The sequence below is a fragment of the Haliotis rubra genome, unplaced genomic scaffold (genome assembly GCF_003918875.1).
Source record: "Haliotis rubra isolate DU_JTF1 unplaced genomic scaffold, ASM391887v1 Scf99, whole genome shotgun sequence".
NCBI classification, from domain to species: Eukaryota; Metazoa; Mollusca; class Gastropoda; order Lepetellida; family Haliotidae; genus Haliotis; species Haliotis rubra.
In genome coordinates, this window is record NW_025767734.1 from 1 (window position 1) to 144,179 (window position 144,179).

General features: G+C 41.8%; 7 protein-coding genes and 2 long non-coding RNA genes across 12 annotated transcripts in view; 6 read left to right on the forward strand and 3 right to left on the reverse strand.

Moving 5' to 3' along the window:
- Positions 1 to 10,816: 10,816 nt before the first annotated feature.
- On the forward strand, positions 10,817 to 27,210 carry LOC124265661 (spatacsin-like). The gene is made up of 11 exons (XM_046700461.1): positions 10,817 to 10,942; positions 14,404 to 14,576; positions 16,205 to 16,431; positions 18,038 to 18,146; positions 18,674 to 18,833; positions 18,924 to 19,119; positions 19,418 to 19,501; positions 22,410 to 22,561; positions 25,576 to 25,770; positions 26,181 to 26,288; positions 27,001 to 27,210. Exons 1-11 carry the CDS (start codon positions 10,817 to 10,819, stop codon positions 27,208 to 27,210), a joined length of 1,740 nt encoding a protein of 579 aa, XP_046556417.1.
- A 301-nt stretch (positions 27,211 to 27,511) lies between these two features.
- LOC124265662 (spatacsin-like) lies at positions 27,512 to 47,773 on the forward strand. The gene is given in 20 exon segments (XM_046700462.1): positions 27,512 to 27,692; positions 28,604 to 28,741; positions 29,133 to 29,291; positions 30,652 to 30,801; positions 31,072 to 31,188; positions 31,508 to 31,640; positions 32,198 to 32,346; positions 32,924 to 33,061; positions 33,369 to 33,438; positions 33,897 to 34,067; positions 34,934 to 35,058; positions 35,061 to 35,078; positions 35,706 to 35,813; positions 36,190 to 36,225; positions 36,227 to 36,317; positions 36,320 to 36,355; positions 38,389 to 38,465; positions 38,926 to 39,075; positions 45,762 to 45,913; positions 47,587 to 47,773. Coding segments are annotated over 20 exon segments (2,310 nt in total). The 5' UTR covers positions 27,512 to 27,587.
- LOC124265709 lies at positions 46,071 to 46,949 on the forward strand. Its single transcript, XR_006895510.1, has 3 exons — positions 46,071 to 46,482; positions 46,651 to 46,755; positions 46,924 to 46,949. It is a non-coding gene; the product is annotated as an uncharacterized LOC124265709 (long non-coding RNA).
- A 4,546-nt stretch (positions 47,774 to 52,319) lies between the features above and the next one.
- Positions 52,320 to 61,436, forward strand: LOC124265696. The gene is made up of 2 exons (XM_046700499.1): positions 52,320 to 52,405; positions 59,140 to 61,436. Exon 2 carries the CDS (start codon positions 59,459 to 59,461, stop codon positions 61,424 to 61,426), a length of 1,968 nt encoding a protein of 655 aa, XP_046556455.1. The 5' UTR covers positions 52,320 to 52,405; positions 59,140 to 59,458; the 3' UTR covers positions 61,427 to 61,436.
- A 234-nt stretch (positions 61,437 to 61,670) lies between these two features.
- On the forward strand, positions 61,671 to 64,624 carry LOC124265697 (zinc finger protein 836-like). Its single transcript, XM_046700500.1, has one exon. The coding sequence runs from the start codon at positions 61,671 to 61,673 to the stop codon at positions 63,243 to 63,245; it is 1,575 nt and encodes a 524-aa protein (XP_046556456.1). The 3' UTR covers positions 63,246 to 64,624.
- A 23,714-nt stretch (positions 64,625 to 88,338) lies between these two features.
- On the reverse strand, positions 88,339 to 114,771 carry LOC124265635 (protein flp-like). 2 transcript variants are annotated; one of them, XM_046700423.1, is made up of 6 exons: positions 114,409 to 114,771; positions 110,537 to 110,704; positions 90,716 to 90,976; positions 89,682 to 89,941; positions 89,005 to 89,306; positions 88,339 to 88,693 (listed from the first exon to the last, which is right to left on the reverse strand). In XM_046700423.1, exons 1-6 carry the CDS (start codon positions 114,708 to 114,710, stop codon positions 88,391 to 88,393), a joined length of 1,596 nt encoding a protein of 531 aa, XP_046556379.1. In that variant the 5' UTR covers positions 114,711 to 114,771; the 3' UTR covers positions 88,339 to 88,390. The 2 variants fall into 2 exon arrangements, with proteins under 2 accessions (XP_046556379.1, XP_046556378.1); XM_046700422.1 differs by lacking the exons at positions 110,537 to 110,704; positions 114,409 to 114,771 and adding exons at positions 93,351 to 93,518; positions 94,255 to 94,581.
- LOC124265637 lies at positions 100,033 to 109,713 on the reverse strand. 3 transcript variants are annotated; one of them, XM_046700430.1, is made up of 4 exons: positions 109,605 to 109,713; positions 106,360 to 106,619; positions 101,282 to 101,550; positions 100,033 to 100,660 (listed from the first exon to the last, which is right to left on the reverse strand). In XM_046700430.1, the coding sequence occupies exons 2-4, from the start codon at positions 106,607 to 106,609 to the stop codon at positions 100,358 to 100,360; spliced, it is 822 nt and encodes a 273-aa protein (XP_046556386.1). In that variant the 5' UTR covers positions 106,610 to 106,619; positions 109,605 to 109,713; the 3' UTR covers positions 100,033 to 100,357. The 3 variants fall into 3 exon arrangements, with proteins under 3 accessions (XP_046556386.1, XP_046556387.1, XP_046556384.1); XM_046700428.1 differs by having other exon boundaries at positions 100,035 to 100,663; XM_046700431.1 differs by lacking the exons at positions 106,360 to 106,619; positions 109,605 to 109,713 and adding an exon at positions 104,761 to 104,824 and having other exon boundaries at positions 100,034 to 100,663.
- A 9,819-nt stretch (positions 114,772 to 124,590) lies between the features above and the next one.
- On the forward strand, positions 124,591 to 126,529 carry LOC124265638. The gene is made up of 3 exons (XR_006895497.1): positions 124,591 to 124,672; positions 124,912 to 124,991; positions 126,356 to 126,529. It is a non-coding gene; the product is annotated as an uncharacterized LOC124265638 (long non-coding RNA).
- Positions 126,530 to 137,741: 11,212 nt separating this feature from the next.
- LOC124265664 (arrestin domain-containing protein 3-like) overlaps positions 137,742 to 144,179 on the reverse strand; it is an 18,938-nt gene continuing 12,500 nt past the window's right edge. The window contains exons 5-8 of the mRNA XM_046700463.1: positions 143,434 to 143,696; positions 142,579 to 142,882; positions 139,683 to 139,854; positions 137,742 to 137,752 (exon numbers count right to left, since the gene is read on the reverse strand). Coding sequence (XP_046556419.1) covers positions 139,706 to 139,854; positions 142,579 to 142,882; positions 143,434 to 143,696 — 716 coding nt within the window. The 3' untranslated portion in view covers positions 137,742 to 137,752; positions 139,683 to 139,705. The remainder of the gene's footprint in view (positions 137,753 to 139,682; positions 139,855 to 142,578; positions 142,883 to 143,433; positions 143,697 to 144,179) is intronic.

A 144,179-nucleotide genomic window follows, 5' to 3' on the forward strand; every position in this document is an offset into this window, starting at 1 on the left:
AGGGGGCCGGGGATATGTCTCTGATGACCTTGTTAGAATTTATCATGTTGATGTTACAGAACAACTTTCTGTCTTTAATTTATTCTTATAATTTGGAGGTTGAGTATGAACATTTAATGTACATTAATATTCTTGTTTTATATTTCAGTAGCTGAGGTGTCGGCTATTGTGACACTCTCTCTCCTGGTTCACTGCACGCCCACCATATTCCTGCCAGCATCTTCGCCTCCATCAAGCTACTGGATGATTCCGACACCGCCAACATAGCCACTTTGGCTATTCCTGGAAGTAGTCAGTTGTCTACCTTGTTCCAAATTGCTGCCGCATCAGTTGGTGGTTCTGGCAGAGAAAACTGAAGCTCTTTTGTATCCCTTTATGTGTTCATCATTAGGCTTGGCCTGTATTATACAGTGCTTTCTTGTATGCTCTATGAGCACGCCCCCAGTGGAGTTGAAGCCATAAATGGACATTATTATTATTATTATTATTACCCAGGTGTTCAACAAATACAGCAGTGTAGATTGATGCTAGGCCAAGGCCCGGCCCGAACGAATCGGTGACAGGTTAGATTTCAGATGGATGGCCTAGACCAGGGCTTAGGAACAGTTTAGCGAACACATTTCAAGACAAAACCTTATCTACCTTGGCATCTTTAACTACAATTTCTATTTTGATTTTCAATACTTCTTTTCGCTTAAACACCTAATTTGGTAAGGAATGAGATGTATTAGGTTCCTGCTGTTCTTGCCTGTCGGTGATCTTTGACATTGTTGCTGGTCGCTTAGGTGGGGCCGCGTTGATTTACAATTCTCGTAAACTTGATCCAGCCATCAGAATGGAGAATACATGATTTCAGAGACTGATTCGATTAGACTGGCTGCTCCACACTTCAAGATCAAAGCTTATCCTAAATGTCTTAAGCGGAGCCCTCAGTATTTCATCCCACCGAGACAGGACATTTCTACCCAACCACCTAATTCAAGCTCATGGCGACATCTCTACATGGAGAGAAAAAAGCATAAATCTACATGAAGAAAAAAGCACCCCAACCAAAGCAGTGGGAAAATTTCCAGAAACAGCCATACATGAGGAAGCATGTAACAGGCTTCAAACCAACATAACGCTGTGGAGCACTGTTAAAACAAATTCAGATAGTCAAGAGTTACCGCCGGAGATTCACCAGTACACAGCAGGACATGGCCGCAAGCAGGTTCACTTTGATCTTTCATTTCAGAGGGCATTGAGGCGAGGGCTGCTATGTGTGGATGCATACCACACAATGAATTTTTATGAAAAGGTATAGCATATATATTAAAGTCTCCCCATTGAATACCATGAGACCTACATGTAATCATATTCAGCTAATGATTTTCAAAATGTTTTTGAGGAAATCCTTTGGTCTATAAAAATAATAGGCCCCATTTAACATAGATGTACAAAAGACTGCAGAACACTGACTTCATAATTACAACAACAAAGATGTACAAAGACTGTGAACACTGACTTTTCATAATTGGTACTATTTCACATAGATGTACAGTGACTGTAGAACACTGACTTTCATATTTAAAATTATATGTAACATAGATATATGCCAACTGAGAAATGACTGTGGCATTTACGAACTTCCAACATATAACTGTAATGCCTCAATTTTGTGTGCCATTTCACAGTGCCCCCAAACATGTATGTTGTATCAAAGATGTTTTCTATGGGAATCATCTTAGAACTGAACAGATACCTCATCAGTTGTGTCCATGTGTGGTTGCAGTATTCCAGCAATCAGAGATCCAGGAGTTGTCCCTCCACCAGGCCACACCCACCTTGTCGCCAGCTGATGTCTTTGTCTTCCATGTTGTTACTGAAGCTGCTAGAGCATAGAAGACCTTGTCAGCAAGGTATAGCTAGGTACGTCTTGTCTCAAACGTGTTGAGGGAATCTATTGAATAGACTTATTCTCAATAATAGCTTTGGAATCTGAGAATATTATTAAACATTTTAAGTTTAGTAGTAAGAACCTTTCAGATTTGGAGAGCCATTTTGCTTTTTCTCTTGAGCCATGTGTGCTGTAATAAAGAGCCTTCAATAATTGAGGTTATTGAAACCATAATTCTAGAGCCAAAAAATATTTGATAATAGATACGTGGAAATACAATTCACCTTCTGCTGCAGCGCTTACCGTACACAAAATATGTATGGATTGACATTGGTAATTGTAAAGATTACTGACAGACTGGTCTAGAAGTTGGTGAGGAAACCCTGAACAGGAGTTCTTATTATGGCGTTGTACTGTATTCATTTGACATTCAAACATTTTGGTATTTGTATTATAACCGTATATTTATACATGGATTCTGATGTAAACATATGTATTTATATCTGTTGACAGCTGATGCTGTATGGTGGCTTGCACTTCTGCACACATGTTGTGTGACTTCAACAAGTGGGGCGTATGTAGGGAGGTGCCAGTTCACACGCTTGCAGATCGAGATACAACATCGGCAGCTGGACACTGTAGCTTTCTTCTGAAAGAGCAAGGAGAACTGTATGTACATGTTGATCTTCATGTTAAGATATATGCTGAATGATGCATATTGTGAAAAACTTTGCCATACATTTTTGAGAATCAATCATTAGTATTCTGATTCGGAGAAAGCACTCCAAATTATCAAACTCCACAACATTGAAAAGTTAAACAATGCTGACAGCAAATATTGGACAGTAATGGTTTAAAGAAGACTCCCCATTTTGTTTTTGAAAATCAAACTTTAGATTGAGCTATTTAACGTGTGTAAGTGCCATTTTCCATCCCAGTATTACAAGAGTCATCTTGATGTTTCCAGTGTTCACAGCCAACAAACAGAAGCCGTCCTGTGTCCCCGGGTGTCTGTGCTGAGGATGTGAGTCCATGCTGTGGACATGCCCAACTCTGGCCACTATGCGTGAGGCAGCTAGAAGCCAGCCCCGCTTAGTCCAAGCCAGGAGAGAAAATGTGAATGATCAGCAGTCCACGTGACTTTGCCAACAAACTCTTTGACCTTGACCTTGGGAGTTTCTGCATGGTTTGTCCACTAATGGTCTGTCAAATCACTGAGGCCAGACCCAAGCGAGCATCAGGAGGAGAAAGGTGGCCTGAGAAAGCCATTGACCTGTTGATGGGTATCAACATAGCGCCATGGTGCCTTACGTTGTTGAAGTGCAAATTGACAAATTGCTGATTGATCGCCGCATCCCCGATGCCCCAGATGGACTGACTACTAACAGCCTGGAGGAGTCTGAATGTCATGTTTGGACAGCAGAGGTGGGATTGTTATTGTAGCCTTGAGAATGATTAGCTGTTTTGTTTTTCATATCATAAACATCATATAATAGATATGCAAATGGATTATGGAAGCTCTCTCAATCAGCATCATGCTGATGGTTTATCATCACTTAACATGGGAAAAGTCCATAATTACTTTAATCCTGAGGTATTTCACTACATTGCAGCCAATTCAATTTTGGTTCCATCTTTTGTTGGGTCCTGTTAGTCTCAGATAAGTCACCCCACAAAGCCATAATGTTAGTTATAGCTATGGGCAGATATGGGGCCAAGTAAATCTCCGCGGCTCTCATCAAGCATTGTTCTATATCTTTCCCTCACAAGAATGATATATATTGAGGATTCTGTGACTACAGTAACCATGGTAACCAATCATTCCAGGATGCTGTGGAGGTCTTTGAAGAACTCTTTCCTGCAGTCACACATGTTAATGAGAGGTGATACAGGTGTCGCCAGGCTGAACAACCGCGAAGAACTGTGGTTCCCACCTTCACCTAACCAACAAAGATATGAATAAAGCAAAGAAGCTTTTAGGTAATATGGTGGTGAGTACACTGGGAAAGCTACAGACTGGAGGGATCTTTGGCAGTCAAATTTATGTCATTCCTAAATAACCTCCCTAAGGAGCATTATCAGTAAGCTATCAGGCATGCTTGTTTGGCACATTTCCATTGTTGAGAGACCATGTTGGTTCGTGGTCTAGGAGATCGGCAATGGCCGCGTTCCCGGCTTTATCCTACCAGTTGATTTTAAAGTAAGTACTTTGTTGTCACCCTGCCTGGCTCGTGATCAATGGATAAAACAAGGACGGTGTTGGCCTCGAGTCACCACTAGTCTGTTTATGTGAAACGCATCGGCGAATTCTCCTTAAACAAAGCAAATCGTAAAGTGAAATGCTATCGTAACTCTCATACCTTACCTTGCCATTTGAACATTTAAATCTCAGACTTTATTCAACTTGGGATGAAAGTTGTTTATCTGACAGATATGAGGGTCCCTTTCCTAAGCCCTAAGACTATCGCATTCCCATACTTTAGCATAGACTTACAACAGCCGCAGCACTACGATCGGAGGAACGCAGGTCCTGATTCTTTATCCAAGAAGTTCACCAGCAATTGCCCAGGTAATTTGCCTGCAGGTTTTGATGTCTCCCAGCCAAACTGTGGACCCTGGCAGAGTGTGTGGAAGTCTCGCATTCCAAATGTTCATATCATCTACTCCGGACAGGACTGGCAGTCTTCCCCCAGAGGATGCGAAGTGTCCTTCCTGCAGCAGCGCTGTACCAGCTCTCACGCAGCCCTTCCAACCAAGCCATATGCTCACCGAACGGGCGACCGCAGCAGGTAATGACCCCATCGCCACAATCCTCAGTCACTGAATGTTGGGATTTATCATATTCATGTAGTTTAAGGCCAAACATCTAATATACCGTAGAGCATATCAGAGATAATGTCGCTTTACCCCCGAAAAGTTTGCTGAAAGTGTAACCCATAGGTAAGCCGAAGAAGGACTCTTAAACCAGTAAGTGTTGCATAGAAACCTCGCATGCCAACTCTGGTGGCTGTCTCATCCCAAACCTATGTTTAACTTAAAAATACATCTGAATACTTCATTATATGCCTTCTAAGAAATATGACAGCCATTGCTATACAATGGTGTCAATCTGAGCCTGTTGTTCTTGGTTTTACAAACATGTACTGCGTATGAAGATGATCTAAAGTACAACTTGATAATTATGTTGGTACTTTACTGATCAGATTTGAAATACATCCCGAAAACGCGCACTACATGGCCGATGAAACTCTCTGGCACTTCTACTGAACAAACTAGTCATGAGGTGAACACTGCCAGAGGGAGTAAGGGCCTCAGAATGTCCATTTTACTATATGCTGAGATTTTGACATGGATACCATCTTGGGACCAAGAAACAAGGAGAGAATTCTGTTAGAAGCACAGGATTGGAAGGGATGGTAGAGTCTTTGATGTCCAATAATATGTGGAATTGGAGTAAGTAGAGCTGTGTGATGAACAGCATCATATGTATGGTTCTTTCGTGTTGTACAAGCATACAACCTCTGAGTAAGTAGAGTAAACACATTACAGTGGTAACTTTCTCACATCCAATACTGAAAACCACTATACCAACAAATACCTGTTGAAAAATACGCTGTGTACACATCATAGCTAATGAAGCTGTGGATTAATCATTCGCTTAGGAAGGTGCAATGTTTGGTTGTCATGGGGACATGTTAATTCTGCAGAACATAGACCATTTCTGAAAGACATCAGGGTTTTATTTGTAGCTCACACTCCGTAGCCAGCCTTATATTTGACCCTCAGCATTTGACTGCGGATCTTCTCCAGCTTTTCCACCTTACAAACCAGACCGGCCCGGTGCGTGCTGGGTTTTTCCTGCCCGATGCAGCGCCCGGTTGGATCCTCCACCGCCATACCAAAAGACGCGAATATGGTACCGTTGGTCCCAGTCTGGTGCTCGCATTAATGGGTACAACAAGGACCGGTCGCCCGGAGTCATAATGTGTCTGAGGGGTATTCATGCTTCACCGCGTATGGTATTCCCAGTGGGCTAAAGCATCATGTTCCAGCTGGCCTGGGCTTAGTACAGCAGCCGCATATTAGCACATACACACGCATGCATCGCCATCATGTTAAATAAAACATTCTCGCTACGACGCTAAAACCCAATTTCACCTCACCTTACAAACCAAAATGAACAATTGAACTCCAAACTTCACTTTCTCGTGATGGAAATGCATTCAGTGCTGCATTGTTGTGCTGCATCGACTTTAGATCATCTTGTTTCTGTGTTATGGTTAAAACGCCATTCTTATTGTTGATACTGCTCATATGAATATCACATGTTTTTACATGAGGAGTTATAGATATAAAGAATTATTACCACCCGCTGGAAGATAACAATGTTTAATTCCACAATGTTATTACACATTGTGTAATAACATCAAGTATACTCCAGACATATGATGTCATAATGGTTTATATATTAGTAATCACTTTAAAGTAATCAATCAATCTTATTCGAAACTGAAGGCCAGGCCCATAGCACAAGTAGAAAGTTAAGCAGGTGAAAGTTTCATAATTTATATTGAGCTTCTAAACAAAAACTACAGAGAATTCTGCAAGCTTTATATTTATCTGCAACAACCAAATCGAATGGAAAATCTGAAAATAGACGCTTCAACTTATCTTTCTACGATTGCTCATTGGTAATGTCCAACAACCGCCGCGCCATTAACCAGCTCCATCCATCTGCGGAAGCATTCTTGAGCTAATCGCCATGACGATGCACCTCGACCTTACTTGGACCATGATCAGAGAGGTCACTGAAGATGTTGCTGTAGCAACGCCCGCATCATTGACCTTTACAGTGACCTTGACCTCTGCAATGCCTCTTTGGCGGGCGCTAATGCATGTGGCGGAAAACAATTGACAGTAGACAAGTGAGAATATAAAATTATTAAAATACCGATGCTAAGGGCATCATTCCAAACAATTAGCTTCACCTGAATAGACAGAAACAAATATCCTGCTAATAGAAACCGATTTTGACATATGCCAGCACAACCAGAAATTATTGAGAATCTTTATCGTACTCCGTTAATTTTTCACTCATTACCAATGATAAATGTAATATTAGCAGAACCTGATTCAAAGCAGGAACAGTTGTATTTTGTCAAGTCATCAAGGTAATGCAGGCTTCAATGCGGCGGGCATACTACTGATCAAAGTTAGAAAGTCAACCCAATATCAGACCAATTTCTTTCTCATTTCACAGCACATTTCACGTATTCTCTTATTGACACTTCCTTCATTACAGTCCCCCAAACATTTTCTATTGGATTTAGGTCAGGCTAGCCAATCAATTAATGTCATATTTTGGGTCCCAAAACCAGGCCTGTGATGTTGAACGATGTTTTGGGTCATTGTCCTTCTGTAAAATCCAAAATTCCATAGAACACGGAGCAGCATATGCAAATGTCCCTCGAGAATATCTGTAAAAAAACGCTTCACTGTTCATATTCCCTTCAATACACAGAGGGCGCTGCCCCTAACACAGATATGCCACCCTCGCGACCTAAATTTCGGACTGCAGCCTTTAGGGCGGTGATACAAAAGGTTTTTCGTTCATTTGGTCCAATTTCCAATGTATTGAAGCAGCCACACAAGAACTTCCATCTGGAGAAAATCACATTGTCCCAGTTAAAAGCTCTATGCTGTAAGCACCACAGTTCAATAACCGGCTCCTTTTGTTCCAGGTTTCATGATCGGGTGATGGAATTCCTCGACTTTTCTGCCAACCCATTGCATGCAACTCAGTTCTTATTGTCTCTGTCAATTTTCTCGCCTACCTGCGCCTCCCTGCTGCTCACCGCCATATCCATTTTGCAATATTTTTCAAAAACACTATAAACAGTGGACAAAAGGGATGCCTGTTCTACTTGAAATCACTTCATTGATCTTGATGTCCTTGTTATAATATCCTAAAATCAACTTCCTCTTCTCTAAATCATCCATGCGAGGATCACTGAAAATGTCGTCTGCCAAGTAAACAAAGGTAATAACTTTTTCACAAACCAATGAAAAAGTATTAGCAATGGAGTTGTCTTTCTTGAATGAAACCCAGGACTTGATAGCTAATCAAGGTTGTTTATAATAGAAACCAATTAAACATATTCCTAAAATTCTCAATAATTTCTGGTCATACCATAAAAACGCAGTGAATTCTAACAACAGCTTCTTCCTGGTAACTTCTGGGTTTTTCAGACATGTTCACTGAACACAACAGAATGCTTACAACAGGGAAATAAGTACCAGAAGTGTGTCATATTCGCAACCATCGGGAACAGCTCACTTCGAAATTCCCTATGATGATATTAGATTGTGATAATGATATGGGTCATTGCTGCCATGTGGGAGCCAAGTGAAATATTATTTTCTGCCTCAGGCCCGTGAATTGCATCGAAAAGATTGTTCTGGTGTCTTTGCTCATGGGTACCTGTTATTTCGAAGGGATTCGGGAATCAACTTACTTAAAGGAAAAGTTTATTTTAGGTGATATTTGTGTCTTTATAGTCACCTTCGCAAAGTTTTAATTTAAGTGATGTTTGTGTATTTTACCGAGAAAATGTTTTATTAGGAATGATCTTTGTGGAGATCTTATTTTTTTTAATTGAGCAGGAAAGTTATTTTTGGGGAGTGAGATACTGTCTGACATTCCATTTAATGAAGCACCTGTCAAAAGTGGGAGGGTGTTGTGGTTCCCCACCTCTACAGCACCTGGATCAACACACACCTCCAACACTTCCACCATCACTTCTGGCCTATTGCACCAGACACCAGCTCATTCCGCCGCTATGGAGACATTGCCCTGAGACACAGGTTTGTTTTATAACACCAGCATCCATGTTGGCTACATTACTAATGTGAAGGTTTCATTAAGGAACACTCTGGAAATATTTTGTTCAGCATATACGGTTATAGATGCATTTTTTATTATTTGAAACATTACTGAATAAGAATGCGTTTAGTAGCCAAAGTGGCAATGTGGTGTAGACAAGGTTATGATCATCAAAATTGCATTTATTATCTGACTAGCTAGGTCGAGGTTTTGAATGATTAGCTATGTGGAGGTATTGAATGATTAGCTAGGTCAGAAGGTATTGAATGATTAGCTAGGGTTGAGGTTTTGAATGATGAGCTATGTGGGAAGTATTGAATGATTAGCTAGGGTTGAGGTATTGAATGATTAGCTAGGTCGAGGTATTGAATGGCCATGTTTGTTTGTTTAGACTGCAGCTGGACAAGATCGCCCGCTGACAGCTAAGACTTCCCCTGAAGACATGGCTGGCCAGTCTGCAGCATTTCTTCACCATCTGTCGCCTTCCGGATGGTAACGATGATGTTGTATTTTTTAAAGGATTGATCTGTAGGAACAGAAATCACTGACATTTAGATGGGATCTGTCACTTCTGTTTTACAGCGTCACTGTGCCTTGGTGTGGAGATCACGCTTAACCTGCTTGTATTCAGCTCTTATGGTATAAAAGTATGTTACTTTTCAAACACATGCTGCTGGAAATCCTTCAGGGTATGACCACCTCCACGGTGTAGCCAGCAGTTAGAGCATCCACCGAGAGCTGGAAGGTCACGGTTCGATCCCCGACCACATCATACCAAAAGACGTTAAAATGAGCTATTTGTTGGTCCCTGCCTTCGGTGCTTTCGGCATTAACGGGTATAAATAAGGACTGATGCGCCGGAGTCAGTATAACGTCCGGCTTCACTCATGCATGGTGACCCCAGTGGGCTAGCACTATAAAACCAGCTTGGGTCTGGGCTAGTACAAGCAACGAAAGTACATACACACCGCATGCACGCCGCCATATGAGCCGGGGCCATTCTCAGGCCACTCACGCAGGAAACCCACTATCACCCTCACCTCACCTTCTGGGCATGTTTTAGTTTGCACAGTGTAATGAGCACAGGGAACAGCATTCTGAGGCAGAGTGCAACTTGCAAGAGCTACACCTTGTTCAGGCATTCTAATCCCTGTTTTCTGATTCTAGCTTTGTCCAGCGCACACCCATGTTTTTCCAAACAGTAACGTAAACTGTTCATTGTTTGCATGTACTCCATGTCACCCAGTTGTCCAGTAAAATGGTGCTGCCTCACTTCTATTGCCGTGAGACTTCGGGATGTCGTATACCAGGCAAGTCTCGTAGTATTGCAGCCAGTGTGTTGAAGATGGAAGAACCTTCCTAGCTGACCTCATTACATAAGATCATGTGAATGTTGCCATAGCTTAACACTTCCATATCTGCCTACACCTTTGCTTCAGGTATAGGTGCCACGCACTGGCATGATTAAGACCTTATGATGTAACTATCTAGATTTACTGCCGGTTTTACAGGTTCATATGCTTCAAGTGTGCGAAGGTTATAGTGAATTATCGTTGGTTAGGATAAGGGCGACAGGCGCATTCAAAAATCAATGCAGTACAACATAATATAAGTGATTTGGGTTAGTATCATGTACCACATAAACACCTTTGTAATCTAACATGTATGAAGTTTAATAGCTGAAAAGGTTGTTTAATATTATAAATAACAAACCACATCACCAACTCACTCACACATGTACAAGTACTCCCTTCCAAATTCTCAGTACCTCCTCTTGGTAATAGGGAGGTGGGTACCCCACACCTCCCTAAAGCTATCTGGAGCCCTGGGGCCTCGTTAAACAAGGTCATCATGCTGGGTTGTATGTACCCCAGGGAGCTGGGAATAGATTCCTCACCGATATACATTGACTGAGACTTTGGCCAAAGTTTTAGGTGCGGGATTTGGCAGATTATAAATATACAACTGTTATTATTGTTTTTTGTTGTTGTTATTGTTATCCAACACATTATTGCATGTTCCTGACATCGGATGGGTGGAGATCTTCGATGTTGAACATGGACCAGAACCTACTGCAGGACAAGTTAGCATGCGTTCCTCAAACTGTACTCCGCTCTGTTCCCCACCGGCTCCATAGCTTCCCTCAAGCATCGATGTCAACGATCTACTCAGCGCTGCTCATGGTAAGTCACCAGTCAGGGTAGAATCTCATATAGTTCTCTTCACAGAGTCTTTGTGTTACTAGGGATTGTGAGGTTAAGTGTTCACTTGCTATGCCTTAGACCTTGGATCTATTATTCCCCCCTCACAGTCACAGTGTGTGAAACTCATTGCCTGTCTTCCCTCCAGAGATAATGTTGAAGTATACCATTCACACTTTACTATGATCAAATCATTGATTCAACAGAAAACTATTATGTGGGGTCAATTTGGTTTAAATATCTAAGCTTATTGTAAGCATGGATCCTAGGTTTCAGTATGTTAGATTAAAGTGTCTGTTTGCCTCAAAAGAGGTGTTGCCATATTATTATTTATCCAGTTTTAAATGGATGCAGTTTCAAATTATAAATCTACGCTTAAGTAAAGTTGTGAATTTTGTGATCCTAAGCAAAGTGTGAGTAGTATATTACAGTTGAATCATCTATAACCACATCCACTCCCTCACACTGAACGTATGGGCTGTCATCAAAACATGGTGAATACACGCTACAGATAGTTTTCATAATTTGCTTTTCTCAGCTTTTATTCTGGAAGTTTTATTGGTTATTTTTCAGCTGTCATGGATGTTTTGTTGTCAGGAGTAATATATATCATGTATACACAGATGGTTATTAACTGTTAAGCTTCTGCAGAATGGTTTTCAATGTATTTTGGTAGTATTTGGGTTGTAAGGCTGTTATTCAATAGGAGCAGAGGTAAAAGGTGTTGGCAGTCAATAGGAGGAGAGAGGTAAAAAGGTGTTGACAGTCAATAGGAGGAGAGGGTAAAGGTGTTGACAGTCAATAGGAGAGAGAGGTAAAGGTGTCGGCAGTCAATAGGAGGAGAGAGCAAAGGTGTTGACAGTCAATAGGAGGAGAGAGGTAAAGGTGTTGACAGTCAATAGGAGGAGAGAGGTAAAGGTGTCGGCAGTCAATGGGAGGAGAGAGGTAAAGGTGTCGGCAGTCAATGGGAGGAGAGAGGTAAAGGTGTTGACAGTCAATAGGAGGAGAGAGGTAAAGGTGTCGGCAGTCAATAGGAGGAGAGAGGTAAAGGTGTTGGCAGTCAATGGGAGAGAGAGGTAAAGGTGTTGGCAGTCAATAGGAGGAGAGAGGTAAAGGTGTTGACAGTCAATAGGAGGAGAGAGGTAAAGGTGTCGGCAGTCAATGGGAGGAGAGAGGTAAAGGTGTTGGCAGTCAATAGGAGGAGAGAGGTAAAGGTGTTGGCAGTCAATAGGAGGAGAGAGGTAAAGGTGTTGGCAGTCAATAGGAGGAGAGGTAAAAGGTGTCGGCAGTCAATAGGAGGAGAGGTAAAGGTGTTGGCAGTCAATAGGAGGAGAGGTAAAGGTGTTGGCAGTCAATAGGAGGAGAGAGGTAAAGGTGTGGGCAGGGAGGAGAGAGGTAAAGGTGTTGGCAGTCAATGGGAGGAGAGAGGTAAAGGTGTTGACAGTCAATAGGAGGAGAGAGGTAAAGGTGTGGCAGTCAATGGGAGGAGAGAGGTAAAGGTGTTGACAGTCAATAGGAGGAGAGAGGTAAAGGTGTCGGCAGTCAATAGGAGGAGAGAGGTAAAGGTGTCGGCAGTCAATAGGAGGAGAGAGGTAAAGGTGTTGGCAGTCAATAGGAGGAGAGAGGTAAAGGTGTTGGCAGAAAGATATGAGAAGACTCATTCTTTCTTTCAGAAGACATCTTATTTGGAAAGTACATATATGCATTTTCTTGCTGCTGAAAATGTCCTGTGTACAAACATTAAACTTGTTATGTATTGTTCTATGTCCCCCACTACTCAGAGTTATCTCACCTACCACCCATGCGCGGGCTGCCAGCTGCTAGTTCAGCCCAAGGGAACCCTATGAGTGTGTATTCACAAGACTTCTGAGTGACAAATAAGGACTGAACAATGTTATTCAGGAATACAATATTTGGAAACGCGTGGGTAATAGTTGCTCATGGTTCTTTTTCAGGGAAGTGCGCCTCACTAGGACCCAAGACGCGATTGTTTGTTGGCAGGATGGAAACACAGTAGCTGGAGAAGGTGAGTTAGTGCTGACTTTAGTTTTACACCACACTCAGCAATATTCCAGCTATATGGCCACGGTCTGTAAATAATCGAAGTCTGACCAGACAATCCAGTGATCAACAACAAAATGAGCATCGATCTCACGTGAATTGGGATACAATGACATGTGTCAACCCAGTCAGTGAGCCTGACCACCCAATCCTGTTAGTCGCCTCTTACAGCAAGCATGTGTTGCTGAAGATCAATTCTAATCCGGATCTTCATGGGTAAGCTGGAGAAGGTAGGCCTAGCACACACATCACACAATAAAATACCACACACCTCACATGATACAATACATTACCATGTACACAATCACACAATACAATATCACACATAAATCACACAATACAACATCACATACATCACACAATAAAATACCACACACCTCACATGATACAATACATTACCATGTACACAATCACAATAATACAATATCACACATAAATCACACACAACATCACACATCACACAATACAACACCACACACCTCACATGATACAATACATTACCATGTACACAATCACACAATACAATATCACACACAAATCACACAATACAACATCACACAATACAATACCATATACACAATCACAATGCAATACCACACACAAATCACACAATAAAATACCACACACCTCACAAGATAGAATACATTACCATGTGCACAATCACACAATACAATATCACACATAAATCACAATGCAATACCACTAGCATCACATGATACAATACAATACCATATACACAATCATTAATAATACAACATCACACACATCACATGATACAATACATTACCATATACACAATCACATAATACAATATCACACACATCACACATAATACAATACAACACACATCACATGATACAATACATTACCATGTGCACAATCACAATACATCATCACACACCTCACATGATACAATACATTACCATGTGCACAATCACACAATACAATATCACACATAAATCACATAATACAACATCACACAATACAATACCATACACACATGATACAATGCAATAATTACATATTGATTACAAATCACATGATGCCACATACTGCATACACACCATATATAACACAACCTGATGCATGCTTGACTTGCAATGATTGTCTACAAGGGAGTCTATGATGTACACTCAGTAGAAACTACCCAGTAGGCCCCCAGTAAGATACAAATGCTTGTTGTAAGAGAGGCTTGCTGGATATTTGACTGATTGCTAGTATCATACCAACGTGGAGCAGTGTTCATAACGTCAATCACTCCATGGCCTCAGTCAAACTCAATTATTTCCAAGCTGCCCTCATTTAGTTGGGCTGTTGTTGCATGTGCCCTGAAGCAGTAAACAACCAAACAAGTTGAACATGATCAATGTGTATTTCTACAGAGTGCCAGAGTTTTCGGGTCGCATTCTCCCAGTCCCACCTGGTGTCTCAGTTTGCCTACTCTGAGAAGATCCGCTACATATACTACCTCCAAACATGGTCGACCTACATATGCCTTTCTCTCCTTCCTGGCAGAGGAGATTGACTCAGGGGCAACAACTATTAGTAACAAGAGGTAAGTTGCACAGATACTTAGTTGGAAAGTGATGGTCAAAATCAGAAGGATTCCTCGCTAGAAATCATTTGTCATTATGAGAATACCTCAGTTCTTGCCCAAAATAACACTTGAAGCAAGAGTCAGTTTGTCCACCTGATATTTTCAAAAGGTATAATCTCACAGTGGGACAATGATGCTGAGAGTGTTTGGATCCTGAGTATGTGGGTTGTTTAGCCCCTATAACCTCTACTCGTATACAGTGTAGGCTACCTTGGCCAAGCACCCATCAAATCTTCAACCACTTTTAGTTCAGTTGAACAAACTTAGGCTTGTTGACAGACTCTCACTGCTAGATTTAAAGGCAGTACAAGACTCACAATTCACCATCCATGTATCTGCACCCTTGATGAGGAATTTTTCGAGTTCCTCCACATAGGATCTTAGAACAGCTAACCAATACACTTGGGAAATCAGAGCTTGCGTTAGCTGGTTCATGGCTGAATACATCCTGATAGCTCGCTCTTTGGATCCAGCAGGCCATGGTTTTAGTTTGGTTTTGTGAAATAGAGGGACAGTTTTGTTTTTGTACAGATTTCCATCTGAAGACATCCAACAATGTCCATTAAACATAACTATACAGTGGTATATAGACTGGGTGCTCTATTGCTGACCCATTTTCTTACAGCGAAAATATAGACAATGAAATATATTTTTATAGCTGAGAATGATATATATACCAGTGTGTTATAGATAATAATGATAATGATGAATAGACTGTTGCATGTAGATAATTTGTTGTTTTGTTTTTGATGATAGATTTCATATAGATAGACATCCAACAATGTCCATTAAACATTTTAAATGATATACAATGGTATATAGACTGTAGATAGTAATGATATTGCTAGATAGTAAACCATTGTGTTACAGCAAATGTAGACAATGAAATGATATAAACGAGGGTGTTTTTAAAGCTGAGATAGTAATGATATATACCATGTAGATAGGTAAATGATATGGAGGGTGTTATAGATAATAATGATATGATGAATAGGGTGCATTATAGATAGTAATGATATGTAAACCAGGGTGTTATAGATCATACTGATATACTGACTGGTGTTTTATGGCTGATAATGATTGTGTAAATCAGTGCATTTGAGATGAAAATAATAATGATATATGGTCTGGCTTTATAGCTGATAATGATGTATAGACTGGTGTTTATATCTGATAATGACATTTAGATTAGTGTCAATAGTGAGTGAGTGAGTTTAGTTTTATGCCGCACTCAGCAATATTCCAGCTATGTGGCGGCGGTCTGTAAATAATCGAGTCTGGACCAGAGTGATCAACAAGTGATCATCAACATGAGCATGAGCATCGATTAATTGTGAACTGATGACATGTGTCAAGCAAGTCAGTGAGCCTGACCATCCGATCTCGCCGTAGTCGGTCGACAAGCATGGGTTACTGAAGACAAGCTAATGGGTTACTGAAGATCAATTCTGATGATATATTGATGGGTGCATTGAAGCAGATATTGATAATGAAGTGTAGAGTCATGCACTATGGCTGACAATGATAACGATAGGCTGGGATAAATATGCTGCTGTAGATGAATGTACTTGCACTTCATCTCTCAGGATAAACACGGTGTGTGGAGTGGCATTATGGATGGCAGTGAAGAACTTCACCAGTGCCGAAATCACAAGTGCATGTGTAACGTTTGTGGAGATGATTGACCAGGACAGCCTGCCACTGCGAACATACATTCAAGTAGGTGTGGAGATTCTCGCCTACAAGAACAATGGCATTATGGGTACCATTGACAAGAGGAAGGAGTTGATGCACACAAATGAAGAAGAAGTGGGTAAGAAGAATTGGATATGATCTGATTTTCTGTCTTCACTGTGTCTCAGTCATGTTACAATGGTGGAACATAAAATGATAGTGACCTTGTGAAGAACCTTGGCAGGATCAAATGTTCATTAAAGACAAAATGAATTTAATTATTTCTGTTTCTTAAACGCTTTCTATACATTCAAATCAACATCTTTGAGTTGCATTTTAGAAGTTGGGAAGTGCAATATTAATAATAATGATAATACTAGTCCATTTATCATATGCATTGCTCCGTGCACAATGCATGCTCGGAGTGCCCAAACAATCTAATTATTATTACCCTGGATAACCCAAGCTGCCTGTGGATAACAACTTCTTTTATTTTCATGAGTGAGACGTTTCGATACAGATTCCTATGCTGTTGTACACAGTTTCAACAGGGAATATTGAACAGTTAAAGAGTGTTCCCTAAATAAACCCTACCTTCATCTGAACTTCAGCCAAATTTGTTGCCTTTGTTCTATTTGCAAAATAATAGAATAACACCAGAATAGCAAAATGCACAAGTGCAGCCCTTGTTTCATGAAGAAATATTGAATAGTTAAAATACCAGCACCTTGAGCATGTACTAGTTGTGGGGATATGTGCGCTATATAAGTATCCAGTTAAAAAAAAAAAGGATAGTTTAAGAGTTCATGCTCTGGAAATGAAACATGGCAGATGGATAGAGCTTGTTCCTATCATTTGTCAGCAGCACACTGAAACTCTACCCCTACTGGAGTAGTAACAAATTCAGCAAGATGCCTCACTGACTGTTCACTTGTTACATGCATACCAGTGTACATTAGTGATCAGTATTGTCCTTTACACCAGCTGTATTGACTGTATGTCATTATTAATGTCAGCTGTAAAATTATAGAAATATCTTAATATCTTTACAAAACAGATAACATGATAAATTCTGATGCAAGGATTTTGAAGTATGCAAGCACTCGTAACTTGTACTCTTAACCATTAGTGGTGTGACGATTCATCGATATGCATCGATGCATCGATCCATGGGCCACCGATACAATGAATCGATACAAAGGTTTACATAGTCGTATATCCCGATACGATACTTCAAATGGGCCACAATACATCGATGTTTTACTTTGAATATTGCCAAAGCCCGATATCTGTCAAGAAAAAATTACTTTTGTTTAATGATTAAAATATATGCATACTTATTTTCCCTTCATAAGGAAATGCTTGCATCAGGAACTATGTCAAACATAGCGCTCGCATTTTATTAGTCCGTGTATAAACGTAATTATCTCATTTCCGAATGAACAGTAAAAAAAGCTGGCGGAATTTGATGAAATACTTTCAAGTGGTTTTGTTTTGATCTTAAAGTGTTTTATAGTTGGTGTTAGAATTAAGCTTTAGTATTGTGATCGTATCGACACCCTTGTATCGGGATTCGTATCGTATCGCAGCTTCAGTGAACAATACTTTGGCAATATATCGCTGTTACTAAACTTTTAGAATCATGATGTATCGTATCGCAGGTTGTATGCCAATACCAGCACTATTAACCATACTCTACATTTAATACTTGTCAATGAAACCACATTCACCGTTCCGTTGTACAGTGGACCTCCTGCTGAACTGTGTAAGGCGGCGGAGAAGGAACGGCCCCAGTGTGGTGGAAGCCTTGGAGAAGGCTACTGCAGACAGCATCATCAAGAAGGGCATCAACAGGTTGGTAGCAGTCCTTGCTTCACTGGGGACCTGGGCATCCAACAGGGTCACCTGTGTCAAGTCAAGGCTTAGTTTTCAAGCTTAAGAAACTTACTCTTCACAATCTCAATCTTAAGAAAATTACTTCACAAGAAAAATATTACAACCTCAATTATTTTCCTTCTTCCTTCCAAAATGAGTCATCCCTAAATGTTGAGTATTTTGTTATCATGGAAATCACACAAACATGTTAAGTCCTACCACAGTAGATTATGTCTGTGTCTGTGTCTGTGTTGAGCATCCCTCACCAAAAGCTTTGTGTTACTTCCCATGTACCTGATCCAGAACTAACTTTCCCTCATTTTCGAATAAAACATGGGAATATTCCGTGAAGGGGCAGACATTTATGTATCTTTGAGCAGCATTCACGAATGTCATGAAGTTGAAATCAGCTGTAGTTTATGAGAACTGTTTTGCATACAAAGGATGCTGAATCACTCGGTTTATCATTACTGATGTGTGAGATGTGTGTTTGCCTGTCTTGCCAGTACAAGTTTCGAGGCTGCCCACCAGTGGCTGTTGACCGTGACCCTCTGCCACCTGCTCCATCTACCTCTGTCCACTGTGTTCCTGGAGGAATGTGCCCATGCTGATAAATGGCTGCCCTTCCTCTGGTTTGCCCAGCTGCATCAGTTCCCTAAACAACAGGTTTGGCACACTCGGTACTGAAGAAGTGATTTGAATTTGGTGACATTTTTCCTTGATTTATCCATGACTATTGCCAAATGTGTTGATCAGTTGCAGGGCCTGCTTCACCAGTTCCGCAGTCGACATCTACGCGAACACCTCCACTATGTCATAGAAAATGCAGATGCAAAGTCTGTCATGTTGCGAAGGAAGTTGTCCGAAACACCCAGTGACACTCAGACAAGGGGCTCTGCGAAGGATGCCAGATCCTCACTTTATGCTAAGATTGGCCTATCAAAGGGGAGAGGTACAGTGATTTGTCCTTAACATGTTGTCAATGCCTTTGGAATTCAGGGGATTTTTTTTAGCATATTTTGAGGTTTACAGACTTCTAGACTTCAGATTTTGTGTTTGGTTCTGCTTGAGAGACAAATAACCATGTTTACAGTTTCTGTCAGACTTAGTTGTCTAGGCCTAGTGGACAGGAATGAATTTTCCTGTATTCAGTATCAAACAATTGGCCTGTCAAAGGCAGGTTGAGTCATCTGCACCACTCTTAATGTTGTATGCAAGATATGACCATGGTAACAATGTTTTCTGTTCAGGTAATGCAAGCAGTGATGAGGAGGACCATGCTAGCTTGACCTCCACCCAGGGAGAGGTACTGGCTCAGGATCAAACACAGCCAGGTGAGCAGAGAAAACATCATCCAGGGTTAACCCCAGGCTTGAAAAACCTTCTGCCTGTCTTTAAAAGGCCTTCACATGGAATAATAATAAACTACAGTGACCCTCTGACTGTTGTATCTGACCTGACCCTCTGACTGTTGTAGCTGACCTGACCCTCTGACTGTTGTAGCTGACCTGACCCTCTGACTGTTGTAGCTGACCTGACCCTCTGACTGTTGTAGCTGACCTGACCCTCTGACTGTTGTAGCTGACCTGACCCTCTGACTGTTGTAGCTGACCAGACCCTCTGACTGTTGTAACTGACCTGATCCTCTGACTGTTGTAGCTGACCAGACCCTCTGACTGTTGTAGTTGATCTGACCCTCTGACTGTTGTAGTTGACCTGACCCTCTGACTGTTGTAGCTGACCTGACCCTCTGACTGTTGTAGTTGACCTGACCCTCTGACTGTTGTAACTGACCTGACCCTCTGACTGTTGTAGCTGACCTGACCCTCTGACTGTTGTAGTTGACCTGATCCTCTGACTGTTGTAGTTGACCTGATCCTCTGACTGTTGTAGTTGACCTGACCCTCTGACTGTTGTAGTTGACCTGACCCTCTGACTGTTGTAGCTGACCTGACCCTCTGACTGTTGTAGCTGACCTGACCCTCTGACTGTTGTAGTTGACCTGACCCTCTGACTGTTGTAGTTGACCTGATCCTCTGACTGTTGTAGTTGACCTGACCCTCTGACTGTTGTAGTTGACCTGATCCTCTGACTGTTGTAGTTGACCTGACCCTCTGACTGTTGTAGCTGACCTGATCCTCTGACTGTTGTAGTTGACCTGATCCTCTGACTGTTGTAACTGACCTGACCCTCTGACTGTTGTAGCTGACCAGACCCTCTGACTGTTGTAGTTGATCTGACCCTCTGACTGTTGTAGTTGACCTGATCCTCTGACTGTTGTAGTTGACCTGATCCTCTGACTGTTGTAGCTGACCAGACCCTCTGACTGTTGTAGTTGATCTGACCCTCTGACTGTTGTAGCTGACCTGATCCTCTGACTGTTGTAGCTGACCTGATCCTCTGACTGTTGTAACTGACCTGATCCTCTGACTGTTGTAGCTGACCAGACCCTCTGACTGTTGTAACTGACCTGATCCTCTGACTGTTGTAGCTGACCTGACCCTCTGACTGTTGTAGTTGACCTGACCCTCTGACTGTTGTAGCTGACCTGATCCTCTGACTGTTGTAGCTGACCTGATCCTCTGACTGTTGTAGTTGACCTGATCCTCTGACTGTTGTAGCTGACCTGATCCTCCTGATCCTCTGACTGTTGTAGCTGACCAGACCCTCTGACTGTTGTAACTGACCTGATCCTCTGACTGTTGTAGCTGACCTGACCCTCTGACTGTTGTAGCTGACCTGACCCTCTGACTGTTGTAGCTGACCTGACCCTCTGACTGTTGTAGCTGACCTGATCCTCTGACTGTTGTAGCTGACCTGATCCTCTGACTGTTGTAGTTGACCTGATCCTCTGACTGTTGTAGCTGACCTGACCCTCTGACTGTTGTAGTTGACCTGACCCTCTGACTGTTGTAGTTGACCTGACCCTCTGACTGTTGTAGCTGACCTGACCCTCTGACTGTTGTAGCTGACCTGACCCTCTGACTGTTGTAGCTGACCTGACCCTCTGACTGTTGTAGTTGACCTGACCCTCTGACTGTTGTAGTTGACCTGACCCTCTGACTGTTGTAGCTGACCTGATCCTCTGACTGTTGTAGCTGACCTGACCCTCTGACTGTTGTAGTTGACCTGATCCTCTGACTGTTGTAACTGACCTGATCCTCTGACTGTTGTAGCTGACCAGACCCTCTGACTGTTGTAGTTGACCTGACCCTCTGACTGTTGTAGTTGATGTGACGCTCTGACTGTTGTAGTTGACCAGACCCTCTGACTGTTGTAGTTGATGTGACGCTCTGACTGTTGTAGTTGACCTGACCCTCTGACTGTTGTAGTTGACCTGACCCTCTGACTGTTGTAGTTGACCTGATCCTCTGACTGTTGTAGCTGACCTGACCCTCTGACTGTTGTAGTTGACCTGATCCTCTGACTGTTGTAGCTGACCTGACCCTCTGACTGTTGTAGCTGACCTGACCCTCTGACTGTTGTAGCTGACCTGACCCTCTGACTGTTGTAACTGACCTGACCCTCTGACTGTTGTAGTTGACCTGACCCTCTGACTGTTGTAGTTGACCTGACCCTCTGACTGTTGTAGCTGACCTGATCCTCTGACTGTTGTAACTGATCTGACCCTCTCACTGTTGTAGTTGACCTGACCCTCTGACTGTTGTAACTGACCTGATCCTCTGACTGTTGCAGTTGACCTGACCCTCTGACTGTTGTAGCTGACCTGACCCTCTGACTGTTGTAACTGACCTGATCCTCTGACTGTTGTAGTTGACCTGACCCTCTGACTGTTGTAGTTGACCTGACCCTCTGACTGTTGTAGTTGACCTGACCCTCTGACTGTTGTAGTTGACCTGACCCTCTGACTGTTGTAGTTGACCTGACCCTCTGACTGTTGTAGCTGACCTGATCCTCTGACTGTTGTAGTTGACCTGACCCTCTGACTGTTGTAACTGACCTGATCCTCTGACTGTTGTAGTTGACCTGACCCTCTGACTGTTGTAACTGACCTGATCCTCTGACTGTTGTAGCTGATCTGACCCTCTGACTGTTGTAGTTGACCTGACCCTCTGACTGTTGTAACTGACCTGATCCTCTGACTGTTGTAGCTGATCTGACCCTCTGACTGTTGTAGTTGACCTGACCCTCTGACTGTTGTAACTGACCTGATCCTCTGACTGTTGTAGCTGACCTGACCCTCTGACTGTTGTAGTTAATGTGACGCTCTGATTGTTGTAGTTGACCTGACGTTGACGGAAGAGTCGGCGGGGGAGGATGTGTTCCAAGTGGTGTTCTCGTCACAGGCGGCCGCCTCTCCATGGAAGTCCCTCCTACAAGCATCTGTTGTCCTCCGTAACTCTCTGTTTGCTGAACTGGCTGCATGTCAAGAGGTACCTTGTTGTTATAGCAGAGTTCACTTTTACTTGATATTGTGACCTGTGTTCTTGTCAAGGACATCATAATAATCACTAATTTTCAGTTCTGAAACTGTTTACAATAATCGTAAACAAAGTCATGTAAATCATGAAATCAGTTTGCATTTTATTGCAAAAAAGTTCAGGGTCATGAAGGTTAAAGCTTTTACTTCAGTAGTATAGGGAAAAGCGGAACTGGACCGCATAGATGCACCATGCCTAGGAGCTCCATACTAGCTAATTCGGCTCCCACAGTCACAATTTTTTGTGTGTTTTTCACATAACTATATCGGACCACTTTTCGTCTCCTGACGCAAGTGCACTCGAATTAGAGATATGCGGGTGTATGGATATAGAAAATAAAAATGGCAGGAACCAAGCTATCGTGCGAAGCCTATGCCGATATCCGATCTGGTCGTTTGTCCCTTCGGGAAGCGAGGAGGATCTATATCTATATCTATATCTATATCTATATCTATATCGAAACTCCCCACTCTCTTGGAACCAGACAACTCTACATGCAAGTGTGGCGCCATCGACCACTGCATCGGCAGCAAGAAATGCGTTCTCTGGAGAAAAAGAAAGCGATAGACTACACACCACAGGAGCAACTTCCACTCGAGGTTCTGGAAGAAATCGCGATCCCCTACTGTTCTCGAACATAGAGAACCTGTACGACGACGACTGCCTCTTCTGGTGCCTGCGATACCAACACCTCCTCGACAAACTGGTGGACAATTGTCCATGCGAGAAAGATTCTTGTATCTTCCGGCAGCTATCGGGAAAAGTAGAGCCGCCACAGGGACTACAGCGGGTCCAAGGATATGGAAGTGGCAGCCCCGTGCAACGAACACCGAAAAGCCGCAGAAGTTCCGGAAGGAATCTACACGTGCAATAAGTTTGCCGTAGCGAAATACGAAGGGAAGAACCGACTATTGCTGCTACTCGATTCGCCGACTGGAGAAACGATTCCGGTCTAAGGCTACAAGATACGAGGAAAGGTTCGAGATGCTGGCGGAATGGAAAATCTACAGTTTGTGGGTGGACCGTTTCTGTGCAGGCTTGGCAAAATCTGCCACTCTCCCATATCGGAAAGACGATCGAGAAGTCGATTTGCTGCTCCCAGAGACCGAGCAGGTATAGCTTCTATAAGCTAGAAGCCAACAGCTCAACATCCATCCGGCATGGATCCATGTGTATTTCTACCGCCAACTCCACACATCGAATGGCAATGGAGACAGAAGAAATGCCAAAAGCTGGACAGAGGAGGATCCGACCAACCTTTCCAAAAAATGCCTAACATAGCCGCCAATCGCAAAATTTCTACTCCGGCTACACAAACGTGAGGAAGAACATTGCTGGAGCTACTGAAGTCCGAGAAGGCAGAAAATTGGCGATGAAGAGCAAAAAAGGCACTACAAAAGGAAATACAAATCCAGGAAGAACGAGCAGGACTATGCAAAAAGGAGATCAAAGCCCTGCCGACCCTTCGACCCTCTTGCCTGCCAGCGAGATAGCTCCAGCGTCGCACTCCAGCACAACCATATTGCCTGCTGCAGAACCGTCGACCATCTTGCCTGCTAGCGAGACAGCTCCAAATCTGACCATCCAGGACTTCTACGATTGTCTGGGGAAGATTGAGGCTCGTGTAGAGCAAAACACGACTATGTTGTCTCGGCTAGTGTGGAGCAAAATGCGACTATGTTGTCGGCTCGTGTGGAGCAAAACTCGGCGATGTTGTCGGCTCATGCGGATCAAACCACGACTATGTTGGTCGACATCTTGTCTGGGCTGGACAAGGACGACGATGACGAACAACTCCAGGAGGAAATAGAAAGCGTAGAGGAGGAACAAGAAGAGAAGCATCTGGATATCCAGAAGGTGTGGCAGATGGTAGAATCGATGCAAGAGTGGACCTACCTTTCGATAGCCGCCTTGTTTCTATGGAAGGTCGCCTTGTTTCTAAGGAAGCACTGCACACTGGCCGACAAGACAAGGACAGAAACGCCAAAAACTACTAGGGACCCCTTCCAAATGGAGTAGAGAAGTCGATGTGTGGAATGCAGCCTATTTGGAAAAAAAGTATTGTAGTAGGGTATTCAAACCATGCGTTTGGGTTTTTTCGTCCAGGCACACGCCCTACTTTCCGTACCATGAATTCCACGAAAAGCAGTTGGAATACGAAAACGGGCCTAGACAAGTCTACAACTCCATTCCTCCTTTCCTCCTCCAAAGGGACAAACGACCAGATCGGATATCGGCATAGGCTTCGCGCGATAGCTTGGTTCCTGGCATTTTTTTTCCTCTATATCCATACACCTGCATATCTCTAATTCGAGTGCACTTGCGTCAGGAGACGAAAAGTGGTTCGATATAGTTTTGTGAAAAACACTAATTTTTTTGTGACTCTGGGAGCCGAATTAGCTAGTATGGAGCTCCTAGGCATGGTGCATATATGTGGTCCCGTTCCGCTATTCCCTATACTACTACTTCAATACAATACCTTACTGCAAGAAGATCAGAAGACACAGTCATAGAAGGTACTGTCAGTCATCTGTTACTTGCTAGTCTAAATGAAGGAAGCACTTGTGCCTGTCATATATTTTTTTACTATCTCAATTCCAAAAGTTTTTTTTCTTCTAAAGGAAACTCACAAAGAACACAAATATTTCTTTGAGGTTACCCCCTTTTGGGTCTAGAAATGAATGGGCGTGTACAATATATAGATTTAACTTTCGCTGTGTAAATTCAGAGAAGGAATGTCCAGTTTGTGTTCTAAACATGGAAATCAGATATCTAGATCTGAATACATCCTTCAGTCTGAGAGTGAGAGTGTAGAAGCCTCAATGCTGATTGCCTGATCAGAAAGTTCCTCAGTTCTTCATGCACAGAGGTATTACATTGGTATAGTAGCTCTGCTTTAACTGAGACTGATCATAGTTATGGTACGTATAATTGTTTTAGTTCCACTTCATGCTTTTGATATTTAGGATGCTTCAGTGGCTGGCTGTTTGTGTGGATGGTTGGTGGCCATGATGGATCGTACTGAGCATGCTCAGTTCCTAGAGGCTCATGGGAAATCAGCCTCAGTTTGGAATATGGCAGAGCTTGAAATTCTGATTGACCTTTACATTGGCAAACATTGGGAATATACTCTTGCTACAGGATTTGACATATTTCAAACCGTAAGTATCAAGACTTTTCATGTCAAAAGTTTGTTGTAGATTTATGGTGAAACAATGGCTCAGCATGCTCAAGCTAAAACGTTTTTATGTCTTAATTTGTTAAAACCTTTTTTCATGCCTACTAGTAACATAGTGTCAGGTTTGTTAAACTACAGAGTGACAGATAGGATTTGGCAGGTTTGTTAAACTACAGAGCAGGTTTGTTAAACTACAGAGTGACAGATAGGATTTGGCAGGTTTGTTAAACTACAGAGCAGGTTTGTTAAACTACAGAGTGACAGATAGGATTGAGCAGGTTTGTTAAACTACAGAGTGACAGATAGGATTGAGCAGGTTTGTAAAACTACAGAGTGACAGATAGGATTGGGCTAGTTAAACCAATCAATTGCGTGTTCTTGCTTTTGTTTCAGAACTCACCACTGCTCCCGTTTTTGAAGTTCCTGGCTGAATTAACACAGGGAAGGAACTACAGCATCTGCACTGGTCTTCTTTGTGATTTCAAGGATGCAATGTCAAATGTAATAATTATTGCCAAATTATGAAGCTATGCATGCTCTTGAATGTTTGTATTTGCTCTGTGAAGAGAATGCTAAATTAGCCTACACCAGAGCTCCAGACTATTGGAGAGTGAAGGTGCCAGTGTATTTCATGATCTAATTAGTTATTAAACATGATCTAATCCTCAATGAAGATACATATCGGGGATAAAACTGTGCAACCCTGGATGGTTGGAACCATCAAATGATGATTAATGATGTTATGATGACATTCCCAGCTGATTGCGTGACATAAGATGGTGTCATCATTGGTTGTCCCTCATGCTGTCAACCTCTAGTTTCCTTAGTGTACACTATTGCAACAATTTCACTTTGTAAGGTCTGTACTTCTGTGCATCAGCTGTTATGTCATGTTTATTATCTCACTTATGTGCCAACTGCCCACCTTTTTGCACATTTCCAATAATGTGAGTGAGTGAGTTAAAATTTAACGTCACCTCGGCAATATTTCAGCCATATAGTGACGATACAATAATGTGTAAAATAATCCATGGTATCATTAAGAATGGTATACATATCAGCTCATTAGTCTTGTTGTTGATGATGAGTATTATCTATGATGTCATTACACATCATATAATTGATAATTAAGTTAATTAAGTTTTTCTATATTCTAGAATTTTATTGGGGTGTACTTTTGAAATGAAGATGGCGTTGTCTTTTTACATTGCAGTACCCTGAGGGAAAATTGGAATCTTCACAGCAGTTAATTTTGGGGAACTCCCATTGGCTAGAAATGACAGCCAATCGGCTGCTACAACGTCAGTTGCGTCACACTTCCAATCTGTATCAGGCACTGCAACTCGTCAAATTATTGGATCAAGAAAATATTGCTCTTGTCTTCAGTTTTGATGGTATGACACCTACTTTCTGTTGGAACTAATCACTGTACGGTTTACAAAAAATAATCATAATCATCACTGGAAAACCCATAATAAATAAAATGTTCATTAGTTCTTGCCAAGTAAAAGCTTTGTCTCATCTCATGGCCCAAAAAAGTTGAAAATATCAACTGTGTCAGGTTACTCTATGTTGTTGAACAGAAGAAGCCTTCTGCTCTCTATTTATTAGTGTGGTGGATACATTATCAATGGCTGTTCTATAACAAAGAAGAATATGACTTTATATGAGGTTTTCATTTCCATGACAGTGCCCGACTACAGCCGCCTCCATAAGTTAGTGCGTATCCTGCATGCCAACCAGCTGGACACAGTGGCCTTCCCAGCATTCCTACAGCAGATAGATGGCAGTCGTAGAGAGATGGAGAAGACCATCAACCTGCTGATTGAGAGGAAGGCATTTGGTGATGCGTACAAGTTCGCCCGGCTCTCTAACCTGTCCTGTGACGACATCACCTTGAAGGAGGTAACATCCACTCATGTTTGGCTCAAGGGGTCTCTTTATGGCAGAACAGACAATCCATGATTATGTATTGCTTCTCCAATAACTCTTGTTAAAAGTATGGGATGAATATGTTCTTGGTTAGGGTTATAACCTATCTTGGTTGTTAGAAACACCCCAACCTGTAAATGTATGGCGTCAATAACAAGGAGTAACAAGCCTCGATTATCCCGGAAGACAGATAGCGTGAGAAGCAAAGTAGCAGTGGAACTATATGAGTGGATCCCTTAAACACACTCAGACACCAGGTGTTCGTGAAAACAAACTTGCATGAGAAGAACAAAAATAAACTTCTGACAGTATACTTGTGAAGACGTTACGGTCATCTCCACTCCACATTGCGATAACACCAACGAGAGCAAGAGCAGAGGTTAAGTTGAGGTACAGATGCTGTGACATCAGTATCACTAGACAGTATCACACTGTGATTGGCGATAATGAACAAGTGGTACTGGATTGTGGTGTGACCATAATGATCCAGTGTAACCATGAGAATCACGCTCAAATCCATACAAGACAGGGCAGTGGGATAGCCTAGTGATTAAAGCTTTAGCTCGTCACGCCGAAGACCTTGGTTCGATTTCTCACATGGGTACAATGTGTGAAGCCCATTTCTGGTGTCCCCCGCCGTGATATTGCTGGAATAATGCTAAAAGTGGCGTAAAACTAAACTCACTCATCCTACAAGACAGGTCAACTTTGTACATCAAACGTTTGTTGTAAGAGTTTCGTTTCTTACCATCTGTTGGTTCACTACGTGAGTAGTAATATCTTTCACTGTTCAGGAGGAGGATCAACTAGTCAGCCACTTTGACTCAGGACTTGAAATGTTCTTTGTGGACAAACTATGCAATGAGCATGCGTTTTACCTTCAGATGTTAACAGAGAAAGAGATGTTAGAGAAGACTCTGGTGTGGAGGTCAAAGGTTGCCAGGGCCCGGTTCTGGAGGTCATGTGCGGAAAAGTTCAGACTGAATCAGATCTCGCCATCTAGTGTCATAGATTTCTTCAAAGTAAGATTAAACAAGTGGTCACTTTTTAAACATTGGAAATAGAGAGGATAAAGTACATGATCAGACTGAATATTCACTGAGTTCACTGAGACATGAAACTTCTGTAGATTATTTAATCAATGTCTGTATGTCAGGACTGCAAAGGCTTAACTACAAGTGTAGTTGATATATTTGTATGTTAGAAAAGTAACATACTGACTACTCTATTCACGCTCTACAACACAATTCAGTTTTTACATAAGCTGAACCAAGAGCCCACAAAATTTCAAACTTATGTGGAATTTGATCTTTCATGATTCATGTAGGAAACAATGTAGGTGAGCTTCAGAGCCTCATGATCCGACAACTATCCATATGCTGAAATAAAAAGAGATGTTGCGTTTGTTTACAGCTGGAAGCAGAAGCAATTGGCAGCATGAGTGAGAAGGCCGGTACCTACCAGCTGTGTCTGGAACTGATGACCGGCAGCGAGGACACAGACAGCCTGTATGACCGGGTTCACAGACAGATGTGGCACTGTCGCATACAGGCCAAGATCTCACAACAAAAGGTAGTGTGTGCATACTGACCCATACAGGCCAAGATCTCGCAACAAAAGGTAGTGTGTGCATACTGACCCATACAGGCCAAGATCTCACAACAAAAGGTAATGTGTGCATACTGACCCATACAGGCCAAGATCTCACAACAAAAGGTAGTGTGTGCATACTGACCCATACAGGCCAAGATCTCACAACAAAAGGTAGTGTGTGCATACTGACCCATACAGGCCAAGATCTCACAACAAAAGGTAATGTGTGCATACTGACCCATACAGGCCAAAAGGTAGTGTGTGCATACTGACCCATACAGATCAAGATCTCACAACAAAAGATAGTGTGTGCATACTGACCCATAGGAGTCACAATGACTGGATCATATTGAAGTGCATCAGTGTGTGTTTCTCCTTCTGCCTTTACTTCAAATTATCCTGTATTTTCTAATGTTCTCTTAAACAATGTGGTGCTGGTCACGGTTGTCACGGTGATGATTATAGAATATTTCAAGATGATTGCTGTTACAGTGTTCATAAGAATGAAAGTAATATGGCAATACATCTTTGATAATGTTTGCTAGAAGAAATGTTTCGATTTGTGACTTTTTACAATTCATGATAAACTTTTAGAAGTTCAATATAGAATAAATTTTATGGATAACAACTTTTATATTTTGGGAGTGCAATGTTTCGATACAGATTCTTGTACCATTGTCAAGCAGGACAACGGTACAAGAATCTGTATCGAAATGTCGCACTCATGAAATGAAATTGTTATCCATAAAATTTGTTCTATATTGTACGTCTCAACTTTTAAAATGCCACTCAAACAAACTTTTAGAAGTTGGTGTGTTATTTGTTACAGGGGGAGAGTGAGGAGAGTAGCTTTTAGAAGTTGGTGTGTTGTTTGTTATAGGGGGAGAGTGAGGAGAGTAGCTTTTAGAAGTTGGTGTGTTGTTTGTTATAGGGGGAGAGTGAGGAGAGTAACTTTTAGAAGTTGGTGTGTTGTTTGTTACAGGGGGAGAGTGAGGAGAGTAGCTTTTAGCAGTTGGTGTGTTGTTTGTTATAGGGGGAGAGTGAGGAGAGTAGCTTTTAGCAGTTGGTGTGTTGTTTGTTACAGGGGGAGAGTGAGGAGAGTAACTTTTAGAAGTTGGTGTGTTGTTTGTTATAGGGGGAGAGTGAGGAGAGTAACTTTTAGAAGTTGGTGTGTTGTTTGTGATAAGGGGAGAGTGAGGAGAGTAGCTTTTAGAAGTTGGTGTGTTGTTTGTTATAGGGGGAGAGTGAGGAGAGTAACTTTTAGAAGTTGGTGTGTTGTGTGTTATAGGGGGAGAGTGAGGAGAGTAGCTTTTAGCAGTTGGTGTGTTGTTTGTTATAGGGGGAGAGTGAGGAGAGTAGCGAGCCTGTGGAGGAGATCCTGTCTGTCACGGAGGCCACAGACAATGGGAAGTCATCAGCAGATAAGTCCGAGCTTCTCTGCCTGGGAAAGATGCCTCCCAGTAGAAGACAGTCACATGTCTCACCTGAGGTATTGTAATGAAGCTGGGTGCAGCTTTAACTCCATCACCTAGAACACACTGTACATGGGACGCTCTATACCATCAATGCCTCAGTTTTCATATTTAAAAAATGCACTTCATTTGCAGTATTCTTTGTTCTAAAATATAGTCAATACTGCGTAACGCAACATATGTTCATTCACTCAGTTGTTCTATGATGACTGATAGATCACTTCATAGAATAACCTATATGATTGTCCAGTTGAGTAACATGGTTACAACTTCAATGATGGTTTCAGGAAACACAAGCTCTTAACTCACTGATCGGACAGTTACTTGATGAGGGCAAGATTCGTGAGAGTTGCCAGGTGACCAGCGTCTTTCATCACTACAGTCAGGATCTTGCCACCATCCTTGTAAGTAGCCATCTATTTAAGAAGCATCAATCATTCATGGAAGTAGCCATCTATTTAAGAAGCATCAATCATTCATGGAAGTAGCCATCTATTTAAGAAGCATCAATCATTCATGGAAGTAGCCATCTATTTGAGTAGCATCCATCATCTTTGTAAGTAGCCATCCATTTGAGTAGCATCCATCATCTTTGTAAGTAGCCATCTATTTAAGTAGCATCCATCATCCATGAAAATAACATCCCTCATCTCTGTTAACAGCATCTTGTATTTGAATTGTGTTGTTTTCAAATACAAAGTTGCTGATATTGGTGTGTTTCAGACATGTATACGGCTCAGTAATGACACTGTTACTCGAGAAACAATGGAACCTGAGATAAGGCGTCTTCTGACAATAGACAGAAGGTCAAGGTCAAGCCTTGGATCATTTTCTGGTTTTAGTCGCACATCAAGTTGTAAGTGCTGACTCCTTACGTTAAGAAATATTTGTACTTTCTGTGGCTATGCAGCTGATCGTGGGAGGTGGATAGTTCAGTTTGTACTGCTAGAGGGAGCTGGGGATACTACTAGAGGAGCAGTAATTGACTCTTGTACAATATGACTGGAAGAGTGATCAACTTTCTAAAAATATTTTACTTGTGAAGATCCGGGTTAGAATATTGATCTTCAGTAATCCATGCTTGTCGTAAAGAGGCGACTAACGGGATCGGGTGGTCAGGCTCGCTGACATGGTTTACACGTGTCATCGGTTCCCAATTGCGTAGATCGGTGCTCATGCTGTTGATCACTGGATAGTCTGGTCCAGACTCGATTGTTTACAGACTGCCGCCATATAGCTGGAATATTGCTGAGTGCAGTGTAAAACTAACTCACTCACTCACTAAAAATATTTGGTATGTTGAACTTGTTTGTGTAGTATGGTTGATCAATTGTCTTTGTACATTATAAGCATTATGCATTAATGTTTCTCTATAACCTGCAACTGATGTACTTATGGTGAATCTTACTTCAGCTGTCAGTCTGGCAACTGCCTCTACATCCTGGGACTTTCTGCCTGTTGAGAAGGAAGATGCCATTGTTGTCATGGAGAAGCTACTTGGGCACTGTAACCATGGGCAACAGTGCTGCCTGAGGATAATAACCGCATTTAAAGTTGCATGTGTATGTGTTGACCCATGACAGTGTTCTGTACATAAATAGACTGTATCAAGCGAGTATCATGTTGTGCAAGGTTTACATTTCAAATTCTTTCTGTAGCAATGTCATGTGTTCAAAACGTTTGTGTGAGTAGTATGGTTACAAGACAGACTCAATGCAAGGGAGGTGTACATGGTCATGGGTTTGAATATCTTGTTCTTCTGTAGGTAAATACACAGTATCAAGGTGCTTGAGAAGTTGGTGTGAGTGCTTACCATTTAATACCGTAGATAAGCCGACCCCATAGATAAGCCAACCCCCAAACTTGACCCTTAAAATCAGTGTCAAAATGGTATGTTTCGTACATAAGCTGATCCCCCTCGATGGGGTTCTAATCACAGCAAACACAGACCACAGACAACTGGTAGTTACCAATAATTATAACTTTGGTCCACATTATTCAAAGAATTCACAATCATATTGCATCTACTCACGGATCGAAATGAAGTGTAGTTTACAGAAAATGGATAATATATGTTGTTTCGCTAAATATCATACTTATTGTAGTAAGATGTTTACAGGTGTTCAATGTTTTTTCCAGGTGCTTGATGTGGAATATGCACAAGTTGTTAATAAAGAGGAGTTTTCAGTCCTGGATGAGCTACTGCGGACATCGTATCCCCAGCGGTTTATCCTTGCCAGGGACTATCTGAGCACCAGTTGTTTGTCAGATGAGCAGGTTACTAACCAACTTTCTTACTGTATCATTGCTGTTACATAGGTGGGCTTGCAGTTGGAATAGATGTGAGGCTGGTGCAAATTGTTTTCAAATTGAGACAGGTTTATGTTGGGATTTTTGAATCCCAATTTTGACTGATTTTTAATTATATTTTGAACAGAAGCATTCCAATTTTCTTGATACATATCTAGCAATATTCCTAAAATAATTGAAGACAAAAGATTAGCGAAACTAATACAAAATTTGTGAGTTTTTGCAGAAGAGATGTGGAATAATGTTTGATGTTACATTGCTTCTTGTGTCACAGGTCGCTAGCTTCCTGTCTGTATCCATCATCAAGGCCCTCAAGGTCAGCATGGGAGGACAGTCGGGTCAAGGTCAGTGAACAGATTAGTTACATTAATGAACCCCAACACTTCATGTAAGGGACAGAGAGTCTGAACAAATAAACCACAATCTGCCAAGATAATAATGTCTCATTATTTATGTGAGCATATCACGATTTAGACTATATTTTGTATATCTCTTCTCCAAATTTTTCAAGTTTTCTAACTTTAGTTTGGTTGTATTAAGTGTTTTAAAGATAAGTTCTATATTGTTTTCAAATGGCTCAACAAAAAACAACAAGGAAACACTATTTTTATGAAGGTACTGATGTGTACTACTCTCTGGAAGGTTTAATATGCCCATAACATGCGCTTAGCAGATATGAAGGCCTTTTGCCCTCAAGGCCTGATGTCACTCACTCATAAAGGTATGTTACATGGTGTATTATACTCCTGCGTGTATCAAGGCCAATATGACTCCCAAGACTCCATGTCCTGTATTCTTGTAGGTATGAGGGCATCCAGCCCTCGAGATATGATGTTCAACCCTATTGAGAAGATCTCCATGTTTGACCAGTTCATCAAGCTGTGTAAGGAGCCCTCCCGTCTTGGAGAGAACCTTCTGGAGGCCTCCCTGGCCATGGGCGACTGCTCCGATGACGTGCACTCAAATGGCCAGAGTAAGACAAATATTCCTGTAGCAAGAATACCCAGCTACAGGCAGGAGGTTCTCGTCATGATGCTGAGATTACATTTACAGCTCCCAAAATCCAGCGCTTGCTGATAGTACAACAGATATGAGAGTAAAACAAAACTATTATCAGTTAACAGTGTAGGTACACTTCTGTGAATGTACAACATAAAATTCTGATGGCCCAGCCCTATATAGCCACCAAGTTAGAAATGAGAATCATTTGACCGTGCGATATTGTGATGGTAATTAATAGGGCTGGGGCCAGGTACTTGGGTACTTCGAATCGGATCGGGTACAGCTGGAATCGAGTCCTATTTCTAGGAATTGAGTACCCGGAAAGGGAGAGAACTCTGTAATGACAAGGGCAGATAATAACTTGTCTTTTTCATTATTGACGTAACACACATTTACATCATTGGTATTGTCCGATTAATGGAGGTTATTATTAACGACTGCAATTTATCTGCACATGAGCAGTGAGTAGTCAAGTTACAGTAACAGCAGGAACGAAAAGTTTATTTTAACGAGCAATGTAAGTAATGGTGTTACTCTTTATATTGGTTAAACAGACGTAAATTATATAGCTTGAGATTATTTTAATGTCTTATTGCCATCCTTATAAGTTTTCTATAGTAATCTCTGTCAAATCGTGATTGAATATTCAGAAAGTTGACAGAAGCACTGTATTCCTTACATTTCCGGGTACTCGATTCCGATTCGGGTAAGTACATGCGGGTACTCGATTCCATTTTTTCCTACCCGTCCTAGCCCTAGCTGGTATGTTTTAGGACTGCTAACATGTACAATGCTGTATCATAGATTTGTCACTTGACCTCCATGTCTTGCTTGTAGCCCTGGCGATACAGACCGAGCTTATGATCATGGCGCATGACTGTCACACTGCAGCCTGCAACATGGAAGGCATCTCACACGTGCTGCGAGCTGCACGCATCTGCACCGACAGTCTCACCCATCTTGGGAGGAGTTTTCCCTCATGGTAATATATAGCACAAACAACAATCCAGGGCCTCCTTTCACAAAGAACTAAGGTGATTGTAAGTCACTAAGGTAACCTTAGTGCAGTGTTAAAGAATGGGTGTTAAGGTTAACCTTAGTAAAGGTTGTTTAGTGAAAGGAGCCCCAGGTTTACTACTGTGGGACCTGTCTTTCACAATACCAGGACACTGAAAAGTAATATTTCTTTAAATGCTAACTACATTTACATTTTCTTTATCTTCTGCTACATACCGTCTGCTCTAATCTCACTAATCCAGACGGGACTGATTAGGACTGAACTTCAACATCCACTGAAGTCTGGTTCAGATTCTAAAGTATATCATTCCGCTATAATTTGAAATCGATGTCTCTATGCTGTTGGTTACCGGTAGTTGTATTGGGCTTTGATTACAGAGCTAATGAGGCTGACACGGCTCTTGTGTGTGGATGGTTAATTATTTTGTTGAGTTACTCACCTTTGTTACATCGTGGCCAAAAATTCCTGTTTTTCACAACTACAACATATGTCAGCAGTGACAAGGATGTCCTTCTATAAAACTTAGGAGATAAAGGTTCACCAGCATTTGCGTGATCAAGTGTGATAAATGTCACTGTTCAAATGCAACAGATTCGGCTGCTGACTGGAGTGGGCCGGTTCAATGAGATGACGTATATCTTCGATGCCTTGAAACTCCACCACAAGTTCGAACTGCTGCTGGGGAAGGGGATGGAGAGGGTATGTAGACACTACTGGCTGTCTGACCCCGGCAGATTCTGTATTTGTTGGTTTAACTGATTTAGCTAACAACGATGTCTGTGTCCTGACAAGAATGTGATGTCAAACTCACTCACTCACCCAAACATCCCCACACCCACCCACCCACCCACCCACCCACTCACTCACTCACTCACTCACTCCTCACTCACTCACCAAATCTACTGAAAATAAAGCTAAGACACAAGTTAAGGCTAGTAGACATATATTTGTCATAGATTGTTAATTGAAATATAACTTTAGTGTCAGAGAGCATAACTGAGTGATCATGCTGTCTTGGTGTCTATTGTGTGTGAAGACATTATCTAGACATTTATGAAAGTGTTCCTGTTGCCAGGGTGACAACTTGAAGACAGCGGTCCTGGACTACCTGAAAGCGCTTCCACCCTGAGGACAAGGACAGCTACGATGGTGGCTCACAAGTTTATGATGCATCGGAGATTGCACACATGCTGGAGGAGTATGGCTGCGGAACCTGAAGGCCCTCAAGAACAAACCGTTAGGTAAGTGAGTGAGTGAGTTTAGTTTTACACCGCACTCAGCAATATTCCAGCTATATGGCGGAGGTCTGTAAACCAGACAATCTAGTGCTCAACAGCTTGAGCATCGATCTGCGCAATTGGGAACTGATGACATGTGTCAACCAAGTCAGCGAGCCTGACCACCCGATCCCGTTAGTCGCCTCTTACGACAAGCATGGGTTACCGAAGGTTCATTCTAACCCGCACCTTCACGGGTCCAAACCGTTAGGTAAGGAGAGTAGGGGACACAGGTGATAATGTCTGTGTCAGAGTTACCTATCACTGTAATTGATCAAAGTCGCTTTTTTCACTGAAACATTCGGAAATTTGAAATCCTGTTGCTTAAACATTCAATCATGTCATAAAACATTGCAAGAAAAAGTAGTGGCCACACAGCACTTTAAAAAGTGCAAAGTGTCATCCAGGGACCCATTCTGCCAATGATCTTCACACTAAGGTGACCATATCTCCTATACTATAACAAATGCTGAAGATCATCATAGTGCTAAGATTGCTTGGTGGGACATGGTCCTGGTCAATTATAACCTTAACTAAACCTACTGCTGGCCAAGGGAAATAACTCAGTCAGGAGTTGTCTGTACCTGCCTGTGTTAAAGACTACCAGGAATTGTCTGTCCTTAGAGAATTAGTGTTCTGAGCCATCACAAGATGTCAGAGAGTCTCTGGGGCCTGGCATGGATACATGTAGTCGTTACTATTTCTGACATAATGCAGAGCTCCAGATAAGATTTAGCTCATGTGGGTACTGTACCCACTGTATTTGTTTGGAGTGGGTATTATGAATGTTGAGTGGGTATTTCTTTTTCTGTTACCCACTGCTTTCAAATATGTGAGTATTTCAGTCATTTTACTCACCTAAGTATATGTCATTAAGTAAGTTTACTAAGCAGATGTCCTACCGTATATTACCGTCTATAAGCCGAATTTTGAGGACCAAAAAGAGCAGTCTGTCAAACTTTTTTCCAGGGGTAAGAAAACAACATCATATCAAATCGCGTAAACAAACAACAGAAGACGACTTTGTCAGTAGAGACAGCAAATTTGCAATTAAACATCACTAGACAAGATTATTTACCTTTTAAGTTCTAAGTTGTTTTTGCTGGGCATTGTATTATTTGCAGGGATTAAGATTACCGTGTGTATCTTAGCCGGAAATAGCAATCAGCTGTGCACATGTTTCCCAGCGATCAGGTTCAAACATGCACAATAATATTACGGGACGAATTCTGACGCAGTCGTCAGTAAACTATAATACAGAATACTATTATTTAGCCCAAAGAAATATAACCTAGCATTGTGTCATTTAGTTTCAGGTTTTATGTAAAATATATATAATCAACACTAAGGTTATACGGACCCTCATGAACGTGGTAAGCAGAAGTTATACGCACATGGAATGGGGTAAAATATGGAAGCCATTTAAATTCACACATTTTTACCGATGTTACTGTAGCATTTACTAGCAGTCAATGGAAAATGAGGCGGTAATCAAAACCAACTTAAATATAATGGAAATGATTTCATAAAAAATCACTCATACTATACTGACAGTACAACACTTGTCCTATACTAACAGTACAACTTGATAGCAATCGATGTCTTTTTTCATTACATGGCGATTTTTATAAATATATTCGACGACGCATTTGTTTTAAACTTTCTGCGTATCTAACATTTTAAATGCGTAATTGGTACGCAACAATTATTTTTCAATGTGTAATTCTATGCGTATTTTACCCGGATACGCAGCTTATCTGGGCCTCTCATAATGAACAATGGATGATGTTGTCTTAACGTTTTTGCAGCAATGCATATTACTAGAAACCTTGCAGCAAACAGTGGAACAATCAGCTTGAAGCATTTCATGCTATGATAGACGTGAAGAATGTTCAGAAAAGCTTGGCCTTTAATGATTTGGTAAAAGTTTAATGTCTATTTGACATTTGTCTAGTTTTGGTGTTGGCCACTATTCTCTTTCCTTTTACATCTGACAGAAAACAATCGAGATGTTCAGGACAACCTTAAGAGAAGTGCCCAGTACTTCTCTGATGCTGCCGAGAGCTATGTAAAGGTACTTGATACTTTCTGTAGTATTCTGGCTAGCTATTCACGAAACGTTCGTAGCCCTATGAACTTCTTAAGCCCATTATTAACACATTGGCTAGGATCAAAGTTAAGAATTCTTAGGGCTACGAATGTTTCGAGAATTAGGTCAATGGAGACAGCTGTTGCAATATTACTCATTCCATACACCACTACATCAATAGTCTCAAGGGGATCTTAGCATTGCAGATTTCCCAGCTTTATTTGAAACAGTATCATGCCCAACCAAAGATGTTCACAAAACTGTCATCTATTTGTGGGGTTCAAAGCTTGGACTTTTAAAGATAACTAATACGCAAAGTTTAACCGTCATAGTGAGAATATAGGATCCTGCTTTACACATACAAATGATCTAAACTGTGTAAAGTATATGTAATGTAAGGGTTCTGTGTAATGTCCATGAAGCTAACATTTGCTATTGCTTGCAGGACAGCTGTCTGCGTCATGCACATCAGTGTCTGCGGCAAGCGCGTCTGCTGGAGCTGCAACTTCAGCACCTTTCTTCAGGTGTCCAAGTAGTCAACCTCTCCCCAGAGGGCGTAACAGCTCTCATCTCACAACACCCCAAGTTTGTTGAGGTTTGATCAATGATTTGTCCAGTATGTCTGTAGCTGCTATGTAAATGAACATTCTTTTTCAGAAGAAGTCCTCCTTGGGGTACTTATAAGCATTAAAATGTCCATTTTGAAACCCTCGACAGTTGTAACTATATTTCAATAAAATATTTACAAAGCGAAAAAAAACCGTTCTGCGTTATGAGACCACCCTACAGGGCCAAAAGCGAAACAAGCGGCAAGAGCAGGTAACTCTAGCCGACAACCTCGCACCTCACTTTTCATGCTGTCGTCTCAGAAGACAGGCGATGCGTGTAGTTCATTGTGAAAAGAAATCAAAATGAGTGGTACAGAATCAACTAATGTATGTATGGTTCCTCTTTTCTCTCATACGGGCTTTAGTGGAATTGTAGGTTGATTTTTTCATTCATGATTGTTGTAACTTAGTCGGACAGGCTCCATTTTCCAGCCATGCGTGGCAGGCAAGATGGCGGTCGGTTTGGCTTCCTTCTGTCACGGTTGTAACTTTTTAAGTTACATGCAGCTAGGGGAGGGTAATTTCTTATTATTACTATGGTAGGCTTGCCTAACGTTTACACTTTCAGCAAAAGGTGAGTTGGGGTAAGTTTTTTCATATAACATTTACGCTATATATGTTGCGCAGGAAGCTTGCATTTTCACCCTTGTTCATGATATGTTAAAGGGTAAACCTGCCTTAGCTTTTCACATAGGGTTTATCGCCCGTGCGTATTATATTTTACGTGTGTTGCATATATGTGTGTTTTTTAGACTGTACATCAGTTTCCATGATAAATGGTTCTGTTTGTTACAGTTTCACCCGTGCGTGGCATGTGCGGCAATGTTGCCACCTCAGGATTACGCCGCGATGTGTGCCTACGTTGTTTGGCTGTTGAACATCATGATGATCAATGCGTGTGAGAACTGCCAGATTTTCTCACCAAAGGCGGCGGCGTCGTTCCGCGAACTTTTGTTTTATACAAATCTGCTGCGCAGGCGAGGGGGACTTATGGGCACAGGACCCACCATCTAAAGTGGCTAAAAGTAAGAAGAGTTCTTCTTCTTCTAGTGGGGGTGGGGGTAAAGCGGGCCAAGGCGGTTAAACCTTCTTCCCTATCCCTCCACTTCCACAACTCAATCAGAATCTGCACCCGTATGTATTAATGATTTAACATCCATATTGCAGCAACAGATGACCGGTTTATTTCGCTGATCACCGGCCAGCGATGTCGGTCTCCGTGAGGAGATCGGCTTCCGTTCGGGGAGTTGGCGGTGCTCGAGTCGTCTGTCGAGGGGATTCCCCTGCCTCGGGCTCGGTCGGGGGCGGGTTCTACCCGGAGAGTCGTTACCTTGAGCCTTGGCTCTGGTGACCCCTCTGCTGGTGCCTCGCCTGGCTGGCCCGAGCCGGCTCGGCTCAGCGCAGAGTACTAAGCGTGTTGGATCACGGGTCTCGTACCGTTTGCTACCAACTCTGGCGGGGTTTCCGGCGCCCGGTGCTACGGTCGACTTCGGGGCCTTACGTTCGCCGGGGAATCCTGTCACCGGCAGGCTCTTCCCTGGGTCCTCGGCACCCTGGCTCAACCTCGAGCCTAGGGTCGGTCGGGCCAGAAGCGCCTTGGCTCTTATGGCTCCCCTATCTTTGTCTGTGGAACCGACTTCCGTGCTCGGGCTGACTCTGGATACCGAGTTCGTTGCGGGGCGGGAGGAGGAAGCCATGGATGGCGGCGGGGGCATGAGGCGTCGGGGAAGGTTCGCCGGCTTGGTCCGTCCCTGCGGCAAGTAAAGGAGCGCATTGCGTCCTTTTGCGCAGGTGGTCGTGCCGTCAGGCGACCCGACCCAGCGGAGTTTCGTCTCCGGGGGGGCGTTTGCTCGATGTCGGTCGCCGAGGCCCACTTGCGTATTTTACCGTCACTGATCAGTGAGGTTATTAACCCTCTCCTCTCAGGAGGCGGTCAAGCCGATCTTCGGGCTGAACGGGCTACCTGATGGGAGAGAAGCTCGACCCCGGTGGTAGGCGAGTGTATTTATGCCTCAATTAAGCCCTGGGAGGTCATCTGGCCATAGCCGCAGCGTCGGCTCGTCAGGGTCGGCGTTAAGCCTCCTTTACTTCTAACAACCAGGTGTTGAAGTCGGTCTATCGTTCCTTTGAGGAACAATACCGTAGCGCCGTTCAACACCTAAAGGTTTCAGTCCACTCAGCATACCTCTCGGCCCTGCAGAGGAAGCTGGTGGACCAGGGAGGCGTGGGCGGCGGCGGTGCGCCGTCCGTTAGCGAGGCAGCTCGCGGAGGTGCATTCACATCTGCACGTGGCGCCATTCGATTCGTGCGCTAGCCAGATGATGTCTGCGATCATGGGCCTCCGTCGGTTGTGGCTGTCTGTGGCCAGATACTCACCGGCTACACAGCAGAAGCTATTGTCTTTGCCGTTCAGGATGGGCTCAACCCTGTTCGGGGGCATTGACAGTGGTCAGGAGGCAGCGAGGCGGTTAGCCAGTTTAAGGACTCTAAGCCCTTACTGGAACAACCCCTCACTGCTCGGCGCCCGGCCTTCCGTCCTTGCCTCAGCTTACCCTTCCTCTTCAGGAAAGGCGCCGAAGTGGGCGGCTCCACTTCAGGCGCGTAGAGGCAAGGGCAAGGGTAGAGGTAGGGGCAAGGCTGCGCCTCTCAGCAGCATTTTCAGAGGAAGGGAAGTCGGCCCGGCTTCCCAGTAAGCATTCCTCGGGCCCTTGTTGGTCGGCACAAGCAGTTGTTACACTGCCGACTGCGGGATTCACTGTCTCTTACCCGGCGTCCCTGTAGGCGGCCGGCTACCTCTCTTCGCCGGGAATGGGAGAAAGCCACATCAAATCCCTGGGTCCTGTCCACACTCAGGGATGGGCATATGCCACAGTGGAGCGAGGCCCTCCTCCTTTCTCCGGGATTCGTTGCTTGCGCCAGTGCGAACTCTCAGGAAAAGGCCGATGTTCTCCGTGCGAGGTCAGGCGTTGCTGGACAAGGCAGCCATCGAGTGGTTCGAGGGGCCAGGAAAATTTAGGGGTTTACTCAACCTATTTCCTGGTTACCAAGAAGGGCCGGAGGTTCAGACCCATTCTCAATTTAAAGGGTCTGAACAGTTTGCTAGAGGTACCGTCCTTCAAGATGGAGACACTACGGTCGGTGATCTCATCTGTGGAGGCAGGGGATTGGCTTCGTCAATCGACCTCAGGGCCAGCGTACCTTCATGTACCCATGCACCCGAGTTCAGGAAATACCTCCGGTTTTCAGCCGGCCGGGAGGTGCTATCAGTTTCGTGTGCTCCCCGCCGGCATCTCCCGCGGCCAAGGGTGTTCACAAAACTCATGCTAGTGCCAGCTCAAATTAAGCCAGGGCACAGGGCAACTTTTGTTACCGTACCTGGGCGACTGGCTGCTCAGAGGCGCTTTCCACTCACTTGAGTCGGGAATCCACACAGACAGTGATGGATATTCTCACCAGGTTGGGTTGGGTCATCAACCTCAAGAAATCGAGCTGGTTCCATCCCAGGATCTGGTTTTCTTGGGGGCGAGATTCGAGACACAGCAGGGCTTAGTCTCTCTGTCTCAGGACCGCATTTCCAAAGTACAGCGGGTTGTTGTACAATTCCTTCAGTCCCCAGGGCCTCAGCAGCGCGCGCATGGCTTCAGTTGCTAGGCAACATGGCGGCGGCGGTGGATGTAGTTTGGCGTCTTGGCGTCTGAGGATGCGGCCAATTCAGCAAGCGTTAGCACAGCTGTGGTCACACTTTCGGGGAGTTACGAGACTATCCTCCTAACTCCAGAGTGGCTTCATCCTCACCTCAGGTGGTGGACCGACACGGGAATCTAGTCAGGGGTATCCCTCTGGAGACCCGGTGCCTCGCTCCGCGATTCAGGCCGGACGCCTCCCTCACAGGGGTGGGGGTCCTAGGGGACCTCACAGCTTCGGACTTTGGTCGTGAGCGAAGCGACCTTACACATCAGCGTGTTAGAATTGAGGCGGTCCGGCGGGTATTGAGCAGCTTCATGGAACAGGTTGAACCGTGTGGTTCGTCTAGAAATGGACAATCAAGCGGCGATGTCCTATATCCTGAAGCAGAGGCGATGCGGTGTCTCCGTCACTCCTCCAGGGGCGTGGCAGTTTCTGCTGTGAATGCGACCCGGTTCAACACCGCGGGTATTACCTGTGTATCTCGGGGAGGACAGCGTGCGTGCAGATGCACTCTCGCGTCGTATCCTGGCCCCTCACAGTGGTTACTTTCGACCGGGAGATATTCGGGGCTATCTCCCAGTTGTTGGGTCGTTCCAGGTGGATCTGTTTGCCTCTGGGGTGGCGAACCAGACTCGGTGTTTTGCTCCGGATCCCGGATCGGGGGCGATCGCCCTCGATGCCTTCCAGCTAGATTGGGCCGGACAGGGTCCTGTGGGCGTTCCCACCGATACCTCTGATTCCCAGAGTCCTATCGCAGCTAGCCACCCAACCAGTAGCGACTACTTGTGCTTCTTGCACCTCTGTGGTCGTCTCAGCGCTGGTTCCTGTAATACTCAGATCGCTAGTACAGCCTCGGTGCTGTTACCCGATCGCGACGGACCTCCTATCCCAGGAAGGCCAGCCACACCGGATCCATGGATCCAGTGGGTGGCAGCCACTGTCAGGAAGTAAGCCTCCGTCGCGGCGGAATTCCTGCACCAGTTGCAGACACAATTCTGGCCGGCGGAGGGATTCGACTAACTTACAGTATGAGGATAGATGGGCCTGTTATCTTGGCGCTGGTGTGGAAACAGAGGGATACTTGATCCCTTTTCTTCGACTGTAGTCGAAGTTTTGGAGATTTTACAGTCTCGGTTAGAAGCCCGGCCTAGCAGCGTCTACTATCGAGGCTACTCCACAACTATTTCAGCTTTCCACATTCCTACCGAGGGTGCCCTTTTAGGACAACACCCTCTGGTTCAGCGTTTCTTAGCAGGTGTGGACAGAGTGCGTCCGATTAGTCCGTCGGACCAGTCCACCATGGGAGCTGTCCATCGTTTTAGATTGGCTATCTAGTCCTTTCTTCTCACGATAGGTGGAGTTGTCGCTTCAACTGTTAAGTTGGAAGCGGCATTTTGGTAGCCATTACTTCAGGTAGGCGGGTGGGAGACATTCATGCTATGTCTTCAGACCGGAGCTTACCGTTTTCATAAGGATAGGGTAAGTATTAAACACCTGATTCCTACCGCCCAAAAATCGATAAAGCGTTTCATGTCACGCTCCTATTGATTTACCTGCCTTTACGCTTCCTGCCCGTCTGGTGGCGCCAAAGCGCCAGAAGTACATGTGTTGGATATGCGTAAGACACTTAAGGCGTATGTCAAGAGAACACAGTCAATCCGTAAAGATAAGCAGTTATTCTGCTGTTGCGAAGTGATAAAGTAGGTCACCCAGTTACCACACAGACCATATCGAGGTGGATCATTGTCGGCAATATGTATGGGTTACATACACAAGGGTATGACTCCCCAGAGGGTTTAAAGGCTCATTCGGTTCGAGCAGTTGCCCCGTCCAAAGCGTATCGCGGCTGCTCTGCCATTGAGGAGATATGCTCTGCGGCTATTTGGAGCCGACCGAATGCGTTCATTAAGCCATTATCAGCTGGACAAACATTGGCGTGGCGTGCTTTCGGTTTGGCCAGGCGATTCTCCACAGTGGACAGAGTAGCGCCTCAGGCGAGTAAGCCTTGTGGCTGATTTACTCATTGTTTTATACTGGTGTCGGGTATATTCTCCCTATTTTGCACTGGTGAAGGTATGTGGTGGCGGTTTTATTTCCGTTCTTTTGGTATCGGTGCCTTTGGCTTCTATTTTCCATTTTTCCCGCTTGGCTGGCGGTGTGCTATGGACAGTAGTTTGTTTTGGCGAGTCCCTAGTTTTTACTCACTTCCACCAATCAGGATGGGAGGTGTAGTTTTATCTTGGGGGTGTGTACCGATTGACCAATGGGCACTAAGCTTTGACCTCCCAGGGTCCTCGCCTTAGAATCCGCCCCGCCTTGATTGACATTGGCGGACGCGTGACTGGGTAAGTGTGATTTCTATTTTCATCACGGCTGTACTACGTTACTGCGTTAGGACCAGTGTGTCAGACAGAATGCCACTCCGGTTTTCTGATCTTTGGGAGTCTGTTTTATGCTTATAAGTACCCCAAGGAGGACTTCTTCTGAAAAAGAATTATACAAACCTGTAGAGGTTATGAATTCTTTGAAGAAAGTCCTCCTTGAAGTCTGACTCCCCGCCTCCCCTCATTCTGTCTGATCCGTTCAGCATGAAAAGTGAGGTCGCGAGGTTGTCGGCTAGAGTTACCTGCTCTTGCGGTAGGGGGCCAGCTGGGGCCCTGTAGGGAAGTGGTCTCATAGCAGAGCGTGTTTTTCGTTTTGTAAATATTTTTATTGAAATATAGTTACAACTGTCGTAGGTTTCAAAATGGACATTTTAATGCTTATAAGTACCCCAAGGAGGACTTTCTTCAAAGAATTCATAACCTCTACAGGTTTGTATAAATTCCATTTCACCTCACCTCACCTCCATGAGTGTATGTATAGTGTTTGAGATGAGGTTCACTGACCTCATATCCTCCCTTGGCAGGTATGGTGTGGTGGGAATATCACCAGATGCTTTATTAAACCAAATTCACCCATTCATATCCAAACTTGTAATTTACAGTCTCTGATTGTCAGCGAGGCTTATGGGAAACGTGCCAACTGGTCTGAGGCCATCTATTACAACGTGATCCTAAATGGCGACTTCCGCTACCTCCAGGATCTGCGGTCACACATACGCCTCAAAGCTGCCATGATCCAGGAGGCCATCGGCAGGTACACCACAGAACACCTTTCGTGCACTGATACCGTAGTCACGATACCTGGATCGAGTTGCCAAATGTGATCCCATGATAACACTTAATAGATATGATCTCTTGAGCAGGTCTCAGAGAAGTTATTGATTTTTGATGACCTCTGTTTAAGATGAAGGTCACTAGAGGTCAAATTTCACAAATGTTTGGATTACTTCATAAAAAGACAAAGCATTTTCAAACTCTTCTGATAATCTCAAAATAACTATCATGATGCATGTCATATGCCCTGGATTCAACAAATGCTAAGGAAATCTTTATGGATGCCAACTTCTGTAACATGAGGAACAGGGCATTGTGGAGTGTATTTTTACTCCCTCATCAGCTGATGAAAAGTGTCAATGGAGAAAGAATATATACTATATGGTTGTTCTCTCATGTTGTGAATTCAGAGTTTCATTAAAGAGATGATTTAACTGAGGACATTTGGTAGTAAAACAATCAAGGTTAAAAATAAAGTCTGTTCTTGTATGCAATTTGATGACTGACTCAAGGGTATCAGCATTTGGGTGACTTTGTTGTACAGAATAGGTAATGTGTCCTTCAGATTAGGTACTATCTACTACAACTTAGGTAATGTGTCCTTCAGATTAGGTACTATCTACTTCAACTTAGGTAATGTGTCCTTCAGATTAGGTACTATCTACTTCAACTTAGGTAATGTGCCCTTCAGATTAGGTACTATCTAATACAACTTAGGTAATGTGTCCTTCAGATTAGGTACTATCTACTACAACTTAGGTAATGTATACTACAGAATAGGTAATGTGTCCTTCAGATTAGGTACTATCTACTACAACTTAGGTAATGTGCCCTTCAGATTAGGTACTATCTACTACAACTTAGGTAATGTGCCCTTCAGATTAGGTACTATCTACTACAACTTAGGTAATGTGCCCTTCAGATTAGGTACTATCTAATACAACTTAGGTAATGTGTCCTTCAGATTAGGTACTATCTACTACAACTTAGGTAATGTATACTACAGAATAGGTAATGTGTCCTTCAGATAAGGTACTATCTACTACAACTTAGGTAATGTGTCCTTCAGATTAGGTACTATCTACTACAACTTAAATAATGTGTCCTTCAGATTAAGTACTATCTACTACAACTTAGGTAATGTGTCCTTCAGATTAGGTACTATCTACTACAACTTAGGTAATGTGCCCTTCAGATTAGGTACTATCTACTACAACTTAGGTAATGTGTCCTTCAGATAAGGTACTGTCTACTACAACTTAGTAATGTATACTACAGAATAGGTAATGTGTCCTTCAGATTAGGTACTATCTACTACAACTTAGGTAATGTGTCCTTCAGATTAGGTACTATCTACTACAACTTAGGTAATGTGTCCTTCAGATTAGGTACTATCTACTACAACTTAGGTAATGTGTCCTTCAGATTAGGTACTATCTACTACAACTTAGGTAATGTGTCCTTCAGATTAGGTACTATCTACTACAACTTAGGTAATGTATACTACAGATATGTAATGTGAACTCTAGATTATTTTAGCTTAAACTGTAGACAAATCTCTAGAACTGTGCGTAACAGCTAGCAAGTTTCAAGATCTGTGATTAGACCTCCAGGTAAGATGACCTCCAGGTAAGATGACCTGTGTGTTTTCAGGTTCCAGCAGTCAGTGAACAGTGCCCCTCAACAACACCTGAACCACATCAAGAAGTTGCTGCCTTTCTGCAAGGATGTACGCATGCAGTACAACATAGCCAAGGATCTGCAGTTGAATGATGTTGTTACCTCCATGTTGAAGAATGACACATGGAGTTATCTGACGGACGTTGTCACCATGTCCTGAGCTGTGTGTTGCCTCTGTCTCATTGTCTTGCCAGTACTATGCAGTGAGTGGTGCAAGCTTTATAGGTGATAATGTTGCAGACAGAGAAATGTGTGACATTCACTGGTCCTTTGTCCAGTTGTTTAACAGTATTATCATGTTGCGATTGTACTGACAGGTGAAATAGGTACCGGTACAGATTTCATTGGGATGTTTGTCATAAAAATAATAATGTGTGTATGTCAGTTGTGTGAGACTGAAAACCCAAGGTGCATGCTCAAATCACTAACTTTATTACTACAGTCAGTTAATAAGTGTGCAGTCGATTTTCATTCTCATGTTTTCCTGGGAAGTACACAACCCGAGGTGTTTTGTCAAGCACTTGGTTAGCTGTTCATATGTACAGATGTGGTATGGAAGATATATACAGTCTGTGAAGATTTGATATGTAATGTATATACCATGTGTACAGATGTGGTATGGAAGATATATACAGTCTGTGAAGATTTGACATGTAATGTATATACCATATGTACAGATGTGATATGGAAGTTATATACCATATGTACAGGTGTGGTATGGAAGATATATACAATCTGTGAAGATTTGACATGTAATGTATATACCATATGTACAGATGTGATATGGAAGTTATATACCATATGTACAGATGTGGTATGGAAGATATATACAATCTGTGAAGATTTGACATGTAATGTATATACCATGTGTACAGATGTGATATGGAAGTTATATACCATATGTACAGATGCGATAAATAATATATATATCATGTTTACAAATATTATGTGTTTTCTATGTATTATAGCTATTATTAAACTAGTCCACTAACTAGGTCCCAATCTTATTCTTTTCATGTGCAATAGGCCTATGTCATATTATTGATAAAAGCTTCAGTCTGATGATGTTTCCATTGTTACCTCAGCTCCAAGCTTATCTGGACTTTTACTCACTATTAATGTTATCCTCAAATTCAAGTGAGTTAAGCATCATGGTGATTCATAATATTGTATATAAACGAAAACTGGAACTGATTTGTCAATATACCATGATTAATCAACCTTGTCGTTCATTCATATGTAGAATGCACATTTGTACTCATTGCATGTAATTACTGAGTGATGGTTACCTGGACATACAGAAATATATATGTAGGTAAGCTATGATGTTAAGCTTGTTAACACCAGGATGTATAACTTTGCATGCACACAGGACATTGCAGTAAGCCTGTATCAGTTGCTTGTGTACCAATGGCACCCCCATATTGTGTAAATAGTGCTATGATCTTCATTTGCACTCCATGTTTTCTCAATCACTGTATGATGACTAACACATATTTTGTAATAAACTATTTATTTTTTTAAATGTATAAGTCTTTTGTTTTGACTCTTCAATGAAATAATGATACATTTGAGTGGGTTGGAGTAGAGACCATATATGGTCTATGATTGGAGTAGATCGATCGATGGATCGGTAGAGAGAGAGAAAGAGAGAGCATGCACATCTCATCCAGGTTCCAACGTCTGACCAAGATACCCACATAGCAACATCTCATCCAGGTACCAACATCTTACCAAGATCCCACATAGCAACATCTCATCCAGGTACCAACATCTTACCAAGATCCCACATAGCAACATCATCTTACCAGGATACCCACATAGCAACATCTCATTCAGGTACCAACATCTGACCAAGATACCAACATAGCAACATCTCATCCAGGTACCAACATCTTACCAAGGTACCCACATAGCAACATATCCAGGTACCAACATCTTACCAAATTACCCACATAGCAACATAACCAGGCACCAACATCTTACCAAGATACCCACATAACGACATCTCATCCAGGTACCAACATCTTACCAGGATACCCACATAGCAATATATCCTCCAGGTACCAACATCTTACCAAGATACCCACATAGCAACATCTCATCCAGGTACCAACATATTACCAAGGTACCAACATAGCAACATCTCATCCAGGTACCAACATCTTACCAAGATACCAACATAGCAACATCTCATCTAGGTTCCAATGTCTTACCAAGATACCCACATAGCAACATATCCTCCAGGTACCAACATCTTATCAAGATACCCACATAGCAACATTTCCTCCAAGTACCAACGTCTTACCAAGATACCCACATAGCAACATCTTATCCAGGTACCAACATCTTACCAAGATACCCCCATTGCAACATCTCATCCAGGTACTGTCTTACCAAGATACCCACATACCAACATATCCTGCAGGTACCAACGTCTTACCAAGCTACCCACATGGCAACATCTCATCCAGGTACCAACATCTTACCAAGATACCCACATGGCAATATCTCATCCAGGTACCAACGTCTTACCAAGATACCCACATAGCAACATTTCCTCCAAGTACCAACGTCTTACCAAGATACCCACATGGCAACATCTCATCGAGGTACCAACGTCTTACCAAGATACCCACATAGCAACATATCCTCCAGGTACCAACATCTTACCAAGATACCCACATGGCAACATCTCATCCAGGTACCAACGTCTTACCAAGATACCCATATGGCAACAACATAGCATCCAGGTGCCAACATGGCAACATCTGTTTGAGGTACCAACATGGCAACAATGTAGCATCCAGGTACCAACATGGCAATAACGTAGCATCCAGGTCCCAACATGGCAACAATGTAGCATCCAGGTACCAACATGGCAACATCTCATTCAGGTACCAACATGGCAACAACGTAGCATCCAGGTGCCAACATGGCAACAATGTAGCATCCAGGTGCCAACATGCCAACAATGTAGCATCCAGGTGCCAACATGGCAACATCTCATCCAGGTGCCAACATGGCAACAACGTAGCATCCAGGTGCCAACATGGCAACATCTCATCCAGGTATCAACATGGCAACAAGTAGTATCCAGGTGTCAACATGGCAACAACGTAGCATCCAGGTGTCAACAGCAACATCTCATCCAGGTATCAACATGGCAACAACGTAGCATCCAGGTGTCAACATGGCAACAACGTAGCATCCAGGTGTCAACAGCAACATCTCATCCAGGTATCAACATGGCAACAACGTAGCGTCCAGGTGTCAACAGCAACATCTCATCCAGGTATCAACATGGCAACAACGTAGCATCCAGGTGTCAACAGCAACATCTCATCCAGGTATCAACATGGCAACAACGTAGCATCCAGGTGTCAACATGGCAACAACGTAGCATCCAGGTATCAACAGCAACATCTCATCCAGTTATTAACATGGCAACAACGTAGCGTCCAGGTGTCAACAGCAACATCTCATCCAGGTATTAACATGGCAACAACGTAGCGTCCAGGTGTCAACAGCAACATCTCATCCAGGTATCAACATGGTAACAACGTAGCGTCCAGGTGTCAACAGCAACATCTCATCCAGGTATCAACATGGCAACAACGTAGCATCCAGGTGTCAACATGGCAACAACGCAGCGTCCAGGTGTCAACAGCAACATCTCATCCAGGTATCAACATGGCAACAAGTAGTATCCAGGTGTCAACATGGCTACAACGTAGCGTCCAGGTGTCAACAGCAACATCTCATCCAGGTATTAACATGGCAACAACGTAGCGTCCAGGTGTCAACAGCAACATCTCATCCAGGTGTCAACACAGCAACATCTCATCCAGTTGCCAACATGGCAACAACGTAGCATCCAGGTATCAACATGGCAACAACGTAGCATCCAGGTGTCAACAGCAACATCTCATCCAGGTACCAACATGGCAACAACGTAGCATCCAGGTACCAACACAGTAATATCTTATCATGGTGCCAACATGGCAATAAGTAGTATCCAGGGGCCAACATGGCATCATCTTATCCAGGTGCCAACATCGCAACAACGTAGCATCCAGGTACCAACATGGCAACAATGTAGCATCCAGGTACCAACACAGTAACATCTTATCCAGGTGCCAACATGGCAACATCTGATTGAGGTACCAACATGGCAACAACATAGCATCCAAGAGATTGTAATAATAGAATCTGGTAACGACAATCTATTGGTTGACAATCATCGTCTTAATTACAGTACTTTGAATTGTTGGGTTGTTTGTTTTTTAAATTCATATTCACCATAAATTTGGTTAATTCTTTGGGCCCTAATCTTTATATTTAAATGTAACAAAATGCCCTTCTTTTTCAAGTTTAGTTTCTTGACGATGTTTGTTTTCGTCCACGCCTTCCCCTCAAACTGTGTCAGTGGTTATGATGACCCTGCCAAACATCACTGTCGATGTCTGATCCCTCGAAATTATGCTTGGGTTTACACGGGCATTGTATTAACTATAAGTATTTCAGTTCTGTTAATCGTTATTTTGCGAGTAGGATTTCCAAGGGCTATCTTAGATAGAGATCAGTCATAAACAAGGCGACATTCAGAAATAGGCAGTGCGCGGCATAGAAGGTCACTGTGACCCGGTCATACCCTTCACCTCTGACCTGTCTGACCTAGATGTGAACCATACGCGAACCCGGTAACGGCCTTGACATTTATCGGAGATTGAACCATTTTCTCTCGAAGGCCAAGGGTCAAATTGTGTTTTAGTCGCAGCTTTCATCCACGGTAAGTCGTCAAATATTCCAGACAGCTTTTTAATGATCTGTAGCCTGCAATAGAAGCGTATTTTAGTCGTTTTAACTCCTGTTGATATCGGCACAGAAACGAGGTCAAACCTCTCGCCATTGCAGTCACACTGGTACAATGTGAACGGACATGGCATATTGGTGTTGATAAACATGAGGAGAGCATTCCTCACATTCGTTCAACTCTGTGACAAATGTAATCTATTGTATTTGAGATACATATATACAATGTGTTACAATATGGGTCATGTTATATAATATATACCTTCCTCGGCGTATAACAAAGGTAGATCTATATACACTGATGACAGTTTTCCCCCGAGCCCTGGCTGTGTGCCGCAAATTATGTTACAGTTAGGTTTTACCGCTGCAGCGGTTAATATTATATCACTGCTTCGCTAATTTGCTCATTAACGAAAATTTACAACTGAATAATCCACACCATAAGGTTCACGAAGATGAGATTATAAGTTGGGGGAGGGGGGGCTTTGAGATCGGCCCTGTGGTCACGTGACGTTTGTGACACGAATCCATTAATTTTCATGCTGATTTCAAACAATGTTAATATATGTCGTGAGAACTACGTTTAATGAAAATAAATACATTCTAAAATTTCTAAAATTACTTTCATTCTACATGTTCACATTTGATATCAGTAAATGGCAAATGGCATATTTGGTATTTCTTGTCAAATATTGCATTTTCCAAATGCACATTTCATTTGGGCTAGTATCTTGGACCTGATAGTAACCTTTTTAGGCTATATTTTGTCTAGAATAATTAAAATAATGCCTAATACAATATAATAACTACAATTTGTTGTCGGGGATTTAGCTTGGGACCGGAACACCTTAAATAACCAAGAGAAGCATTAAGTAGTGGCCAGTCTTTATTCAGTGCAATAATAATGAGTTTTTGCGTGTACAGTTTTGTTACCTTACTTAACAGGTACACTGTGTAAAATTGATTGATTGATCAAGGGTATCATGAATCATTTGAATTAAACACACATATTAATTATAAAAAAATACATTCAATGACATACATTTTGATTGCAAGCCCACAATAGAATATATACAATACATGCACAAGAATTACTTTACTTCCACAAGCCTAATTATATGTAATTTAGATTTACTGAACTTATAATGTCTTAACGTTACTATATTATACTGTATACTATTTTGATGTACACTAAATCGTTAGATTAGTGGTACATGGTCTGACCTAACTAGAATACAAGTATTTCCTGGTGTACTTAATTTTATATGATTACATTGGTGATAATATTTGGTCAATAAATAAGTCACATCTCGACAAGGGTGGTGAATGAGAACCTTGAGTCATAAGTGTTTCCTAAATGTCATGTGTTTTCTGTGTAGCAGTGGTAAGCAGATAAAATTTGCATGCAGTGTTGCAAGTATGCAGTTGGCTATTTTAGGTACACTTTTAGGTACGATAATAAATGTTATTCAAGCAATACATTTTCCTTCATTCCAAAAGTCAAAAACCAGTGTCCACACAACTGATTACTAGTGTAATAAAAAAATTGATATGCAAGAAAAATTATATCGGTTTTTTGTTTGTTAACTGAAACACAACTGCTTTGATTCCCTCACAGTTTTGAATAATATTGATTAATAGTGCTCAAGTGTACATCCCTCAAACTTTGCTTACGGAAAGCTTATATTATGTTCTTGGTTGCATTTAGGTCTTTATTTCTTAGGGGCGGTGGGGTAGCCTAATGGTTAAAGCGTTGGCTCGTCACGCCGAAGACCCGGGTTCGAATCCCCACATGGGCACAATGTGTGAAGCCCATTTCTGGTGTCCCCCACCGTGATGTTGCTGGAATATTGCTAAAAGCGGCGTAAAACCATACTCACTCACTCACTCACCACTCACTTTATTTCTTATCGTTACTTAACATTGGGTAGTTTATCTTAGTTTGACACTACACATCCCAGGATTTGATAATCAAATGTTTTTATCGTTTGTTTGTGCACATATAAAAAATGGTATTCTGTTTCACGTAAAATTGTTGCTTCCTGCTTTATTTCTTAATACTTGCAGTGTTATGATGCAGTGGCAGCAAATGACTGAAACACCTGTATGCTCATGTTGTACCACTGTATTGGGTGTGTGACCTAGTGTTACTATCCTCAAATACTGTAAACAATCTTGATCATTTAAGTAGATGCGGGTTCAGGCAGTTTCTCAAAGGTTGACTGTACCTATTTGACCTGACTTTATCTCACTGCCAGACTTTAGACTCCGAACATCAATTATCACTAATGGATTAGCTTAGTCTGTCTCACAGTCCCTGAACCACATTATTTTCCCTACAGCCAAGCCTTCCAGCAATGCGTAAGCCCTAAATGAAGCAAGTCAAGATTTCCCTATATCTCCCAACTCACTTGCACTCCTTTTCAATTTCAATTGGTTGATTTGTTACTATCAAAATAATATATAGAGACTAAGCGTTAGTCCACTCTGTTCCCTGTAGTCTCAGCATCTCCATTCTACAATAGCTATGTAAAACACAAATTGTTTGGCGTTAGCAGATGTACGGAGTAAAGAGGCCAGAGTGCTATGCTCTCAGTGGGAGTTTTCATTTATAGAATCACCATCAACAACCTTTATACAAAATGCACAACAATAAACCAGCTGCATGTAAATAATCGCCTCTGTCTGTCTGGACGGCCTCTACTGTTGTTCAGTGATTATCAATATCATTACCAGCAGGATTTAATGACATGTATCAACCAAGTGAGTGAACTAGGCCACCTGATATCAATTGTCACCCCTCAACACAAGTAGAGATTGCTGAGGACCAGTGTTGTTAACTGATAATGAGAAAGGCTGTTGTTAACTGAGAAAGGCTGTTGTTACCTGAGAATGGATGTTGTTGTTACCTGAGAATGGATGTTGTTGTTACCTGAGAATGGATGTTGTTACCTGAGAATGGATGTTGTTGTTACCTGAGAATTGATGTTGTTGTTAACTTGAGAATGGATGTTGTTGTTAACTGATGAGAATGTTGATGAATGGATGTTGTTACCTGAGAATGGATGTTGTTGTTACCTGAGAATTGGATGTTGTTGTGAAATGAGTTGTTACCTGAGAATGGATGTTGTTAACTGAGAATGGATGTTGTTAACTGAGAATGGATGTTGTTAACTGATAATGGATGTTGTTGTTAACTGAGAATGGATGTTGTTAACTGAGAATTGATGTTGTTAACTGAGAATGGATGTTGTTGTTAACTGAGAATGGATGTTGTTGACTGAGAATGGATGTTGTTGTTAACTGAGAATGGATGTTGTTAACTGAGAATTGGATGTTGTTGTTGTTACCTGAGAATGGATGTTGTTGTTAACTGAGAATGGGATGGATGTTGTTGTTAACTGAGAATGGATGTTGTTAACTGAGAATGGATGTTGTTGTTACTGAGAATGGATGTTGTTAACTGAGAATGGATGTTGTTAACTGAGAATGGATGTTGTTAACTGAGAATGGATGTTGTTAACTGAGGAATGGATGTTGTTGTTAACTGAGAATTGATTAACTGAGAATGGATGCTGTTGTTGTTAACTGATGGAATTGACATGGATGTTGTTAACTGAGAATGGGATGTTGTTAACTGAGAATTGGATGTTGTTAACTGAGAATGGATAATGTTGTTAACTGAGAACTGAGAATTGGATGTTGTTAACTGAGAATGGATGTTGTTAACTGAGAATGGATGTTGTTAACTGAGAATGGATGTTGTTAACTGAGAATGGATGTTGTTAACTGAGAATGGATGTTGTTAACTGAGAATGGATGTTGTTAACTGAGAATTGGATGTTGTTAACTGAGAGTTGGATGTTTAGACAGAGTGTGAATCTTGTGTGTAAGTTAAAAAGTGACCGAATGGATGTTGATTTCCTCTAATAAGTGCCCTGGCACTTTTTTAACAGAACCTGTTGACCTGAGGATGTTTATTAAAATACCATGTATTTTTAAGGAAGGGGATAAAGACATGGGATGTTAATTGAGAATGGATTTAAGGGACCATTCCTTAATATATCTATTTTAGACCAAGGAGAATACATTTAGATGTAAAGCAAAAGGTCTATAACTGGATGCTGTTAGTAGAGATTGGCTTTATTTCTTAAAGCACTGTGTTGACTATCCCTGATGTTGTTATTAGAGGATCGGGCGCTAAATAGAGGCAGGTACACAATGTGTGACTCACTGTCCCTGCTGTCATCACCTACAGGAGGTCTTGCAGCTGGGTATCTCTGTATGCCAGGTACACAATGTGTGACTCACTGTCCCTGCTGTCATCACCTACAGGAGGTCTTGCAGCTGGGTATCTCTGTATGCCAGGTACACAATGTGTGAGTCTCTTACTGTGACCCACTGTCCCCGCTGTCATCACCTACAGGAGGTCTTGCAGCTGGGTATCTCTGTATGCCAGGTACACAATGTGTGACTCACTGTCATCACCCACTGTCATCACCAGGTACACAGAAGGTCTTGCAGCTGGGTATCTCTCTGTATGTACACAATGGTGACTCACAATGTAGATGACTCACTGTCCCTGCTGTCATCACCTACAGGAGGTCTTGCAGCTGGGTATCTCTGTATGCCAGGTACACAATGTACTCACTGTCCCCTTTGTCATCACCTACAGGAGGTCTTGCAGCTGGGTATCTCTGTATGCCAGGTACACACAATGTGTCTTGCAGCTGGGTATTTGCTGCAGGTACACAATGTGTGTGAGAGACTCTGTGACTCACTGTCCCTGCTGTCATCACCTACAGGAGGTCTTGCAGCTGGGTATCTCTGTATGCCAGGTACACAATGTGTGACTCACTGTCCCTGCTGTCATCACCTACAGGAGGTCTTGCAGCTGGGTATCTCTGTATGCCAGGTACACAATGTGTGACTCACTGTCCCTGCTGTCATCACCTACAGGAGGTCTTGCAGCTGGGTATCTCTGTATGCCAGGTACACAATGTGTGACTCACTGTCCCCGTCTGTCATCACCTACAGTGAGGTCTTGCAGCTGGGTATCTCTGTATGCCAGGTACACAATGTGTGACTCACTGTCACCCCAGGAGGTCTTGCAGCTGGGTATCTCTGTATGCCAGGTCATCCGCTGTCACAGGAGGTCTTGCAGCTGGGTATCTCTGTATGCCAGGTACACAATGTGTGACTCACTGTCCCCGCTGTCATCACCTACAGGAGGTCTTGCAGCTGGGTATCTCTGTATGCCAGGTACACAATGTGTGACTCACTGTCCCTGCTGTCATCACCTACAGGAGGTCTTGCAGCTGGGTATCTCTGTATGCCAGGTACACAATGTGTGACTCACTGTCCCCGCTGTCATCACCTACAGGAGGTCTTGCAGCTGGGTATCTCTGTATGCCAGGTACACAATGTGTGAGTCTGTACTGTGACTCACTGTCCCCCTGCTGTCATCACCTACAGGAGGTCTTGCAGCTGGGTATCTCTGTATGCCAGGTACACAATGTGTGACTCACTGTCCCCTGCACTGTCATCACCTACAGGAGGTCTTGCAGCTGGGTATCTCGGTCATCACCTACAGGATGTATGCCCACAATGTGTGACTCACACTGTCCCCGCTGTCAATGTGTGAGGTCTTGCAGCTGGGTGTATGCCAGGTACACAATGGCAGACCAGTCTTGACGGGTATCTCTGTGACTCACAATTGTAGTGCTTGAGATAGCTGGACATGGTAGTCTAAATGCACACATAGGCTCCACTCAGTAATCTCTACCATGTCAAAAATAACAAACATCAAACTGATGTGCAAATATCACATGTACCCTCATGCTTTAACTTCAGGAAAAGCTATAACATATTGCACTACACATAGGGTTAGAGCACACTGTATTTATGAACACAATATTTTGTTTCTCTTTCATTGTTACATATCAATTTCAAATTGAAACAGTTAACCCAGAAGTCAATACCGGAAGAATTCAGTGTGAAACCAACAAAGAAATGTTATATAATTAAAAATGTATCATGAAATAAAACTAGGCTTGCAAATCAATACAAATTTCTGCCTTAGTTACATCAGTACCCAGTAGAGTGTGGTACAGAATTCAGTGGCAGTAGGATTACTATGGTTGAATATTATATGTTGCAGTGGTAAAGTCGGTGGTAATATATTCACCGAGCAGCAATAGTGGTCAAGCTTTTGAAACAGGCCAAGGGTTGAAAATATTAATAACGAAAACAGCTGGTCTTGATGTATTGTGAAAGGATAGAGGCATGCACTTGTCATATAAGTCTTTAAAACCTTCCAGGATGTTCCACGCTGTTCTGGAGAGGTTTATGCTGTTTCCTATATAATCAGTATGTCTAACATCTATAAGGTATGAAAGCCAGAGAATATTCAGTGTAGACTATGTGCCGCAACAGAGATTGCCTCAGAGGCTAAATAGTGGCAAAAACTATATAAATTGATCATTGAAAATCAGTGATGACCCCAGGTGTTTGCTAAAAAGGGTAATCATATTCTATACAACAGTGATCTCTCAAACTGTTCAGTAACCATGGTCAGGTGATAAAACAGGATACAAAAAGGCGGAATGGTGAACTTGTTTATTGGTTAAAACAGAAACTATGCATGATGTTTCTCCAAGTCATGATTTGTTCCCATGGTATAATTGATGTTTGTTTTGTTTCCTTTGCCAGGTGGCGATGTGAATTGACAAGATGGGCTTCAATCCCTACCCCCGTATAAGCTGGAGATGGTGATGTGGTGTGTCCTCATTTCTAGTTAACATGAATAATCTCATGGACAAAGATGGGTGACCAGTAAATGTAATCACCAACAGATGAGGAAGACTTCATGAGATGGAAGTATGCCCTCAACCCAAATCCATGACATAAAAACCACTGAAAATAGGTCTTAGACACTTGAGGCAGTACTCTTGAAACAACAGACAGCACAAGGAGTGACCCCTCACATAGGTGACACCAAACATAGGTAACACCTAAACATTAATCAAAGATGGGTGAGAACATAAATGTCAAGATGGAAAGACTTGAAGCAGGAACAGCATTGGACATGGAGAGGTTTCATCCGAACTTTTTCTCTTCAGGACAAGCTTCGGATATCCTTTCAGAAGGGCATTGCAGTTCTGATCCTGGTGCAAGTGAGAACATTGTAAGTAATGAGGACATTTCAGAGGATTCACAAGATAAAGACTGGAAAGTATCTTACCTGGACTATCAGGTTGACTCTGATGATGAAGAAATTGAGACTGCCTCCGACAGAGACCTTGACCCAGACTATGACAAGAGTCCAGAACCAGAATGGGATGATGGGGACAGTGGAGACAGTGACTACAAACCAGGATCTAGAAGTGCCAAAAAGAAAAAGTGTTTTCGAGGGAAGGGCAGGGGAAGAATCAGAGAGAGTTATCAAAGCAAAATTGACAAACTCAAACTCAGTCTCACTCAAGATGTTATGAGATTTGCATCAAATGTTAAGGGAGGAAGAGACATACTCAAACTTAATTCCTTGTTGGCAAAAGACACGCTGGAACAAGATAAGCTGTTAGTCAGTCAGGCATCAGATGTTAGTGATAAGGTAAAGAAAGAAAGGGATGAAACTCTGAGGACAACAGTTAAGGAAGTTCTCAGTGGTAGAAACTTATTGCCCTCTCTGTGCGGTTCTGACATTTCTCAAGCCACAGTCAAGTCAATTGCCAACATACTGCATGAAGACAAACCCTTCGAAGGGTCTGTTGAGTCGCCTGTGGTCAGTGGATCTCATCCTAGTGCAAGTCTGCTCCTCCAGTCATTGAGGAGAACTGTTCAGGATAATGATCCCGGAACAAATGATTTTCCTTCACAGTCATCAAATAGTAACACCAACTGTGGGCCATCAGTTAGCACTGATGGTGGCAAGCAGAATGTTGAGGGACTCTCGGGTAGATCATTCCTTCTTCTGCAGCATCTTGCTCTCCAGGAACATCAGAAGAAACATCAATTTGGCTCTTTTTTATCTTTTAAACGTTTCCTTGAACCAAATGCCTACAGCTCCTCAAATGGAGGTAGTGTCCTGAAGTCCATGCTCACTGAAGACCTGGGCACTCAAGCTGGAGTCGGATCTCACAGAAGCGACACGACATTGTTGAGGAAAATGTTGGAGACTGTTCATGCTCCCCCTCACGAAATATCATTGGATGGTTCTGAGCTTTTACAAGTCACAGATGAAATGACAGTCTCAGAAAAGAAACAGTTCTCTTTAGAGACATTTGAAGGATACACTGTGTATGTTGATCAAGCTGCTTCAGAAGAAGATGTTGATGATAATGATGATGTTGATGGTGATGTTAATGATAGGGACAAAGAGGAAAGTGATTACCAGCAGATCCCTGACATTCCTGCGCTCATGCCAGTCAAGATAAAGACCGAACCTTTGTCTCCACGGCATACATCTGGAGACGCTGAGAGTCATCCACAGATCAAAACAATTCCATTAATGCAGATTAAGCCAGAACCTATGTCACCTACATCAGGGACTGAGGGTGACGGCTTAGCTTCACAAGAAACTTCATCCAGGGAGTGTGAAAAATCTAATTCAGCCTATGATCAAAACATAATAATTAAGAAGGAACCTGACCTGCTTTTAACTGAGGGAAGCAGAGAGAGAAAGGAAGACATCCAGTCGCAGTCTGAAGGATTTCACCAGCATACCAGTTCACATCCAGTAGGTGATAGTCTTAAAAGATCAGCAGAGCTTACCACGTTGGAAAGCATGCAGCTGAAGTCTGAACCTGTCTCTCCAACGTTACCAACAAGACCACCAGATCTTTGGACAAACAGCTGTAATGCTGCACCAAATGTATCAAAGAATGTTTCAAAATTACAGTCTTCAGATATTCCTGACTTAAATTTGCGCTCTCTGTTGGTGAATGATGATAACACATTAAAAGTCAATGTTAACACAAAGAGCCAAGTACAGCCATAGTCAGTCCATGAACAATGTAGTTTTTCAAAATGTCCAGAAACATAAAGAGGGAAGACCACATTGTGAGCAAACTGTAAGTCAAAAGGTACCAGCTTTGAAGGAGGTTACCTCAGATGGTGATACCAATGGGCAAAGGGATGGCAATGGATCAGATTTTGGAATCTCAGCATCAACATTTCTGCAGTCTTTAAGCAGACTCTCTTCCACTTCTTCTGACAATAAGGACACGATTCTTCGAGGACTGATGGAGGTTCAATCCTCCTCAGATTTGGGCAGTCCTAGTCATTCATATAACACAAGACATAAACGAAAACATCAGGACATAAGCCAGCTTGTTGAAGACCAGGACACTGCTTCAGTTGGACAGGATGCCTCTGCCTCAAAGTATATCAGAAATTCAGCAGAATTTAAGCCGTTTGAATCACTGTCTCAGGCCCTTAATCATAGCAGAACTAATGTTGATGGACTACAAGAGTCAGACGTGAGTGAAAGCCTGAGTCAGAATGTGAACTCTTGTAGCCAGCAGCTGCTCAACATCATCAAGAGTGTAGGGGCATCAAAGGTTACAGAGGAACCCAAGAAGAAGGATGTTACAATTTTAAAGTCAATGCTTAATAGTGTCAATGACGAAGAGAAATTTGAGCCACCTGCAAATTATTCAGTGATGTCTAGACTCTTGGATACACCTACCAGTTCAATTGGAGTAAGATCCACAACTTTCCTGAACCGGAGTTACATTTCACCGCCAATTCAAAGGAGTTGTTCACAGGTCCCAGCCGCTAAGCAGGTCAGTAAATTCAGAATGATTAAGCCCAAACCTTCAACAATTGGAACTCCAACCCAAACCCAAATTGCATCCCTTAGGATAGGGCTAAGGAAAAGGCGAAGTAGATCTGCTGAGAAGTCTTGCTCCTATGATACTGGTATATCTGCCCTGCCAACAGAATGTCCCTATCAGTGCAGACTTTGTGGAAGTGCATTCAGATCTACACCTCTCTTGGAAGAACACATGCATGTTCATTTTGGGTCCATGCCTTTCGGATGCAGTATCTGTCCACAGTCATTCATGACAGCCAAAGAGCTGGAAGACCATATGAAGGTTCATGCAAGCAAGCTGTCTCCTGCAGTAGTATACAAGTGCACTGTGTGTGGAGATGTGTTTGATACCGAAAGGGAACATAACGAGCATCGCATTAACCACGAGACATTTCAACAGGTTCAGTCAACAGACCACAACAAAGTCAGAAGTTCACAGCATGCTTATGATCAGGTTCACATGTTAAAGAATGTTCATGCCTGTAAACAATGTGGGGAGGTTTTTCAGGATATTCACAAGTATGTCCTACATGTTGATCAACATAGTGGATGGTACAAGTGTGAGAAATGTGACAAAGTGTTTATGTCAAAGATTGTATTCCAGGAGCATATTCTCAACTGTTCAGGACAGAACTACATCTGTAGCGAATGTGGAAAGACTTTTATGAGCAAGATGGATTTGAATTATCACATCATGTTTGAACACAAGCAACAGGGTGTGACATGTGGAATATGTAGTGCAGTATTCTGCTATGAGTCTCACCTGAAGGAACATGAGGTGCAGCAGCATGGCAGTGAACTCAAGCTGATGTTGCAGGGGGCCCCCCACACACAGCCAGACACTGTGGATGATATCTCTATGGAAAATGGTTGCAAGATATCAGACATGATGTCTCTGTCTGTTCAGCGTTCCTCAGGGTCAATGGCAATCTCAGACTTCGCAGTTCAGTGTTTGTCAGATCCAACTCCATCAGTAGTGGTAACAATATCTGACAGTGAATAGAGGCCCTAAGGATAGAGTGGTCGCTTGTCTTGCAGAAAACCTGGTTCAGTTCTAAAATGGTACAAATTATGCTTGGAATACCATATTTTAAATACCTCTTTAACATTTAGGGTAGGTGGGTCGGAATTTATTTTTTTACATATTTTTTTAGAAGTATAGTACAAATAATAACACATTTATCAATGTGTAATTGTTTATTCAATCAAGCTTGCGGCCATCATATCGACTTTCTCTATCAAAATGACCGATATCTGTTGGTGCCATGAAAAAACAATGGTATATGAAAGCTTATTTTATGCAATCCGCTTAAAAAATAAATTGGTTCGGCTCCGGAATTCAAGGGTCGGTTGGGTAATCGGTACCATAACATTTTTTTTAGGCCTAAACTGAGGCTAATCATGTTATCATGTTAATGCATGTAAAGGACACAATGGAAAATGTGATGTTATTGCAGTAGCCAATGTGAGAGACACCTGTTATTATATTGGGAGTGGTTCCTGTCTGATTGTCTGCAATGAGATCATGGTAACAAGGGAGTTAACTGGCATGTGTTTCCAATGTACTACTGTCATTGCTGGCATATTGGCCAGTCATCAGTATTAGTTAATTCCTGATTTTAATTCCAGTTGAAGCTGGTTTCCCGGTGTTTTTGATATTTATGATGGTAATGTGTTATTTATGAAGTTTCTGTAGATTTAACTTCTACATCAACTGTATGTATGGCTGTATTGCATAGGTTCTACAGTATTTCTGCAACAAATATTCTTGGGCAACATTTTTATCATTTTCAGTTGTTAAGCAGGACAGTACATTGATGCACCTGTATATAATATATTTGGCAAGGGGTGTGTTTAGATCTTCATATTATAATTTGTCTGTGTGTGGTGGTACCTGTATGTTAGAACAGCACATAGTCGGACCTGTACGTTATAGCATCTGTGTGTGGTGGCACCTGTATGTTAAAACATCTCTGTGCTTGGTTGGACCTAATGTTATAACATCTGTATGTTGAGGAGCTTTGCTGGTTCCATGCGCTGGGTGTGCTGAGAGTACTATATGACATTGGTGTACTGAGTACCCTGGGAGTACCATGTGATCTATGTGTACTGAGTACCCTGGGAGTACCATGTGATCTATGTGTACTGAGTGCCCTGGGATAACATGTGACCTGGGTGTGCTGAGATTCCTGAGTGTACCTGGTTTTCGAAAGCAAGCCCTGGGCTTCTATACAGAAAATAGGGATTTTGACAAGTGAACTTTGACACCAAATAGAAGCCCGGGCGTATATTCGGAAACATGGGCTTCTATTCGGATTTTGTTTTACAGTGACAATCATATGGAATAAAAAATCATAAGGCAATAAGTGAAGGAAATATTCACGAATATTGCAATGACTATGAAATGAAACGGAACGCATACAAACTCTAATATAAAGTATGATTGTAAACAGATGCTTGTCTCTGCCAGAATCGACAGCATCCACGATTTTTGTTGCCAATGAAATCCATCGTTGTTCCTGTCGTCATGTCTATATAGCAGGGCGTTTCATCCATGTTGAGGATATGAGCAGCATCGTAACCCAACCTAAACCTTTCTACGCCGCGAAGGTGATCCTGTATGATTGTCTTGATAACAACATGATCTCGGTTGCTGACCCTGATGTGTGACACGTCTGCTTTTAATGATGTGGCGTTGACAGATATTATAAATCCACTTGTCACTAAAACTAATCGAACTGGTGCCAAGTTCAAGTTCACGTTCAAGTCGGAGAGCTTGTTTCCGAATTCTCTTATAGTTTACGATCATTCTCTCCTTTCCCTGTTCCTTGAACCACGCATACAGACATTGTTTCAGTTCAGGGAGTGCTGGTTTACGCCCTGCGCCAAGAAATCTCTTTGGCCACTGTGCCGACTCCACACATTTTGACTCGTTTTAGACCATTCTCTAAGCTGTTTCCTATCAATTCCCAGACTCCTTGATGCAGAGGTCAGATTAGCCCCATGGGTTTAGTCTCTATTCGCCTACATGTCAATTTGCCTACATCTCCATTCGCCTACAAAAGCAATGATTAGAGAATGCACCCCTACTCTTATAATGAACCTGACTCACTGAGTCTTGATCGACTGTTGTTATAAGGATATGTAGTTGAGTAAACAGGATTAGTGCACCCACTGAGAAGTTAAAACAGGGTTAAAATAAAATGACAGGGATTAATGCATGCGATGATGACTGACTGACTGAGTTTGGTTTTACGCCGCTTTTAGCAATATTCCCGTAACATCACGGCAGGGGACACCAGAAATGGGCTTCACACATTGTGCCCATGTGGGGATTCGAACCCGGATCTTCGGCGTGAGGAGCCAACGCTTTAACCGTTAAGCTACCCCACCGCCCCGCATGCGACGATGAGATGTAGTTAATTTAATCACTGTGAAATACTAAGTTGTTATAAGGATATGTAGTTGCGTAAAGAGGATAAGATCTGTTGTCACAAGTGACAACCTCAAGACTTGCGCATGATTGTGTTTTTAAAATAATTACAAACAAATAGAGACAAAATTTAAGCTTTTAAGACAGAGACTTCAGACGGCCGGCAGTTCCCGGTGGTAGTGGACGGTGATGACAACAGGATTCTAATCTTCACAACCGCAGAGATGATGGATATCCTTGCTGTGGCCGAAACTGTGTACATGGATGGAACATGTTATGTGTGCCCTAGTCTCTGGACCCAAGTGTATGTTTTGCACTGCCTTGTACATGTAGGACCAGATGTATCCAGCTGCCTTTTCCCTACTTCCCAGCAAATCCCGTGACACATATATCAGACTGTTTACTCACTTAACTCAGCAACCAAACCTAACTGGTTGTACGAACTTACACAAACATGTCCGTAAACCCCACTGGCTTCTATCATGTAATCCCTTGTCATCACATTGTTACTGTGCATCCCAATTAATCAATTATTGTGCTTACAACTGTCGGTGTCAATCATTTGGAGGGTTTTCACAACGGCTTCAAGAAACTCGTCAGAAAGCATCACCTGAACATATATGAATTCGTCATTGCTAGAGAAATTGGAAACAGCGAACAGACTGGCACGCAGACAGATCGATCATGGAGCAGCTGTAATCAACAGTCAACAGACCATGACATGTTGTTTTAAGACTGTAGGCGAAATGGGATGTAGGCGAAATGAGAACATACCGCCCCATGCTCAAGCTTTACCCTCTTCACAACATCAAGTTTTTTCTTTGATAGTGTTGGACCTCCGCTTGAACATACTGACAAGAGATGAGAACAGGCCAAAATACGAGACAGTTTTTCAACGTCACTAGTAACGCCAGCGAATGGTTTAAACATATTTATTCATTTACTCATGATGGGATTGGCAAACAAGCAATAAAACATGCTTATATCAATACCGCTCCCTAACAATGATACAGTAGTATTAACAATAGGTGAGGTGAAATTGGGTTTAACGTCGTGCTTGAGAATATTTCGCTCATATGACGACGTGCATGCGCGTGTATGGGTATGTGCGGCTGCTTGTACTAGCTGGTTTTATAGTGCTAGCCCACTGAGATACCATGCCGCAGTGAAGCATGAATACCCCACTCAGACACATTATACCGACTCCGAGCCGACCAGTCCTTGTTGTACCCATTAATGCCGAGCGCCAGGCAGGGACCAACAAGTACCATATTTTAACGTCTATTGGTATGACGCTGTCGGGGATCGAACCCGCGACCTTTCGCTCTCCGGGCGGACGCTCTAACCACTACACGACGGAGGCGGTTTAATAACAATAATGATAGTGACGTACACATGAGCTGGGTGCAAAACATAATGTGAATCTTCAAGGAACAATATTGGCGATATAATGTGTTACAATCTGCAAACTTTCGTTGAAGGCAAATAAACTAGAAGCTGTTGTGATCTCAGTATAACAGCAAGGCACGGCATGTACAATAAAACTAAGTTAGATAAATTGCGAGAATCTCCGGGAAGATATGATGTAGTTATGTACCGATTTTAGTAGTTCCAGGTTTACCTGTTCTGATGAGCCCGAATGACCGAATAAGACTGATGTCAAATTAAATCCTCTACTAAAGAAGTATGCATTAGATCTTATGTCGTTAAATATGGGACAGATGAGGAAGAAATGAAGCGCATCTTCGGTGTGATGCCCGCAGTTACATTCAGGACTATCGGATATATGTCTGGAAAACTTATCTCCATTTAATTCGCTACACCCTAGCCGAAGTCGGGAGTTGATTATCTGGCCAGATCTTGAACCATGGGAAAGATTAAAGTAGATTTCACTGGTGTTGTGTTCTTTTAGTTTGTTTTTGAATTCCCCAAGAGTATTGGCGTTTACGATATCAGGAGGGAGAGAGTTTCAGATGTTTACCGTGTTAGGGATAAATGACCTGGAGTACAAACTAGTGTTGCATTTAATATTTTGTAGGTCAGAATTATTTCTCAAATTATATCCACTTACATATGATACATTTTCTGGAACTAAACTAGAGAAATAATCTGGAACTAGTTTGTGAACCATTTTGTAAAATATGTATAATTTTTGACGGCGTCTTCTAGTTTCAAGTGAGGAAATATTTGTCTCAGAATATAGTTTGTTATGACTTGTGCAGCGAACAGCTCCGCAGATAGTTCTGATAGCGTCTAGATTTAATTTCTCTAGAAGAAGCGTTTGCTCTTTAGTGCAATTATCCCATACATGACACCCGTAGTCAAATATTGGTAAAATAAATGATTTGTACATTGTCAGCAGCGTTTTCCTGTTGAAGCGATATTTAGAACTTCTTAGGCAGTTTATCATTGGACTGACTTTTATTTTTTTTATGACATTTTCAGACCGCCTCCGTGGTGTACTGGTTAGAGCGTCCTCCCAGAGAGCGGAAGGTCGCGGGTTCGATCCCCGACCGCGTCATACCAAAAGACGTTAAAATATGGTTCTTGTTGGTCCCTGCCTGGCGTTCGGCATTAATGGGTACAACAAGGACTGGTCGGCTCGGAGTCAGTATAATGTGTCTGAGTGGGGTATTCATGCTTCACTGCGGCGTGGTACCTCAGTGGGCTAGCACTATAAAACCAGCTTAAGTCTGGGCTAGTACAAGCAGCCGCACATACACATACACATGCATGCACGTCGTCATATGAGCGAAATATTCTCAAGCACGACGTTAAACCCCATTTCACCTCACCTCAATGTGACTATGCCACATACAATCTTGTTGAAGAACTATTCCCAAATGTTTGTGAGATGTGACGTCGTTTATGTTAGTGTTATCCATCGATAAGACTGGTTTGATATTCTGAATGTGTTTACGGGTAAATTGAATAGAGACCGTTTTATTTGGATTAAAATCAACTTGCCATTTGATATTACAGATAAATCATTATTCAGACATTGTGCTGCTACATTTGGATCGTTTATACTACATAGAGCGAAGTGTCATCAGCAAACAGACGTATATTACTGTCAATGCCATCTACAATATCGTTGATATAAACTAAGAATAATAGCGGTCCTAAGACGGAACCTTGTGGTACGCCAGCTGTAACTGGTTTTAATTCGGAACTGAAGCCGTTGATTACGACACGCTGTCTTTCTATCGTCGAGGTAACTTTTAAACCATAAAAGAAGTTTGCCACCAATACCGTAAGCTTTCAATTTCTGAATGATTCCTCTGTGCCATACTTTATCGAATGCTTTGCTTATGTCGCAAAAACTGCTCTTATTTCCTTCCCTTTATCTAATTCTTTAGCAATAAAATCATAAAGGTAAGTCAATTGGTAAGATGGTGAATTTCCAGGGGTAAACCCGGACTGAAGATTTGTTAGTAAGTTATTGTCTCTGAGATAATTAAATACATGTTTAAAAACACATTTTTCAAATACTTTGGCTAAACAACTAGTTTGTGCTACAGGTCTGTAGTTGTTACATTCATTTATACTACCTTTCTTATGAATTGGTATTACTGAAGCCATTTTCCAAATGTCTGGAAATACTGAGTTATTAAGAGAGGAATTTAACAATTTAGATAATGGGTCGGATATTACCAGAGCGCTGAGTTTTAATACTCGATTACCGATACCGTCATGCCCGGTTGCTTTAGTGACATCAACAGTAAGTAAAATATCTTTAACTTCATTGGAGCTCAATGTGATGGAGGATAATCTCTGATCCGTTTTTATCATTAATTCTGGTAGGTTTTGGTCAGGACTTTTTACAGTAGCCTGAAGGCAGAAGTAATTATTCATAATTGTTACGATATCATCAAGATCATCGTATACTAAATCCCCATGTTTAATTGGAGGAAATATTGTATTATTCCCGGTGCATTTCAAGTAGTTTTTGACTAAGCGCCACCAATGCTTACTACCGTACGAGTCGTTTATCTTTCTATCGAATTTAGAGACATAATTTTTCTTTGCTGTGCGCACAGCTGCTACAACTTTATTTCGGAGTTTACGAAAGTTAGCCCAATCAGAGGGTCGGTTGCGTCGTTTAGCGATTTTGTGTACACGGTTACGTTTTCGTATCAAACTACGCACTTCGCCAGACATCCATAACGGACCATTGGGTCTAATAGTAATTGTTTTGTTAGGGATATTTTTAGAACAAACCTCGAAGAAAGACTTAGAGAACGAGTTTGCTGCTTCATCAATTTTGTCAGATGACAAGATGTCTTGTCAAGGAACTGAAGTTAAGCTTTCAATAAGGTTGTCTTTATCAATATTGTTGTAATTATAAATTGTCCTTTTAAAATTAATATTGTTCGGAATATTGTCCTTAAAGGTTACGAAAATCGGACAATGGTCGCTACATATTGGATCAGACACGCCTGAACATAACACGCTATCAACATTCGATACAAACAACAAGTCAATCAGTGTTCTAGAAGTGGGTGTGATCCTAGTAGGCTCGGTAATGGGCTGTTTCAACGGCTCATTCCCACTTATCCAACTTGCTGGAGGGATTAAAAGAGATTAACAATTACGGGTCAGTGATTGTGAAGGGTGAATTTGTTACCCCTGTAAGTTCACCCAGCACTCCAATCAGGGCCAAGTAGAACAGTCTCATGACCACAGGTAAACATATTTCACAAGATAACTAAGTTAACTATATTCATATCATTTGCTTCAGATTGAATTTTAATTGAGTGAACTATACCAACGACAAATAGTATAAAGTATGGAGATTTCCTTGTTTCTCCATTACACTGTGGCAAACGTTCAAGTAAGCACTCGTTTCATTCCTAATGGACGCGGCGGTCAGTACTTGGTCTACAGGGGCTGTAGGTTTAGTATCAAGACCAGACGGAATACCTACATCCATTGTAAGTAGAAAGACTGTCGATCAACACTCAGCACTGAAGATGGCATTGTGACATCTCAAATATTGTGTTTTGTCTACAAATGCCTCAATGGCATAGGCCCAGAATACTTGAAAGAACTTCTTACCCCGTACACTCAAGAAAGACAGCTCCGTTCTCAGAATCTGAACCTACTCTCTGTGCCCTCGGTTCAAACTGCAAACTTTTGAAGGAAATCCTTTGTCTGCTCTGCCCCTCTACTCTGGAACTCTCTCCCTATCACCATTAAATCAGCAGTTGACTTTTATTCCTTCAAACGGCTTCTCAAGACTCATCTGTTTTCACTGCGTTATGACTAGCAACTAGTCCCTTATTGTATATATGCATATTATCCACTCACTCTGTTAGCGCTTTGAGCATGGGCCTTGTGCATGGAAAAGGCGCATTATAAGTTCACATTTATTATTATTATTATCTCACAAGGATTTACACAACAACCAGGCAGATGAGACCCTGAGAGCAGTTGAAACCTTCCTTGCATCCTTCCAAGACATGGTCCGTTGATAACTTGTATCTTATATAATTGATGTACAAATGGATACGTGAAATATGAAGTGTGAAAAGTGTGCTGTAATATGTGATATGATGTTGATTACTTGTATATTATATAACTGATGTAATATGATGTTGATTACTTGTAATTATATAATTGATGTGATGTGATGTTGATAACTTGTATATTATATCATTGATGTAATATGTGATATGATGTTGATTACTTGTAATTATATAATTGATGTGATATGATGTTAATTACTTGTAAATTATATAATTGATGTAATATGTGATATGATGTTGATATAAATGTCTATATATAATATAGACAAACACTGAGTCAAAAGTAGTAGTATTTTATCCCATTTGGTCCTGGATACTATTTCACAGGGAACAAAATAAGGGATTGGAGGGGATTATCACACCCCAGTGATTTCTTCTACTGAAACAATAGGAGTTGGGTAAGTGGGAAGACCCCGTTTCAACCCGTACATTGCCTACGTACGTAGATTTCGATTTTAAAATTATTTTCATTTAGGATATCAAGGTTAAAATCACCCGCTATAATAGTTTGCATATTTAAAGACATGGCATTGCATATTGATTGATCTATTAACTCGCTTCGCTTTTATCTGCGCGATAAATGGTTCCAATTAAGTATTGTTTGCTTTTACATATGATTTGTATCCATTTTGCTTCTAGTCCTGGTATTGATAGGTGATCCATATCGTTAACGTAGACTGACTGACTGACTGAGTTTGGTTTTACGCCGCTTTTAGCAATATTCCAGCAATATCACGGCGGGGGACACCAGAAATGGGCTTCACTCATTGTACCCATGTGGGGATTCGAACCCGGGTCTTCTGCGTGACGAGCCAACGCTTTAACTACTAGACTACCCCACCGCCCCGTTAACGTAGAAATTATTATTAACATATATAGCAACACCCCCACCCCGGTTTGGGCGGTCAGTACGGTAAGGCACATGGAAATTTGGAATCGAAATATCCCTCTGAGTAATACCGCTATGTAGCCAGGTTTCTGTCACACAAATTACATCATATGAAGAGAGTTCGGACGAGAGTAAGTCTACTTTATCCTTCAGACTCCTTACATTTAAATGAACAATCTTCAGATTACCGTCTTTGCAAGGGCCAGGATTTGTATGAATATCGCCACAGCATAGTAATAAAATTTAGTTTGGCATGAAATGCATGTGGACCCGTTTTTTTTGTAAATATCTCTTCATCCAATGACCCAATCGATCTCAAACTGTGCAAGTGGATGTTTTGTCAGACAACCTAATCACATTGTAAATCACCGATTTTATGCATTTGTATTAAAGAATCTGTCTATGTAACTGTCAACAAAATAAACAGCAGAACGCAGACTGCTTGCAGAGGGAGGGAGCCAATGACCTGTAACAGCGGCAGTGTTGGGTCATAAAGGTCAACGTTCGTCAATGTAGGTCAGCTATGCACGTGACAGGTATGAAGAGGTGTCACAGGTCGTGAATAGGGTAAGGTGGGTGCCAACTGTTAACCATCATACGGAGTTTGTTTCTCTGAGTTGTTCAACATTAACCACAAAACCCATTAGTGAGAATTATTCTGTAGGTTAAAATCTTTAAATTTGTAATGTTAATGTCATATTTTGTTTATGCAGTACCTAAGTGGAAATGCATTTAAAGAACACAGAAAGTATATTTACACTAAATCATTAATCGGACCACCTATGGTTAGAACTCAACAACTGTTAAAGCCCCGTTCCCTCGGACACAAGCACACACAATCATGCACACTCATTGAAAAAAAGATAGAATGAAGACAAAAGTGTTATGTTTTGATGTCGTTCACATTCCAAATTAAGCAATGCATTTCTAATAGCTTTAAGCATATAGATAGTTAATATTTATATTTTCATGATAATTTTATGTGAAATGAGTGTTTCATGTTACACTATAAGTCGTTGGAATTAGTCAGTGCTGTCATTGTTAAAAGAAGTTATATTTCTTTGAGCATATCTGGCTGGATACTATTATTATCTGTAAATATAATAACAGAATTAAACTTCATCAAGTTCACTCCATTCTTCCACAGAGGAGTCATCAGTGTCCAGACGAATGACAACTGGATTAACTGTTTGCTCCTTCAAGCCATCTTTGAGCCAGTACTCTTTCTCCACCTTCTTGACATGTTCAACACATGCATGCCAGCGTGCAATGTCAATGTCACATATAGCAGTGTTGACAATGTGCTTGACATCATTCAACTTGAATGATTGATTTTTCCGGGCCACTGTACTTTTAAGGTCTCCCCAGATAAGTTCGATTGGGTTGAGATCACAGTGGTACGGTGGTAATCTCAAGACCTTATGGCCGTGTTGGCGTAGCATGTTGTCAATGTTATATGTGGGTGGAGGTTTGTTAGGTTTAATCAAAGAGTACAACTGTGGTTTAGTGGCCTTAATTGAAAATTGTATATTGTTATTTGTTAGCCATTGCTGCATATCTGACTTCTTTGTATTGGAAGTTGGGCACCTATTGTTTGGATCTCGAACACTGTGATAGGGAGCATTGTCCATGACAACAAGACTTTTGTAAGGCAGAGCTGGCAACAATTGTTCCTCAACATACTGTGTGAAAACCGTTGAGTTCATTTCTGTATGATAGTCCCTACCATCTGTGCTCTTTGACCGAAATACCAGATCACACCCAGGTAGGAATCCACGGTGGGAACCAGCATGAAGAACGATTAAACGTTCACCTTTGCCTGTTGGTATTTTCCTACCATCACTGGGATCAGTGGGTAGCCACTGTCTGGCAGCAGTATGGTTTGCATTGACCCAGGTCTCATCCAGATATATGGGTTCGAACCCATCCTCTCTTGCCTGCTTAATTTCTCTCAGATAGTTACACCTTATTTTCACAATATCAGATCTCTCACACATTACAAGTTTCTGGTTTGCTACCTTCTTGTACTTGTATCCAAATTTGAGCAGTAGTTTGCTTAGCATAAACCTAGAAACATTAATGTCGTGATCCTCTGCAAGGATGTGTTTTAACTTTCTTGTGGACAGGTGTTCATTTCTAGCAAATAGCCGGCGAATGACATCTCTGATGACCCTGATGTCAAAAGAATCTAACTTTGGATGCCTACCTTTTTGTACAAGGTTTTGTTTATTGGTTGTTGGTTTATTTTTCACAATTTTTAGCACGATGTTCTTTTTCATGCCAAGAGCAAAAGTTGTACGTTTCATGTAATCCGACACCTTATAAATCGGTTTGCTACGTTTGCTCTCTTTTTAAAAAAAATTCAACACATTTCTAATTAAACGTTTAGCATCATCTGAATAAGCTTTCATGATGACAGCTAGAAGTAGTCAATGTGAATGATCCAAACGGTCTATCACTGTGCAGTGCACAGGTAACTATCATGAACTGCACGTGCATTTACCTTTATGACCCAACACTGCCGCTGTTACAGGTCATTGGCTCCCTCCCTCTGCAAGCAGTCTGCGTTCTGCTGTTTATTTTGTTGACAGTTACATAGACAGATTCTTTAATACAAATGCATAAAATCGGTGATTTACAATGTGATTAGGTTGTCTGACAAAACATCCACTTGCACAGTTTGAGATCGATTGGGTCATTGGATGAAGAGATATTTACAAAAAACCGGGTCCACATGCATTTCATGCCAAACTATAATGGTTTCATTCAAGAGAGACAACTCCGTTAATCCTTTTCATTAGTTTGAGTTATCCCCCTTTGTTTACTTGCTAGCAGACATTTTCAGTTATCCTCAGTATGGATGATTTAGAGAAGAGGAAGTTGATTTTAGAGTATTATAACAAGGACATCAGATCAGCTAAAGTGATTTCAAGTAGAACAGGCATCCCTTTGTCCACTGTTTATCGTGTTTTGAAAAATATTGCAAATGGATATGGCATTGAGCACCAGGGAGGCGCAGGTAGGCCCAGAAAATTGACTGTCGGTGACAGGAGGCGGCTTGGTATTCTTGTTTCTAAAAACAAACGAAGGAGTTTAGAAAACTTAAGGCTGGATATGTTTGATAGAGGAACTGTGGCTGTCTGTAAGGAGACAATTAGAACTGAGCTGCATGCAATGGGTTGGCTGAAAAGTCGAGGAATTCCATCACCGATCATGAAACCTGAACAAAAGGAGCGAAGGTTGAACTGGTGCTTACAGCATAGAAATTTGAACTGGGACAATGTGATTATCTCAGATGAAAGTTCTGTGTGGCTGTTTCCTAATACACTGAAATTCTGGACCAAACAAACTGAAAAACCTTTGTATCAGCGCCCAGGGTACAGTTCGAAATTTAACGTATGGGGTGGCATATCTGTGTTAGGGGCAACGCCCCTCTGTGTATTTGAAAGGAATATGAACAGTGAGCGGTACACAGATATTCTCGAGGGACATTTACTTCCATCTGCTCACGTGTTCTATGAAATGTTTGGATTTTCCAGCAGGACAACGACCCAAAACATCGTTCAAAGCATCCACAGGCCTGGTTTCGGACCCAAAATATGACATTATTAGATTGGCCAAGCTATAGCCCTGACCTAAATCCAATGGAAAATGTTTGGGGACTTATGAAGGAAAGTGTCAATAAAAGAAATCTGACAAATATTGCTGAAATGAAAGAAGAGGTGGTCCGATATTGGGACAGCATGGACCACGACTTTCTAACTTCTTTGATCAGTAGTATGCTCCGCCGCATTGAAGCCTGCATTGAAGCCCATGGTGACTTGACAAAATACTAACTGTTCACCTGTCTTTGAATCTGGAGTTATGTTCTGCTAATATTCACATGTAATACGTGAGTAATTACTGAAAAGATTAAAAAAATTACAATCTTGAAATTCTCAATAATTTCTGTTTGTACTGTACATATGGACGGTTGGGTTGGAAATATAGAAAATTGGAAAGCGTGGGTAATGGTTGTTTTGCCACTCTTGTTTCACTGTAAAATGACGTACAACACAACATAGAGACAAGTAGCATACAAAGTAAACAAAATATTTCTTGTTGAAGTTGTAATGCACTCAAACTATATTTAAAAAGGAACACAAACAAAATGTGAAAAGATTAAAAAAAGCAGGTAAATATTATAATCTGCATAAGAGGAATGTTTTGGTGGAATAGGTGACAGCGACCGCGTCGAGTAGGAGTTGAGAACGCGGCGTGTATAGCAAGATGCTCGTGCATGTGTGTCCGCTGACTTGGGGAGGTGTTGTGTAACATAGCAACCATGTCGTATATATCGTTGGATAAACAACTGTGGTTGGATTTTCCTGAAAATGTGAGTACTTGTCTCAGATTTTATCATTTGTAAAAGTGTAGATGGCTATATTTGTTATGTTAGATTATTTGACAGGCTATTGTGATGAAGCATTAAAGGGAGAATTACAATTTATGTAGGTAACATAAAATATATATGAGGTTATGTAATATCAATCTTAGAGATAAAACAATATATACAAAAATAATGACTGGAGTTGGGTAATTAGAAATGTTTAGATGTATATTTATGTATGAATTACTGTGATTGAATTTTACTGTCTAGGATTGTATCATTTGTAAAAGTTGATGGCTATATTTGTTATGTTAGAGTATTTGACCAAAATTTGACCAGATTTATGTGAATAACAGCATAAATAGAACAAAACCCGATTTGAAAGGAGGCAATATATATTATTTTAAACAATACCATATTTCGTATTTCACTATCAAATGCAATAACACATATTTGTGGTACATTTGGCCGTTGAAGTTACTGGTACCAATATGGTTCAAATGAAGATACACCATGAAAACAGATCAATAGGAAAATATGAAATATACTTCAGCTATGTGCATGGCTAATCAGATGTAATCGCGTGAATATAATGTTGGTTGCCAGAGGTAGCAAGAAATGATTCCAAGAGCTTTGTAATAATGTAAGTTATCAATACTAAAGTATTGTTGGTGAAAACTAGGAATTGTTTACAGCATATGTATTTGCTATTAAACTAACTCAGTTGAGATAGTTTCAAAAATACAAACATGAGATGCCCTATGTAGTATCTCGAGTGCAAATTGTTCGCAGAATTTTTCAAAGGGAGGGAGACTAAAACAGCAGTAAATGAAGAAAACAACATCCAAGTATATACAATATTTTACCTTTTCACGTGATAGGCAGGTATGTGAGAACATTTCTTGTTTGGAAAAGATACATACATACAACGTGCAGAAGGCATATCACCGTAGCCATCTGTTTACATATTTTGTCAAGAGTCACGTTGTTATTAATGTCACACAGTGTTAATGACACAGCACTTGGAGGTAATGTGAATCAATTCACTTTCTCCTGGCTAAGATTGATGGTCATCTTCAGCCCTGTAGCTTCTCATATTGACTGAAATTGGGTGGCATTTGCAGCCTTTTTTACTGAACCATCCTTAAGCTTTATCAGCACCATCCCGCCCGTGACCCAGGCTGAGTCGAACCGACCCTCGGACACCAATCGCCTGGACTGTCTGGCGAGATCGGCTCGCGGTTCAGTCAAGTCTTCATTGATGAAGATACGCAGACTTGATTTGTCTGATTTGTCATCACGTGCCCGCTGTACTCAGATATTATGTACGACGTTTTTAGATTGGCCCTGAAAATAGATCATGCGTTTATGCAGAAAAAAACAAAGAAAAATATATGTATTTAATGCAAAATCTTCAATGTCACCTTCTACTTGCTTCCAAGGTGCATCTTATGGCGAGAAGAGGAACCTCACTTTTGATATAGTATATATATTTTAATATGCTTATATCCATGTGTTTTGTGTGTCTGTTCATGTGGGATATATGTGTGTGGAAGGTGTGTAGAGTGTGATAAAGCAAAAAGCAGCCTGAGTGTGTGCAGTATGTAGTGAACTGTATGTGTGTATATGTATGTGTATGTATGTGTGTACCTATATATGTGTGTACCTGTGTATGTATATATGTGTGTACCTGTGTATGAATGTCTGTGTGTACCTGTGTATGTATGTGCACCTGTGTATGTATGTATATATGTGTGTATGTGTGTACCTGTGTGTGTGTGTATGTATGTGTGTGTCAGCGTGTGTATGTATGTATGTATGTATGTATGTATGTATGTATGTATGTATGTATGTATGTATGTATGTATGTATGTATGTATGTATGTATATGCGCGTGAGTACGTTATTGTACGTATGTACGTGTACATGTTTGGGCGAGAATGTCATAGCGTAATCCTGTGATTGTGTATGTGAGTGCGTGATTGTACGGTGTGTGAATGCAGGATTGCGTGGGGGGTTGAGTGAGTGCATAATTGCGTGTGAGTGTGCACGTTTACGTCAATATGGTGAAGTGCTTTTATAACTTTTGTGTGATTAAAATATGTTATTAATCTGGAATGTATGTAATGGTGTGTTTTATTTGTATTCTCTTATTTTATTGCATTACTGTGATAATGCTTGTGATTTTAGTGTCTCATAGGCCAAATGGCCGGGTGCTTTTTGTGTTTAATGTATGTCTTTAATGTAATGTACTGTATTTTATTGCAAAAGCACGTGACACTTTAATAAACATTTTCTCTCTCTCTCTCTCTGTCTGACCTCGGAAATTTCAACTTAGAGCGATTCTTTAGAAAGGCTCGCTGTGTCGCGTTACTCACGAACCGTACTAGAATGGGTCCAGGAGTGTCCTGAGACGTGATCGGGCGGCGAGGCACCCTGTGGCTGATATCTTTGTCGTTTGCGACAACATTAAGTCCGATAGATTTGGCGATTTTAAGAACATGATCGTTGGTATCCTCACCCTGTTCTTCCGATATCCCCGATATCAGGATGTTATTGCGGCGGGAGTACTGTTCACTCCGATCAAGGCGCTCGCTGAGGGTCCTAATCTCGTTGTTTTTCTTGTCTAACGATGATTGCAGAGAGGATACGGTTGATTCCAGGGCTTGTTCTTGGACATTAACGCCTCTATTTCCTGTCTGAACATAGGCCTGATAATCTCTGTAACCGTGCTGCATATTACGGTCATAACATCCTTACTCTGGAGCACTTTTCATGAAACTTATCCTCACCAGCATGGTCCTCACTGTCACTACCCGTATCATCCATCATGACTGACGTGTCCGAACTGTCACGTCCTCAGAATCTGGTGTTGACACTTCGGAACGTATACGAAAGTGTTTTCTTCATACGGACAATTTTCAGCTGGTAGTTTATCGAATATCGATTTAAACAGAATTTGGAAGATGTTTATAAGGCAGTGTTAGAAGTGGACACTGAAAAGTAGTTCACACCGCGTACTTTATCACATTAAATCATGGGCGATATTACACTCGAGAATGTTCAGAATTCAATCAATCCGTCGTGTATCTCAAGTTTAATATGCCATCTATTCACAAAACTGCATTTGCAGGCTAGATAAAGTTATTTGGCACACATACCATTCATTTGGGGTCGCAATATATGACCAGAGTTCCACCAGAGTTTCTCTTCAGAAAGTAGTTACACACTTTTTACGGCTACAGCGTAACGATCTGCATAATTTAGATCATCACGTTCAGTATTCAAAATTTCATCCTCTTCAGGTGTCCAAAATGTTCTATAAACGTGAAAATCACGAATAACACTTTCAACAGCGTGAACAGATATGTTCGTCATGTCAAATATGGGAAGAAATAACATGGACTATTTGTATTGTAGAAAGGGGAGGCTACTCTCATTTGCGTGAGTGAGTGAGTAAGTTGATATTTAACGTCACATCGGCTACTCTCATTTGACACACTTTGGAATTAAATGGAAGCCGCTGAGCTTCTATTTAGAAAAAATTCGAATAGTAGCCCATGGGCTTCTAAACGAGAGGGCTTGCTTTCGGAAAACCCCGGTACCATGTGACCTGTGTGTACTGAGTGCCCTGGGATACCATATGACCTGGATGTACTGAGTGCCCTGGGATACCATATGACCTGGGTGTATTCAGATTCCTGAGTGTACCATGTGAGCTGGATGTACTGAGTGTCCTTGGGTTCCATGTGACATAAGAGTACTGAGTACTATATGGCATTTGTGTACTGAGGGCCCTGGGATACCATGTGACCTGGGTGTACTGAGAGTACCATGTGACCTGGATGTACTGACTAACTGAGTGACCTGGGAGTACCATGTGACCTGGGTGGACTGAGTACCATATGACCTGTGTACCGAGTGACCATGCAGTGTACCGACTGACCTGTGATACCATCTTGCTCACACCATCACCAAGGTGTTTCCTGCACTGGTCTACAGTTTGTAGTGTGGTTCATCCTGTCCTGCTTGTGTAACTAACTCACTTGCCTAAGGTGAGACCCCATCACAAGTGCTTTGTTGTGGGGCAGGACTGAATTCCTAGAACTCTCAGGAGTCAAGATGCCAAAAACGGTCATCTATGCAAGCACTCTCCGTGCCCAAGGTTGCTTAACTTCAACTGATTTGTGACCTGTGCTATATGCACAGGGCCACTCACCACCACAGTGCTTCAATGAACCAAGCAATACATCACTGTTGGTCTGTTTGCTTTGACATAGTGGATAGAGGTCTATGTTCCTCTTTACTGTGAATATGAAGATCGTAGAGGCACCGAATAATCTATTGTTTTACTTCACTTGGGTTTGGAGCTGAACAAGTTCTCTGGATCACCAAGTATCACTCCAAGCTACCATTATTTCTACACCCTTGTATCATCGTGAAAGGAAAGAGAATACAGGAAACAGTTTGTAATGCCAAACTGTGTCATGGTCTTGGTGGACGCAAAAGCCCATAAGACAGTACTGGAAGAAAGCTTCAGGTCATCATATAGCACATCCTCGATAATCTCCAGGCTATGTTTTCCGTTAAATCTCCACTATACCCTGGATACATCTACGGCTCGAGCCGATGATTTTATTACCTCCCTTTGCAGGCTTCGCATTCTCACAGTAGCCAATCAGATAAGCCGCCGTTACAACCGAGCCTGCCAGTGTCAACAAAGATAGCGGTCGCAGCCGCGAAAGTTTGTTCGCAGTGCGACTCAGATTTGGGGGGGAAACATACAGACAAATTGACAGGTCTGAAATCTTAAAAACAATTATGCAAGAACTCCTTCTACCTCTTTCAGAGTACCTCTGCAACAATATATTATTATGTTGCCAAGTTTAATCGGTTAGATAATTTAAAAGCGAAAGTGAGTTGTGGTTGGTACGCTCAACTTCCCAGCGTAGTCACCTGACTGGATAAAAAGCCAACCATAGGAGGTAATAAAATCATCGGCTCGAGCCGTAGATGCATCCAGGGTATAGTATATATACACACACACATCATTACATACCAAGAGTTAATCAAGCCATAGGCAATCAACCAGCAGCCAATCAGTATTTAAATGTTTCTGTTCAATGACTTTTTGACCTCTTCTTCCGCCCCACCTGGACAGATCCAGGTATCTGCTACTTTCTATCAATTACCTGTTGTTTCTTATTTTGATCTGATGCCTACACAGCATACTATGTGCGGCAGAGTCAACTTTTTGTTGCATATAGTTTATAAATATAAATACAAATGTATATAGTTTATGAATAAACATGTGAATCTTTTAAAGTTGTTTGTCATATTTTAATGAGGGCAGAGCTCCAGATAAGATTTAGCTCATGTGGGTACTGTACCCACTATATTTTTTTGGAGTGGATATTATGAATGTTGAGTGGGTATTTCATTTTCCGTTACCCACTGCTTTCAAATATGTGCGTATTTCAGTCATTTTACTCACCTAAGTATTATGTTATTGAGTAAGTTTACTAAGCAGGTATGTTCTGCCTTATGTCATACCTAATCAAAACCAACTTAAATATAATGGAAATGATTTCATAAAAAATCAGTCAACCTATACTGACAGTACAACACTTGTCCTATACTAACAGTACAACTTGATAGCAATCGATGTCTTTTTCATAACGCAAGCGATTTTTATAAATATATTCCGTATGCATTTGTTTTTAACTTTTTGCGTATCTAACATTTTAAATGCGTAATTGGTACGCAATAATTATTTTTCAATGCGTAATTGGAAATTTTCTATGCGTATTTTATCCGGATACGCAGCTTATCTGGGCCTATGATGAGGTATACAATCTCATTAAATAAACTATATCTAACCATTTTATCAATTTTTTTATACTCAACACTCAACATTAGCCATACAGACATCAATCTAATCTTAAGAGTAATCTATTTCAGCACTACTAATTTACACTGCATGCCTTGGTACAAAATAAGGTATTAAAGGGGAATATGTAGCGATTTCTTCTACTGAAACAATAGGAGAAGTGGGAAGACCCCCATGCCTTTCTTACTGCAATCCCTCCCAAAGCATGTCCTTTGCTTAATGTGTGTGGAGGTGTCCTCCCATTACGCAGACAGGCAGTTATAGACACCTTAAAACATCAACATATACGGTTCAATGAACAGATTAGCTACTATCTGTTACCTATACATTATAATAGAATAGTCAAAATAAAAACAAGAAAAAATTGGAGCTATAATATTCACTTTGAAAGATGTCCGAAATGACATTAAAAAGTTTGATTGCTGCGATATAAAACAGTTTATTTTCATAAACATTTTGGTGTAAACATCTCATCTAACGGGAGTTGGCGGCATCATACTGAAAACATTGTCTAAAAGACATCTGATTGGAGCATTTCAGAAACTAAACTTCCTACTAAATAGAACAACACCAGTTTCTTCAGGATTTACTCCAAGTAGGTAACCAGACAAGTTATGAGTTAAGATCCAATAACGTATAGTCAACCACATGGATGTTGTCAAGAGTCAGCTTTACAACATGCAGCTATCATTTGTCTCTGAAACCATTGCACCGGGCGTACAGATGGCGTGGAGGTCAGTACCTGTTGTGACCACCTCGAGCTAGCAACACAGCTTGGCACCTCCTGTCCATGGACATGATCAATCTTTGAATCCGTGCTTGGGGATCCTCCTCCATTCCTCCTGCAAGGCTTGAGACAGTTGTTGCAACGTTTGGGGTTGAGGCTGACGACGTCGAACGCGTTTCCCAAGCTGGTCCCACAAATGCTCTATTGGGTTCAAATCGGGGATTTTGAAGGCCAGGGAAGAACTGTGATGTTCTGATTCGTCAGGTAGTCCATCGTGATGCGAGCCACGTGCGGTCTGGCGTTGTCCTGTTGGAAAACGTGACGTTGAGGGTTGATGACAGGTAAAGATGACGTTGCAGAATTTCATCCCTGTAACGAATTGCAGTCAGGTTACCACGGACGTGCACCAAGTCACTTCTCCCGTTGTAAGAAATGGCCCCCATACCATCACACTTCCCCCTCCAAATCTGTCCGCTTCAACTACACAATTACGGGCGTAACGTTCGTTTCTCCGTCTATAGACCCTCGTCCTACCATCGTGTCTTTGAAGTTGGAAACGAGATTCGTCGCTGAACCAAATTCGCTGCCAATGTCTCCAATTCCATCTCTGGACGTTCCTGCACCATCGAACACGTGCCAGGCGATGATGAGGTCGTAGTGTGCATCCTACGTGAGGTCGTCGAGGGCGTATCCCGTGCTGTCTGAGGCGATTTCTGATGGTCTGGGCGGAGACGCGGCGAAGACCTGGGACGTTCTCTGCTGTTTGTGTTGCTGGGACGGCCCGGTTACGTAAATGGAACACCCGGATGTAGCGGTCCTGTGCAGCATTGGTTACCCGTGGTCTACCACTCCGAGGTCGGTCGCGGGTCGAGCCCAGTTGATTGTAGCGCCTCCATAAACGGAAAATTGTTGTGTGATGCACGTTGAAGTGCCTTGCAACTGATGACTGAGATTCGCCAGCTTCAAGACGTCCGATGGCGATGTTCCGGTCAGCTTCGCTAAGTCGTGGCATGTTGAATTCGTCAGTAAACTGGCGTTGAAAGTGAATTGAACACGTTAAACTGCCTTCCTCATATACCCTACACACTGGTGCATAGGTGAAGCAACTTTCACGTGCATATCGTTCGAAATGTCATTTACACGTGAAAATTTCATGATATTTTCAAAAACCATCATCAAACAACAATATTTCATGAAATGGTGTGTTTGAGCGATACTTAATGGATATGAACAAGTATACATTATGTTTGGTTAAAGTAACCGGGTTTTGTTTGCATAGAAATAAAATAAAGTTAATTTTAAATTTCATTATCACCTGTGCGTTTCTTTTTTTGCAGAGTATAGTTTATAAATATAAATACAAATGTATATAGTTTATAAATATAAATACAAATGTATATAGTTTATAAATATAAATACAAATGTATATAGTTTATGAATATAAATACAAATGTATATAGTTTATGAATATAAATACAAATGTATATAGTTTATAAATATAGTATTATAAATATAAATACAAATGTATATAGTTTATGAATATAAACATGTGAATACTTTTAAAGTTGTTTGTCATATTTTAATGAGGTTTGTCAGAGCTCCAGATAAGATTTAGCTCATGTGGGTACTGTACCCACTATATTTTTTTGGAGTGGATATTATGAATGTTGAGTGGGTATTTCATTTTCCGTTACCCACTGCTTTCAAATATGTGCGTATTTCAGTCATTTTACTCACCTAAGTATTATGTTATTGAGTAAGTTTACTAAGCAGGTATGTTCTGCCTTATGTCATACCTAATCAAAACCAACTTAAATATAATGGAAATGATTTCATAAAAAATCAGTCAACCTATACTGACAGTACAACACTTGTCCTATACTAACAGTACAACTTGATAGCAATCGATGTCTTTTTCATAACGCAAGCGATTTTTATAAATATATTCCGTATGCATTTGTTTTTAACTTTTTGCGTATCTAACATTTTAAATGCGTAATTGGTACGCAAGAATTATTTTTCAATGCGTAATTGGAAATTTTCTATGCGTATTTTATCCGGATACGCAGCTTATCTGGGCCTATGATGAGGTATACAATCTCATTAAATAAACTATATCTAACCATTTTATCAATTTTTTATACTCAACACTCAACATTAGCCATACAGACATCAATCTAATCTTAAGAGTAATCTATTTCAGCACTACTAATTTACACTGCATGCCTTGGTACAAAATAAGGTATTAAAGGGGAATATCACCCCCAAACGATTTCTTCTACTGAAACAATAGGAGAAGTGGGAAGACCCCCATGCCTTTCTTACTGCAATCCCTCCCAAAGCATGTCCTTTGCTTAGGCTTGTGTGGAGGTGTCCTCCCATTACGCAGACAGGCAGTTCGCAGACACCTTAAAACATCAACATTTACGGTTCAATGAACAGATTAGCTACTATCTGTTACCTATACATTATAATAGAATAGTCCAAATAAAAAACAAGAAAAAAATTGGAGCTATAATATTCACTTTGAAAGATATCCGAAAAGACATTAATTTGAAGTTTGATTGCTGCGATATAAAACAGTTTATTTTCATAAACATTTGGGTGTAAACATCTCATCTAACGGGAGTTGGCGGCATCATACTGAAAACATTGTCTAAAAGACATATGAAATGATTGGAGCATTTCAGAAACTAAACTTCCTACTAAATAGAACAACACCAGTTTCTTCAGGATTTACTCCAACCTGTAGTAGGTAACCAGACAAGTTATGAGTTAAGAAACTCCAATAATTATAGTCAACCATGTACAAGACTGAGGTACTCAACATATGGAATAAGGAAGTTAAATGTTTTGCACACAGGAGTTTAGTTTTACGCAACACTCAGCAATATTCCAGCTGTATGCCGGTTTGCACACAAGATTAAAATATATTTTGAGTACACTTAATTATGATTTATTTAGAATATTTTTAAATGACGCATCATGTCAATGTGGACATGGATGTGAGAATGTTTTTCATTACTTCCTTGAATATCCATTGTATACTATTCAAAGACATAAACTCTTTAGAAAATATTTAGAAAATTAGAACACTGATTGGTATTAATCTTACATGGCAATGTAGGTGTCTCAATTGCTGAAAATCAGAATGTTTTCAAATATGTACATATCAGATATATCTATATCTCTCTAACAAAACCGTTTCTGTTGTACATATCCTATTATTGGGAGAGGGCTTTTCCGAGTTGGATAACTTGTGCCCAATCCTTTTCTTGAATGAGTAAAATATGTTTGAATCAATAAACACAATCAAACCTCTCAGTGACAAACCTGTTTTTATATTCGATAGTAATTGATAGTAAAACAATTTTGAGAAGAGACAGATAACGAACAGTAACGAACCTGTATCAAGCTCACCCTACTCTACTCATTAGACAGTGGATTGTTCCATTGCACCCGTAGGTGTTACCCTAATTAGCCTTCTAGTTCAGTGTCTGTCAATTGACTGTCTGTCAAATGGGTGTCTGTCAAATGGGAGATAACCTGTGTGGAGGTTCAATTGTTCTATGTTCCTCCAAGCGTATAAGGTATTTAAAGGTTTATTTCATCTTGTCTCTTGGTCAGTATCATATGTGGTTGTCGTCGCACATGTTGTTTGTTCATGTTCTGTAGGATCGAGATCATGGTAATCTGGACTGTTTTTCATGTATCTATAAGCAGATGACGTAGACATGACGTAGATGTGTCGCCTATGTATGCAGCAGCTCAGGTGATACAAACCTGGCTCATCATTCTTTATTGCATCCATTGTAATACACGTCCATCGCCTCACACCCCAGTGGCTTTGTGGTTCCTACCAGACAGAAGTAACCCCATCCTAACGCTACTACATCTTGGAGCCCCCCGTGAGGATTATGGACAGGACACCGCCATAGAAGATGGGCCTATGTCAGCCACATAGACGATACAGTTACGACTACGATAGCCATCGACAACGACGACAACGCCCACAACGTATCATCATCGTTCTGTGAATAGAGTCTGTCTGAGATTGTTTTCATGTTGGCACGTGTATGTGTCAATGTATCATGGTGTTTGACCTCTACATATGGACACTTGTGTGACCTTAACATATGGACACTTGTGTGACCTTAACATATGGACACTTGTGTGACCTTATCATATGGACACTTGTGTGACCTCTACATATGGACACTTGTGTGACCTTAACATATGGACACTTGTGTGACCTCTACATATGGACACTTGTGTGACCTTAACATATGGACACTTGTGTGACCTTGACATATGGACACTTGTGTGACCTTAACATATGGACACTTGTGTGACCTTAACATATGGACACTTGTGTGACCTTAACATATGGACACTTGTGTGACCTCTACATATGGACACTTGTGTGACCTTAACATATGAACACTTGTGTGACCTCTACATATGGACACTTGTGTGACCTTAATATATGGACACTTGTGTGACCTCTACATATGGACACTTGTGTGACCTTAACATATGGACACTTGTGTGACCTCAACATATGGACACTTGTGTGACCTTAACATATGGACACTTGTGTGACCTCTACATATGGACACTTGTGTGACTTCTACACATGGACACTTGTGTGACCTTAATATATGGACACTTGTGTGACCTTAATATATGAACACTTGTGTGACCTCGGCATATGGACACTTAATGGCAGTTAATGGGATTTCATGCTGTCCATGTTTTGAATATTATTCCTGCATTTGTTTATGATACTGCCTTAATTGAATTAACATGTGGGAACCCCTTTAGTTTATTGCTCCGGAGCTAGTATATTGTTTATTTCATGTATCTATAAGCAGATGACGTACGTACACATGACGTAGATGTGTCGCCTATGTATGCAGCAGCTCAGGTGATACCAACCTGGCTCATCTTTCTTTATTGCATCCATTGTAATACACGTCAATCGCCACCCACCCCAGTGGCTTTGTGGTTCCTACCAGACAGAAGTAACCCCATCCTAACGCTACTACATATCCATATATGCCTCTCATCAGTTGGCTTTGAATTAGCATACGGGACGTCTTGATGTATGGCGAGTCAACCAAATCTTGCAAGAATGCTCGAAATAATGTACAGATTGGACTTGAATATTTACACCGGTTAGCCATTTTGGGTGGGTAAGGAATCTTCGTGTGCACAGGTCGTCCAGTACCATCTTTTTACAAATGACAACACGGTGTAGTAACAGCTGACACAGTTGATAAGTAACACTGTTTATTGGGAGCAGTAACAGGTCACCCAATAATGGGGTCACTGCCACCAGTTCGATAGAATACAGGAGGAGAGCTATGCTCAAAACTTGGAATGAGTGCATAAGCATGGCCACTGGATGTCTTGAAAACGAAATTAAAATTGAGAATGGGAGCGGGTTTGTCCCAGGTAGCTCTGAAAGTGTCCCCTCCACGTGACGCGAGGACCCAGCTGGCGATACCATATGTGGCCTTCAACTCGTGGGACGCGCTGTCGTAGTGGATGATGATGTTCCCGTAGGCTTCGTTTCTGAACGTTCCGCTGTACGCCTGGAGGGCTAGGTTAGCCTGGGGATATACACTTCATGCATGAAACTCCTGCCAATGATAACATGAATGCATTTATTGTTCCCTTTCACGACATGACACGTATATTTGAGCCAAATTTGAGTACAGGTATCTTTGGTAAGTTAGTGTTGATAAAAGGCAGTGTCACTAAATTGCGACTTTCACATATTGGTTGTTAATATTCCAAGAGAATGTCATTAAACATTATTTCCCTACCAATAAGACATTACGAAGTTCTTTCACTCAGGTTGTTTCTGATTGTTACATTTAATCACACGCTGTATCTCTCTGTTCCCACGTTCTTTACTCACAGTGTGAGATGTGGCCCGCCTCCTCCTAGTCAACCTTCTACCAGAGCCTTTACGGGGTCTAGAACGTCTCCGTGTACTAGATGTGCGCCAGGGGTCGGGGAAGGAGCAGATGGTGCTGGTGTTGATCCAGGGCGCCTCCCCCAGGTACACGTCCATCAGGTAGGCGCTGAGCGACCCCCTGAACCAGTAGTCTGGGTCGTAACCCGTCATCGTCACGAACACACCCAGGTTCTTGTCTGGGAGGAGAGTCAGGAAACTCCGGTATCCGAATGTGCTGCCTGAATGCTGTACCATTGGTATTCCTGCAACACGGTTTCAGGAATTCAACAGTGAAATGTTCTAGATACAGATTTGACGTGATAATGGCCCTTGCATGTAAACACTCCCGGCAACGTTTGCTTTTCAGGCGACTTAACTGATCGTGCAGTCAGGTTCTATAGCTAATTTGTCTGGCCCTACTCCATAATTGACAGACCATCATATACCTAGAACATTGCTGAGTGCAGCGGTAAACTGCAGGAGAAATTATTCAGCCTACCCAAGGATTACCCAGTCGTGTAGATTGTTGACAGTTGGTTGCTTTTCATAGTCAGTCGTCGATCATCTGTAAGCATGTCATGTCTGCTTAGAACTTTCAGCTACCCTCCTGCATGAAACTGAATCCACAGAGAACCCACCTCTGTAATATCCGCTCTTCCATCCAAGGCCGTAACCGTTGTTGCTCATTGTAACTGGTGTCTTCGGTCTGCTGAAGTAGGTGTTTATTGAACCACCGGAGATAGCGTTCCTGGGTTTGTATGTTTCCTTTAGCAGATCTTCCGCCACCACTTGGTTGCCCTCGCGGTTTTTCCCGCCACTCAGATGGAACAACATCCACTTGGCCATGTCGTCTGCGGTACTGACCACCGACCCAGATCCACCCAGCTTTGCCCAGTGACTGGTGGAGAATGAGATGAGACTATCTTTATAACCAGTAACAAATCGTAGATAACACATAAGATCACACATCCAGTTTACCAGTCCCTTACAACTCTGGATCAGACGGGGCGGTGGGGTAGCCTAATGGTTAAAGCGTTGGCTCGTCACGCCAAAGACCCGGGTTCGAATCCCAACATGGGCACAATGTGTGAAGCCCCTTTCTGGTGTCCCCCGCCGTGATGTTGCTGGAATATTGCTAAAAGCGGCGTAAAACCAAACTCAGTCAGTCAGTCAGTCAGTCTGGATCAGACAGGCCCCAGAAAGGAAGTACATTGTATCCCTGGCACTCAACATCAACTCCGACGCAGAGACAGGTTTCACATTTAATTCCCATCAGTTCCCATCAGTTTGAAAGTAATATGTATGCAAAACCAATTATAAGTGTTGCTTATTTTAATTTAAAAGTGTATATCTCCACTGACAGTGGCTTACAACGCTAGCTTGTCACTGCCGAAGGCATGGTATCGATTCTGAACATAGGTTCACTGGGTGAAATCTGTTCTTGTCTTCAGCTGTAACAATAATGGAATACTGCCCACATAAACCTTCATGACTCCAACTGATACCTATACGGACTGCCCAATTGCGCAGATCGATGTTCATGCTGTTGATCACTGGATTGTCTGGTCCAGACTCGATTATTTACAGACCGCCGCCATATAGCTGGAATATTGCTGAGTGCGGCGTAAAACTAAACTCACTCACTCACTACTATGGACTGTCACAGACATACCGGATAAATTGAGACGATGGCACAACAAGCTTGCTACTCTGTTCAGAATAAGGCGTTGCCATATTTGGTGCACTGTAGTCCACTCGAGTTCCAAATGTGGTGGAGTCCATGTGTAAGGGCTTGAATATGATGTCGGTCATGCTGTCCTCCCAAGCCTTCTTTGTGAGGAACTCCGTGATGTGGGTCAGCAGTCCGTACATGAGGTCGCTGTAGTAGAAGCTGTCTCTGAAGCCGCCGACACTGGGGAGGTACTTCACCCGGCTGTCATAGAAAGCTGGAGTATATTTATATTTGTCGTCCGAAAGGAACTTTGAATAAAGATCCTTCGAGCTATCGAAATAAATAGCACGTATATTTAATATAAAATTTCACCTCAGTTAAAACACGACCGTCTGGAATCCTTGCTCCAAGTTCACATTCAGCAGTAAGAAATGTTGAGGAACGGGACCGACCATTTGATGATCTGGAGTTTGTGTACTAAGACTAGATGTTGTTTCAGTTGCAGGTGAAAAGAAATCCCAAATAGTCGGCCCATAGCAGAGTAAGAAAGTTTGCTATCCTCTCTCGAACAATATAAATATAAGCAAAATTAATTACGAAAAATATGTTTAGACCGAAGCATTGAAATTGACCCTGCATAGCGAAGACATTTCCGAAGTGTTTTCTTGAAGTAAACAGCAGGATCTCTGATCTTGTACGCCGATATGACATCAAAGATAACATTTGTTTTCAACAAATTAGTAAACGCGGTACCTGTCACTGGATTGTCTGGTCCTCCTTTTTATCACTGGAGTGTCTTTATCACTGGGTGGTCTGGTCAATATTCTCTATCACTCGATTGTCTGGTACACAGTCTTTATCACTTGATTGTCTGGTACACAGTCTTTATAACTTGATTGTCTGGTCAATATTCTTTATCACTCGACTGTCTGGTACACAGTCTTTATAACTTGATTGTCTAGTCAATATTCTTTATCACTCGACTGTCTGGTACACAGTCTTTATCACTTGATTGTCTGGTACATAGTCTTTATCACTTGATTGTCTGGTACACAGTCTTTATCACTCGATTGTCTGATACACAGTCTTTATCACTTGATTGTCTGGTACACAGTCTTTATCACTCGATTGTCTGGTACACAGTCTTTATCACTTGATTGTCTGGTACACAGTCTTTATCACTTGATTGTCTGGTACACAGTCTTTATCACTCGATTGTCTGGTACACAGTCTTTATCACTTGATTGTCTGGTACACAGTCTTTATCACTTGATTGTCTGGTACACAGGTACACAGTCTTTATTTGGTGTCTGGTACTTGATTGTCTGGTACACAGTCTTTATCACTTGATTGTCTGGTACACAGTCTTTATCACTTGATTGTCTGGTACACAGTCTTTATCACTTGATTGTCTGGTACACAGTCTTTATAACTCGATTGTCTGGTACACAGTCTTTATCACTTGATTGTCTGGTACACAGTCTTTATCACTTGATTGTCTGGTACACAGTCTTTATCACTTGATTGTCTGGTACACAGTCTTTATCACTCGATTGTCTGGTACACAGTCTTTATCACTTGATTGTCTGGTATACAGTCGTCTTTATTATTGTCTGGTATCACAGTCTTTATCACTCGATTGTCTGGTACACAGTCTTTATCACTTGATTGTCTGGTACACAGTCTTTATCACTTGATTGTCTGGTATACACAGTCTTTATACTCGACTGTCTGGTACGCAGTCTTTATCACTCGATTGTCTGGTACATAGTCTTTATCACTTGATTGTGTGGTACACAGTCTTTATCACTTGAGTGTCTGGTACACAGTCTTTATCACTCGACTGTCTGGTACAGACTGCTTTACAGCCATAGGCTACAAACAAACTCTCCCCCATCCAGCAAATTGTACAAATACCAGATGTATTCTCCCGATTGATCAGAACATGGTGTCTTTTCCGTAATATACCTGTGGAATGTGTGTCGATCTAGACCAGTCTAAGTAATCTTAGGCTCAGTATTATTCGTTACACTGCAATACTGAGTTTAACAAAACCTTGAAGAAGGTCGCGTCAGCTAACCTTTGAGCGACCTATGACCGTCCAATCAAACGCGAGACGGCCGAACGGATTTAACCAATCAGACAACGACTACTTGTTAGGGTTCGGCGGGACTTACAAAACGGTTTTTGAATTTTCTCTTCCCTGGTCGCTGACACTGATCTATCAACAAACGAAAATCCGCATAAAACACAGATATTTGACCTGCAGTATATACGCTTATGGGTTTCTAATAACATGGTTACTATTTGCTTATATTTTCGCAAGATGACATCCTTGAATATTGAAAAAACGCTATTTTCAGCGACTGTTTACTCATTGCGTGTATCACTCGGAAGCGATCGTGCGGAATATAGCATTCGGAATCGTTCGAGTTTTTGAGGTAAAGCTTCAACGGTATGTGCGAATGTTAACTTTCGCGATTTGGTAAGCTGTGTTCTGATTGGTCAGTCCAAAAGGTTAGCTGACGCGACCTTCTACAAGGTTTTGTTAGACTCAGTATAGCAGTGTAAGTTTACTTAAGTTTAAAGTTGAGCTTAAGTTTACTTAGGCTGGATCTAGACCAGATTGATGTACCTAAGGAGGTTGTCCCGAGTGAGGGTGTCGTCCAGCCGGAGGTAGTTGTTCCTGGGGATGCCCATCCTGTGCGCCATCAAGTCCTCCACTGTGGCGTACACAGACCGCAGGGTGTTGTTGAACTTGTACCGACCCAGGATCTTGTACACATTCGTGTTGATGGTGAAACTAGAGATATATGCATCGCATTCAAATCAGCATCAAACACAAAACACATGGTGCCCTCGCGTAACTGTCGCAGCTGTTCATCCTTTCAGGAAGGGACACCGAATGACAATTTGTTTTGGTCGAAATAAAATGCAGAGTTCATTAGGATTATCATCGATACTAGTGTATATTATATCTCCTTTCAATTATGATGAATAATTTAGACACATTCACCATAGCTTCGTTGATCCCGATCGGTTACAAAAACCGTAAAATAGTCATTTTACACTCATGAGCGATATAACATTTGTGTCGAGTTTGAATAGGAGGTTGATGATGATGTCACTTACATGGTTCCGGGTTCCGGTTAATGGTTCCGGGATATTTAGTATATAAAATACAACAGATAGTGGGTGATGTGGATGTTGATAAATGTATGTAATGTTGGTGTCAAAGCCCAGTGCGTTCACAGTAGGGTTTGAAACAGAGATGACAAAACGTTATGTATGATCAACTTCTTTATTTTCACCATGGCTACGTTTCGGTGTAGATTCTTATACCGTTTTCAAGCTTGAAGATAAAGACGTTGATCATCCATAAAGTTTTGTCACCTCTATACCACCAAGTTCTAGAATGCCACTCAAAGAAATCAGGGTTTGAAACATTATACAACAGAGGCTCAATATATACCAGTATTGCTCTCGTGAAAACGGCTGTATACACCTTAATCAACGATGACCCATATTCCAATACTTACCTACTTTGATCATGTAATACTTTACTGAGCAGCGCCGTCGTGAACGCTTTGGACAACGATGCTATTTGAAACATCGTTGTGTTAGTGACGGGTGTTTTGGCAGAAACGTCGCCGAAGCCGAATCCTCGCGACATGACGACGTTGCCATCTTTCACCACTGCCACAGCTAACCCAGGCGTCTGGTGACATTTCAGCCCGGCATTGATGACAGCGTCCACTGCAACATCATCGACGACGGTGTAAACTACTCCCCACAGGGCCGTCGTCGTTACCCACAGAAAGAGCAGATGTGAACTCCTTAACGTCATGTTCGATTTGAGCCCAAGATAAGGATTTGTAAATATGTAAATGATAGTGTACTGCAGTGCCAAAGTGAGTTAAGAGTGCGGTAGGTTTGTTTGTAGTTCAAATATGCACACTTGCAACTATACTCTCCCAAAAAAGAAACGCATCATGGGAATAGCAATTTCATGTAGCAATGAATTAAAACGTGATTAATTTTACAAAAGGTTTTGCTCTGTTTATGAGTCCTATGGTGTTTATGTTTTGAAACATCACAACAAAACGCACCATCCGTAAAATACCCGTATTTAACAGCATGATTTTCAATTTCGGCGTGTAGTGTCACAGAATACACAATTCACATGCAATGCACGTGAAAGTTGGGGATCAGATAGTCTCAATGATGGGTATAAAAGGTTGATCGTTGTCTGTCGATTATTCACTGTATTTGGAATATTGTTGACGAACGCAAAATGCCACGTCTAAGTGAAGCCAACCGTCATATCGCCATTGGTTTGCTTGAAGCTGGCCAGTCTCAACGTGCAGTTGCCCGACGCAGGAATGTTCACCAAAGCACCATTTCACGGCTCTGGGAGAGATATCGCCCACGTAGTGGGCGACCTCGAGCGACCACTGCGGCGCAGGATCGCTACATCCGGGTACATCACCTGCGTCATCGAACAGCTACGGCGACCCGTACCGCTCGACAAATACCCGGAAAAAGGCGGCTTTCTGCACAGACCGTCAGGAAGAGGTTGAGAGAGGCTGGTTTACGTGCCAGAAGACCTTATTTTGGCCCTGTGCTTCGACAACAACATCGTCGACATCGAGTTCAGTGGTGCACCAACGTTCAGGCCTGGAACCTACCGAATTGGCGTAGAATCTGGTTCAGTGACGAATCACGATTTCTATTGGAACGACGCGATGGAAGAATGCGGGTGTACAGACGTCGACGTGAACGTTTCGCCGACGCTTTCGTTCCCCAGGTGGACAGATTCGGCCGGGAGAGTGTTATGATGTGGGGGGAGATCACCTGCCGTAGGAGAAGTGATTTGCTGAGGATCCAGGGCAACCTGACAGCTCAACGGTACTGTGACATGATCCTACGCCCACACCTCCTTCCAATCATTGATCGCCAGAGGGAGTTGTTTCAACAGGACAATGCCAGGCCCCACACAGCACGTCACACTAGAGACTTCCTCCAGAACCACAACATCAATGTGCTCCACTGGCCCTCAAGATCACTGGACTTAAACCCGATCGAACATCTGTGGGATGGCCTGGACAGACGGGTGCGACGCCGTAACCCTCAGCCCCAGACACTTCAGCAACTCGCACAGGCACTACAGGCAGAGTGGGCTGCGATTGGGCAACACGAGATTCTGAGACTTATTCGTTCGATGCCGAGGCGATGCCGTGCAGTTCTGGATGCCCACGGTGGTCACACGAGGTATTGACTTCAGCGCCACCACACGTCTCCATGTGACACTCAAACTGACTTTCCTCGAGTTGGTGCCAAAGACGGATAAGTCTGCATTCCCAGTGTGCAATTTCGCTATATTTCATTGACTCATAAAGCCTGCAAGATGTTTCAAAATAAACATAAAAATACAGTTGAAATTCCTATATGCGTTTCTTTTTTGGGAGAGTATATGTATTATGGTTGTCTGTAAATAATGCCACGAGTTTAGTTTTACGCTGCACTCAGCAATAATCCAGCTATATGGCGGAGGTCTGTAAATAATTGAGTCTGGACCAGACAATCCAGTGATCAACAGCATGAGCATCGATCTGCGCAATGGGGAACCGATGACGTGTGTCAACCAAGCCAGCGAGCCTGACCACCCGATCCCATTAGTCGCCTCTTACGAAAAGCATTGGTTACTGAAGGCTCATTCTAACCCGGACCTTCACAGGTCAAACAAACGAGGAAGACCGCCTGACCAACCCATCATAAAGTCCTCGCAGAGGACAAGCATAGGTTCCATGGGACCAATTGCAACTTGGAATCATGCCGGGAGGATACGATTAGGTACGAAAGACAAATATATGGACAAACCCTCGCATATTCCTGTGACATCTCGTCACAAACCCATGCAAAGGCAAATCAATTGTTTGCCTAACAAAATCACAGGAATGCATGGTGCATGTGTCTATATAGGGAAATGCAGCAGGTGTCACTTTTGGTCAGTGATAGTCAATTTGAAAATACCCTGCGCATTTGTATCGAAATAACGCTTGAATTCTTTGCTAATGACTATTTTAACCCCGATAAAACATGTTTTGAACAAGAGTCGTATGGTCCCCATGGAAACATGATCTCCTCTGCTCTTATCTTTGGGCTTTTTATTCCAACAACTGAAATACTTTCAAAAGAATATTGCAAAACTTAGGTTTCATGCAATAAACCACATGCCATGATCTTCTGCAGGATCCAAGAGTTCAGATCTGGTGCGAGCAAACTTTTAATGACAGTGTTGGGGTCGACCTCGAATCTATCCGATCAAGAGGCCCTTCACGTCGGCTCTGTAGGAACCCCGATGCAGAAGAGTCCCCAAAGTTCCACATTTGTATCAAAGAAATCGACGACAAAAAGGGTCCGTTCATAACAATGGCGTCCTGACGTTATCTCATCAGGTCAAAGGTTGTGGAATCGTCTTATCGGTTTCCCCGACCTAGATTGTTTTAATACCGGACGTTTTGACAAGGCTTGAGCTTATGGAATGCACGTAAAACAACATTCAGTATTTTACTTCACATGTCTGTCTTTTGATAAAGGAAGTTTTTCACAAAAGCAATGCACGCCTTGGACAGGATCCAGGCTTATCGAATGTGGTGTGTAGATTTGATGAGCACAACAGAACTGCACACTGTGACCCTATTGGTCCAACACCTATTTTAAATCTGTCCTATGATAACGTTTGACACGAACACCGGGTATTAGTTGAGAGACTGATATATATACAACGTGTTCACATCAAGATATTAGAGCGACGCAACCTTATCAGGACTCGTGTTCTTAGTTTGAGTAATGACAGACTTATTACACGGATACCGGGTTATACCGTACATTGACATGTTCTGTACCCTTAGCTGGCATTGTCACTCCCAACTGTGAACAGTGCGCGTCAATGTGCTGAGACCACAGTATCGTCACTTAAAACACTACCTATATGTTATGTATGTATGTGTGTGTGTGTGTGTGTGTGTGCGGCGTGTGTGTGTGCGCGCGCGCGTGTGTGGTGTGTGTTTGTGCTGTGTGTGTGTGTGGCTGTGTGTGTGGCTGTGCAATATTACCGGTACAGTATCTCGCGATATGATTATCGCGATATGGTTCAGATTCTGCAATATATTGGGTCATCCAGAGTTAGCTCCCTTTGAATTATCTGCCCTTGATTTCGATAGCAACAACATGTGCTCTAAAAGTGCCAAATGTACTTATGTATTTCTGTTGGTTTCATGTAACATTTTACAAATGGAAGTATCTTGGAAGTGGCTCTAAAACTGCCAAATATTCTACCAGATGCTTTAAGTTTTGCGGGTTTGAATGGTTTCATATGTGTCATTTTGGAGGAATTAAGTGGCCTCAATTGGACCCACTTATTATCTGGACATATTAGTAGAGCCTCTGGTTCTGAGTGACCATTTCACAATTCTCATTATTTTGGGTTTTTTGTTTGTTTCATAATAGGACACATTATCAATTTACCTCGTAAGGATGGGGAAGTCACATTAACTCAGTGCGCCTAGTGGCAGCAAGAGTTGTATGATCCTCATGGAGTTGAGATTGATAATAAGATGTGCCGTTGAGATTGACATCCAATGATCGGGGCAAAAATACCAGCGACTTAAGCATGCACTACTGCGTGGATATGTGCGCTATATAAATATACAATAATAAGAAACTAATAATAATTTATCATAAAGGCCTCAGTCTAATCAATTTTGTACGCCTGTATAATGACATTCTAGTCCAGGATCTTAGTTATTGGAGGCAACATGAGATTTTAAGCTCAAGTAGTTTACCTAAATTATGTTTTTGTTTCATTTTGCAAAAGCTCATGTCAACACAGTGATGTTTATATTGAAGTTGGAGTTGAATCTGAATGAATCACTGAAATACAGTAACAATAATTACTGCATTGAAGACATTTAAAGTGCATTCTGTTGAAGCAAACAACACTGATCATGACAATCATGTTATTCTATTACCTTCATCATTATGTTCGCAAATCTTTGTTGCAATACTTCAATTAAACATTCCACATTAAGGTTCTATATCATTTTATTTATCTGTCAGCCACTGGCATACAGCCATACACAATGGGGACGGGGAGAATGGTTTAACAGCAACTAAGAAAATGATGTTGTACACAGAGAGCTATACTCTTGAAAAAAAATGTAGGGGAACTTCACTTTAATGTCCGATTGAAAAAATGGGAGTTCAATCGGATGAATACATAATGTTTAGAGAGTGCATCACCACTTGCACTTCCTTATGACAATAATTGTTTGTACAGTAATCGGTCTTGAAAGATGATTGGTGTATGACGTGAAATTTGCATATGTACGATTTGCATGTTCAAACAAAACAAAACCCGCAAAGAAATAAACACTACCAACTGTGTGATGCACGATGATTCTCAAAATTAATGGTCTACAGTGACTTATCGACCTTCTTGAAAACCGTCAAAAGAATGACATTCAACGCACCTGTATGGGGGCTACTGCGTTGTGGACGTGCATCCCATGCGTTTTGTTTAGGGGTGGTAATAAAAAAAATGGTGGTACGTTCATAAGATGTCTGGCTTTGAAACGTTTGTTAACGCTGATACTTCTTATCCAAATTGAAAGTTCAGGTTCCCATACTTTTTTTTAAAGAGTTTATTATGAATTTATAATTTACGCACTTGGGCAGAAACCTTCCAGTCAATATATCACAATATGTATTGCAATATCTCTTAAATTATTGCAATATCAAAATCAGGGCAATATCCAGCCCTAATACTATGTATGTATGTATGTATGTATGTATGTATGTGTGTGTGTGTGTGTGTGTGTGTGTGTGTGTGTGTGTGTGTGTGTGTGTGTGTGTATACATGTATGTATGTATGTATGTATGTATGTATGTACACATACATACATACATGTATGTACATACATGTATGCATGTATACATACATGCATACACACACATACATACATACATACATACATACATACATACATACATACATACATACATACATACATACATACATACATACATACATACATACATACATACACACATACATACACATGTATGTATATAGATATAGATATATACTGTTTATATATATGGTGACATCGAATTGCAAACCTTATGCAGATAACTGCGGAGAAGGAATGTAAATCTGTACTGCTATTTTGTAAACGTACACACATACACGCTGCTGTGGGACATTATCACTAATGTCACGTGGGCGCCACCCTCTGTATTTCTGCAGCCTTATTCTAGAAGCACACGTGTGGTACAACCATGTCACGTAGATGTTAACTGAAGATAATCAACATGAATAATGACAATCTGAAGATCCATAAAACCCCTATTTATTTATATATTTATATAACTTTTTATTCAGGGATGAAATACCATACATTCATTTATCTAAAGACAAAAAGAAAATATAGACAGCATTTCCATCTTGTGGCTTGTGGCCGAACTACTTTCAAGGAAACCAAATTTCAGATTAAAACCATAAGACAAGCGTATAAATAAAGGAACGTGTTGTTTGGCCCAATAAAAAAAGAAAATAGATCCGCTGAATATTTCAGGTGTTCAACCAATAATGAGATTACCATTGCCGATGCGGAAAAATATCTGGGGCAATGTTTTCTCAAAACTAGGTATGACTGCATATACTTCTCCATTCGATGTGAGGAACTCGAAGTCAAAATCTAAAGTTGGTGCTGGTTTGTCCCAGTTTGCCCGAAAGGTGTCGCTGCCGCGTGACGTCAGAACCCAGCTGCCAATACCATATACAGCCTTTAGCCGATGAGACGCGCTGTCGTAGCGGATGATGATGTTCCCGTAGGCTTCGTTCCTGAATGTGCCGGTGTATGCAGGCAGGGCTAGGCTAGCCTGCTGAAAGCAAGATTTGAACCAGGATGAAAAATCAAGGTTAACACATGTATTTCAGCTGTATTCTTCGTTCTGCTTTTTAGTAAATCTATGTGTAAGCTACATCGAACCTATATCACGACAGCCTGCAGTCATCGAGACTGGACCATGCAACATCGTGGCTGACAGAATGACCAGCTATCTGCATCGCCAGGTACGGTGATACACCATCAGTCAGGCCACAGTCTAACCACCCGGTACCCAGCAGTTGGCTCTGGGATCAAGCTAGGGGTTCCGTAACCTACCCTTCCGGATTGTGCACGTGTTGGGGAAACAAGGGGTTTCCGTAACCTACCCTTCCGGATTGTCCACGTGGGGGAAACAAGGAGTTTCCGTAACCTACCCTTCCGGATTGTCGACGTGGGGGAAACAAGGAGTTTCCGTAACCTACCCTTCCGGATTGTCCACGTGGGGGAAACAAGGGGTTCCCATGACCTACCCTTCCGGATTGTCCACGTAGGGGGAAACTAGGGGTTCCCTGTCTGGGATTGTCCACGTTGGGGGAAGGGGTGCTTGAGACCTACCTTTTTTCATTGCCGCTTCCCCTCTTAAGCTTGATCATATTGCCACGTTCCAACTTACATAACTGGTGACCCTTGTTCGGCGATGACGTGTTCTGGGACGTCTCCGTGTGCGCCAGGGGTCGGGGAAGGAGCAGATGGTGGTGGTGTTAATCCAGGGCGTCCTTCCCAGGTGCACGTCCATCAGGTAGGCGCTGAGCGACCCCCGGAACCAGTAGTTGGGGTCAGTGCCCGTCATAGTCACGAACACACCCAGGTTCTTGTCGGGGACGAGAGTCAGGAAACTCCGGTAGCCGAATGTAGTGCCTGAATGCTGTACCATTGGTATTCCTGCAACACGGTTTCAGTGACCGTCAACATTATTGTCAGTTGTGCTCTCAACGACCTGTTACCGACGTCATAGTTGCAAAATTCAGAATCACACAACGTTGAATTGATGACACTGGAGCTGACATCAATGTTCTTACGTTCAGGTTTGACTTTTTTCAGAACTTGTTTTCTGGGAGGAGGAGCTGACGAGTTCTAGATATTTTCAAAACTGCTTCAACAAATCTGATTCATCTCTGCCCAACAATTCATTATGACTGGATTCACCAGAGATATAGACCATAAGGTGACTCAACAATTTTCATATAATCATTCACACTAAGTTTGCCAGTGTTTATGCATTAATTACTATGATTTATCACCATAATATAATTTAATGGATTTAATATAATAGCGCATCCTACCAGGATTGTTTGGGTTAGGATTACTAGTAAAACTATTAATTTTCAAAGTACTTTCAGGCTACAGAAACGTTTCCAATAATGTCAGTCTTCAACATCGTCTCCATGCGCACCAAGACTTTCCAAACGTTCCAATGCAAGATAGTGAGGAAAACGAGAGCTCTTGCAATTATTATTTGTCAACATGTACACTATGCAAGATATCTCTTGGCACATCAACTGCCCCTGACATAATCGTCACAAATTAACGTTAAGGCCACGCCTCCCTTTAACTGATCAGTTGTTTTGCACTCACAGCAGTGAACCGCTAGGCTACCTTTTTCTTGTTTTATTTTTTTAACCAACTCATATATCACCTATAATTTGTTAATGTCATGCACCAAAGAGAGTGGACTCATTTTTAAAGGGTAAGTCTCTAATTAATTGGTGAAGAGAAACATTCGTTCTGAGACACGTGCTTTGGGTGTTTTTTTCTATCCCATTGTCATATAATTTTCGGCATATTCTGCTTCGGTAGATGTTTCGAATATGTTTAGGATATTACCATCCCCCATGCTCGTAAATATCACTATCCATATCGACGAACAACGAAGCGTTCGCCAAAACAACCACAGAAAATGTCGCGTCTGGCGAGAAGTTCCTGCAACAGCACTCCACCAAACAGAAAAAAAAAATATGGTGAAATGAGCCAATATTATCAACTGACCGTAATTTAAATGTAACTTGATATTATCAATTAGTATATTTAATTCTAAAAGATAGAAATGGAACAGTATCTAGCCCAATGTGTGCCAAAACAGCGACTATCAACATTTCCGAACTCGCCGGTCTCCGGTTTGAAACCAATCTCCTACCCAGAGTTCCATCCGGCAACCCAGCATAGTTCCTCTGCCACAGGCCAGAAAGATGTGACGATTCGTCACATGTTACACAGTCCATTCAATATAATGTACATATTTCTTAACTCTTTTATTTTTGACGAGTCTACACATCTAATTAAACATCTTTGATAGAATGGTTTAGTTCCACTGAGAAAATATCCTAAAACGTATAACACTATTTCGATTTGCGTACCGATCCTTTGTTTACATAGGTTGTACGGCTCCACGTGCTGTCATCGAAGCGGACGCAGAGCAAACGATGCAGCCAGTTTGATATCTAAATGTGTACTGTCATAAACCTTACTGTCGCAGTTGTGGAATAATATATATGTAACAATGTAAAACATTATAAAGAGCGCGCCGAAAAGCTTGCGTAAAGCCAGTCTCTTCTTTTTATGAATATGCGCGTTTGTTTACAAACAAGAGAAAAGTCCGGTCACGTGATATGCAAATTAGCCTGTGGCAGTGATGTTATGCTAAGTCATCACTGCGCCGGAATGTGGTTTGAAACTGGACTTACAAGGGCAGTTACTTCCCTCGGGAAGATGCGTATCCCAACTGCACTCACGATAAGTGTTGTTGTGCCCCTATTTGCAGCATTCCTATGGCCCTCATGCTGTTCATGTGTTAACCTGGGCATTTCTTTACAGTTTTTTCTTAATACTGCATCTCTAACATATGAACAATTTTTATACCGTATGTGCATGTGCAATTTCTACACACGCAAATCACTTGTTTTTGCCAAAAATCACTTTTTCAAAACGCCCATGCAAAACTCTATGTACAGTCATTACACGGTTTCGTATTCTGCGGGGTTTGGGGACTGGGTTTGGGTTGCGTTGAGGTGGAAGTATTTGTCTTTCACCAATTTAATTTTTTAGTTGCCAACTTTCTTTACGATTATTTATGTTGCATATGATGTTAAAGGAAAGTGAGTGGGTTTAGTTTTACGCCGCACTCCGCAATATTCCAGCAATATGGCAGCGGTCTGTAAATAACTGTGTCTAGACCAGACAACGGCATGTGTCAACCAAGCCAGCGAGCCTGACCACCCGATCCCGTTATAGTCGCCTCTTACCACAAGCATGGGTTACAGAAGCCTGCCAAAAGCCAGACCTCCCAAAAGGCAGACCTCCCATAAGACAGACTCAATGAGTACACTAATTAGCTGAGCCAAGCTGTCCACCCCTATTTAATTAATGAGCTAGCCCAGAGTCACTACAGAGTATGGTATGGTAACAACACACTCCTATCTCCTGTGTTCTATCTTTGTTATAATATATATATATATATATATGTGCATGGTTACAAAATTGTCTTATTTCGATATGGCTGGCCTAAGAAGAGCAGAGTATGTCCCATCCCAGAAAGGTGGGCCCCGGGTACTTCTAGAGGTTGTAGGAAAAAAGGTCATAGATTTGGGGAGGAAAGTAACTCATAGGAAAATAAGTCAAAGCTAAAAAAGTCAGTATTGATAATGTATTTATTCATAACAATATTTTCATCAATAGCACTACATGAATATCTCGGAACCACATTTGAACCTCTTATAAAATTAATGTATTTATTCAAGTATAATACAAGTATAAATAAATGGAGAATAGGACGTTTTTATAACAGTTGTTGATGAATTAGTTTTTGCAAATAACTGGAGAACAGTATGTTGATGTACATATATATTGATGCAATATGCCTTAATTTAAGAATCATAATTCATTACTTGAATTGATAAAACTATATAGTTAATACCAAATGCTGTCTTTTTTATCTGGGCACATACCATTATTATCAAGGGTACAGCTTAAATAAGCCTTAGGCAACCAACCATAAAATGTGTTGTTTTAAGCGGTCTGTTTTTTGGGAGGTCTGTCTTATGGGAAGATACCGTTACAGAAGACAAGTTCACGGGTGTTAAAGGAATGTAAACTCACCTCTGTAATATCCGCTCTTCCAGCCTAGGCCGTAACCGTCGTTGCTCATTGTCACAGGCGTTTTCGGTTTACAAACAAGAGAAAAGTCCGGTCACGTGATATGCAAATTAGCCTGTGGCAGTGATGTTATGCTAAGTCATCACTGCGCCGGAATGTGGTTTGAAACTGGACTTACAAGGGCAGTTACTTCCCTCGGGAAGATGCGTATCCCAACTGCACTCACGATAAGTGTTGTTGTGCCCCTATTTGCAGCATTCCTATGGCCCTCATGCTGTTCATGTGTTAACCTGGGCATTTCTTTACAGTTTTTTGTTAACACTGCATCTCTAACATATGAACAGTTTTTATACCGTATGTGCGTGTGCAATTTCTACACACGCAAATCACTTGTTTTTGGCAAAAATCACTTTTTCAAAACGCCCATGCTGTGTTCAGTCATTACACGGTTTCGTATTCTGCGGGGTTTGGGGACTGGGTTTGGGTTGAGGTGGAAGTATTTGTCTTTCACCAATTTAATTTTTAGTTGCCAACTTTCTTTTCGATAATTTATGTTGCATATGATGTTAAAGGAAATTGAGTGGGGTTTAGTTTTACGTCGCACTCAGCAATATTCCAGCAATATGGCAGCGGTCTGTAAATAACTGTGTCTAGACCAGACAAAGCATGTGTCAACCAAGCCAACGAGCCTGACCACCCAATCCCGTTATAGTCGCCTCTTACCACAAGCATGGGTTACAGAAGCCTGCCAAAGCCAGACCTCCCAAAAGGCAGACTCAATGAGTAACTAATTAGCTGAGCCAAGCTGTCCACCCCTATTTAATTAATGAGCTGACCCAGAGTCACTACAGAGTATGGTATGGTAACAACACACTCCTATCTCCTGTGTTCTATCTTTGTTATAATATATATATATATATATATATATATATATATATATATATATATATATATGTGCATGGTTACAAAATTGTCTTATTTCGATATGGCTGGCCTAAGAAGAGCAGAGTATGTCCCATCCCAGAAAGGTGCGCCCCAAGTACTTCTAGAGGTTGTAGGAAAAAAGGTCATAGGAAAAAAGTCATAGATTTGGGGAGGAAAGTAAGTCATAGGAAAATAAGTCAAAGCTAAAAAAGTCAGTATTGATAATGTATTTATTCATAACAATATTACCATCAATAGCACTACCTGAATATCTCGGAACCACATTTGAACCTCTTATAAAATTAATGTATTTATTCAAGTATAATACAAGTATAAATAAATGGAGAATAGGACGTTTTTATAACAGTTGTTGATGAATTAGTTTTTTGCAAATAACTGGAGAACAGTATGTTGATGTACATATATATTGATGCAATATGCCTTAATTTAAGAATCATAATTCATTACTTGAATTGATAAAACTATATAGTTAATACCAAATGCTGTCTTTTTTATCTGGGCACATACCATTATTATCAAGGGTACAGCTTAAATAAGCCTTAGGCAACCAACCATAAAATGTGTTGTTTTAAGCGGTCTGTTTTTGGGAGGTCTGTCTTATGGGAAGATACCGTTACAGAAGACAAGTTCACGGGTGTTAAAGGAATGTAAACTCACCTCTGTAATATCCGCTCTTCCAGCCTAGGCCGTAACCGTCGTTGCTCATTGTCACAGGCGTTTTCGGTTTGCTGAAATACGTGTTGATGGTGCTGGTGGCGAGAGCGTTCCTGGGTTTGTATGTTTCCTTGAGCAGATTTTCCGCCACCACTTGGTTGCCCTGGCGGTTTTTCCCGCCACTCAAATGGAACAACATCCACTTGGCCATGTCGTCTGCGCTGCTGACCACAGACCCAGATCCACCCAGCATTGCCCAGTGCCTGTTGGATGTTTGGGAATAGCTTAGTATAGTATTTAGTTCATTCTTAAAGATAATTTCAGATTATATATTCTATAGTATATAGTAACTGTGCATTACTTGATGTTATACCATGAGTTGTGTTGTTTTCCTTTATCACTGTTTAACTGTTGACAGAATAATATCGAAATCTGTATGATTTTATACTAGGCATCGTGACATGCCCTTGAAAGAGATATAGTGTCAAAAGTCAGTTCACAAATTCAGTACCGTGTGTGTCAACAATTGGCGTTAATGCAGGCTTGACAACCCTGATCCCTGTATTGCAGACCTGTCAGATTGCCATTGACCATAACAACTTGTGTCTGACCATGAGATGTCATGTCTGCCCATACCATAACCCTGTCGCAATCAAACTGTCGACGTTGAACAACGCACGCGTAAGCATACCTCGCCACCTGTACACCCTTGACGAGCCATTTGAACTGTCCAGATGAAATCTTGACTTGTCAGTGAACAAAACACCATCCCATTCTTGTGTCTTGTATCGTAAATGCTCTCTGTACCAGGCAATATGTTCCTGTCTGTGACGTTGGGGCACAATTGGACGTATTGTCCCCTGTCGGGACCGGATTTTGTGTTCCCTCAGTCGGTACCGTACAGACCTGGAACTGATTGGACGTAGGCCAGGAAAGATCCGATCAGTCAAACTGGCAGTCTGGAATCGATTCCTTAGATGGGTCAGCCAAATGTGGTTGTCTTGCTGACGTGACGTCACACGTGGACGGTCGGTCCGAGGCAAATCTCTCGTGTTGCCATTATGTTGAAAACGTCTCCATAGAGATGAGACCGTGTTTCGATGGATACCAAAATGTCATGCCACTTCATTTTGGGCCATTCCAGTCTCCAGCATACCCACGCTGATTTTCTGTAAGCCATAGCATGACGTACGTGCAGTGTATGTTGAAAATAGCCTGTTTTCCACAACATTCAGCTGGGACTAGAGAATAATCAATCGTTCTTCTATTTTCAATATCAGCATGCCAAAAGTGATTAAGTTCATCAAAGTGATAAGTGCCATAAACTTTCAATGCTTAGCTACATGTTCATTTAGGGTTATTTTAAAACTTTTCAAATAACTTTTATTTTATGCAATTTTATGCTATGCACAGGTACTTTTCCTTTGGTGTATGTATGATTATAATGGATTTAGAAAATGAATATTCCTTTCACAAAGTCCAAAGTGGAAACACACTAATTTCGTGCAAGCGTTTTTTTCATGATGTGCACGTGGACATGGTCGGAGTAAAATTCGATATTTAAAGTGAAACGTTTCAGTGTACTGTACTTTTCAGAGATAAAACCAGACTGTAATTTATTGTTCTTACACTTTTAAAAGTAATTGAACGGCGTCTGTCACAGTAGGAATAGCAAGATTCTCTGGAACGAGACAGAACATTGTGGCACTAGTTCTTCACGTTTTAGTTATTAGCACACAATAACGTTGATAAAAGACGTCGATCTGGTCGATCAAGGGAGACAACTGACAAACAAGACCGTTTCACCTAAACCACTGTGTTAGGAATCCGTGGTCAAAGTGCCTCCCAAAGAGGAAATGAGCTTCACAGAGCTACACGTGTTAGAGTGAGAAGACAAACTAATCGTAATCGACCGCACATGGAACATGCATGCTGCCCGACGATTGACGGGCCGGCAAGACGTCGTTGGTGTCAAAACAGAAAACAGAGAACAGTGTCAAGTGCGGCAGTGCCGGAGCAATCGTCGTTGAGCAAAGTTAAACGTTTTGTTTTCTTATGAATAAAGGTTTACTATGGTCTTGGATGACAAGGGTACCAGAGTGTGACTAAAAGGGGTTTTGTATCGTTAACGTTAGACAGAACGACTGTTTCGGGTGTGGCTCAGTAATTGGGTATGGTGGGATCACTGTGACCGGAAGTGCACCTGTACATGTTATTCACTGACGTATCACTAGGCAGGACTACCGTGACAACATCCCCGAAGCACACGTGGTATCATTTACGCGCCGACATGGACGTCGTTTTGTGTTTCTGGATGACAAAGCAAGAGCACACAGGGCTTGTTACTTAGTACCTTACACAAGAGCACAAGATCATTTTACCATGGCCAGCACTCAGTCCAGACTTGTCACACATCGAACATGTCTGGGGTATTCCTGGACGTCAACAAACACTGACCACTCTCAATGAACTTGGCGCTGTCCTGCATGAAGAATCGGAAAGAATGAAGCAATTTGACATTGGACTATCTGACTAACTGACTGAGCATGGATTTACGATGTTTTTAGCAATATTCCAGCAATATCACGGCGGGGGGCGCCAGAAATGGGCTTCACAAATTGTACCCATGTGGAGAATCGAACCCGGGCCTTCGACGTAACGAGCGGACGCTTTGACCACTAGGCTACCCCACCGCCCCTTGACATTGGATGTTTAGGAGTATGCGTAGTCGAATCCGGGGTTGCCTTGAGGTTAAAGGTGGATTAACGCGACATCATTGAGATTGACATTCCATGGTAAATGACGTGATGGACAGTAGGGCTTTGGCCAGTCAGAACAGAATGTATGTTCAACGACTAATCTCAGTCAGATGACCTGTTGCACTGTCAAACTTTATAGCTCATATATCAATAGTTGTGACACCTTTTTATTTCAGATCCCATACTTTTTGTCAGTAGTATACAACTGGTTGCTTGACTGGTTGATTGACTTGGTGAGTGAGGTTGGGTTACGGATGCTTTGAAGGAGAATTCAGGTCTATGAGGATGATCCAACTAAAAACATAGGAGGAAACTCAGTGAATGCAACAGATAGATGTATTCTACTTAAGTGAACTCACGAGCAGTGGTATGGCACTGACAAATCGAGAAACACAATCAAAGAGAATATAGGATTCGAACCCACGATTATATAATTCATGCACGACTAGTCGCCAGGACCCACTTGGCCATATGGAGCCTGATACCTACCGTAAAACTGGGGTGATGCCTCCACAATCTGTCCATTTTCAATTACGTATGGTGTCGCTACATTTGGCGAGGAAAAGTTCACTCTTGTACCAAATGTGGATGAGTCCATTCCTAGGGGTGTGAAGATGTGTTCAATCATGTTATCTTCCCAGACGTTGCCAGTCACAGCCTCCGTGATGCGGGTCAGCAGCCCGTACATCAAGTCGCTGTAGGCAAAGCTGTCCCGGAATCCACCGACATTCTTCAGATACTTGACACGACTTGTGACAGACAAAGAGAGTAGGACTGTTACTTTTCACATGAAAATACGTGGACAGAACGTCCCCTTACATCTCCTGCTATAAACCGTACCTACCAACACCCTACATACGACCTTAGACAGATATTTTATAACGATTCGAGATGTTTCTGAGAAAGATCTGGCAAATCATTCATAAGAGGTCATTTCAGGTAAACGTTCTGATCAGCCAATCAGGGCGAAATATTCCGTGTTCTTGGTTCGAGCTTTCAGAAGAGCTTTGATTGATGTTTCTCCAAGACAAACGTTTAACCGGCAGCGCTACGAATAGATAATATTAAATAAAATAAACACGTTAATGCCCAATCGTTTTTACTGGGTGTAATGGCATCTACACCGAAGGGCTGTGCTATTGTGGAAACATTAGGATTTTCTGTAGGGTCTGTTTTCAAATGGGGGACCATATAAAAGAACCCGAACTGTAGTGGCCATTATAACCTCTGATTGACCTATCAGAATCGAGTATTTTACAAATTCATGAGATATATTCCCCTTATGGTAATATTCCAGCCGTACCACCATACATGAAGTGTGTTACTCACCGCTTGTGGGATCACACCCCGGGTGACGAGTAAGGCTTTAGAATTACCGACAGGTTGTTTCAGTGTTAGAAACAACCAATCACGTGTCTCACCTGAGGAGGTTGTCCCGAGTGAGGGTGTCGTCCAGCCGGAGGTAGTTGTTCCTGGGGATGCCCATCCTGTGCGCCATCAAGTCCTCCACTGTGGCGTACACAGACCGCAGGGTGTTGTTGAACTTGTACCGACCCAGGATCTTGTACACATTCGTGTTGATGAAAAACCTGCACATCGTATTAAAAGACTGTCAACGACTGCTGAACGTCCATGAAATTAAACGAAAACGGGGTGTTGTCTTTCCGACACGACAAAATGAAACGAGAACTCTTTTATGTCAGCGTGGAGCGCCATGTCTGTGAGTGAAATGTTTAATGGCTGTCTGATTGGACAGCAATTGCTGCGTTATTTTCTCACTGATATGAAGATGCAACGTAAAACACTGGGCGTGCGTTATGTTTCAGAGCTTGTCGGTTTTATTTATATTCGTTCCCTCAACACAATTTACTGTGGGCCTGTAGACGCCAGGACAAGGGGTTGATACAGACGGGGAGCGGACTTCCGTTGTGTTGTGTGTGTGATAGAGATAACGGTGAAATCACCGGACTGGGTTCTGTCTATATGGACACTTGTTCTATTTATCAAGTCATATCAACTCAGTATCCAACTTGGTATCTAACATAGTGTTTGATGTTATTTTCAAAGAGGGAATAATACCCCCAAAGCAAATGTCACTTTGCGTTTTATTGAACGATTACTGACGTAAATGGCTTTGGCTTATTGTGTACTGCAGAATTAAACACGACTGACTGACTGAGTTTAGTTTTACGCCGCTTTAAGTAATATTCCGGCAATATCACGGCGGGGGACTCCAGAAATTGGCTTCACACATTGTGATTAAACACGAGAATTACACACTACTTTCAACAGAACGAAGTACTATTTGCAAACTACCCGTGAAGGTCCGGGTTAGAATATTGATCTTCAGTTACCCATGCTTGTCGTAAGAGGCGACTAACGGGATCGGGTGATCAGGCTCGCTGACTTGGTTGACACATATCATCGGTTCCCAATTGTGCAGATCGATGCTCATGCTGTTGATCAATGGATTGTCTGGTCCAGACTCAATTATTTACAGACCTCCGCCATATAGCTGGAATATTGCTGAGTGCGGCGTCAACCTGAACTCACTCACTCTACGTGTTTCAAATAGTGTTTGGACTTGCTCTCTTCTATGTACACAGGCGACGTAAGCCATGGACAATGATACTGGCATGCGCAACCATGTCTATATATGCGACATGTTTGGCCATAATATGTGTTCATAATGGTGTTTCAACATAACGGGATGAATAAATATTAGTGTACAGTTTTATACAAGTCTAAACATAATGGAAATAAATGACAATGCCTCAATTTTGTTAGTAGTTTTTTTTTAAAGTGATGCAAATGACACATACTCCAAACATGACGAAATGGTATTGGGGATGTTTGCCTTTCATACAACATATCTCTTGATTTCGAGACCTTTGAAATATATCGGGCATACTTTGGTATTATTGACAATGTTTGTAACCTGATATCAAACCTTGGTGCTGAGTAATACGCTCAATACGCAAGAAGTACGCCGGGACGTGGCGAGGGAGTAACGGTCATGATTGTGGTCACTGTTATTATTAATGGGGCGGTGGGGTAGCTTAATGGTTAAAGCGTTGGCTCGTCACGCCGAAGACCCGGGTTCGAATCCCCACATGGGTACAATGTGTGAAGCCCATTTCTGGTGTCCCCCCGCCGTGATGTTGCTGGAATATGGCTAAAAGCGGCGTAAAACCAAACTCAGTCAGTCAGTCAGTCAGTCAGTCAGTTATTATTAATGTTATCGTGGTGTTACAACATTGTGGGGTTGCTTTTCCATTGCCGGCTAATTAAGCCCTTAACAGATGGGATATCCACTACCCATTTTTTGGTTATTGTTACCATTCATCTGCCATTATTCTGGTACCACTTATTTGAAATTGGGCGCAAGCCGATTGAGTCACGAGTCCATAATGTTCGACTGTCTCCTTTCAGACATTATGGAAGAATTTTATGGTCACAAAAGGAATATTTCATTACATCTTACTACTCATTCGTATGACAATATTGTATCACTTTTCTGTGAGACAATACCAGTAGCCCAGCCACACGGCTCCACGTCGCGACTGTATTGGCCTGATGAGTCCTCCTGGCCACCAGATTCAGAAAGGCCAGAACTAGATAGTATTGCCTCCTTACCGCTGAACTGAATCCTATGGAATCCGAGAAGGGCCATTGTCGCTATATGTCGCATTGTCGCCCTCTCAAAAACAAGTAAAGTGAGGCAAAATAAACCAACACGCGACATCGCGACAACGCGACATTTCGCCCATTTGTCGCATTGTCGCGATGTCGCGTGTCGCGTGTCGCGTTTTGGTTAATTTTGCCTCATTTTGCTTGTATTTGAGAGGGCGACAATGCGACAACGCGACAATGTCCCTTCCAGGATTCCATAGAATCCGTGTTGCTAGTCTATAATTCGCTATCTCTCTTTCTTCATTCTTCTCACCAATGGGATGTATTACCCGAACATTCTTCTCGGGTGGCGGACACAAACTGTTTTCCGTTTTCATTTTACTAACGTGTTTTTTGACTATTGTGTAACTTGAAGTAAGGTTTAGTCAGTGTATTCAACTGTAGCTATATTTATATATTTGTCCACGTGTCCATGTATACACAAAGAAAACAAACAGAATTCTTGTTCTATAGTCGATTTATATCCGTGTTTCAATGTATGCTCTCAGTACATCACATATTTATAAATGTTGTTCGTAATTCTTGCCGTTCGTTTTTTTAAGACTGTATTTACCCAGTTAGAGTTTGTCATATTGACTTTATAGGTGAGAGTTTTGATGGCTTATCAGAAATATGAGAATTTGTTTGTGTCAAGTGTTGTTTCTTGTTATCTTCATTGTTTCAAAGGTATTGCTTATTTTGTTTACACATGTACAACATATTGGTCGGAATAAAGAACTGTCCTCTCTAGGTGGTGTTATGTTTTCAATATATAAGTGATGTAGACCCGATGCTGCGAAAACCATAGTACCGAATTGTTGATATCGTGCGGAACCAGCTCCGCCTTGGGGCCGACTGAACGAACACCTTTTTCCGTAGTTGAAGAAGGATTTTCGCTGAATGAACCATAAACCTGTGTAGTTTGTTATTTATAAGTTTATACCATCAAGTATAACTAGAACGGAGGCATGGATGTTCTTGTGAACGTTATCGTAAAAGCAAACTTTTATTTTAAATATTCCCTGGCAAAATATTTGGGTTGTCCAAACAAGTGGGCTCCTTCTTGTGTGATCATTCAACCCACAAATAGTCCACTGTGATTAAGTTACAAACAAACTTAGACTAAATCTTCCCCTTGTCCAAAAGCAATTAGATATCCCTCGCTAATCTACTTAGCATCCATTGTTCAAGTTAACGAGCTATGAATTTGTTGACAACTTCACAGGAGAACCGAGCACCTGCTGAGATGAAATTAGTAAGGTGTCCTTAAGTTTCAAATATATTTCACATGGTTTGATTGAGCACTGATGCCTGCATATTGTCATGAGAGGAAAAATGACATGCAACCCACTGATTCCGCTTGTGTTTCTCTGATCATTCAAAACGTATAGGCGCCAATCGTATCTGATATATGTCAAACGTGCGCAAACCATTCGAAAACGTAAATATTTCCACCAATACCAACACTATTAAAACCTAAAAAAATTGACATTTCGTTTCGTGCAGATAACTGCATTCTCAAAGCCATCTTCCTATGACTATCAGGAAACGAGCCCCCATAACGTCTGTTTCTGAACACATTGATTATTAATAATTCATTGTAAAAGGTATGTTTTCCTACCTTGTGCGGTCTTTGAGTATTTTACTGAGCAACGTGGTGGTGAACGCTTTAGACAACGACGCTATTCCAAATAACGTTGTGTTAGTGACGGGCGTTGCTGCGGCGATGTTGCTAACACCGAACCCCCGCGACATGACGACATTGCCATTTTTCACCACTGCCACAGCTAACCCAGGTGTCTGGTGACATCCCATCCCAGCGTTTATGACAGCGTCCACTGCAACATCATCAACGACGGTGTAAACTACTCCCCACAGTGCTGCCGTGGCGCACAGTGAAAGTAAGGTTGACTGTAGGAACATGATGACAATGTGCTGAACGGGCCTTCCTTTCCTTTATATACATGTACAATGCTGTTATGCAACTGCTCTTGTGTTGACGTACTGCAGAGTTTAGATAAGCTAGACATGGATCTATACCTATACTACACAGTCCGTTTGAGTCAGAAACGGACCGATGAATTGCAATCGCAGCCAGGTGTTAGAGAAGCACGTGCACAAGTGCCCACCAAGTTATTGATTCATTAGCCTGTGCTGTGCCGTCTCCATCCTTTCTCGCACACCTGGCTGTCCCTTTCTCTGCAGTCCTCCCCTCGTAACAAATAGTGAACTGTGTCAAAATTTTAATGATAGTATCTTAAAGAACTTTTTTGGTGGAGTCCGGAAAATTTTCAAATATAAGAAAGCTGTTAGGCATTAGTAAATGATAAACATGTGTACTATTTATATTTATGTGGCAATTTTGTACAATGATAAAATTTGCAATTCATCGGTCCGTTTCTGACTCAAACGGACTGTAGTATTAAAGCCCCTAAAGTAACTGGGGTTTGTCTGCTACAGTAAGTACTGTTGTGTACAGACATACTGTATAATCCATTCGAAAAAAATAATAAATAGCCCATCAGTTTGTTTATAAAAAATAGATAACTTCTGATTATACCAGCTGATTTGACGGTCCCATCACAACCGATATTTACATTTGTGGAAAGCTATTCTTAGCCAAGGATTGACAATACACCATAAACAAAGAAAACCACCTGGGTGCGTCACGTGTTAGTTTGGTCGTCACCAGTTGTACACAGGTTACTGGGGACTTGTTGTAAGTCGGGGTCCTGACCCAGTGACAAGGATTAAGGGAGGGTCAGCAATGAGATATCCCTAGGAGGGTCGTTATGCCAGTCGTAGATGAAAACCACCTATCATTACAGTCACAATGTACATACGTTGAAAAACACCACCATGAACTATATGGTCTCTGCTTGAACAACATATCCGTATTCTGTAAGATGATATTTTCAGCTCTCAATCAATTTTATGTTTTACATCTTTCCCGAGGTAAGCATTGTGGTGTAGATCCAGGAAACATATGTCAGCACAAATTAGATAACGGCAGCTGGGTTTATTGCCATGGCCAGCAGGACAGTGTGTGTCAGCTGCCTGCAGCCTCAATACAAGTGTTACACACAATTGCACGCTGGCCACTTCATGCAGCCTCAATACAAGTGTTATACACAATTGCACGCTGGCCACTTCATGCAGCCTCAATACAAGTGTTACACACAATTACCCGCTGAACACTTCATGCAGCCTCAATACAAGTGTTACACACAATTACCTGCTGGCCCCTTCGTGACATCGCGTGTGTACGGGCCAGGCCGACACAGATTAGCTTCAGGGATAAATAGAGAGTACATGTATTGGTTAGGACTTGACCCTCGCACGGCGGCTGACCCCGGGGCCATAGCTTTACTATCGTTATGTAGTTGTGTCAATGTTGACATCACGGACAGAAAACTGTGGACCCAATAATGGACGGATGCAATTCATTTCGTAATCTTGGCCAGGAATTCCAGACATGGTACATTCCCGTTCTGGGGTTTTAATCTCTTGATCACTGTTTTTTCAGTGCCCACCATGCTCGTGGGCACCAACGTGGAAAACGTCTCAGGGTAAGTGTGCCGCCATTTGCAATATTCCAGCAATGTCACAGCGGGAAACACCAGAAGTTGGCTAAGTCATATAGGAGATAGGGGTGCGGACTCGATAAACGTGAACGATCCTTATGACCTCGGGCTTTCCTGTCAGACGACGTTGACGGGACGTTTAGATAATAAAATTATGTTCAAATAGCTTAAAACAACTCTGTACATCCCATGGAGACACGACAGGTCCACAATGAATCTGCTGCTCCGACGATGACAAGGACCTATCTTCGCAGGTTAATTTATCGTGAAAAAGACGGCACACCCTGATGCGGTCTGTAGAACACCATTCACTTACTAACTTCATGTCGTCTCAAGCAGGGGACGGTGGGTAGCCCAGTGGTTAAAGCGTTCGCTCGTCACGCCGAAGACCCGGGTTCGATTCCCCACATGGGTACAATGTGTGAAGCCCATTTCTCGTGTCCCCCGCCGTGATATTGCTGGAATGTTGCTAACAGCGGCGTAAAACGTAATTCACTCACTCATCTCCAGGGTCCCCACGCGATCTGACTCTGCTGTAAGGCGGATGCCGTGCCATGACAGATAGCGTTCTAGTATATACACATTAAGTGTTGAGTCACGGAACAGTGACGATGCTCTCGGGAATACTGAAACAATGATGGTGAAGTGTATCACTATATAGACAGGCTCCGGAAGCCACTGACGGTGTTGCTCTTCCTGTCCCTGCTCGAACTGTATTTCGCCAGAAGGAATACATAGAGCCTTTAACTGCAGATACACTACTGATATCATATTCAACATTTATCACGGGATGGCCTAAAACTCGGGCCGGGCCGGGCCAAGACGGGCCAACTATATCATTGGCTAATAAATCAATTATCAAAAACCATGCCTACAATTAATTAATGCAGGATACACTCATGATAATAGTGATCACCCAGAAGCCTCAAACGCGAACCATAATCACTATATTATGAGTAAATCGCTTAACCCTCAGAAGACGGAACAGGATGTATAACGCACAAATACTTCAGTCAATCCCGATACACATTTCCGTCGGACCGAAAATGTTTTTTACATCTATATCCAAATACCACCCCAGAAGGTCACTGTTCATCGAATGTAATGCATGTCCACCTGTAAATGAAACGATCTCTACCCCAAACTCTCAATATAATCTCCGCCACTAATGTTCGGTCCGGTTGGCTCGGGCCGTGAAAAGCACCTTAAACCTAACACGTGTATCTTGAATTGTGTTTAAATCCATAAATTAGTATTATATCTACCTAAATATTCCGTTGTAATGTCACAAAATGCCACATGTACAGATAACTGGTTCGTTAAAGTGAAGCCCTTTTCTCTCTCAATTCCCAACATAGCCTCAATCAAAAGTGTTTAGTCTCTGTTCAGTCCGACTTGGCCCGGGCAGTCAAAAACAAATCAAACCTCACACATGTATCTGAATTGTACCTGTAACTATAGAATAGAGATACCGTGATGCCCTTGAAGTTATCAGGCAGTTGGTGTTGTCACAGTCTGATGGAACAACAGTGTTGACAGGATTCTCCATGCTAGCAAATTATGTCGGAGAAAAGGACTTGAAATTTTGTTTAAAACCCAAGCAGACATGTATCAAGGACTTCTTTTAGTTGACTTATTTTCCGTGTGATATTCTCGTGAAACTTTTAGTGTATCCCGATAGTGACACGACACTGTGATGCTGATTTGCTGTTCAAATTCGTGAAATCATAACAGGTGATATATTACATGTACATGTACATGAAATGAAACTCGGGTGAAAATGAATGCACCCCTTTTTTAATGATGAATGTTGATATTAAAATTGAATCAAATTTGTATTTATCTATTTATTTTTATTTTATTTTGATCTGCATTGTTCTGTTTTGACGGTTAAAAGGGGTCTCACACACCCTTTGTGACGGCAATTCCTAAACCATGACAGCATGTTTTGGTGATAACCCCTTTTATTGTAGTACCCCATATTATAACTTAACATTCTATATAAAGACAAAGATTCATTTACAAACTCTAAACAATGTTCAGAAAGGTTAATGGACATTTTCCTTTCGAATCATAAACATATTAATTATGTGACATAAAAATGCAAAACCTGTTCTATTTTCATAACGGATAAAATCTATTTTATAGTGCTAGCTCACTGAGATACCATGATGCAGTGAAGCGTGAATACCCCGCTCAGACAATTTATACTGACTCCGAGCCGACCAGTCCTTGTTGTACCCATCAATGCCGAGCGCCAGGCAGGGACCAACAAGTACCATATTCTAACGTCTTTTGGTATGACGCGGTCGGGGGTCGAACCCGCGACCTTTCGCTCTCCGGGCGGACGCTCTAACCACTACACCACGGAGGCGGTCCGTCAAAATATTGAATCCGTTTCCAGCAACCCAAAGGCGTTGACGCAGCCATGGTCACATGAAGGGTCTGAGGTGAGAACAAACCACAAAGAAATGAAATGACTCAAGCAACTGTTTCTGATGGGTTGTGGATCTGCAGACAGTGTCGACCTAACAGTCTAGTTCTTGATATTGCTTCGTAACGTGTGCCAAACCAGAAAGGACTGAATCACGAACATGATCGCACGTTCCTGAATCTGAAATATTCAAACACGGAAATTGATGCCTCAAATATAAATGTGCCAAACTGTGCCAAACTGATATCATTTTCCTATACGGTTCACAAAGAATGTCCAGACGTAAGAACGTGGCTGATCACGATGTAAATTCCACCTCATGTGGCTTCCAAGACTCATTATTTTGCTACATATGTAGCACATTTTGTTGTTTCAGGTTATCAAGGTTACAGTTTGCAAGTGTCCTGTTTTTACTTAAATAACCGACGGTGGGGTAGTCTAGTGGTTAAAGCGTTCGCTTGTCTCGCTGAAGACCCGGATTCGATTCCTCACATGGGTACAGTGTGAAGCCATTTTCTGGTGTTTCCCGCCGCGATTTTGCAGGAATATTGCTAAAAGCGGCGTAAAACTATACTAACCCACTGAAGTCTCCTGCTAAGCAATAGCACACTACTGAAGAGGGTGACGCCGTTGTGTACAGCGTTTCAGTCATATCTTGACGTATTTAACATTTCTGAAGGGATGGCAATCGAACATGTTTGGCATTAGTAAACCGGGCGGTCAGGGTCGTGATGCTCACAAATGTGCAATTCGACCTGACGATCGACGACTCCTGGTACGACATGTGATCTGGTTTAAAGTTAACAAAACGATGAATTTAATCATTAAACTTTATTGAAAACCAAATTTACAGATAGCATGCAGATACGTAGTATACAAACGTCTATTCAACACTGTTCGTTCAATGTGACTCAGGTTTGGTGAACAATGGGATGAAATCATTTATAAGGAAACAGGCTTGGCGTATGGACATAGTCAAAGTTTTAACGAGGTTGTGAAGTTAACGGCTCCAAAATATCAGTACAGACCTGGCAATGTCAGCTTGAACTGAAACTGCTGAATCTCCTGTTCTATGATGTCACCCCTTTAGTAACGTAAATATGACTGAATTCGGCTTTGGTGATCGTATTTGCAACTACAATGGGAAATTGTTAACAAAGATATGTTGAACGTTTTCATGAAACTGACTTACATAAAGTGTAATCCTTTTAAGACTCCCAACTTGAATTACAAAGATTGTTTTAAGGTATCAAATGAATACATCCAGAGCAGCATGGCTCAACCACATCTGTATATATTCATTCTTCTGACAGATGCCGAATAAAAGTATTATAATTATAAGCAACGAAGGGAGAATTTGGGACTGTATGTGAACCTTAACAGGTATAAAGAGGTGAGGTGAGGTGAAATTGGGTTTTACGTCGTGCTTGAGAATATTTCGCTTATATGACGACGTGCATGCGTGTGTATGTGTATCTGCGGCTGCTTGTATACGTGTACTAGCCCAGACTGAAGCTGGTTTTATAGTGCTAGCCCACTGAGATACCATGCCGCAGTGAAGCATGAATACCCCACTCAGACACATTATACTGACTCTGAGCCGACCAGTCCTTGTTGTACCCATTAATGCCGAGCGCCAGGCAGGGACCAACAAGTACCATATTTTAACGTCTTTTGGTTTGACGCGGTCGGGGATCGAACCCGCGACCTTCCGCTCTCCGAGCGGACGCTCTAACCACTACACCACGGAGGCGGTCCACAGGTGTAAAGAGCACACTGGACATTAAATTATACACATTAGAGAAACGCTGACGTTTAGTCTGTGCTTATTTGTATTTGAATGTATACATCCAGGGCAGCATGGCTCAACTACGCCTGTATGTACCCATCCTCCCAATAGAGACCAATATACATTTCATGTGACTGTTTGAGTAAGTGGTAACAGAACATAGGTAACTAGTGTTGCCAAACAATAGGGTTGCTATGAGGTGATTGTGCTATGAAACACTGACAATAAGGCTGGTGTCCTATTTGAGCCAAGCGCGAAACTGTTATGTTGAACTTAGTAAGAATTAAGTTTACTAGCGATGTATAATTCAACAAGGTACAGAGTTTGAATTGAAGACGTTTGACAAGGACATCAGTTGATATGTTTATCTCCATCGTGCTGATAATGCTGATAATAGTTGTTGTATTGTCTTCACTGACAGGTGCGAGCAGAGAGAGTCCATTCCTCGACATTTGACCTTGGAGAAAATGCCTGTCTGAGAGAGATGGTGGATCATTAGAGATGGAGACCGGAGCGTAGACAATTGCAGTAGGAAGGTGAAGGGAGCCTTATATTTTGTAGCAATTACATACATTAGTTCAGTTTTAATACTAACCTTATCAGCTGATTCTGTTCATATACCCATCTTAGTGACAGATGCCAACACCATGTCGTTGTACCGCTCATGATTAGGAAGAGGCGTCTCGAACTCATTATCAAAGATAATAACTTTTCATATGTGGTGATTGCTCAGCCAAAGGTAATTTGATATTTATAAAGAAACTACAGTGAAATACCTCAGAACAATCAGTTCTTGCAAAAAGCTTTGAAACCATATGCTAAAAGATGTTCACCAAGTACAAGCGACCCAGAAGATGCTTGAGAAGACAACCGAGTCATCGTTCAACTAGAAGGTGTTAGCGGGCATTTCAGGTAGGAATGTGAGCCATGAAACATGAAAGACCCATCAACACCTCAAAGCTGCCGAGTCATCAGTAGGTACTCACGGGACACTACCTAGGGCTTGTAAGTGGTTGACCATTTCATGTTTACACTCAAAACAGATTGCATTAACATGTAATGTTTGGATCAAGCTGGGAACTAGTAGCAAATTGCCGAAATAGTTTACTTCCGCGATAGGATATTGTAACTGGTCTAAGTTCGCATAGAATACAATTTTATACAGAAACTGCTTTTGGTTACTTATTCATGGATATTGTGAGTATCAGAGGGAATGAATTCCTGCATGTGAAGCGGTTCAGGTCGCAGAAGTGTTCGAGAAGGAACAATTTCTTGGTATCTGAAAACAAAACCCAACCCAGTATTATTTATAGTTTTTCGGAATTGAGATATTTCAATAAAGAACCATAATAATCAATTAACTTGTGTGGACCTTTCTCAAATTTAGGCTGCCGCTATATAGCTTGAATATTGCCGTGTGCAGTGTCAAATAACGAAATTTAGGTTCATAGTGATTGTTTGAGGTGTGAGTGAAAGTTGATGCAGTCAGCAATATTAAGGTAATATATGAATTGGACATATAGAGAAAGAGGATGGTAGAATGATAAACGGACAAGTCACCAGATTGGGACTGGTGCATGTTTACCTGACAAGAATATGGTACAGAGCCCTGCACTAGAGACTATACAGGAAATATAGGCGTAGTTGAACTTTGAGGCAAAATAGGCAAACACCGAACTGAAATGTCGGCGACTGCGCCGGGAGAAGGCCGACTCCATGAAATCTCTTCATAATAGAAGATATGTTGTTGTGAAACACTCGCGTGATAGTATGTATGAATAATATGAGGGATGTTATTTTCCAAGTGTTGTTTATTAATGTAGTCGCAATATAGTGACGTCTAAACATTTCCAGTCTTCGAGACTTATTTAGCTATTGCAGGTATGGGCTTTATTACACACCATAGATAAGAGCGGAGATGCGCTTCGTGGACGTGGTGTGCACAGCCGTGGCAAGGGCTGTAAATGGATAGATTTTGATCCAATGTCATTTAAAAAAAAGCCATGAACAATTATTTAGAATAAAATTTGTCAGGTTTGTCCATTTGAGAAGAAAGACTAAAGTCCTCGATATCTTGTAAAAAGGTTGCTGAGAACAGTTTAACTGATTGTAAAAATCAAACAAGGGAAGCATGAAACTCACCTCATACAACTTTGAGGAAGGGCGATGATGCCAACATACTGTAGCACCGCACATGGTTAGGAATGATCGTTTTCGACTTGTACCATGAAGTATACTGAATGATTTTTTAGGCAATTTACAATTTTTTCAGACATACAATATGCGTTCAAATAGAAGTTACCCGAGTCATCGTTCAACTAGAAGGTGTTAGCGGGTATTTCAGGTAGGAATGTGAGCCATGAAACATGAAAGACCCATCAACACCTCAAAGCTGCCGAGTCATCAGTAGGTACTCAGTGACTACTCACAAGACATCAATCAAGGATTTGTAAGTGGACGATTGTGCCAGGTGTACATACAAAACAGATGGGGTTAGTACCAACATGTGGAGATGGAGGACATAGTGTATGAAGAGAGGTCAATATGGAGTATATGAAGGTATCAGTTCCTGCACATGAAGCGGTGAAGGTGGCAGGAGTGTTGGAGAAGGTAGCCGTGACTGTCACCACACCAGAAGAAGCAATATTTTGATAAAGGATTATTTCAATTATTGCGTTTATCTTTACATACAAACATGATGAGCAGTTGACAGGTGTTGCTGATTGTACGCTCATACGGGATACTCGTCAGAACACCAAGTCAAGAGCTGTGCAGGTAAGATACGCAGAAGCTCAATTTCGATCCAAGACGAAACATCTTAGCCGAGGAGAATTAATTCCTGCCGTATGATTCATGTTTAACGGTCGTACTTACTGCATCTGGAGAGGTGACACAAGGTTGAAGTGGTGTCTAACAGTGGAGGAGGAAAGAATCATTGTGGGCTTGACATTGACAAAACGTTGGAACTGTTGACTGGCGACTGGAAGGCAACTGGGGCTAGCGAATGAAGGTAGGACACATCGATGTCAAGAGTTAGCGGTCTGATGCCCTAACGTCGTCGATGTTGTTGCTGTAGCTGTCGTTGTCGAATACATGTTGCCTGTTCTGTTGTAACAACATCTGAAGTAGTAAGAGTATAGTGAACATGTAATAACAGGTAATGAAAGATATCAGGACGGAAACATGTATAGATGTATAAACAGATGTGTAGATTGTGTATAATTGTTAACACAGCTGAGGACAATCTCTTCGAAGAATTAGCCTTATATTCATACGCTCGGAGGTTACTGTTAGAGATATTTTCAAATAGTGCAAATATCCATTTAAAACAAAGCATAGTAAAATAGTCATATTATGATATTGGCACTATTTCAGCCATATCGTCAAGATAATCATATACTGAGAATAAATACATGTATATAGACTTATTAAAATGATGTAAGCGAAGGACATTATAGCAATATGACAGATTAATTAAAACTAGTGTGAGATCAGTTTAAATGCTAAATCAGTTGTGAGCAACACAATATAAAGTAAGACAATAGATCGCAGCAACTGGAGGTTGGTTGTTCAACTCCGCACTCAGCAATATTCCACCTATATGGCGGCGGGCTGTAAATAATCGAGTCTGGGCCAGACAATCAAGTGATCAACAGCATGAGGATGGAACTACGCAACTGGAATACGATCGTCAGCCAAGTCAGTGATCCTGACCACCCGATCTAGTTAGTTGCCGCTTACGACAAGCAAGGGTGACTAAAAACAATTCTAACCCGGATCGTCACAGATGAGCAACTGAAGGTATAAAATAGTTTGAAAATAATGCCACCAGGACAAGACAGACAAAACAGAATGTGATCTGTTCTGAAGACATTTGGGTTTTCATAAAAACTGCTCGCTCAAACGCACCCAGTGCAAACTGGTCATATCGCATGAATACACCCGGAGACGGGTATGAGTGCACGTGAAATACGAAGTTGTTTGGAGTATATCAGACGGTGGGAAACGATACACCGGCCTATTCGTTCCAGTCGGTTGTAGGCATTAGACTAGAAGGGCTGATTTCGTTGTTAGACTTGTAGGTTCAGTTGGCTATTGTGGCGTTACATTGCTGTACTTGTATTAGAATATTGTAGTGGTTTTGAGCATAGACAATTAGCGGTATTTAGCGGTTTCATTTCAAAGTTCATTTTCTTCACCTTAACAGAATCCCGTTTAGTTCATTGTAAATCATTCATAATTTTCTCACTGATAATAGCTGCCACGTTTAGTTCTTTGTTTAGACCAAAGTAAGTTAATTTAGTTTAGCTTTTTTAGGTCGAGGTCGAGGCCGATGCTGAGGCGAAGACGGGGATCGAGACGGAAGCCAATGCCGGATATGGAGGGACAATCTGCAGGTATAATCTTCATCAAGTCTACTCCATAGCATTTACACACTAAGACTGCTGCACTAGTTCAGTTTGTACACCGAATTAGGCAGAACTTCTAGGTGATTGAAATGAATGTTTTCAGTAAGATGTTTGTAATGAACCCTAAGACAGGCATGAATTGTAAATAAGAAACAGCCCGGTCACATTTAACAATAACTGTCACAATTCAATAAACCCGGAAGTCCAGAAACAAAGGATTTGACAATTCAACATGACGTTATCATGAATATATGCTTAGGATGAAGAAAATCTGTTCGCCAAACTGGCAAAATATTTACTTTTGCTCACAAATGTTTTTTCATGTTTTGGATATTGTAAATGAAAAAAAGTAAGTTTAAGTGTGACACAACTCGGTTTAACTTTAACTCGGCTTAAGCGTTAAAATAACTCGCCAAGGGGTGAATTTTAATTTTCTCAAAGCTGGTGTTGCTGAATATTGAAATTTATATGGTTAAAAATACATGAAAGTACCACAACACATAATGGAACTATATATATTTTAACTAAATTCAACTGTGATACAGTAACAATATCTCTAATTCCTCTAAACTGATTTCTTGGTTAGGTTAAAATCCAACAAAGGTGTAACAGCACCGCCACGCGCAGTTCAACATTTTTAGCGTCCTTATATAACTAATTCTAAGTGTGGGGTATATGGATGCTTGTTTACCATAAATAAGAAGTAATCTGACTCTGATTTGGCACCGTCTGAGTGGCTACGCTGACTGATGTAGATGCCGAAGCCGTTGACGTTGCTGTGTTTGCGGACTGTTGTAAAACCAAATGGATACAGAACCGACAACTTGTACGCTTGTCCTTATGCACATACACACATGAAAACCTGTACTTTTATCTCTTGTATGTTGTTTGGCGTATTAAGACGGAAATGCTAGGTGGCCAAGATGGATGTGTCCCCAAATTACAGATTAAAAAAAGTAATTGGGGAAAACCTTCCAAGAAGTGATCACAACTTGCATGTATTGTGAAGTAGTTGTTAATAGCTAAACGCTATTTCAAGTTGACCTATAATCGAATACCTTATTTGGCAGAGACACATCGCTAACGCCGTATGTACGACTTCTGGTAAGAGCTCCCCCGTAACCCCTGCTTGAAATGTATTCTATTTATTAGGATTTTTTTTGTTGAGGGTTTAGGTTGTAGGTTTAGGCTTTTTTATAAAAACCACAGGCCTATATTCATAGGCATGGAATGCTTTAAAAAAACTCATGTGACTGGGGTTACGGGCGGAAATCTTTCACGACTTGTGCTAACATCTAGGCATCACTGTTGCTCCCTCGCTGTTAACATTAATTTGTTTGGTTTGCTTTCAGTCGGCCGAGTTCCTGTTTAAGCTGCCGGTTCTCCGGAGATCTGAGTTGCTCTTCAAGCTGCTGAAGCCGGGCTTCTACAAGCTGTCACAACAAATAAGACGGGTCACCCACTGTAATTATCAGTTTGGATATCTATATTCAAGTGCGTGTTCATGTAAACGATTACTGACTTGCTCCGCTTTGTTTATAGTGTAACTGCGCACCCCGCAATAACTCTGCCATATGAGTCCGGACCGTACAGTCACTGACACTGCCATCAGTCTGCACATTGGTCATACAATCCGTGAAAGGCAGAGACCATATTATATCGGTATATTGTCTGACTGAAGGTTCAAGTGTCGGCCTCATATGATCTATCATTGGTTACGCACGTTCATACATGCTTACTTGTCAGTGCTTTGGAAAGATTTCCGCCCGTAACACCCGTATTTATTTTTAATCATATGCCCGAGAATATCTGGCTGTCTTTTTTTTATAAACAGCCTATACCTAACCCTAAACCCTCGAAATAATCCTAATAAATAGAATACATTTCAAGTGGGGGTTACGGGCGGAACTCTTACCAGTGCTTTTACCCACTACCTTGTGTAAGGCACACAATTATTTTAGATGTACATAGGAATAAGACCGTAGGTGTGTTAAGAACTGGAACAAGTTGGATGAATGATACAGAAACATTTTAACAAATATCGTGTTTACACATTCATTGTCGTTGTACCTCCACGTACCGCTGTGGGTGCGGTTGTCATTGGGTTGGCAAAAGGAGTCGATCCCTGGGTCCCGGCCTGCGACGTCGGTGTTGCCTGGGGTCCCTGGTTGGTCTGGGTTGTCTGGGGATAGTTTGGGTTGCCTGGGGTCCCTGGTTGGTCTGGGTTGTCTGGGGTCCCTGGGTTGTCTGGGGATAGTTTGGGTTGCTTGGGGTCCCTGGTTGGTCTGGGTTGTCTGGGGATAGTTTGGGTTGCTTGGGGTCCCTGATTGGTCGGGTAGTCTGGGGTCCCTGAGCTGTCGGAGAACTAAAGAAACTGAACATAGCTGAAAATGCGTAGAATGATGGTAATAACGAGGATACGATGCGATAAATCGACAAGCGTGACAGGTGTCAAGGAATCCGTGTTTTATAGTACGACATCGGGGACAAACCATTTCAAAGGAGAGGAGCTTGATGTTGGTTTGAGATTAGCATTTTCAACACGTGTGAGACCTCGATTACATTTTCCAAAATTAAACAAAGTTGGATCGTTAAATGTTTCGACACATACCGACTGCAAGATTAAGGGGCATACATACTAAGTATACTGAACCGCATAAAAAACGCAAGTTTTTCAAAATTAATAATTATTGGACAGAACATTGTTAAATATTATAGTGAAACTATACTTTGGTTACCATTGTTGTGGAAAAACAGTTTTGTAATGTTCAGGTTCTGTTTGGTGATTGTTCTTGGCTATTGCACATCGCCCAAACGCAGCAATTGAATTGCCCGTGGGATGTGGTTGCAGAAGTTTTCATGAAAATCATGATGCACATTTTGTCACGGACACATAGGGGTATATAAATGTCCTCAAATCAGTTTGAAATCACTCCCGACAAACGCCCACCAAGAATGCCAAAGTTAACGACGCAACAGAGGGAACAAGCCATCGGCCGTCTTGAAGCTGGACAGGGTTGCAGATGTTGCCAAGGCATTCCATGTGCACATAACGACCATCTACCGTCTTCAGGAACGTTTTGCTGCTACAGACCACTGCTGACCGCCAACGTCCTCGACGTCCGAGAGTCACAACACCACGGCAAGATCGACACATTCAACGTTCGCACATCGGGGATAGATTCTTATCTGCCAACGAGACTGCCCGACAGACTATTGGACGTCACAACCGAGCAATAAGCGGCGATACAGTTCGGCGCAGACTCAGAGCAGTCCACCTCCGTTGTCGTCGTCGTCCAGCCCGACGTCCTATCCTCACACCGAGACATCGTCAGAATCGTCTGCAGTGGGCTACGTTGCATCGAAACTTGCGTCATCAACAGTGGAGACTGGTATTCTCTGAAAGTCAGTTTTGCATTTCTCATGCTTACGGCAGAGTTCGAATATGGCGAAGACGAGCTGAGGAATGTGTAATGGAAGTTGATGCATGGGGAGGTCCCAGCGTTATGGTATGGGCAGGGATTGGCCTGAATCGGAGATTAGGGCCAGTATTCTTCCAAAATATTGGGCCAGGCCGGGGAAATGAAGTCGCTGCCCAACGTTATATCGACCAGATCCTCCAACCCCAGGTTGTGCCATTTTTCGTCCGGCACCAGCAACACATTTTCCAGCAAGAATGCCAGGCCCCGCACTGCTAGAGTCACTCGGGCATTTTCCAGCAGCACAACATCCGACTACTGCCATGGCCTGCTGTCAGTACCGATTTAAACCCGATCAAACATTTTTTGGGACGAGCTGCAGAGACGACTTAATGAAGTCCGACAACTGCAGCAGAACTCCAGGCAGCCATCATCCGGACATGTGCGGCAATCCCTGGGGGCCTTTGCCAACCGTCTGATTCACTCCATGTTCAGGCGGTGCACAGCTGTAGAGAATGCACGAGGTGGACATACGCGCTACTGACTTGTTGGATCAATTTCGATTTTGTCTTTAATGCAAAGTAAACCTACAATGTTTCCATGCACTGACTGACATGTCCCAATAATCATGCAAGAAGTGATTGTTATGTACCTGTTTTCATGCATTTTCTGTCAAAAGTAGAGTTTTTATAGATATGGATTTTGACTTGCGTTTCTTTTGCGGTTCAGTATATATTCCAGTAAAACCGAGGCTTTTCTGTACAGGAAATACACCACCACTCCCCACCGCGAAAACCAAAATAGTTGCGCCCTAGACCAATAAGCACGTGCGGTGAAAGTATGTGCTGTATTACAACATCGTGAAGTTCAGGCCTTGACTCAAATCCGATGCCCTTGACACAATGGAGCACGGCGAGACGTCTCCGGGCTCCAGACCCATCGGACTGTGTAATGCAACAATGTCCCAGCTGAACGTGAGTTACTCAAGCATTCCCAGACAATGGGAATCAACTTCGACAAAACATTGCACTCAGTGCATCACCACATATCTTACTTGTACATGATCATGCTCAAGTCCCAGGTTGCTCGATCTCCACCCTGATACTTCAGTCAGTGTGAGGCGAGCTATGATTTTCATAACTTGTGGACATGACAGTGTTTAAATTTATACTCTTTTTAGAGATTGTCCCCAGGTAGGTGAGGTCAAGCAGTATCTGAGGTTGCAGAGATATGTATTAAATGAATATGTGTTAGGTAGGAGAAACAACAGTTTTGACATTGAGATTAACATTGTATAGAGAACAGTTGCACGAAATGTGGGTAGGTGGATCGCTAAGTGTTACGTAATCGATTAAGGTATCCTCCCATTTGTCAGACATCCCAATAGTCAGATTAACTGAGATTAGTTAACATCCCATTAGACATTCCAGTTGTGACACTGGACTGGGGATTTATTAGGGCAACAACCATTTATAAATGGGAATGTCCCAATTGGATATTTCAACCAGTTGGTTGAACCTAAGGAAAACTGTTATTGTGTATAAAAATCTTGCAGTTATTTTTTTTTTAATTTGAAAGAACATTTTCTATTATCTAAATCAAATCTATCAACAAGCTACTAAAGCCATGTATTTTGTTTTACGCTGAAGTTGAATGTTACACTTATCAATACAATGTCAACTATCATTCGTAACTACTCCGGCTTCCCGGAATGACATGATATACTAGTAGTTATGAATGTGCCAACTTTATCTTTCATTCAATGGTGAAACAAATCTTGTACAGTTGTGAAATTTGGGGATATGTTTAATTTAAAACAAATTGAATTGTACATACGTTTTATGAGAATTCTTACCTGTAAAGAAAAGTACCCCATTGTATATGCTTTATGGTGAATGAGGTAGAGTCCCACTTTCTGGGTTTTTTTTTAGAACTCGTATGTTAACTTTTTGGTATAAATTGTTACAAACAATTCATTTAAGTTATCGTCAGTCTTTTATTCTATTGTATATAATCTTCATAATCAAGGTATTCACAGCTGTAGCTGGATTTCATGTATAGAGCATATTTGTAATAACTTTGCGAAAGCCATACATAACTTAAACCAGTCTCCTATTTCATCTTCCTGGTTAAAAAATACAACTCGTGCAATTTTAAGTGCCAATGCTATTCACCTCTGGAGTTCAGAGGTGAAAAAATTCCAAAAACGTATGAATGATGTGGGTGAAGAGTTTCGTCATATTCTTAAATGCACATATTTTAGAAAAAGATCAATGTATATGCCAGCTTCCTTTATAAAGACCAAATAAGTTACTCTTAACACTACATGTTAAAAGATCTGTTTTAAAAATCTCTGTAAATTCTGTAAATATATCGTGCAAATTGTAACCTTTTCCAGCTAACTATTCCGCCATTATAAATTTCTTGTCATTTGCACCTCGTATGCAGATGATATCGGCCTGAGTGTAATAAAGTTCTGTTCTCTTCTGTTCTCTGCTGTTATTATTTTTAGGGGCCATTCCTATTTCATTAAAAGGTAAAAATTGAAATGGCGCTTTCCCGGGCCAACACTAACTACAGATAATATTGTTACCTGTTAGTCACGTGACCTTTGCCATGTCGCTCTCTGGCAGGCTCGGCAACTGATTGCATGTTCACTGTACCTAAGGTGATGCTGGTAACGTTACCAGATTCCCAACATGGCTGCAGGAAACATCGCTTGGCGATTATTCCCGTTGTATCAGCAGTCTTCCATGTGTATATAATTAACATTATTCAGCACTGATAAACTTTGATGGTGGAAATACATTGAATGTACTGAATTTACTTATCAATGTCTGTGTTGAAGAGTAAGCATTTTTGAAATCGCGTGAGGATGTCGGTATCTCAAGTCTGGATGTCGGTAACGTGTAATGTATGATGCTAGTAGCGCATACTGTCCTGCTTTAGTCGGTAAACAAACTGTCGAGTTATGTTTAAATACAAAGGAGATACAAATATCAGTTATGTTTTACACAGGTGTGTACTGCTGCTACATTAACGGTGTGAGCGACTTTTTCTGTGCGCCGGAGAGTTGTTGTGGCGTTTCATTGAACTTAAATGGATTAGATGTGTGTGCCCATTGTCCATTACGCAGAGAGCTTTTCTCTGTCCCTCAATTCGGACATTTGACATGCTGATTTCGTTGAAATATTGACGTTTAAAATACATTTTATATCGTGCATTTATTGGGTAGGGTTGAATATATAAAGCTATAGTCTGTAAAACCTAACTTTAGGGACTGCATATTTTGCACCTGCATGTGTCTGTCACCTGTCAAGACATCAATTGAACCCATGCCCAGACTGAGTTGATCAAAACAATCAGGATAAAATAAAGATAGTTATACAGATAACCTTTTTAATAGGAGATCACCGTGATATTGATAGGTTCTTGATGTCACGGAGAAACATGATCGTACATGTAAACCTTTTACACTGAAACGAATAACAAATTAAAATATTGCCAAAATATGCCATCCCTAAAGTTAATTAAGTTGACAGACTACTTAGCTTTATAAATTCAGCCCTACCCAATAAATGCACGATGTAAAATGTACTTTAAACGTCTACAGTGAAACGAAATCAACATGATAGATGTCCGAATTGAGGAGGGACAGAGAAAAAGCTTTCAGCGTAATGGACGATGGGCACACGCATCTAAATCCGTTTAAGTTCAATGACATGACGTGATTAAATCCTGCTTCAAGACAAGTTCAACTCTGACATCGCCAGTATACATCATGAAACATAAACTGATAGTATCTCCTTTGTATTTAAACATAACTCGATTGACTATGGCAAGACAGTATGCGTTACCAGCATCACACGTGGAAGACTGCAATTTTAAAATGCTTAATTGAATGCACTGAATTTGCTTATTAATGTATTTCCACCATAATCAGTGTGCTAAATAAGCGATCTGGAAGACTACTAATTCGAGGGCCGCCAAGCGTTGGGTTGGGATGCTGGTAACGTGCGTCACCAGCATCACCTTAGGTACACTGATGTTGGTGGATTGCATGTTCAAAAATAACATTCGGGCAACATCAATTGTCGGTTGTATCTACATTGTATCTACAGTCCGTTTGATTTCATTTGAGACCGATGAATTGCTCACCAACACAAAATCTAATAATTGCAACAAAACCCAAATTTTGCAGTCACATGAAATCGACAGACCAACTCTGATTTGTCTCATATTTTTGGACACCCGAATGTTTCTTTGATTGGCATTCTAGAAGTTGGGTGGATGATCATTGGAGACATTAGGCTCTATGTTGAAACGTCGCCTGTACTGAATAAAGAAGTTGTATATCCATAAAAGTAATCCTCATTCTTCACCCGAATTGTCAGTTTTCGCTAATTTTTACAGCCAGGTAATCAAGCGTATGTTGTGAATTTTCAATTTCACACGTGCAACTTGCACACCTGGCTGTTCTACCAGCAAGTGGTCCTCCCCCGTAAAAGTAGCGAAAAGTGACAACAAAATAATGATCGTTCGTTAAACAACTGTTTTTATTCGGGTGTCCAAAATTATGACATATCATCAGTTGGTCTGTTGATTTCATGTGACTGTGCAAACTTTGGTTTTGTTGCAATTATGAGATTTTGTAAATTCATTGCAAAGTCGACGGTCTTCTCTGATTTCTGTTATTTATTTTATGGGTTCCTATTTCATTAAGAGGTAACAGGCAGGGGATTAGCGGTGCACTCAACCAGATGGTTTGTTTTAACCTGTCTGACTATTGGTATCCTCCCATTTATCAGACATCCCAATAGTCAGACATGGTAAAACAACAAACCATCTGGTTGAGTGCACCGCTATTCCCCTGTCTGTTACCTCTTAATGAAATAGGAACCCATAAAATAAATAACAGAAATCGGAAGACTTTTTATATCATATTGCATAGTCAAGCGGTTACACACACCAGAAAGTGTCGCTGTGTTCTTTTGTGAAAGTAGTTTATGATTCTGCTTTTAGTACATTTCAAGTTCGTCTGCTTCCTTCCACATTCCGCCATATAGCTGGGATATTGCTGAGTGCGGCGTAAAACTAAACTCACTCCTTCCTTCATAACGGTGACAGCAGTGGCTGATGGAGATATGTTCAATTTTTGTGTTCTCCACGTACCACAAAACCACCCACCACTACTGCTACTACTACTACTTGCACTACTACTCCACTATTTCTACTATCGCTACCGCGAAAACTAACAACTTTGTTGATTGCAAAGAGATTAATCTAGAAAAAAAAGATCCTGGCGTGCTTTCTATTTACAGAAACATCTGCTCTAGTTGAATATGCTGCATAAATCATGTGTTTATTGTGGTGCGCTTGTGTAATGTGACTGAATTTACTGCTATGTTCATTCAAACAACAAAGAAATCGGTGGCTGATAGAAATATATGTACAATTATCGTGTCCACCACGTACCAACCACCATCACCACTGCTACTGTTGCTACGCTGCCATATAGCTGGAATATTGCTGAGTGCGGCGTAAAACTAAACTCACTCACTCACTACTGTTGCTATTGCTGCTACTACTGCTATTGCTATTGCTACTACTACTGTGGCTAACCGCCTCCGTGGTGTAGTGGTTAGAGCGTCCGCCCGGAGAGCGGAAGGTCGCGGGTTCGATCCCCGACCGCGTCATACCAAAAGACGTTAAAATATGGTACTTGTTGGTCCCTGCCTGGCGTTCGGCATTAATGGGTACAACAAGGACTGGTCGGCTCGGAGTCAGTATAATGTGTCTGAGTGGGGTATTCATGCTTCACTGCGGCATGGTATCTCAGTGGGCTAGCACTATAAAACCAGCTTCAGTCTGGGCTAGTACAAGCAGCCGCACATACACGCATGCACGTCGTCATATGAGCGAAATATTCTCAAGCACGACGTTAAACCCAATTTCACCTCACTACTGTAGCTGCTACTACTACAGCTATTGCTACTACCTACTACTTCCACTACTTCTACTACTGCTGTTGCTGTTGCTGCAATACGACTTGGTTGATTTGCAAAGCGATTAATCTAGAAACAAGATCTTTGTACACAAAGGCCTGCTCAAATTAAATATGACCCGTGAAGGTCCGGGTTAGAATATTAATCTTCAGTAAACCATGCTTGTCGTAAGAGGTGACTAACGGGATTGGGTGGTCAGGCTCGCTGGCTTGGTTGACACGTCATCGGTTCCCAGTTGCGCAGACCGATGCTCATGCTGTTGATCACTGGATTGCCTGGTTCACTCGATTATTTAGACCGCCGCCATATAGCTGGAATATTGCTGAGTGCGGCGTAAAACTAAACTCACTCACTCACTCAAGTTAAATATGCTGCCTGTATAAATCATCACCTGTTTATTGTGGTGCGCTTGTGTAAAATGTGACTGAATTTTACTGCTATGTTCATTCAAACAACAATGAAATCGGTGGCTGATAGAAATATATGTACAGTTATCGTGTCCACCACGTACCACACAACCACCATCACCACTGCTACTGTTGCTACGCTGCCATATAGCTGGAATATTGCTGAGTGCGGCGTAAAATTAAACTCACTCGCTCACTACTGTTGCTATTGCTACTACTACTACTACTGTGGCTAACCGCCTCCGTGGTGTAGTGGTTAGAGCGTCCGCCCGGAGAGCGGAAGGTCGCGGGTTCGATCCCCGACCGCGTCATACCAAAAGACGTTAAAATATGGTACTTGTTGGTCCCTGCCTGGCGCTCGGCATTAATGGGTACAACAAGGACTGGTCGGCTCGGAGTCAGTATAATGTGTCTGAGTGGGGTATTCATGCTTCACTGCGGCATGGTATCTCAGTGGGCTAGCACTATAAAACCAGCTTAAATCTGGGCTAGTACAAGCAGCCGCACATACACATACACACGCATGCACGTCGTCATGTGAGCGAAATATTTTCAAGCACGACGTTAAACCCAATTTCACCTCACTACTGTAGCTGCTACTACTACAGCTATTGCTACTACTACTTCCACTACTTCTACTACTGCTGTTGCTGTTGCTGCAATACGACTTGGTTGATTTGCAAAGCGATTAATCTAGAAAACAAGATCTGTGTACACAAAGGCCTGCTCAAGTTAAATATGACCCGTGAAGGTCCGGGTTAGAATATTAATCTTCAGTAAACCATGCTTGTCGTAAGAGGTGACTAACGGGATTGGGTGGTCAGGCTCGCTGGCTTGGTTGACACGTCATCGGTTCCCAATTGCGCAGACCGATGCTCATGCTGTTGATCACTGGATTGCCTGGTTCACTCGATTATTTACAGACCGCCGCCATATAGCTGGAATATTGCTGAGTGCGGCGTAAAACTAAACTCACTCACTCACTCAAGTTAAATATGCTGCCTGTATAAATCATCACCTGTTTATTGTGGTGCGCTTGTGTAAAATGTGACTGAATTTACGCATACTCAGATACAGTTATACATCAGCGGCCTTTCGTTAGCTCAAATGCTTCTAAAATGGAAATAAAATCATAATGTAATTCACATTTCTGGAAGTTACAGCTATTACACAACTTCATCTTTGCTTCAGAAAATATTTCCTAAATTGTTACTGTCAGTACCTCTTGTTCAAAACGAAACCTGTTTTCACAGCAATACAAAAACTCGTTGCACTCCTGTTCAGTTTAATTTATCAACTACAGTCTCGGGCCATCTTTCAAATTGATGCTAGAACACCGTCGATACATTTCTTGCTTTGGAAATTTCCCCCATATCGAGCTGACGAGCTGTGAAATAAATTCAATATTGTTCAAGCCTGTGTTTAACCCTTCCCGGATAGCATTCCACAATATTCACATTTCATAATGTCACCCAACACACAAAAATCAAGATCTGTGTCGTCCTAAAATATCCAGGCAAATAAACACGCAAATCTGCTCAAGGTATGTATTTCCTTCTGTATTTGCGTTTCTTTCAATGGTGTAAAATTCGGATTTGGGTCCTGTGTAATGGGAGGGCGTAGTTTGATTTCTTCACAGAATTTTATAGTGCACGTTTGTCTGCTGATCCTTGTGAAGCATGTCAAACCTCGTGACGAAACAAGGCATTCCACATTTTGTTAATAGACAATCCAAGGATGTTGAACAATCAATGCCAGTTTTCATTTTGATTCTCAAACTAGCATCACCAGTCAAGCCACAAAGAGAAGCAGGTGAAATGGCAAAGATCTTTCCCTGCAAAGGTGAGTGTTGAGTTACTGGTATTCACAGGGTCATGTAGTTTTCAGATGTCCTGCATAATTACAGCGGGTTACAGTGTGTTACAGTGTGACTTGTTATGTGCACACAAACACAGTATCAACATGGAAAAAGTATCCGGCTGCCCTGCTGTGGCGAAACTGTGCCCAGATGATTCTAAACAGCCACTCCCAATGTTGATCAACCAAATCTTTTAAGGCATGTATGGTTTCCATGACAACAACGTACATTTTGTAATTGTCCTCCAATGTATGCAGGAAATGTGGTACGCTAGTATGAAGTGTGGTCTCACATATCTTCCTCCCAATTTTGCACCTACTTGAATTGCATATGACAACGCTTTCACCTTTGTGACACCAAATAATATGCTTTCAAGGTTGAGCTGAAGTAAGTAGTATCCTAATATTGCAACAAATTGAAATCTATGCCATGCCAGGTAAACCTGTGCCAAATCCAAATCCTGCTCTACAAAAGAAGGCTGACTGATAGCCATTTATGTGGTATTAAAACCATGCTTCAGAGAAGACTGATAGCCATTTATGTGGCACTAAGGCCATGCTTCAGAGAAGACTGATAGCCATTTATGTGGCACTAAGGCCATGCTTCAGAGAAGACTGATAGCCATTTATGTGGCACTAAGGCCATGCTTCAGAGAAGACTGATAGCCATTTATGGCACTGGCATGCTTCAGAGAAAGGCCATGCTGCTTCAGAGAAGACTGATAGCCATTTATGTGGCACTAAGGCCTGATGCTTCAGAGAAGACTGATAGCCATTTATGTGGCACTCAGAGAAACTGATAGCCATGCTTCAGAGAAGACTGATAGCCATTTATGTGGCACTAAGGCCATGCTTCAGAGAAGACTGATAGCCATTTATGTGGCACTAAGGCCATGCTTCAGAGAAGACTGATAGCCATTTATGTGGCACTAAGGCCTTGCTTCAGAGAAGACTGATAGCCATTTATGTGGCACTAAGGCCATGCTTCAGAGAAGACTGATAGCCATTTATGTGGCACTAAGGCCATGCTTCAGAGAAGACTGATAGCCATTTATGTGGCACTAAGACCATGCTTCAGAGAAGACTGATAGCCATTTATGTGGCATTAAAGCCATGCTTCAGGGGGTTATCTATTTAAACAACGCAATCCAGTGTTTTCCTTTAAGAAAATGATCTCAAACCAACCCTGAAAAAGTTTTATTTTTGTTTGTTTTTTGCCTCTGGGCATAACAATAAGATATAAAACAGAGAATTTAAACTTGACTGTAACAGGTGTAAAGGTAACACGAATATATAAGCAATGGATACAGCATAAAAGATTCAAAACATCATCCACAAAAATGACTGATAAACATCCAAACAATATGGTTACCATGGAAACAAAAATTGATACCCTCCAAGAGACCGTCAAGGAAGTATGTTTGTGAACAAAAGTAACTATTTTGATGATGTTTGTTAAAATAGTGGAGTCACCAAAACATGGCAAAACATGACTTGATGCATTGGTAGCTTTGAAATATCACAGGGGCGAGGAAAAGGCACACATATCAGAAGCAGTCGTTGTATCTCAGTTAAGGAGTTTCTTGTGTACTCCTTCCCAAACTGATAATTACTATACTGACTTCACAGCAAGCGCAAACATCTTGCGTCTACTCTCTTCGTACATGTACGCAACTGGTGTACCAGTTCCCACATTGATATCTACAATATTGACATTGACAATCTTCTACTGCTCTTTGGTGGCAAATATATTTACTTACATAATGTACATTAACACATTGGTTATTACTTCTTGTTCCATACTACCCTGGACAGGGAATACATACTATTATTGCAAGCATGAGTTATGCTTACTTATCACCAAGTCTTGTTTTACAATCAGTCATATTACAGTATTAGAGGAGAAATATGTGTATATCACTATACAGGGGTGAGTGCGTTCTTCTTCATCAAAAACAGAGTATTCAATACAAACAATATCCCTACAATGCACACTACTTTTCTACGTTTGTGCATTATAGGCACTTCAGACTTCAAGCAATGTCTGGGGGCGGTGGGGTAGCCTAGTGGTTAAAGCGTTGGCAAGCATTACAATCGGTTATTTCTATGTGAAACACATATATATATATTCTTCTTTTAAATCAGTTCTCATAACTGGAAATAACAACAATGGGCTATTTATGAGATTCGTATGCCAATCTTATAAATAACCAGTAGTCCATATGGACATGGTTGTGAGTTCAATCATAGCATGTATCATAGTGGAGCTGTCCTCCTCCTCCCCCTGGGCACCAGGTAGGTTGGACGGAAGACTTGTAGCCCCAGACCTAGTACCTGTAGAGCAGTGACAATCTACATCAGCCCTGTAATTTCTACTCTCAAGGTTGGTGGTTAGCTTGTGGTCCCAGTCATTAGAAGTGAGAGTTATAAGATTGGTTGAGTTTTATTTTATGCCACTTATTACGGAATAATTCAGCATTACTGTAGCAAGAAATGGGTTCCATGACACACATTGTACCCAAGCTGGAAAACAAACCTATGCCTTTGGCAAGATGAGAATGGTTTAACCACACACAGAACATATTGTAGAATGTGTAGACATCTACCTCAGTTTCCCTGATATCTACCCAGGTGGAGAAGCAGACCACTTGTGGCCGGAGTCATTGTATGTGTGGACATCTACCTCAGTTTCCCTGATATCTACCCAGGTGGATGGGCAGACAACTTGTGGCGGAGTCATTGTATGTGTGTACAGGTGGATGGGCAGACAACTTGTGGCGGAGTCATTGTATGTGTGGACATTTCCCTGATATCTCTACTTGTGGCCGGAGTCATTGTATGTGTGGACATCTAGCTCAGTTTCCCTGATATCTACCCAGGTGGAAGGGCAGACGTCTTATGGCCGGAGTCATTGTATGTCTTTTCCTGATACTCGGAAGGATGGGCGGAGGGCTTGTGGTGCCAGTCGTAGTAAGTATAGACAGAGGTTACAATCTACATCAGCCCTCTCATATCTACTCTGAAGGAGGGGCGGAGGGCTTGTGGCCCCAGTCGTAGTACGTGTAGACGGGGGCATATCTGTTGTCACCCTGTAGGTGCTCACTCTCCCCTTCCTCCTTGATGTCGACCTTCCCAAACACACACTCTCCATATGATGGTGGGGCTGAAACAGACAGCATTTCATAATGATAATCACAACTCCTCCAACATGGAGAGATGATAACTAAAACACACAATAGCAAGTATCTGTGCATTTGAGAGTCAGCCATCATTAGGTGCTCTTTCAATCTGCAATAGTAACTTAATCTCTTATCCATTCACTTCAGCCAGTCATCAGTATTTGTAACTGACATGATGACCAAACTCTACCAGAAATAAATTGTGATACCTAATTTGTAATTTTGCCCTGAATGAAGGCTAGAGTGTTAAAAATTCACAGAATGTTTATGTTTATCACAATTTTCTGGCTGTGGCATGTTACAAGTGTCATATTGATAGGAATCAGGGAGGTATATACAAACAGGCAAAAGAAACTCAGCATTATTTTCAATAGAAAATATCTTAAGGAAATTAACTGTACTTAATCAGCAGAATACTTCTATACTACTGGAATAAAGTAACTGTGCATTATTTGATGTTATGTCATTTCTTTTAATGCAAAAAGATAATAACATAATTTGTGGTGTTTTCCTTAATCACTGTTTAACTGTTGACAGGGTAAATATCATAATCTGTATGATTTGACTCTAGGCATCATGATATGCCCTTGAAGAGATGTGGCGTCAAAAGTCAGTTCACAAATTCAGTATCATGTGTGTCCACGATTGGCTTTGATGCAGGCTTGACAACGATGACGCATAGACAAAACTAAGCGAATAAAGAAAGCTTGGGGAATGTTGTTCCATGTCTGAACCAACGCTTGTCCCAATTCAGCTAACGTCAATTGCTGATGTTGGGCTAGACGTAAACATTGCTCCATTTCATCCCAATCATGCTCGATAGAGAAGAGATCCAGAGAAACAGATGACCAGTGGGGTATTGGAATGTTCTGGTGTTTCACAACACAATGGACATGTGGACAGGTATTATCTTGCTGAAGTGTGACGTTACATCTCTGTCCTTGAACGAATGGCTGCCCATAAACATGATAAAGCCCAATGATCTCATCCTTGTATTGCAGACCTGTCAGATTGCCATTGACAATGACAAGTTGTATCTGACCATGAGATGTGATGCTCCCCCATACCATAACGCCTTCGCCACCAAACTGTCGGCGTTAAAAAACATGTGCTTCAGTATACCGTTCACCTTGCCGTATGTACACCCTTGCCCTGCCATCTGAGCTATCCAGATGAAATCTCGACTCATCAGTAAACAAAACACAATCTCAATCTTGTCTCCATTCTCTTCCCACAGAGGTTATCCCTGTCATATCTTCCTACGTAACCTCTGTTCTAATACGGCCCTTTCATGGTGTGAGCGTTCAAGACTCGTGATTGGAGGCAATCAGATTTAGTTGTGCAATCAGCAACGTTGTTTCAAAAGTGATCATTCGCAAGGCCTCGGTAATTTCCGTATACACAATGTGCAAACGTTTCTTCTAGACAGAACTCAGTCATGTTATGGCGGATCAGTGGCGTCTCCATCGCCCTCGTTGACAACGGACAAGCTAGCCATTAAACGTCTTGTGTGTAACATCAACACAAGTCCCCGGGCAGATGGGGGATATTTGTGGCCTCACATTTGCTTGTGTTAGTCAAGTTGAATCTAAGTCGATGTAACACGTGTTCTGATTGAATAGAAAGGAGGGAGATAACTCGTGTTGCGATCTTTTGTCGGTAGGGGATTTTACGAGAACCGGGAAATATGGCCGTATTAGAACAGAGGTTCGTAGGAAGATATGATAAGTAACCTCTGTGGAAAGAGAATGTCTTGTCTCCAGTACCATAGATGCTGTCTGCACTAAGCAAGAGCTGACTGTCTGCGATGTTGGAGCAAAACTGGACATATTGCAGGCCGTCGGGGCCAGATGTTGTGCTCCCTGCGTTGGTTCCGTACAGTCCTGGAACTGAATGGACGTAAGCCAGGAATGGTCTGTGCAGTCAAACTGGCAGTCTGGAATCAATTCCTTAGATGGGTCAGCTGATTGTGGTAGTCTTGCTGACATGACCTCACACATGGATTGCAATTCTCTCGTCTTCAAATTATGTTCAAACGTCTCCATAGAGAAAAGATCGTGTTTCGATGGACACCAAAATGTCCTGCCATTTCATTTTGAGCCATTCCAGTCTCCAGCATACGACGACACAGAGATGCTGAATATCTGTAAGCCGTAGCATGACGTACGCACAGTTTAGGTTGAAATTAATGTGTTTTCTACAACTTTCAGAGATTAGAAAATAATCAACCGTTCCTCAATTTTCAATATTAGGTGTGTGAACTTCAGGTGTCCAAAAGCATGCAAAAAATAAGTAAGTTCATTGTGCACAAAGTGCATGCGTTATGCAGTTACTTTTTTCCTTTAGTATATATTCAAAATATATTTTGATATAAAACTATTTTACCATCCCATGCTTCATTGAACGAATACATTTTTACACATTACACATAATTCCTTTTCTAATAACTGTTAAAGTTCACTGTGAAGGTTAAACATATATTAATATTTAACAACATCTCTTTCAATTTTCAGTTGAATACATAAACCAACCTGGTACACATTGTTTGTGTAGCAATTGTTATGAAAGGTGTCACTCTGTCTCTCAGTTTTAGTATCTGACTAACATTGAAGCTACCTATTCCTTCCCATTGATGACCTGCAACTATGAAATAACTGGTTTCATGCAATGCATTGTGCTGCTTTCATGTTTAATGTAATTCTACTCACGTAAATTTGGCCAATCAGTTGGCATTCCTGGTGGATAGGCTGGTGGAGCTCCTGGGGGTAGAGACTCTCCTGGGGGGTAGGCTCCTGTAGGAGGTGGGTAGGCCCCTGGTTGGGGGTAAGCTCCTGCACCAGGTGGGGGGTAGGTTCCACCAGCCATTCCAGGGTTTGGCATGATGATGGGGGCCCCTACAGGAGGGGCTATTGGAGGATGCTGAGCTAGAACACTTTGCAGAGGGATGGTGCCAATTATTACTTGTAGAGGGACCTTAAGATCAGAGCTAGGTCCTGATGGAGTCACCTCAAGCTGTGAATAGCAAACATAACAGAGGTTAGTGTGTGACATGGGAGAACCCACAACAACTCTATAAAACATGCGTGACCTTCATTCTGTCAGCATAAGAAGTAACTACATTTACAAGTGTACACGGAAGACAAACATAAACTAGCACACAGTAATGTTCAAGATCATTGTTGGAGAAACTGTAATGAAGAAATTGTTGTATGATATATCCACAACAAAATGTCTCATCCCTTGTCAAACAAAAAGAGGGCAGTGACGTAAAATGAGTAACAATGTAGTTTAACCGCAGTCAGCAAATATTCAGCAACATCATGGTTTGTTGTTGAACGCCGCACTAAGCATTATTACAGCTTTATGGCGGCGGTCTGTAAATAACCGGGTCTGGGCCAGACAATCCTGTGACCAACAGCATGAGCATCGACCTATGCAATTGGGATACGATGACATGTGTCAACCAAGTCAGTGAGCCTGAGCACTCGATCCTGTTAGTCCCACCATCAAGGCTCAGGTGGAATGGTTCAGTGAATATAGAAATGTTCGTGTGAGCATCTCACCTGCACAAAGTATCTGATGTCAATGATGTTGCAGCCAGCAAGAAATGATGGTGGCACAGGAGGAATAACCAACTGGTCACCATTCCAGTAATCATGTCCGCCCTCGTCGATCTCCCCATGCTTCAGTTTGGCAATCACACGACTTGAGGTTCTTGTTTTGGTGGTAGCATGGAACATAGTCACCTGCGGCCAAGTGGTAAGCGGCAAAGGGTAAAGGAGTCCAAGTGGTAAAAAACATTCGCACATACTGTTTGAAGCTTTACCTGAAAACCTCAAAAACGATTCCGAATGCTATTTTTCGCATGATTGCTTCTGAGTGATACAGGCAATGAGTAAACAGTCGCTGAAAATAGTGTTTTCGTCAATATTCAAGGATGTCATCTTGTGAAAATATAAGCAAATAGTAACCATGTTATTAGAAACCCATAAGCGTATATACTGCAGGTCAAATATCTGTGTTTTATGCGGATTTTCATTTGTTGATAGATCAGTGTCAGCGACCAGGGAAGAGAAAATTCAAAAACCATTTTGTAAGTCCCACTGAACCCTAACAAGTAGTCATTGTCTGATTGGTTAAATCCGTTCGGCTGTCTCGCGTTTGATTGAACGGTCATAGGTTCCTCAAAGGTTAGCTGACGCGACCTTCTAGTAGATTTTGTTAGACTCAGTATAGCAGTGTAACGATAATACTGAGCCTAAGTTTACTTAGACTGATGTAAAACATGCAGCATCTAACAAAGAAGTAG

Excerpts from the sequence above, each read along its gene's own strand:
- LOC124265635 (XM_046700422.1), bottom strand. The coding sequence starts at position 94,562 with ATGACGTTAAGGAGTTCACATCTGCTCTTTCTGTGGGTAACGACGACG. Across the intron at positions 89,942-90,715 it reads CCATCGTCTCAATTTATCCG|TCACTGGGCAAAGCTGGGTG; the intron begins GTATGTCTGTGA and ends ATTCTCCACCAG. Across the intron at positions 89,307-89,681 it reads GAAGAGCGGATATTACAGAG|GAATACCAATGGTACAGCAT; the intron begins GTGGGTTCTCTG and ends ACCGTGTTGCAG.
- LOC124265637 (XM_046700428.1), bottom strand. The coding sequence starts at position 106,609 with ATGCTGGGTGGATCTGGGTCTGTGGTCAGCAGCGCAGACGACATGGCC. Across the intron at positions 101,551-106,359 it reads GAAGAGCGGATATTACAGAG|GAATACCAATGGTACAGCAT; the intron begins GTGAGTTTACAT and ends ACCGTGTTGCAG. Across the intron at positions 100,664-101,281 it reads GAACAAGGGTCACCAGTTAT|CAGGCTAGCCTAGCCCTGCC; the intron begins GTAAGTTGGAAC and ends TCTTGCTTTCAG.
- LOC124265696 (XM_046700499.1), top strand. The coding sequence starts at position 59,459 with ATGGGTGAGAACATAAATGTCAAGATGGAAAGACTTGAAGCAGGAACA.
- LOC124265697 (XM_046700500.1), top strand. The coding sequence starts at position 61,671 with ATGGAGGTTCAATCCTCCTCAGATTTGGGCAGTCCTAGTCATTCATAT.
- LOC124265661 (XM_046700461.1), top strand. The coding sequence starts at position 10,817 with ATGGACCAGAACCTACTGCAGGACAAGTTAGCATGCGTTCCTCAAACT. Across the intron at positions 19,120-19,417 it reads TGGCCTATCAAAGGGGAGAG|GTAATGCAAGCAGTGATGAG; the intron begins GTACAGTGATTT and ends TTTTCTGTTCAG. Across the intron at positions 22,562-25,575 it reads AACTGGCTGCATGTCAAGAG|GATGCTTCAGTGGCTGGCTG; the intron begins GTACCTTGTTGT and ends TTTGATATTTAG.